Source organism: Gossypium hirsutum, chromosome D09 (assembly GCF_007990345.1).
Source record: "Gossypium hirsutum isolate 1008001.06 chromosome D09, Gossypium_hirsutum_v2.1, whole genome shotgun sequence".
NCBI lineage: Eukaryota > Viridiplantae > Streptophyta > Magnoliopsida > Malvales > Malvaceae > Gossypium > Gossypium hirsutum.
In genome coordinates this window covers 38,336,024-38,480,202 of record NC_053445.1, presented here as the reverse complement: position 1 = coordinate 38,480,202, position 144,179 = coordinate 38,336,024, and the positions used below count along the sequence as shown (strand labels likewise).

The 144,179-nt window shown below is 32.5% G+C and overlaps 8 protein-coding genes and 2 long non-coding RNA genes across 12 annotated transcripts in view; 7 read left to right on the top strand and 3 right to left on the bottom strand.

Moving 5' to 3' along the window:
* The first annotated feature begins 21,715 nt into the window (after nucleotides 1–21,715).
* On the top strand, nucleotides 21,716–28,363 carry LOC107889214 (transcription factor LHW). Its single transcript, XM_016813569.2, has 10 exons — nucleotides 21,716–22,444; nucleotides 23,432–23,650; nucleotides 23,773–23,854; nucleotides 24,205–24,246; nucleotides 24,326–24,385; nucleotides 24,667–26,364; nucleotides 26,463–26,564; nucleotides 26,866–26,979; nucleotides 27,071–27,196; nucleotides 27,554–28,363. The coding sequence occupies exons 1-10, from the start codon at nucleotides 22,350–22,352 to the stop codon at nucleotides 27,734–27,736; spliced, it is 2,721 nt and encodes a 906-aa protein (XP_016669058.1). The 5' UTR covers nucleotides 21,716–22,349; the 3' UTR covers nucleotides 27,737–28,363.
* Nucleotides 28,364–56,112: 27,749 nt separating this feature from the next.
* On the top strand, nucleotides 56,113–58,226 carry LOC107889212 (aluminum-activated malate transporter 2). Its single transcript, XM_016813568.2, has 6 exons — nucleotides 56,113–56,463; nucleotides 56,554–56,694; nucleotides 56,795–57,067; nucleotides 57,142–57,254; nucleotides 57,496–57,639; nucleotides 57,717–58,226. Exons 1-6 carry the CDS (start codon nucleotides 56,136–56,138, stop codon nucleotides 58,098–58,100), a joined length of 1,383 nt encoding a protein of 460 aa, XP_016669057.1. The 5' UTR covers nucleotides 56,113–56,135; the 3' UTR covers nucleotides 58,101–58,226.
* A 3,059-nt stretch (nucleotides 58,227–61,285) lies between these two features.
* Nucleotides 61,286–66,016, top strand: LOC107889211 (aluminum-activated malate transporter 2). Of its 3 annotated transcripts, none has more exons than XM_041100567.1 (11): nucleotides 61,286–61,545; nucleotides 61,624–61,688; nucleotides 61,813–61,884; nucleotides 61,965–62,036; nucleotides 62,943–63,133; nucleotides 63,862–64,373; nucleotides 64,459–64,599; nucleotides 64,701–64,973; nucleotides 65,068–65,186; nucleotides 65,278–65,421; nucleotides 65,507–66,016. In XM_041100567.1, the coding sequence occupies exons 6-11, from the start codon at nucleotides 64,085–64,087 to the stop codon at nucleotides 65,936–65,938; spliced, it is 1,398 nt and encodes a 465-aa protein (XP_040956501.1). In that variant the 5' UTR covers nucleotides 61,286–61,545; nucleotides 61,624–61,688; nucleotides 61,813–61,884; nucleotides 61,965–62,036; nucleotides 62,943–63,133; nucleotides 63,862–64,084; the 3' UTR covers nucleotides 65,939–66,016. The 3 variants fall into 3 exon arrangements, 2 of the variants coding, with proteins under 2 accessions (XP_040956501.1, XP_016669056.1); XM_016813567.2 differs by having other exon boundaries at nucleotides 62,943–64,008; nucleotides 64,109–64,373; XR_001681685.2 differs by lacking the exons at nucleotides 62,943–63,133; nucleotides 63,862–64,373; nucleotides 64,459–64,599; ... (2 more) ...; nucleotides 65,278–65,421; nucleotides 65,507–66,016 and adding an exon at nucleotides 62,234–62,868 and having other exon boundaries at nucleotides 61,305–61,545.
* Nucleotides 66,017–77,944: 11,928 nt separating this feature from the next.
* Nucleotides 77,945–78,907, top strand: LOC121220874 (uncharacterized). Its single transcript, XR_005918088.1, has 3 exons — nucleotides 77,945–78,192; nucleotides 78,303–78,536; nucleotides 78,663–78,907. It is a non-coding gene; the product is annotated as an uncharacterized lncRNA (long non-coding RNA).
* A 6,404-nt stretch (nucleotides 78,908–85,311) lies between these two features.
* Nucleotides 85,312–89,386, top strand: LOC121220873 (receptor-like kinase TMK3). Its single transcript, XM_041100566.1, has 2 exons — nucleotides 85,312–88,235; nucleotides 88,569–89,386. The coding sequence occupies exons 1-2, from the start codon at nucleotides 85,829–85,831 to the stop codon at nucleotides 89,075–89,077; spliced, it is 2,916 nt and encodes a 971-aa protein (XP_040956500.1). The 5' UTR covers nucleotides 85,312–85,828; the 3' UTR covers nucleotides 89,078–89,386.
* Nucleotides 89,387–93,963: 4,577 nt separating this feature from the next.
* Nucleotides 93,964–95,589, top strand: LOC107891578 (pentatricopeptide repeat-containing protein At1g05750, chloroplastic). Its single transcript, XM_016816422.2, has one exon. It carries the CDS (start codon nucleotides 94,033–94,035, stop codon nucleotides 95,545–95,547), a length of 1,515 nt encoding a protein of 504 aa, XP_016671911.1. The 5' UTR covers nucleotides 93,964–94,032; the 3' UTR covers nucleotides 95,548–95,589.
* On the bottom strand, nucleotides 95,579–97,603 carry LOC107891579 (putative pentatricopeptide repeat-containing protein At1g68930). Its single transcript, XM_016816423.2, has 2 exons — nucleotides 96,212–97,603; nucleotides 95,579–96,026 (listed from the first exon to the last, which is right to left on the bottom strand). The coding sequence occupies exon 1, from the start codon at nucleotides 97,399–97,401 to the stop codon at nucleotides 96,475–96,477; it is 927 nt and encodes a 308-aa protein (XP_016671912.1). The 5' UTR covers nucleotides 97,402–97,603; the 3' UTR covers nucleotides 95,579–96,026; nucleotides 96,212–96,474.
* A 4,462-nt stretch (nucleotides 97,604–102,065) lies between these two features.
* On the bottom strand, nucleotides 102,066–102,629 carry LOC121220872 (protein CLAVATA 3). Its single transcript, XM_041100565.1, has 2 exons — nucleotides 102,507–102,629; nucleotides 102,066–102,431 (listed from the first exon to the last, which is right to left on the bottom strand). The coding sequence occupies exons 1-2, from the start codon at nucleotides 102,609–102,611 to the stop codon at nucleotides 102,276–102,278; spliced, it is 261 nt and encodes an 86-aa protein (XP_040956499.1). The 5' UTR covers nucleotides 102,612–102,629; the 3' UTR covers nucleotides 102,066–102,275.
* Nucleotides 102,630–117,802: 15,173 nt separating this feature from the next.
* LOC107891576 (serine/threonine-protein kinase Nek5) lies at nucleotides 117,803–125,977 on the top strand. Its single transcript, XM_016816421.2, has 14 exons — nucleotides 117,803–118,391; nucleotides 118,473–118,539; nucleotides 118,631–118,696; nucleotides 118,835–118,881; nucleotides 118,990–119,035; nucleotides 119,134–119,214; nucleotides 119,292–119,334; nucleotides 119,483–119,532; nucleotides 120,634–120,715; nucleotides 120,807–120,856; nucleotides 121,292–121,365; nucleotides 121,759–121,810; nucleotides 121,894–122,517; nucleotides 122,600–125,977. Exons 1-14 carry the CDS (start codon nucleotides 118,288–118,290, stop codon nucleotides 125,726–125,728), a joined length of 4,515 nt encoding a protein of 1,504 aa, XP_016671910.1. The 5' UTR covers nucleotides 117,803–118,287; the 3' UTR covers nucleotides 125,729–125,977.
* A 17,351-nt stretch (nucleotides 125,978–143,328) lies between these two features.
* LOC107891575 (uncharacterized) overlaps nucleotides 143,329–144,179 on the bottom strand; it is a 1,951-nt gene continuing 1,100 nt past the window's right edge. The window contains exons 1-2 of the long non-coding RNA XR_001682255.2: nucleotides 143,800–144,179; nucleotides 143,329–143,697 (exon numbers count right to left, since the gene is read on the bottom strand). The exon at nucleotides 143,800–144,179 is cut by the window's right edge and continues 1,100 nt beyond it. This is a non-coding gene — a long non-coding RNA (uncharacterized lncRNA). The remainder of the gene's footprint in view (nucleotides 143,698–143,799) is intronic.

The window sequence follows — 144,179 nt, the reverse complement described above, 5'->3', positions numbered from 1 at the left end:
TGCCAATCATTAAGGTTCACACTTTGTATAGTTCGATAACTCTGTCACTTTGCAGCAACTTTGGTGAACTCTGTATAAGTTAGTCAGTTTCGGTTATTTCATGCTTTTGCTTATGGCAAACACTCTGTTAGAAATTAAATACTTAAGTATGAACTTGTAAAATAAGGAAACATCAAACCAGGCTTGGACTAAATTCATATACTTAAAATTCGGGTATGTATATATAGTTTTATAGGTTCACAAGATGTATTAGAAACATAAAGAAAAAAAACTAAGTCCTAGAATAATCGACAAAGTCAACAGATAGAAATATACCTCTAAGCCCAAGGAATACCACATTGCATTTAAGTCCAGAGTTCGTTTGTACCACCTATTCAGTGTTTATGCTTCACTTGGATCACTCATTTCGCCGCCACACACCGTGAGATCTAATTGTTTGCAGTGTTTAGAAAGGAGTGTGTGAGCTCTTGTGAACTCAATGAATGTACAGGAAAACCACATAACGCGCACAAAATAATAAGTTTTAACAACGTTATTTCTCTGCAAACTCGGTTCACTATATTTACGTGAAGCCTGGTTCATGGTTACCTGATGTTAGTTAGCTTAAAACAGTAAAACATAATATTTTGGAAAACACAATCTTATTCACATGTTCTTTTCAGTTGGATAAATGGATCTCATTATAACCCTTCAATTTGTCTCAAAGAGTCAAACATATCCTACAAGTGTACCATTAAGCTAACACTCTCTAACACACCTACATATCCCATTGAATGGAGTTTGACTCATCATTCCCTTATTTCTCCTAATTTGTCTCAGGGCTTCTCGCCCAAATCACAACACATAAAGGTGAATACTCACAATCCTATAGCATGTCATTATATCCAACGGTTTACAAAAGATTATAGTGTCAATACATTTACTTAAATATAGATCTCATAAATTATGAGGAGCTTGCAAAACACTGCTCATATCTAGCTTGCATATCACTATTCATAAAAATGCATATTTAACACAATCACAAAACAGAGTTTAGAGAATACTTACTCTCGAAACTTAGGATAAAGCCCTAACAACGTGATATCAATCACATCACGTGATTCGATTAAAAGAACCCGAGATTGGGCCAAGACCGAAGGGTCTAAATGCAAGATGAGATTGTTTAATTTCATGCAAAATTTTGATACCAAATGATGCGATTTCCTGAGACTTGGAATGTTCGAAAAATTGTTTGAAGGGAAGGATAATCTTGAATGGTTCAAATAAGGGTGGAAACTTTGACCCAAAGTACTTGAATGCTTTAAGGAATTGAAGTTATGATAGAACTCGACCCGCTTAGTATAATCGAAGTCGCCACACCCTGAGATGGCTTATGGGATGATAAGATAATTGATGAACGCCACAAACTCGTAAAATTTTGATAAGTTCAAATTAAGTTCGATTAAGAACCTTGGAGAGAAGAATCTCACAAATACTTTTTTGTATTAAAATGGTTTAACATGAAATGTCCTTTCACACGGTTTATATAGCACCTAAAATGGCCATTCAAATTCGATACCTATTGTATTCACACGCACCATAAACATGTCCACACTTAATATAAAGATGTTCACACATAGGTCATTAAAAAGGATTCTTGAACTTGGTGGATGCATGCATAAACTGAATGGTCACTTTCTTCCCCCATGGTGCGTGCATGCATGCTTAGCCATGAAGAAACCCCATGTTCTATGAATTGGCCACCTTTAATTCATCTCCAACTCTTTGACTTTTCTCTCATTTTCTTTTATCAACAACTTTTCTTTTTCTCTTCTCTCAAGTTCTTTTTGTCACACCAATCGGGCTTGATCTTTATCAAGTGATGTTAAAATGTAAGATTCCATGTGAGTGGACTTCCTTTGGACTCAAAATGGATGATCATCATTGAGAACATGTTCACCATGTTCGCCCCTCCTTGTTGATGTAGATGAAAATTTTGGCACGCTAGAAGTAGCATTTGCATATTTAATTCATGTACTATCATGCTTATACCCCATAGTTGTTTGGTCACCCTGTAGACTAAAACCTCGAAATGAATAACCTTGTTGTGAGCGTTCCTTCACATTATCAAGTTGTTTATAAATAAGCTCCAACTCGGCTCGCATCATCCGTCGCATTTCTTTCATCAAACTTTGTAGTTCAAAATCGGAAAGTTCGAGAGACATGATTTATCAAAAATATTTGAAAACAAAAGAATTTAAAGTATAAAAATGAATACGTTATCAAAACAAACCTCACTGATTCACTCAAAAAGGAAAATCGCTCTACTTGTGTTTGCACTCGAATCGGCTTTTTCCACTCGAATAATCTCACTCACTCATGCCTTTTAGCTCTCACGAGTTGTTCTCTCGGTTCTAATAAAACTAATAGAACAGAAATTAATAAATCCTGTGAGTCCCAAATTTTGCCTGGCCCAACACACTCAAATTAGACAAAATAAAATTAAAATATCTCACCAGTCGAAAACAGATTTCAGCCCAAATACAAATTAAAACCCTCCAAAAAAACTAAAAACCCTAAAGCCCAAACAGCCCACAAAACTAAAAAATATCAGCTAAGGGAAACCCTAGCTAGCCGCTACCTCCCTGCATGCCACTGCCTGACGCTTCTCTGACACCACCTGCAAGAAGCCAACAAGCAGAAGCAGACAACACAGAAAAAAAAAGTAAAAAAACAAATAAACATCTTGTAATTTCGGCTATAAAGCCATTATTTTGAACCGATTGCAGTCTCTCCGGGATTTTTGTTTTTTTGAATACAAAAAGAAAAAACAAAGATTCAAGCAAAAACAGCAAAGGCAAAGCAAATCAAAAACAAAAAAAAAATATGAAAGGTCCCTTTTTTATTTTCTTTATTTTCAGTTTTGGCACTGTTTATATTCAAAAGTTTTATTATTATTATTATTATTATTATTATTATTTATTTCCCTTTTATTTAAAAACTACACATATATAGAGAATATATAAAAAATGAAGAAAAAGGAAGCGAAAACTTACCTGAGACAATATCCGGCCACCGTTCGCAGCGGCGCCACGGCGGAGCCACGGTGGCCCACTCTACCGAATTCTGGGTCTGTTCCAGCTAGAGAACAGGGGAAAAAAAGGAAAGCTTTTGTTTTTGTTTTTAAAGCAGGGTCTGAATGCTTTTTTTTGTATTTATAAATCCCTCGAAACGACGTCGTTTGGGGCAGGCTTCTGAAGCCCCAAAATGACGCCGTTTTGCATGTTGCCCGATTACTCGACCTGATTGGCTAGGATTCATGTGTTTTAGCCTTGAGGGGTTATTTGTGCGAGGAGTCCTACCGCTTTTGCAGCGTAGCGCAATCTGGTCTTCATTGTTTTCATATTTTGACCGCATAAATTTTATATTTGTTTCATTTTGGTCCGCGTTGAAACGCTGTGCTTTAGGGCTGGGAATATTGCCCAGTCTGTCCCTATTTCCTTAAGCGCATCCCATTTCAGTCCCGAGCCACTCTTTTTTTTATTTATTTACGATTTAGACCCTAAATTTTTTATTCAAATTCAATTTCGTCCTTAGCCCACTTAGTTTATTTATTTATTTCTTTTTTTTAAAGGGGCTCTTTATCTTCATTAATTTCAGGTTTTAATGTTACTTATTTTAAACTGTTTCAAGTATTATTTATTCAATTTTTTTATGTATTATTTATTGTGAACTATATTATATACATATATATATCTTTTGATTTTTTTTCATATATTTAAAAAAAACTGTTTGATACATATATATATATATTTTATGTTGAGTTTTCCTAATGTTGTTTATTTGAAACTTTTATTATTTATTTTGAATCGTTCTTAAACCGTTTATTTTAAATTATTATTTACTTTAAATTGTTTTATACATTATTTTGTTTTATTTTTCCTTTGATTATTAATATCGGTTAAAATGATATACGTTGTGTGCTCATTGTTATTATGTGTACCATATTGTTTATTCATATTCTCGTATATTTGTGTATCAGTTATTCATAAATCGTTATTTCTTGTTATATATTATCATTCCATTTCATTTCATCATTTCGAAAGTCGCGTTCAATTTTTTCTTACAATAAAACAAATGTACTTCGTTCAAATGTTGTACACGCTATTATTCAAAAAAGGAAAAGTTTTAAAATAAGGCAATGTTTCGCGTTTTAGAAATTCGAGAAATTAGACCCTAACTTACGGGATTTCAATTTTCTCGTTAAACCAAAATATCAAAATATCCTTTTAAATTTTCAAAATTTACGAAATTTTAATAACAATTAAAGGCAAGCTTTTTCTCGAGGGTTTCAAGTGTCGTCTCCTAACTTACGGGATGTGACGTTTGTTATCTCAGGACGAGAGGTTTTTTGGCAATCGTCTCGACTTATTCAAGCAAATTCTTTTAAAATAAATGGCGTTAATAGAAGGGAGGGATCGTATTTTAAATTCTTTTCGAGTTTTCAATTTTCGACGTTAAGACATTAATTAATCAACTAGGTACCAGTTTTGGGCATTACGAGGGTGCTAATCCTTCCTCGTACGTAACCGACTCCCGAACCCGTTTTTCTGAATTTCGTAGACCAAACTCGTTATTTTAATAAAATCAAATCGTTTATTAAAAATAACCGCTTTTCGAGGTGACTCGATCACACCTTATCAAAAAGGATTGGTGGCGACTCTCGTGTTTGTTTTCATTTTCAAAAAAATCAAGTCGACCCCTTTTATCAAAAAAATGGTTCCGACAAATCCCATCCAAAAACTTGTTGCAAGTCGACTAATCTTTTGAACTTGAAAATTAGCAACTTAGATGAATTTAAGTTAATAAAATTTACCTCTTCCACGCATGTTTCACATCCAAAGTCAAGCTTCAATTTTTGTTATCTTTTGGGCTTGTCAAATAGGCCTTGTAAAGGGTTAAGCCCGACATGTTCTTGGGCTAAAATTTGGCCCCACATACTCGTATCGTAGTCGATAAGGTCTTTAGTTTAATAGTAAGGTTGAAGTTATGAGGAAAGGTAATTGGTATTGTACTGATGGATGTTACTATTTTATTTTGGTATTGGTATGTGATGTTTTCTATGTATTTCAATTTATTGTTTCAAGTTTATCACCGTTTTAAAAATATTTTTTATATATTCGTAAATATACCTCAATTATATACATATAAATATATTTATATGCAAATATAAATTCTATAATTATGAATTAAATTCAATAACTTAAATTTATTTTTAATGTAATTATAAAATTATTTAAAATAAAGAAATTGGTTTAGAATTTTAAAATATTGTACCAACCAATAAATTCTATACAAACCAATATTAATCGAAACAGACAAAAACAAATCAAAACTTAGAATCAATTTAAAACCAAGATAATACATAACAGTCGATACTAGAATGGTATCGACTACCATGCTATGAAAACTTTAAGATTTCAGGTTCGAGTCTCATTCTGTAAAAGTAAATATCTTATATAAGTTGTTGTTTAAAATTGTATTCTATTTTAAATATTATGTCTTGTTTAGATTTATTCCACTCTAAATCTGTATATTATTTTAATTATTGTGCTTTATAATAATAAATATTAAAAATAATTATTCAAATATATTATATAAACTTACAATTTTTGAATTTTGATTATATCTATAATTGTTATAGCGACTAGAAGAAGTAACAAAGCACAAAAAGAAACAGTCTCATGTGCCTTCGAGTAGTGCTCCATCTTTTGATGTCATCCCACCAATTTCTTTATCTGCTCAATTCACCAGCTTTTTTTTTTTTACCTATTATTCATTTGTTTATGGCCCGCCAATAATCAATCACAGCCATTGAATATTTAGGATCAGAAATTGGGTTTGTAATCAAGGGGTTGAGAAGTCATCATATGAGGAAATAGTACTGTTCTTCTGCCATATCTGCCTAACTGGTCTAACAAGCAACCTACCCACCAATATTTTTTATTATAAATAAAATGTGAATATTTTAATTAAACCCCCTAATAGTACTAAATTACTAAAAGCAGCAGTATAGGATAGAAAGATTACAAGTACACACAACACACCCAAAAAGTAATTTTTTGAGTTTCTTTTCTATAATTGATTTTATATTAATTTGGTTAGGATAATATTTAATTTCTGGCATGTCAGCCAACAAAATATTCTTAAGAATATATAATATGAAAGGAATTTTTAAATATTGCCTTGGGTTTGATTAAATAAGTAGAAATGTCTGTGTTAAGTTGAACAAAGACCACAAGAACCAATAAAGGAATTGTGAACAACATTTTACGGGGAAATCGATATTTATAGGAATTGGTAATTTATTTTTCAAATTTGTTTGACAATATCATAGTGAAAACTCATGCAAAATTAAATACCAATTGAAAAAGAAATTATGTGTTGTCATCCCCTTGGGGCTTGGAGAAAGATTGAGGTTTTCTTATTAATTGAAAAAGTTAATTATTAGTAGGCTAAAGTGTAGGTCTATAGGCACATGATGAACCCATTTTGATTGTAGCATGAAAAGGAACCTAAGCATCAGTCATATAGCCAAATAGAATGGGCAGGTCATGAACCCCAATGGAGCTTACTGTTTTGGTTTCCCCACTAAATTAAAAGTAACATAATTTGTCTACATTTTGGGAGTTTAGACTTTAGAGTTTGAGGGAAAGGTTATGGGCTCAACGCAATGCATGGTTAAAAAACTTTCCGGGAAATATTCACCCTACCTAATTACCTATGTTCATCATGTTTTTACTCAAAATGATGACTACAGTAAAAGTATAATAAAGTTTTATTTAGATTATATTTTTGTTCATTTATTTAAAAAATAACTAAATTAATCCTTTTATTTTAAATCAAAAAGTAAATTAGTCTTTTCGATTAAAAAAATTCATCTATTTGTACTATTGTGCTTGATGAAATAACTAGCCAGTAACACATGTACACTATACTGACGTACAAAAATAAGTTTTTAATAGTAGAAACAAATGAAATTTTTAACAAGATCAGTTTACTTTTTTATCTAAACTATAAAGATTAATTTACTCATATTTTGATAAAGTAGACAAAATACAATCTGATTCTTACTATGGAACTTCCACAGTACTTTTACCTAAAATTATTAGAATTATTTTATCTAAAATTTCTAATCTTCGCTAGTCATATTAGACTTGAGATCAGAACTCTAAATAGAGACAAAGTTCTCACAAAATTATTTTTTTCCCCGTAAAATTCAAATGTAATATTCTCCACTCAACAACAAATCTAAAATTAATTGATAAATTTAATAATATTAAATACAACAAAAAAATAAAATGCAATGAGTTTTTTCTTTAATTTTCCACAAAATATTTTGGTTTTAGAAAATCAAATGTTGGATTACCTTTTCCCCACCAGACCAAAACGATTTGTTTGGGAATTGAAGCATAGAGAAGATGGAAAAAAGGAATCACATTGTCCAGGCAACTGGAGAAAATGACTTGTCCTATGCATTTGTCTTAGATCAAGGGACATAGAATTGCAGTTTTTACTACTTATTATTGATCATTCTAAATCACTGAACCACATGACATGAAAATATGACACTTCTTTGACTGTCATTATCCACAAAATTGCAACAACACCTCCACCTTTCAATGGCTTTTCCCAAGTACTTTTTATTCTATTTTTGATGCACAATTCCAAATCTTTCATTCCCATCACTCAATTTACTTAGCAATATATTGTTGCACTAAGAGAAATACAATCACAGTTTAAATTAATAAAATCAAAATAACTCTAAAAAAAATTACAAATGATGAAATTTAAACGAGAATAAATCTTAAAAGAATCTGTAAAAATAGAATGTCGGTAATTACAATATATCGCAAAAAAAAAGAAATAAAAATAAAGAACACACAAATTTTTATGTGGAAACTCTTTCGGGAAAAAATTACGGGAAGAGAAGAAGAAAATTCACTATATCGAATTCAAATGATTATAAGAGGAGTTTTGACTACATCTATTTATAGGTTGAAAAAACCTAATGTTAATCAAAGTTTAATATACTATGTTAATAAGTGCTAAATATATTATACTCATAAATATTAAATCTTCTAGAAAGAAGATATATTTTGTTTAACTTGACTTGCAAAACTCTAATAGAATCGTAAGACTTCAATCCTATCACTAAAACAATATCTCATTAACTTCAAATTTAAAAGGATTGAATATTCATCTTTTAAAATAGTTGTATAGATAAACTTTGGATTTAAGTTAAAAAAAAGGAATTAGTTTTCCCTATTTGTTACCACAACCATATCATATCTCACTTTAGTTTTACCAATTTGGTTGAAACTGAGTAACTCCGTACTCCATATTAAATCTACTACCAAAACATGCTCATCATTTTGATCGATATGTTATAAAATTGAGAAGTTTTTCTTTTTATTATCATTCATTATTGAACGGTAAATGCGAAAAAGATGTTCCCAAGATTAAATTTTTAAACTACGTAATGAGTTCCAACTTTCACCTTAAATTTTCAAATGCATGACCAAACTCTTTTAATCGTCGCAACTTTCGAAGGATAAGACATAACCAAGCATTCTCCATACTACCTGCCACAATCCCATCTTTTAATAATGGGTATAAATTTTCACAAACAATAAAAACACTAATATATATTTATAAATGGAGTAAAAAGAATTTTTAGAGTAAAACACTGTTACTCATATGGTTTGAAGAATACTTACTTATCCCTCGGTTAAAAAAAAAAACACTCATAAATCTCTAAGTAAAGTTTAAATAAAAAACGATTGTACCTTTTATTGAGGTAGTTATGTGAGTAACGCCTACATGATGTCACAAGTAGTGTCCACTACTCTTGACATTGGGTAAGTCACATAACTTGTCTTATTTAGTGTTGACAATTTTTTGAAACAAAATTTTTTAGTTGTAATTCTTGTTGATATTTTGAGCGTGTGTGATAGCTCATATTAGAAGACCGATTCATTTGAAGAAGCATATCTTGTGTTACAGGCCATTTTGCCCGAGGCCCAATTAAACACAAAACAAGAACCCAAATAACAAGCCCAAAGTCCCTAGCCCAAATCTAACCCTAGCCTAGAAAACACAAATCAGAAAAATAAAATTTCCAAATCAGACGCCACTGTCCCTTCGTCCACCTGCCCTCTGACCGGCGCCACAACCCCCAACTGCTCACCTGCAAACAAGCAAAGAAAGCAGCAACAACAGCAAAGAAAAAGAAGAGAAATGACAGCATAATGGATTTAAAAAAAAAAGAAAAAGTTGTAAATGGCTATATAAGCCATTCAAACCGAAATGAAAAGGGGGGGTACTCTTTGTAACAAAACAGAGATTAGCAGAAAGAGAAATACAATACAAACTAAGCTTTAAGGTGATTACCACCCCTTTTCGTTTTCATATTTTACCATTATTATTTTACTTTTTCTTTTTTGTTCATCTATTCATATACATATAAATAATAATAATAAAAAAGGGAGAGGGAAACTCACCGAGGGGAGGCAATTCGGCGAAAAAAGGGGAAATTTACCTGCCTTTTGGACTTCCGGCCACCGTAAGTGGCCGGAGCAACGCCGGCACGACGGACGGCACGACGGACGGCGACCGAAGCTCGCCGGACTCTGGACTACCCCCAGAGGTCTCCCCTCCCTCTCTCTCCTCTTTTTTTCCCTCAGCAGTACAAAATGATGTTTTTTCGCAAAAGGGGGTATTTATACCCCCCTGAAACGGCGCCGTTTCGGCAAAAAGGGGGTCCGCGCGTCGACCCGCGACCCGACCCGCTCCGACCCGAAGGATCCGCGTGTTTTTAATTTTTGGGCTATTTACGCGCGCAGTCCCTCTGACCTGTGGCGTGTTTCAATTTGGTCCTATTTCGCTATTTCTTTGTTTTTAATTTGACCACAAATTTTTATTTCTATTTCATTTTAGTCCCCTGAAGCGTCGCGTTTTGAGATTTTGGTCTATTTTCCATTTTGGTCCCTCTTCTTTCCGTGCGTGTTACAATTTAGTCTATTTAGTCCTTTTATTTCGAATCTGCCCAGTACTTTTTATTTTACTTCGATTTAGTCCTCTTTTTAGTACTTTTGCTATTATTATTATTATTATTATTATTATTATTATTATTATTATCATTTTTACTATTATTAGTATTGGTATTATTGTTGTTACTCTTATATCTCTATTCATATTTACTTATGTATTTTTAAATATATATATGTCTTATTATTATCATATAAGTGCTTGTACATATACATGTACATATTTTACATATAATTTGTTTAATATATATATACGTATACTCATATTTCTTTTTTATATATATCTATATACATATACATATTTTTATTTTTATAAGTATATATATTTATATGTATGTATTTATATATCTTTGTATATCTTAATTTGCATAGACACATACATACATATTTTCAATATATTTTAAACATATATATATAAATTAACGTATTTATTTGTATACGTATGTATATTTTCATTATTTTTAAACTTTAATTTGTACATACATATTTTCATGCGCCTACTTTATATATGCATTTCATTAATTTCATATTCCATAATTTTATACACCTATATATATACGTACATATTTTTATATATATGCATATTTTTCCTTCTTTATATTTTAAAATATACTTTATATATATTTTGTAATTTATGAATACACACATATTTTATTTTTTTCGTCTATACATATATATATATATCCCCTTACATTTTAATTGTATTCACTATTTATTTATTTTATTTTCATTATTATTTTGAACGAATGTTTAATTTATTTGTTTATATACATTGTTATTTTATATGATCGTAGGCTTGACTTTTATTTATTTTATATTGTTGCTATTACTCGTATCATTTTTACACTTTTGTATTCATTATGATTTTGTCATGTATAACAATGTAATTTGCTTTCACATTTTTACTACGACTTCATGTTTTTATTTCACTCGATAATAAAATTTGTTTTAAAAAATGATATTTTGTGTTTAGATTCGAGAGGATCGTACCCTAACTTACTGGGTTTCGATTTCCACAATAAATCTAAATACACTAATCTTTTCAAACTCAAGTTTTGAAACGATCTCGGGAATTAAGAAAAGATCGTGTCCTAACTTACCGGGCACGATCCCTTTCCTAAACCCGAGATAATAAAATATCTTTTAAATAAGTAAAATTCTAGCATTCATTCACGTATTGGGAATTTGAGACATTGTATTCTAACTTACTGGATATGATCCTCTTTCTCGAATAATGTGAAATATGCCCATTTTCCTAAAAATTTTCAACGTTTTAATACAAGGATCGTATTTTTTAAATTCTTCTAAGTTTTTCAATTTTCGACATTAAGACATTAAGTAATCAACTAAGGTACCAATTTTGGGCGTATCGAGGGTGCTAATCCTTCCTCGCGCGTAACCGACTCCCGAACCCGTTTTCTGAATTTCGCGGACCAAACTTGTTGTTTTAATAAAATCAAACCGTTTATTAAAAACAACCGCTTTTCGAGGTGATCCAATCACACCTTATAAAAAAAAAGATTGGTGGCGACTCCTGTTTCATTTTTTTCAAAACCCAAGTCGACCCCGTTTTTATCCGAAAAATGGTGTCAACATCTTGAAAATTGAATCGAATTAGATCAAAAAATTAGATTCACTAAAATAATGACATTAGATCATATCTACATTGAAGACTTATTTTGATTATCTTCGCAATATCTTTGGCTTTATTAGTATATTGTATGCATTGCTTCATCTGTTACTTTGCCGAGAAAATTGATTGCAATTTATCTAATAAGTTAGCAGGTCAAAACTATTGAGACTTGAATATATTATGTACTGAGGGTTTGAGCATTAATTTGTTTATTGAAGAACTTGTGATTGTGAGTGCATTATTAGTGTAAACAAGTGTATTACTTTGTTTATAGTCTAAATTTTTAAGGGAAAACTTAGAGGAGAATGATATAGATCTTTAGGTGTAAATGTGAGGTTGCTAAACTAGTATGCAATAGGAGTTAAATCACTCGTTATACGAAGTTGAAAGATGGGGACTATCTATCAAAACAAGGCCTAACAAACATAAATAAATCAAACTATGTAAATAATTTATTGTGTTTATCTTTGTTTTATCGCAATGATACAACCAATACTGCTCATAGCAATTGTTGTGTTTATCTTTTTTTATCGCAATGATACAACCAATACTACTCATAGCAATGCTTCAAAAGTTATTGCAAATATGGGTTCATTCTTCACATTATTATATATGCATGTATTTTTATTTATTCTCATTTCTATTTTAATTACAAAATAATGAAAAAGTATTTACATTTTAAAATAAGATAAAATTAAATATATTTAATTTTAATTAAAAAATTAAGTAATTTAAAATTATACTTAACTCAATTATATATTAACCTAGACATGAATTCATTAAATTTTATTTATGCAAAAATTAATTAGTTACTTTTATTTGAATTTTTATAATAGAGAATAAATTGATTAGAATATAAAACTAAAAAAACAAAGGAAGAAATATAAAATAAATAAATTCATCTCAAAGCTAATGAGATTAGCTTAAATGGCAAGATTAAAGTCTTAGGGATTTACAGATCACATGTTTAAATCTCACTTTGTGTAATTCATGTGTTGGTTCTTAATTTATTTTATTTTGGTTTATGTCCCACCATGTATAGGTAGGAATGAAGCCAAAAAAAATTTCTTGGGTCAAACTTAAATTGTATATTCTTATGAGAACTAAAATGTAATTTCACAATTTTAATAGCTTATATCTTTATACTTTTTTTAAAAGATTAAATCAAAATTGTATCATTTGAGGGGGCCAAAGTGTAATTTTACCTTTTTACTAAATTAAACTTTTGTAAAGATTAAAGGGCCAAAGTGAAATTTTTCATTTTTTGGGGGGCTGGGATCCCTGCCAACCCCATTGGCTTGGCCCTTGTGTATGAGGTATGTAACACCCCTCACTCGGTCCAGTCGGCGGACCCGAGTGATAAGATGCCATAGAAAATTACAGAACTGTTACACACAATTCATAATTCAAAATTCAATTAAACATTAAATAATTACATTTACATTCAAATGTACATTACAATCAAAATCGAGTCTAATTCAAGCTTATGAATCTCTAAAACTATACTAACATCAATCAAGGATCAATTAGAAACAATTACAAAAAGATAGGTACATTTATAAAACAGAGGTCACATGACCGTGTGAAAGGCTAAAGCTGTGTGAGGGTGGAGTCATACGATCGTGTGGATGAATCGTGTAACAAACTGAGGTTGTGTGGGTCAAATGTGTAATCATTCAATAATAGTCACACATCTTTATCGTCGAGTCGTGTAACAGACTGAGGCTGTGTGAAACCATATAAGCATAACTTCAATAAGTTACACGGGCATGTGCCAGCATGTGTAACAATTTATGTTTAATAATACCTCTTATTTTATTTAATACAAATTGACTTAAGTCTAAGTAAACCAACACTTACAAATACCTAACACGACCTTACAATAGGTACAGTCTTACAAGAAATACATACATATATATACGTGGTTAACCCATTCAATATGTATAATGGGGTTCGTACATCAATCTCTGTAATTTAATTTTGTAACTCCTAAAGTTTGATTACATTTGTGCGGTTCCACTCTGTATGCATAAGTGTCCTACTTTGGTCTTTCATCAACATAGCCTTGGAGTCGTCCCTCACAGCATCTTTCATTCCTGAAACATAAAACATACAAGGGTAAGTTCAATAAAACTTAGTGAGACTATCCCCTTTTTTACCTGAATTCTCAATGAAGTCTTTTTCTTAGACTCACATATTTGACTTGCCAATTGTAGAAACTTTAACGTGTGGTTCAAATTAGCTTCATCATTGTCCGCCCAATTGGTGTCGTTCTCCATTACTGCCACGAAGGCTATTCTTCATACTGCGCTATGAAGGTGTACTTCCTTGACAACTCTAGAGATCTTCCCTTTAACATAGATAGCCACAATGACGTACATAAACACTAGATGGCTATAAGGGCTTCCATAACTAATAATAGCTATAAATGCGTCCTTTAACTGAAATAGCCACGGAGGCTCTATATAACAGAATCAGCCTCGAAGGCTCTTATACAACAGAATTAGCCACTAAGGCTTTACTTTATCAAATAACGGCCACAAAGGCTTTCACATATCAAATAACGGCCACAAAGGTTTCCACATTTAGGTAAATGATGTTTTTTATGATAGGGATTTGCCTAAACTCAATGTCTTGAGGTTTTCCCTTCATCGCCTGATACTCGCCAAACTGTCCTTTAACTTTTTCCCCACATGATGCCATAGTCCCAAACTAGGTCTTACGCTACATGGTCTTCACTTTCTCATATGATGTCATAGCAATCGGCTAGGACTTACATAATATGGTCTTCTTTCTATGGACAAAATTTTCGTTTACTGTCCCGATAGACTTATATGCAAGCAGGCTCGACATGCAGACTCATTTTCGACTGGCTCATTGAAACAGACTTAAACATAGTGCATTTACATTTCCAAATATAAGAGTTTTCTTTACCAATGTACACAAACTATTTTCATACAGAGATTTACTCATGTAGTACTCAATCATACTCTTAGATTCATGCATATATCTTTTTATCTGAATAGAGGCATATCATTACTCATTGTTTTCTTTACACATCAAAAGCGCATATCATCATTCATCACTTATACGTTTCCATCTCAAAAAAGGCCATTTAACTTAGGAGTAAACATATAAACATACTTGCAATGACCAAACAGAAACACATTCGAAAAGTTCGTAGGGTGCTCACCTGATCATACTTGAATTGCGACTTATAACTCAAATTCAAGATCTTTTCATTTATCACAACAGCCACTGCACTTAAAAGAGAACATTATTATTAACAACATGTTTAGCTACCTTTCTTATCCTAGAAACCCCTCCCAAAAATAAGGCCTTAGATTATTGCTTACTCATACAAATGTACTTCCTGTTGTAGAACTTGCCTTGGCATGGAGAAATTCTTGGTGAGATTTAGGGTTTTCAAACCTAGCTTAGGAGAATACTTCTGTTCTCTCCTAGTTTCAAATTTAAATTTCTAGGAGAAGAGAAGAAAAGAAGATAACTCTCTCTATTCAGATTTGAAGGCCTATAAAAATAACAAATGCCTTCATTGGGACTTGATGAAGGTCACATCACCACTGACTTGTCTTATCAAATATTTGCATCCAATAAAATTAATCAAGTACTTCCCTTTCCCTTGACTATTTTGATTTTTTTTGGTTGGTTCCCAACCAACTTACCTTGTAACTTAACATTTACGATACCAATTGACTCATTCGTATACTTCTTTTAGTAGGTTGGGTTAAACTTGCGCAAAATTCTCTTCATATTGAGCACACGACTTATCGCCATAGGGATGTTTGGGCAGATACCACACCGTCTATTGTAATACTTAAAGACTCGCTAGAGTAGAGAGGATTTCCATGCTTAATTGCTTTCCAATACCATTCTAACTCAGGGGTCACTATGTGTCCTAAGCACGTTCGAACATTAGGGGTGCGGCGGGCAAGATGTTACATTATTCAAGCCATAAATTAGTAGTACACGGCCATGTCACAGAACCATACGTGACACACGACTGTGTGATTCAAAATATAGCATTTAATACCTTATTCAATCCTAGCCATTTTCCAAACACAAGCCTTGATCTAAAGCATAATACTTGATAAAAACATGCCAATTTGACTTATATTAGCTCAACCATACAAATATACCAATATGCCTCAATTGACACCTCAAAACAACCAACTAATCATGTTTCAACTTAACCACTCAAACATCTCAACATTACTCACAATTCAATCTCACATATTATACACCAAACTTTTATGCTCGGGTCTATAAAAGAGCTTTCGTAAGCTCAATTTATGCTCGAATTGAATTGTATATCATAACGTGAATGTGTTTATGACATGATTGAATATTTGACTGATTTATTTTAGGTGTATTTGATGATAGTTGCTTCGACAACGGTTGTGACATCCTGTAGCTCAAACCCAACGATCGGGTTGGGAAATGGGTGTTGCAAAACTTGTATTCAAGATAAACTCTCAATTACCCTTAAACTAGATTCAACCATCCAAGACCAAGTCTTAAAGATCCTTGGATCCAAACTTTCTCCAAATCCATTTTCAGGATTAAGTCTCGACAACCTTTGAAGTGGACATCATTGATTCAAGATTAAGTCTCAAAGACCCTTGAATCCAATCAAATCAAATTCTCAAGCAAGCATCTTGACAAACTCAACTTCAAGATCAAGTCTTGGCGACCTTGAAAGCAAACCATATATTTCTGAGATAAAGTCTAAACAACCCTTAGATCAAAGCTTCACCAAAGAGAAGTATCAAATGAGTTTTCTTTCTAAAGAAATTAAAAGATTGTACTTTTTTCAAAGTTATAAATAAAATATGACTCTTAATTTTTCAAGTTGGTTGTCAACTCAAAATTTGTATTTACACCTACGTCTACGGAGCTTTACTTATAAAATCAATCCACTAAGAATAACTCAATACAAAAGAAAAACAATGATTTAAGCCCAACCCTTTCTCACTTAAGTTGGAACTTTACATTTATACATCTAAATTCGATTCTCACAACCACAATTACTATCATTTAGTAGATATATTCAAGTCATTCAATGATGACATTCTTTAAAGCACAAAAGTGTTCATAATACAAACTAGTTTTTTTTATATAATAATCTATTATAAAAACTCTACCTAGGTCATTATGATTTATTTGATATAATGAGCTTCCTTATCTTCAATTCGAATATTCATCATATCCTTGAAATCAAATTGTTGATTTATCTACTCATTTTTCATTTCTTGTCAACAACCAAGTCTTCAAAAATAATAAGTCTCTTCACTATATTATTTTCATAGTCTTCGAATTAGAATGGCCTCTATCGTATCTTATCATCTTGTCTCATGAGGAGCCACTATCATAAGTACCTATTGCTTAATCTATTACCTATTTTTGCTATATATTAAAAACAAATTAAAAATAAGAAACTACCAACTACAATTTAGTGGTGCTAGACAAGTCTAGTACTACATCTGTATAAACACACCCAAAATATGTATGCATAGTAATTTATACAAGTTAAATTGTATATCAGTATTAAAAAATATTGTTTAATTTAATTATAAATATAAAGTTATGTAGTTAAATTTTACGATAAAAAATTTTAATAAAAAAAATTCTGAAAAAATTATCAAACAACAAAAAAATATTTAAGTAAAATCATTCAAATACCAAATGTGTATATATATATATATATTAAAATCAATCATTTAAAAAACACAAACATGGCGTCATCCATACACTAGGAAACATGCATACGGCATGAAAAATAATAAGAACTAAAAATTTAATACTTACGTACAAAAAAGTTAATACTCAAAAGTATAAATAAAGTTTATAGAAATATGTTATCCTATTATGGAATAAATAAAAAAAAGGAAGTGAAAGACCAAGAAATATGAGAGTAAAAAAGAATATTTATTTTAGTAATCAATGGAGAGTTTATATTTACCATATGATATAAAACTTTACCTTTAATAAACATTAGTGTCTTAAGTATATTAAATTTATCTTAATCTTGATAGACATCCACCTAATAATAATATATTCATAACATTAGAAGTTTACATAGTACCAACTAAAATATACATAGTAAAATAGAAGTTATTTATTATAATTTAGTTATTTTTAATGTAAACTATATACAAAATTATATGAACGTGATTCAACAAAAGATATGAAAACTAAATGTAGATGGTTTAGTTGCTGATTGGAGGCATTTACTTAAAGTTTAATAATGAATAGCAAAAAAATTACAACAAGTTCCTCCATAAGGAATATAGAAATATTAAAGACTGACATGTTAGCATTTAAAATGATCATCATCATAGAGACAATGTCAATATCCCTTTATTATTTAGATTCATTATAATCATCAATTTGATATGCTAAATTTGATTCAACATCATTCTTATTATTCATTTCTACGTTGTCTCCCTTTTGTTTGATAGAATCTTGATAGAATTTAATTAAATGTTTAGGCGTACAACAAGCACGCAACCAATGACATTCGGTAACATAAGTTACCATCACTCCTTGAAAGGTTCTCTTGGAAATTCTTGTTCATCTTTTCCTTATCTTTATTTTTTCATTTCTGGTGGTCATAATTTTGGTGGTGAAAAGAGTTATTATGGTATTCTCTTTAACGATTATTATAGCTCCACCTACCACGTCCACGATTCCATCTTTTGGATTTATTATGTATTGTTGTAACATTTCAGGGAATGAAGTAGATATAGTAGGACGGGCTTCATAATTTTCATTAATAGCTTGTTTTTTTATTCAAACATAAGTAAACATTCAAAATATATCTTAAATTTTCTTTCACAATATTACTACTATAGGAACACATTTGAAACATGGAAAGTTAAAAAAAAAATTTCTCTAACAAGTTCTCATTAGTAATATTATTCTCACATTAATTTAATTGAGAACTTATCCTAAATATTGTAGAGTTATACTAACTCACAAATTTAAAGTCTTATAACTTCATGTGCATTCGATCATAACAAGCTTTAGATAGGAGACCTTGCAACTCAGTTCAGTTCAAAATCTATCTTTCCATGTTTCTACCGTAACTAATCTCCAATTATAATAAACATACTAGAATAAAATAAATTATATTAAAATATACTTGAATATATTTACATCATCCTCATCACCCTAACTATTATCACAAACACTATTACAAGTACTAAAACAACTTTACTTTAATAATAACAATTATAATTTAATAGTAAAAAAACCATTTATAAAACAATCAAAATTTTCGCTTCCTCATAATAACATTTATAATTTAATAGTAAAAGCATTTATGAAACAATAAAATTTTTGCTTACCACATTATCTGATACACATTGTACTAAATTTCAATACCATATATATGGTATAAAATCTTGTGACAGTCTAATCAATTTTTTTATACTCGCATTCACTTCAGAGAATGCAATAGATCTAATAGGACAGATTTCTAAATGTCCCAATATATTTTTTATTTAAAGGGAACCAATATCACAAAAGTTTATCATGATAATTCAATCGGATTAAAACAAGTAATAATAATCACAATTATACCTTAATAAAAATATGTGGAAGCTCCTTAGTAATCTAAATTTTGCTTGACAAATTAATGTTGAGATCAAAATTTTCACTATCCTCAAAAAGATAAAAATAAAACAAGTTAATTGAATTGGTCATAATTAATCATGAATTAACATCAAAGTAAATCTAGAAGCAAAATATTTAAAAGAAAAACTTCCTGCAAATCCCCACATATTGTGTCATGGCCTCGGAGAATAAATCTAATCTCAATCCTTGAATGAATAAATATGATCAAATACGAATAGGGGTGTTCAAACGGTCGGTTCGGTTAATACCCGAACCGAATTACTCAAAATGTAAAAATCTTTAACCGTTAATCTAACCAAAGTTTTTTTCAAATATATTGACCGAACTGAAATATTTCAATTAATTTATATATATTTTTCTCTTTTGATTAAAATAAGTATAAAACATATAAAAAACTCATTGCTAAGGTTCACTTTCTTTCTTTTTTTAATAGTTCAAAAAACTTTAAATGAAGATGAGAACAACAAATAACATATTAGAAACACTACAGAAATCTTGGAAGTTAACAATTGTATATAATTTATATTATTTATTTCAATTAATTGATTAATTCGATTAATTACCCGATTTCGAACTGAATTAACCGATAACCAAAATTCCAAAAAATTATTAATCAACTTCCGATCGAATTAAATTTATCCACATACCGATTAACCGAATTAGATCAATTCGATTGATTAATTTGATTTTAACTGAATTATGAATACCATTAAATATGAATAGATAACTTTTTATATACTTTTTGGCACACTTATTTTGGAAATCTCGGGGTGGCCAAGTGGCAACAATGTCCTAATTCATCAAAGTGGTGGTTTGATTCCAACTAGAGACTTATTTTGTTATGTGATTTTTGAATCTCATATATGTTTGATTTTAATAGATTCTATACGCACATAAAGACTAAAATATGAAGTTAAGGCAATGGCTAGTTATTGGTGTTGGTTCCTAAGTAGACTTGTTCATGGGACAGGCTGGAAGATCTGTCCAAAATGTGAGAGGGTTTGAGCAAATATATGTTTGAAAAATGAGCTTAGATAAAAAATAGGGCCCGTTAAAAAAACGAGTTAGGCCTCGGGTAAGATATTTTTGGCCTAGGCCCGACCCAACCCAACTCAACCCAAATTCACTGAAGGAAAAAAAAGCTATTTTTTTGTTTTTTAATGTTATTTTCTTGTTGTTTTCTCCCTATTTTGCTACCATTTTACTATTTTGTTACTACTATTTTGTTGATATTATTTTGATATTGTATAAAACTTGTTTTATTGTTAATTTTGTTATTATTTTAGAGGCATTTGTTAATTCTGTTATTATTTTAGAGGCATTTGCTTGATAAGTTATATCTATCTTAGTGTTATTTAAGTATATATATTTTTTAAAATTCATTTTTAATTTGCTGGAAAATATTTATCTTAATGTTTTTAATATTTTTGATGTATTATATATATTTAAAAATTATATAAAAATAATATAAAAATTAATACGGACGGGCCAAATCGGACTCGGGTTTTAACATTTTTATTCAGGCCGGACTTGGATAAAATTATAGAAATATATTATACCATAAAAAAAGAATACAAATAAACAAAAGAATAAATTTATGAAAGTTGTTTATTATAATTTATTTTTATTTTTAAAATTTATGAAAGTTGTTTATTATAATTTATTTTTATTTTTATTTTTATAATTGAGGATGGAGTTGCTTGGAATCCAACACGATTAAAACATAATACTATTCTCACTACGTTAAAAGATTGTTGGCGTAATTTATTTATTTATTTATATTTTAAAATTAATTTTGAAATTAACTTTTCTTTTGTGAATTTCATCAAATAATTTGGTGTAAATTATTTTTTAAAATATATAATAATGTAACATATATACTTAAATATTTTTATACAGTTTTACATATGCAAAAAATAAAAAATAAAAATCTAGCGGTCACAAAATGTTTAAATACATATGAGATGTCCACATCAAACATTTTGTTAGAATTAACTGAAAGTAAGTTAAACTTAAAGATTGAAATATACATTTCCAAAAATAAAGGGACTTGATATGAACAAATTAATTGAAAAGAATATCAAATTATAATAGAGGGATTAAATTTTCCAAAAGCATATAATACAGGGACCTTATATAGAATTTAACCATATACGAATGATAATATCAGTTTTACGCTCATGGCTCACCTGCAAATTACGAAAGCAAAGAAAGAGAGAAACTTTCTTTTGGTTTTTCCAAAAAAATAAAAATAAAAATAAAGGAAAAGAAAAGAAAATGATTTTAATAATATTATCCAAAAGGTCAGAAGCCGACAAAACTATCCTTCCATCAGGCATCAGTGGCATACCCTGTAAATTTGCCTTAACTCTCTGCTTATGTCTAAAAATCAACCCCTCTGTGGCGCACTTTAGAAGAAGAGAAGAGAAAATACAAGAAAGTGAAAAACCCACAAAACTGAGGAAAGAAAAGCTCTTTCAAGTTTCAACTAAAAATAGTGGAAGGAACCCCAAAATCTCTCTCAACTTCTATTTTTCTGTCTATCATTTGTGCGTGTTGTCTTTTTTTCCTTGTTTTTGGGAGTGAAAAAAAAATGGAGCAAATTTTGGCTATCTTCAAGCTTGAAGCTTGTGGCATCATCTAGGAGAAAAAAAAGTTTTCTTCTTTTGTTCAACTCCGTTTAGTAGTTTTTGTTAAAAGATAATAGTAGGGTTGATGGGGAGAGGTTGCAGGAGGATGATAGCAGGAAATTTGGATCCAGAAAGAAAAAGAAGTGGTGGGTTGAGAACGAAGCAGGCTGGTAGAGGCTCTTGTAGAGGAAGTTAGCTTTAGTTGCTACCCCCCCCTGTTTCTTATAAATGTGGAATATTACAAAGACTGCATTTTGAGTCGTTTTTTGTTGGTTGCTTTGCCTCAATATTATATATCTTTTGGTCTTTGAGAAGAAGGGAAAAAAAAGGAGAAGAGCTATGGGTGGTTTGTTGAAAGAAGCTTTGAAGTCACTTTGTGGGGTGAGTCAATGGTCTTATGCTGTGTTTTGGAAGATCGGCTGCCAGAATACTAGGTAAACTTCTATTCTTTTATTTTTATCCGCTTCATTTATTTGCTTTTTCTTTTTCTTTTTCTTGGGGTTGTTTGCTTGTGGAGAAAAATGAAGGGAAAATAAGAGAAACTTTAGTTTTTTTTCTATGGTGCTGTGCATGATTTTGCTTTGGTTTGGTTGCTCAAGTGAACTAAAGTTTTACTCCATTTGACTTGTATCTTCATTTGGTTTAGCTAATATAGTAGAAACAAAATACCTTCTTTTCCTCTATTTTTGGGGGTTAGATTCCATTTTTAGAATATCTAGCAATTTAAACTGATTTATAGATTCCCCCCTCCCCCCACATGATGGGGGTTAAAAAAGCGAACTTTTTAATAATTTTCTTGGAAACCAAACAGCGGAGGAGATCCACATAGCTGAAAGTGTTTTTCTTGTGTAGTACTGTTTATGGACTCTTGAGGAGCTAAACTTGTTTTAAGACATGTTAAAGTTTGATTTGGTTACTGTTATCTTGTACTTTTTTTTTTTTGATTTATAATCTGATTCTGCTTTTTCTTTTTTCTTTTCTATTTTTGGCACTTTGTGTTTTGGTTTATTCTGTTTTGTCTCAAAGAATCTTAGTGAAAAGTAGATATGTAGTTTAAGCTTGACAAGAAACCTTCTTTGTATTGGACCAATTCACTTCTGAAATCAATTGATTTAGAATTTTGTTTTCCTTTGTTTGATTGAGTAGAATCTGCTATTAGTTGCTTTTGTCATGGTCTGTTTGGCCTCTGGGGAAAATGTAGAGAGATGAAACAATATTAGAAACTTGGACAATGCACCTTTTTGTTACTTTATTTTTGAACTTATTGCTCCCAGTAGGATGATATTCTTGCAGTTAAATGCAACATATATGTTTATTTTCATTTGTTTTCTAAGCTTTTGGCATCATTATTATTGCCTTCATAAAGAAGAAAAAGGTTTTGCCTTCCTGGGCCATAAGTGTGCATATTTTGCACTTTGCAGGTTACTGATTTGGGAGGAATATTTCTATCAACCTGCACCGACTTCAGTCTCTCCATCCATTGTTGGAATTCGGAACCCTGAGTTGTCATTTGGAGAGCGGGAGGGATGCTGGGGTTCAGAAACTTCCTCTCAACTTGGGAGTCAAACATGGGATGACAAAGTCCATTTGCTGATAAACAAAATGATGATAAATAATCGTATTAATATAGTAGGTCAAGGGTAAGTTTTTCTCTACTTTCCAGTTTTCCACTTACAGCTTAATGTTATACTTTTAAGTTCTTTTCCTTATTTACCCCCCAAAAATAAATAAATATTGAGAAACTACTTACTTTGTTTTTCAGGTTAGTTGGCCGAGCTGCATTTACCGGTAATCATCAGTGGATTCTTGCAAATAATTATGTTACAGATGCTCACCCCCCAGAGGTATATTACTAATTGTAGCTTCTGATAATGACTATAACAGATAGTTCCATCCTATTAAGAAGAAATGGTGATTGTACCGTACATGATCAGTGCATGATTCTACATGTACTAGTTTTAAAGAATATCCAGGTTTCCATGCATCACATGTTAAAAGCAACAAACTTTTTTTCTTGTTTTGTGCATCAACTCTTGAGATAACGAGTTCAGATGCAAACTGAATGTGCACGGATAAAATATTTTCTCATGAACTTTGTTTTAACAGGAAGGGTTGAGATATCAGTTATTTTTTAAGCAACAAAACATAGAATGATGTAATTTATTTATTAATTTATTTTTGTGGATGCTTCTAGGTTATGAATGAGGTCCAACTCCAAGTTTCAGCTGGCATGCAGGTTTGATAATTTCTTCAATTCTAGCTCGTTATTTGGGTTTTATCCCTCTGCTTCATTATTTGATTTCTATCTATTGCAGACTGTTGCAGTCATTCCTGTTCTTCCTCATGGTGTTCTTCAGCTTGGTTCTTCCATGACTGTAAGCAGCTTTTGTTCGGTTATTCTAAGATGTTAAGGAACTATACTATATGTGTCTCTGTTCATTTTAATAGGTTTAAATGAGGTTTTTTTAGGTTCCATACTGTATGGCAGTGTCAGATCCAAGGCCCTATAAAGCGATATCATTGCTTTGCATTTTCCCTTTAAATGCAGCTGCTTTTCTCTGATTTTGCTCCTAACTGTGCATGCATGATTTTATAAAGCCAAAAGCATGTTAGTTGTCTTGAAGCTTAAGCATTTATCCTTTTCTTCCTCCTTCAGATTATGGAGAACATGGGATTTCTGAATGATGTGAAAAGTTTGATTCTTGGTTTGGGATGCATCCCTGGAGCACTTCTTTCTAACAACTATGGAACAAATGAATGCATTGAGAAAGCTGGGATTCCCATTTCCTTTGGAAAGCCCATTTCAATGGATTCAGCTGGAACTTGTAGACCTACAACTTCAATGACTTCAGTTTTTGAAGGCTGCAACCAACAAAGCAGTTCATCTCAGGCTTCAAGGATTGTTGGTCAATCATCTTCCCAAGAAAACTTGCAGGGTGCCACTTCAACATCCAGATTACCTGGCCTGATCCAAACTTTGGCTAGATTTAATGCTGATCAATGTGAATCAGATATCTGTCCAGAGATGAAGCCAAATAGAAACTTTAAAAGTCTAATGGACTGTGGAGTTGTTGGTGCTGAAGTAACTCACTCTAACTCAGCTTTGTGGCTGAACCCTCAAGTTTCTTTTTGCAACTCACAGTCTGGGTTCAATTGTCAGCCTATGATTGGTCGATCAATTGCCAGTCATTGTAGCATAAAATCAACGGGGCAACAGGTTTTATCAGATGGCATCCTACAAAATCATGCTGTCAACAGCCCAAAATCAATCCCAGGCACTGTTCCAAACTTGCAAAATCTAGAAGATTGCCCACCCTTGGCAGGGAGCAGGGTTCGGGAAGTTGGTTTGTCTACAGTGGAGGTTCCTTTATCCATGCTGACCGATCAGTTAACAAGTACTTGTATGATTTCAGGAGTTCCTAATCAAGGAGAGGATTCTGAGGATTTTAAGTATACTCCAGCTGATTTGGTTCCAAAGAAAGAAAGCATGAATAATGATTTGTTTGAAGCGCTTAATATTCCATTGCTCCATGCTGATCATGGCATGCCTTTTGCTGAGCAGCTTCCAAATGCTTTTCAAGATTGCCTGATGCATGGAGGTGAAAGTTCGAGTACTAGATCCTTGAATGTTAAGTATGAAGATTCATATGTCCAGCCTCCATCAGGGGATGACTTGTTTGATGTATTAGGGGCAGATTTGAAGAGTAAACTACTCAATGGGAAATGGAATAATATGCTTGCTGAGGGACAAGATTTGAAGATGCAAAATCTGGGTATGGATACTACGATTCTTAGGGATATGCAGAATGTGTTTTCTAGTAATCTTTCTGCTAATGAACAGATTTCTGACCAGGGTATTTACTCTGGGGTGGGAAAAGATCATCTTTTGGATGCTGTGGTTTCTAGTGCCCGTTCTGCTGCGAAACAGATATCAGATGACAATGTGTCCTGCAGGACAACAATGACAAAGTTCAGTAACTCATCTGTTCCTAGTATCTCTGTTATTTCCAATCAAGTGCAAGGGGAGTTGCTTGGTGGCCTTCCTAGTTCTCTATTGAAAGGAGGAACTCTTCCATCAAGTTCTTATCGATCTAGCTGTAGCAAGGATGATGCTGGAGCTTGTTCTCAAACTACTATGTATGGATCTCAAATCAGTTCATGGGTTGAGCTGGCGCATAATTCAAGGCGTGATAGCAGTGTCGCAACTGCAAACTCAAAAAGGAACAATGAAATGGTCAAGCCAAATCGCAAAAGGCTAAAACCTGGAGAGAACCCTAGACCCAGGCCTAAAGATCGCCAGATGATTCAAGATCGAGTGAAAGAGTTGAGGGAAATTGTACCGAATGGAGCAAAAGTAATGCATCTTTTAACTTGATATACCTACATTCTTTGCTATGTTTTTACTGCAATGAATATTGTCATTAATGTCTATCCTTTAATGTGATTTAACAGTGTAGCATAGATGCTCTGCTCGAAAAAACCATCAAGCATATGCTTTTCCTGCAAAGTGTAACAAAGCATGCAGACAAGTTAAAACAAACAGGAGAGTCTAAGGTATGGATATTATTTTATTATACTTGTAATGCAAACCCGGTCTTCTATCTATCCAACCTACTAAAAAGTTAATAATCAAATCTTGCTCCAATTGTTTGTGGTCACATTGCTATCTCCGATGTGTACATACCCTGTTCTTTGATATCTTTTGTACAATAAATATCACTTTGGCATTGTTGTATCTATTGGAACTTTTAGACATTAAGATGTTTAAATAGACCCCACTTTTGATGCTTTTCAAAGAAAGAACAAAAAAGGAAACTCTTTAATCCTAAAATGTTTCCCTTGTTTGAGTTTGCAGATGAAGGAAAACTTTGAGGGAGGTGCGACATGGGCATTTGAGGTCGGCTCACAATCTATGTTATGCCCTATTGTGGTTGAGGATCTGAATCGACCTCGTCAGATGCTTGTAGAGGTGGGACTCTTTCATGCGAATTTGGCTTAAAGATAATTTTTCTTTCTTATTCCATCTGGTGTGACTGCATTGTATTTATGTCGTGTGACAGATGCTTTGTGAAGAACGGGGTTTCTTCCTTGAAATAGCCGACTTAATCAGGGGGTTGGGATTGACCATCTTGAAGGGAGTTATGGAAACTAGGAATGACAAGATCTGGGCACGTTTCACTGTGGAGGTAAGATCATACAAGGATCTCATTCCAATAGATCTTTGTTTGTGTCAGTCTTACTAATAGATTTTTCACCTGTTGATCAGTCATTGAAGAAACAATATGATATCAATGCGCCTAATCTCTTTGCCCATGTTATGTGTTAGAGTAGTAATAGGTGAAGAGATTTTAGAAACATTATGCAGTTATCAAGCAGAGTACTGATGAGAATATTGTAACTATGTTTTCCAGGATATTATTATAGACTTGTAGAAACAATGTAGTTACTGTGGTATCTTCATTGTTATTTGTTTATTCTTTGCATGACAAATATATGTAAGCTTTTCCTTTAAATTTGTTGTTTAGCTTGAGTTTCTGGTACAGGCTAACAGGGATGTTACGAGGGTGGAGGTATTTATGTCGCTTGTTCGTCTTTTGGAGCAAACTGCAAAGAGCAGCAGCACATCATCTGCCAATGCTTTTGATAGAAACAACATGGTGGTTCAGCACACTTTTCCCCAAGCTGCATCTATACCAGCAACTGGTACAGCCGGCAGTTTGCAGTGAACAACCTTGTTGCCTGGTTTTCCAGTTTATAGACATGTTAAGAGCAGGCCCTGGCTTTGCTTGCCATGACTAACATACAGTCTGTAGATTGGGGTGGTTTGGACCTTGACTAACGTTTTAGTTTCCCACGACTGACCTCATTTTCGAGAGGGGTGTAGGTTGGTTTTGTTTAGGTAATGAAAGCTTTGTCAACAGCTTTTAAATGGCCTGTTTTGAGTATCTGAGGTTCCTACTATGTACCTTGAGAATGAACAGTAAAACAATTCAGTCTCAGGGGGGACCATTCAAGAAAAAGAAAAGGCTGTTATATTTGGATTTCACTGGACCATTTGATGGGTAAACTCCTGTAGGCTAAAGGGTGGGTGGCAAAATGGTTAAGGTTTATGGGTTTTCATATGTATAGAGGTATGGGTGTTAAATGAAGGGGATGAGTTGTTTTGCTAGATTTGACAATTCGAATATTCTTGTCTTGTTTGTTTTGTTTAGTTGTGTTCTAGTTATTGTCTCATGTCATGTGACTGAGTTGTGTTTATAATATGCAGGGGGTTTGCCACCAAAGAAGAACTGAATTTTGTTTTCCTCTTTCTTTAGTTACTGGCAGTAGTGAAGTGAAATGTTTTTATGCTAGTCTATGAATCTCCCGAGTGATATGAATGTTTAATACCATTAATATATGTTGGTACCTCTGACATGATGAATATAGACTTAGCTAATCTTAGCAACACTATAGTAAATGTCATCAAGTGTTAAAAGCATAAAAATATGGAAGTTCGCAAGGAACTATTAATGATCTCCATAAACTGGCCATCAGGGGTCCCAAAGCGAGTTAGTGAAGCTGAATGCACCATACAATTTAGATGGTCAGGGTTGGCTGCCTGCTTCGATGGGGAATCTGGAGATTGAAGTTTATTGAAAGACTAGGATATGCCTACTGTTAGCCTAACTACCCCATAATTAGCCTGAGTTTTTGGCCTCAGTTCCCTGGAGTCTGACTGGTTTCTTAAATAGGGCACTGGATCCTATTTTCCAGCAGAGCCTGCAAAATCTATGGCAACATTTTATGTACATATAAGTATTTTTGGTGCAAAATAGATCCTAATTGATAATAAAGGAAGAAGCAACTGTAGACTGCTTTTTAAATTTGTTGAATGTCACTCAAATGTTTTAGTATAAACTAAAAAGGGGAGGGGAAGAGAAGGTTGGAACTTGGGCTTTGGGGATATCAATAAGGGGCTTAATCACTCTGCTCTGTTACCCATTAAGCTTTGATTAAAAGTCACTAACATTATGGAATTATGTTTTGGTCACATGTCTATGAACTCTCATTACCTTGAACTAAATGACGTGTGACACATTAAGTGAAAAGGGTTAACTAATTTAGCTCTTAAATTATAGTTAATATATCATGTTGATACTATTAGAAATTTTTAAACTGTAATTCTAAAGAACTTAAATATAAAAATCTTAAAATTCATAATTTATTTTCTAAAATTATAATAAAATATCTTTTTTGAAATTGTAATTATATGATTTTTTTTTTAAAAACTTCATAAATTTCTAAAGAGAGAGATCGCCGGTGCTGCCTTGTACAACCTAAACAAACCCATACTTTTTCTTAACACTCGTTAATCTTCTTTAGATAGTTTTGTTTACATTTAATCAATACATTAATGCATTTAATGGGCCAAGTAAAGTAACTAGATAAATTTTTAGTTAACTATGTTATTATTTGAATTGGATTATAACGAGGTTAAAGGACGTTAATAACCATGGAAGTGAAGTGACGTACTTCAGTTGTTTTGGATGTGTCAATACCAAAAAGGCAATGATGATGATAAACATGGATAAGTAGGATTTTGGAATGGAGTATCTTGTAAACGTAAGTCATCTTGAACAATGCTATATAACGAAGAGAGGGAATTCATGGTAATAAATTTTGAGTATGATTAACTGAGATTATGTTATATGAGTGTAAAATTTAGATATCAATGCTACATTGACCGGAAATGATGACGTTGGTAAGTGCTTGCATGAATTATGACTCGTGAGTATGATTGGGAATTTTGGTGCCATCCCCATGCTCCAATGCGAAATATAAGAATTGTCACATGATGCTATTATGAAAATGTGTATACGCAAATTTTTTGATCAGCTGCAAGTTCATTGAAAGCTGTGGGCTCGCGAACTATTAAGATTCTGGCGAACCCTCAAACGAAGTGTGAGTAGGGTTCGCATGCGCTGAAACTTGTGTTTTTTCTTGTCGAGATAACTTGTTAAAGCAAGCAGAGTTGGTATTGAAATGATGTTTTTAGGTACTGATTTCTTCAAATCAGTTTGTGTACAAGTTTTATTTTTACTTTTTCAAGATGCTTTGGTAGGATTAGTTGATTACTTGTAATCATTTCAACCATATATTGCAAATTTTTGGAATGAAAGTTGATAAAAATATACAAGCAGTTTGTTCCATCTACTAAGAGTGAGTTTGGATGAGCGGTGCGTTTACCTGCGGTTAGTGTAAAAACAGCGGTGGCGGTGAGATTAGATACTGTAGCGATACAGTAGCGTGAGACAAAAAATAAGCTAAACGCACCACACCGCACCCAATTGCCCATCCAAACCCACCCTAAGTGTTTTTTTGCTCCTTAGTCATTTTTGTTCTGGTCTCGATTCAAAACTTCAACAGTATGTTAGGGGTCATCATTTCAAAATTAATAACTAGTGTTCTTACTAGTGGTTTGACTAAATCTTAGTCTAAGAAAGGAAAATTAATAACTAGCAGCCCTCTCATCATGATGGTTCTATAATAGGAAAATTAGGAATCCTACTACACAAAGTCGGTTTAGGGTGTTTCTTTCTCAGTGAGTTGGTTTTCAATGAGATTATGGGGCGAGATTTAACTAATGGACAAAGGTCATGTCTTCCTTTTCCCTATATGATATAATAGATCTTGAAAAGTTAAAAGGATAATACCGTAGCTGAAGACTTCCTCTTGAAGAATTTAATATATATTCAACTTAAAGGAGGAAAGATGTTGATGACATTGCCAAGATGACTTTAGTAGATACGACATCAGCTGAAGTAGCAGGTGCAACAAAGGATATTATCACACCATCTGCCACACATGACATTGCTACAGCCATTAAAGAACTGGTTCTACAACACTTGAAGGCAAAATTACATGTAGTCAATCTATAGATCAAGTTGCTGAATCAGGGGAAAGCTGCTATTTTTCAACTCTAATATGATTTGCAAATCCTTTAACTTTCTCTTTCGGATTTTCCAGAAAGAGGGAGTAGTGATGAGGGGGAGTTGAGTTTGATAATCTTGAACTTAAATATTTAGATACGTTTTATTTTTAAATGTTGTTTAGTTTAAGGGGAATTTATTTTAGGAGAAGTTTTTTTTTTATGCTTATTGTTGTGCTTGAAGTATTCATGCTTGGGTTTTTCAAGATGATGATTTGAAATGATTGTTGCTGGACATTTGTATGCATGTTGTGAATTATTTGCTGCCTCAGAGTTTTGTCAAAAATGCTAAAGAGGGTGATTGTTGGCGCACAAACCATGGAACATCCCATGGCACATCTTTAGATAGATTGTGTGCAACTGTTGGCAAGTTTTACCATATTTAAAACATCCTTTTTTTAATAGGTTTTTCAGCAACAAATTTAGTGGTAATTCGTTCAAACATGTGATTAATTTCTATTTTATGATAAATTTGTTTAATGTTTAAGTTGACAATATTATATGGAGAGATAAGGTGTTTTCGACTAAGAATATTATTTCATATGAGAATTTTGTTCCACATTTATTGAAGATTATTCATGAAAATATTATAAAGGATATTGGTGAATAAATATGATGTTAATATCCAAGGTAAATCTTGGCTTTTGATCAAGAAGATAATGGGGCAAATTTTGTGATAAATTCCAAAGCGTTATATGATTACTTAATCGGTGAAGATTGATGTTTGCCTAGTCGAATGTTATCCTACTTTCCGATAAGGTTTTACGTGCTCTATAAATAAAGAAGAGATGTCGTGGGAATGTAGCTTTTCTTTAGAGCTTTGAGAGCACAAATTGTTTCTTTAGAGAATATTTATTTATGTCCATTATTATTTAATTTGCGAGAGCTTTTTGCATGTTCTTTTTGTAGAAAAGGGGGAGTGTTTTGTGAGTCCACTAGGAAAAAATTAGAGAAGCTGCAACATTTTTGTAAAGGGGGCAGGGTTAAAATTTTTTTATGTACTTTGTATTATGGTAGTTAGATTCATTTTTGGGTGAAACCCACAGAAGTAGGTTAAGTTCAAACTGTATTAAAGTTTTTTATGGTTAATTTTTTATTTTTTATGTGCTTATTTATAGGTGTACCACTTGTGGTACCATTGGTTATTAGTGTGATAACATGAGAAATTTTGAAGTGATTGTCTATGTATCAGTGGAAGTGACCATTACGGCTATCACTGCTCAATTTGTTAGTATGTTTGACCAAAATATTTTGATGATTTGCTTGTATCTTTTTGAGGATTTTGTGCAGTCAATCTTGTGCTTATTATTGAAGAAGTGATTGCATCAAGTAAGATTATTTTTCAATGACTCTTATATGATTTACTTACTTTATACTTAGATATGCAATCCAAGAAGATATGGACTAGCTTTATGATCTTTTGTATCCTTATATTAAATATAATTGATTTGATGAGATTTAGGCATATGAAGCCGGATTAAATGTTACTTTGTGAAGATGAATTTGTGCTCTAAATATGAAAAGCTCATTCAAACTTGATAGATGCTTTATTATTGAGTCAATTTTTTTTTAAGTGGCTATCGAAGTGGCAACGGAAGTGGCAACTTTGGCTAGCACTTTGGCAAACAAAATAATTTGCTTTATTTGGAGTTAAAATTCTTTTTAACCAAATCAGTTGGGCAACAACTTAAATGAGTTTGTATATGTATGTTGGCTTTTATTTGAAGATTCATCTTGTCTTTTAAGATTGGATCGAATTGAATTAAACAATCAAATCCTTTAGATTGTGGAGAACAGATCGGGATAGCATTGGAGAACACATCTGCAACAATACACTTTACATTGGTCTTTATTAATATATTGTGTTTTGTTATTTATTAGCTACTGTTTAATGTGAATTGAATTGTAATTGATCTTTAGTATGTTAGCAAGTCTCAAACTTTTATAAATTTGAGAGATTTGTATAGGTTTTGTACACAAAGTTGAGAGCACTTATTTGTTCATTAAGAAACGTTTTTGTAAGACTACATTGAGAGTGTAAAACAAGTTTATCACTAGGTTTTACAACAAGAGAATTTAGATGTGAGTGATCTATATATAGGTACAAAAGTGAGGTTGCTATATTGGGGTGTGATAGGACTTAAATCACTTGCTGTATTGGGATTAAAGATGGTGAATTTACTTACTAAGCTAGGCTCTGTAGACGTAGGGAAACCGAATTGCGAAACAATTCTTGCGTGTTCTGTTTTCTATTATTTATTGCAGTGTCATCCGAAGTTCCCACTTCTGTAACCACTTTTGTCACCACTTACGCACTATGTTTTTCTTAAGCAATTATTGATTGTAGGTTTCGAAAAATTCATGTGTGTTAAAATAATTAGACATCATAAAACAAAAATAATTAGTACAAAATTAAACTTGAAATTAGAAGGATGAGTAAACCCTTGTATGAAAAAAGATCTCTTCAAAACAAGCAAAAAAAAAATTCTTCTCTTTGCCATAAACAAGTAATGTGAGTGATTAAAAAAATTATCGATTGTAATTACAAACCCATACACTAAAATACGTGGAAAAAAATAATACTCCTACCAAATATAGGATTAATGTACAATACGGTGTTACAACCTTTCTTAGCACACCTAGCTACCACTCACGTTTATTCAACTTCCATGAAGTTGTCATGAAAATGTTGAGAATAATGGTAGAATAAAAGAAATATAGTTGTAAAAATTCCAGCGTCGAATCGTATACCTTATCAGGGGTTCGAATTTGATGAGCGAGCTGGTACTGCAAAAGAAACTTGTTCATTTAAACCCTAGTGTTTCTCAAAGAAGTTGAAGAACAAAATCATACATTATATATCATTTATATAAATGAAGGCAAGTAGACGGGTGAATATTCTACATGTCTAGTCTCTCCAAGGCATTAGAAATGGGTGGTGTGACCCATCCGTAAAAGCTGCCATAGCTAAGCTTTGATGGACAATCGAACGTTAATTATAGATATATGGAATTTTCGAATATTTCTTGATTTTATTTGTTTTTCCATGCATGCTGATTTCAACAGTGACTAATAGAATGACCGATGGTAGCAATAGTAGAATATTGTTGATAGATATAGAAAAGTACCGGTTTAAAGGTTTTTGATTCTCATTCACAAAGAGATGTGTGTCATGTGACTCAAATATTTCTATAATTTATTATATTAATTAACACTAAACATAAATTTAATTAAACTATCGAAAAGTCTTGTCAATTTGATTTTCTACTTTTTGGCGTCCAGCCAATTAAGTAAGAGTTAAAATGTCATTAAAATTTGCCAAAATAGGTATACTTTCATTATATCAGGTTTTGACGATGAGCTCTAAGGTATTCATGTATTGGCTGCTTTAAATTCTATTCCATCTGTTTCAATCAATATCAGCCCATGCTAGTAGGTTTTAAATCAATATTAAATTATTTAAGTTTTATTCTACTCAATTTTTATTTATTTTGGTTATTTTAGTATTTTCTATTAGTTTTGATATACTTGCCCGTATGAGTGTGTATCGATCATTATTGGTGACTAAAACATTTTGGCATTTTAAATCAATTTTTAATATACTTTTTGCTTTAATTATTTTTTGTTTTTATATTTACGTTAAAAAAGTAAAATATAATCATGCATTAAATAATGCTATTTAACCTATTTGATGCTTTTAAATTATATATAAGCAAATTTCTACTTATGTAATTGAGATATATTTACATGCATACTAATATATGTTTATATTAAGAAACTAGAAATTAGACTACAAATATATATATAAAAATATTTAAAAAGAACGATAAATTCAATATGGTATACAAAAAGCACACTGATACCTATTAGGATATTCTTGAGCATTGATGGAATTTGCAAGAAAAGTGTAGCTAAAGGACACCAAAGTTAGATATCATGAGCATTCTTTGATACTTAAGTCAGTAAAGGTTCTTGAGAGGGTGATGGTAAGGAAAAATATTTTTTTTATTGAGATAGGTAAGTTTAAAAAGATCTTGGTGATTGTTATACCCTTGCCTAGTGTGTCATGCCCCGTATTTTTATTTATTAATTTGTAAATTTATTGAATAAGTAAGTATGTGGCCAAGGGGTAAGAAGTTTAATTAAATTCCTAAAGATCTTAGGTATAATTCCCCTTCGTCCACCTCAATTGCCTTAAATGATTCTTTTCTCTTTTTACTAGTTAACTTACCATAAATAGTCCCCTTTTCACTCCATTGATCCACTTTTTGTGTCTTTGTCCCCCTATTGTTATTTTCTTTCCCTTACCATATCATGACCAACCAATGCACCTAGACACTCCTAAACCCTCATTTTTATTTTTATTCATTTTTTCTCTAATTTTTTTTCTCTAATTTACTCCTACAACCATTGTTTTACTTTTCGTCACCATACCACCACCGTTGGCCACCATTTCTTCACCAAATCACCACCTCGACACCTCTAAAACCTCCTCTCTCTTCCACGTCTCTTCCTCTCTCACCACCATTGCACCTCTAAAGTAGAGTGCTTGATGGCTAGGACTTGTCCCCAATTAGCCTCCCTCTATAAATTCCCCATCTTCCAAGATTAAAGGGTAGGCTACGTGGAGGAGGGAGAACAAAAGGAACCATAATTCATCACTCAACTAAAACGTCATTTCAAACCTCCATCCTTAGGGTCTTTCTGCACAATCTATAATGTGAAACACCACTTAATCAGTTCTAATCATTTTGTATAACTTTATTGTTATAACAATGATAAATTTGATGTATGTTGTTACTTTAAATCATACCTGAGATCATATCCCTTTTCGTGAGCAACTTAAAGCCTAACGTGTTTTGGGATCGAGTCATTCTCATATACAACATACCATCCAATTCAATAGCAACAAGGTACAAATTGTAACTCTTATCATATTTTTGCTAATTGTCTGGTCCACGCCATGGAAGTCATGGCTTGACCTTTTAGTTGTTGCCATCTGTCATGTACTAAGAAATTGGGCTTGTTGGGCCAAGTGGATGTGTGGATCTGAATCCATTATTATATGTTATCAGTATTGAGTATTAAAACAAAAAGGATACACCTACTGTTATGGTACTAATAACCTTGGTCCTTGATTGAGTAGGGGTATATAGTGTATGTTTAATATTTTATTTATAAAAGTAAATCGTATAATTAATATTTGATATTCTTCTATTTAATTTGATAAAAAAAGCTAAATATGATAATATTTCAATTAAAATTTTCCATTGAGTATGTTTAAATTTGATAAAATTTAATTAATAAAAAAGTGTCATCTATCATATCATTCCAACAGGATTCTGAGTACTCATCCAACCATTTACTGATTTTAGTTATTTTATATAATTTTCACAATTTTTAAATAGAAAGAAAAAGGCTACTGGATAAAAATATTGTTCACATATGCTAACAGTTAGTTTTTTGAATTCTATCGAGCTTTAGACTTAAAACGTGGTGTTTGGTATGATGAGCCAATAATTTTCACATTTGGTAGATTACTGTTGATGTATGGATGTGGTACTTTATTATTGAGTAAAATTAAAAATAATGGAGACTAGGATTGTTAGTATTTATTTACAATCTTACAATTAATTATTATTTAACTATGTTTAAATAAAATTCAACTATTCTTTTTATCTAATAATGAAGTACTATTGGATGAAATTACTTTATATTTTAATTTAAATACATCTTAAATATTTAAAACTTAAATTAAATTTAATCAAATATTAATTTATTTTATTCCAAAATAAATAAAAAGATTAATTACATGTTTATCAATAATAAATTAATTTTTGTTATATTTCATTTATTTGTTTGTGAGTGTAATTGTTTTTAAAAATATAATCAGTTATTTTGTATGAATGGTTTAGATTGAAGCAACATTATTTAATAATTCAAATGCTATATGACTTAGGTGGGGTGAAATGAGAAAAATCTTGTTAATATAGGTAAAGATGTCTGGTCTTATTTGTGAAAAAGAAAAAAGGTTAAAGAATCTATTCTCAATTCACATAAAAGGAGTGGATATAAAGCAAGTTTTCTTTTGTTAGAAGAAGCATTCATAGCAAATCTTTTGAAGCTTCTACTTTGTGTAGTAGATAGAGTTAAATCCAAAAATGATAGTATTTTCCTCATTTTCTTATGTTTATGCCATCATGTCGCTTTCAGAAAATGATGTCTGTGGAAGTCATTCAAACCAAACACAGACTTTAACTAAGGATCTTTTAATTTTTTAAATAATCACAAATATATATATTTAAAAGCAGACACTGTCTTTTTTTACAATAAATTCTCCCTCCTTCTCAAATTCAATATCTATATTTCTTACATCTACTAATTATTTTTATTTTTGGCCAATTTTAATCAAAGAAGTAATATTTAAATTATAAAAAAAAAAGAAGTTTAATTTTTGTAAAATTGAAAAGATAGATGGTGAGGATTGCCATAAAGGAAAAGAGAGACACATCAATGGAATAACAGATGAAGCATCTTGGTCCAAGAAAACATTAGGCTCCAGGTTCGATATAAGTTTTATGGCAGACAGGATGGGTATAATTGAAAGAGAGAACGATATGGTAATACCTTGATGCAACACTGAGCATCGAGCTGGCTTATACTTATTGGATTTTAGAATTGGATCCCTCACTTCATTCGTTTTTAATTTTCTTTGATTTAATCTAATTTAATATAAATAAATTATTAAAAATAACAAAAGTTATAAAATTATAAAATTCATTTTTTTTAATTCAATTCAATCCGTTTGTATTGGTTCATGAGTTAATTAAGATACATTTGATCCTAATCCAACCAATTTGATCAGTCAATTCAATTTTAAAAATATTATTCATATCACACTCGAGTTCTTATAGAAGTGAAAAAAAATGTTGTAAAAGAAATTTGGATAAAAAGAGTTGTCTAAAATATAAAATAAACATTGGGCTGACATTAGGCAGACCAAAAATTAAATTTTTATTTTTACTTTATCTGAATAGAGTAGTTTTATTTTACAAGAAAATAGTAATTGTCTAAGTTATACCATTCACTATAATTTGAATGAACTTGACCAGACTTTCATTCATAAACATTTCTACTTTTAATCTATTAACACCAATAAAAAGTGATTTTTTTTCTTTTTAATTTTTGATATGTTAGAAATTATACATTGGGATAGATGAAAAGCTAAGCAACTTGCTTCAGCTCCCGAAATTGGAATTCTATTTTAGTTGGTAAGAGATGTTGAATTCGCATACACAAGTGTTACGGGTTAGAATTTTAGTCTTGCAATTTGTGTAGCTTTAGGCGATTTCTTTGCTTCAAAAACATTAAAGTCAACTTAACTCCCAACAATTGAGGATTCAAACGAAATTTCTTCAAGGTACCAATGCAAAGTGGAAGCAATTCAAAGATCAAAAAACTTGAAAGATGAACAAAGCCACGAAAAAAAAAAAAACTAGAGAGAATGTTTGAGTGAATGCTCTCAAGAATTCTATTACTCAAAACTGAAGTGATTTGCAATGAGGGAGAGAGACCTTTATTTATAGTTGAGTCTCTCCAAATTCAACGATACAAATTAAAATACATCAACGGCTAAGATTAAAAGCTATTTACAAAATCAAATCTCTAAGATTACAGAATCATATCTTCTAAAATTACATATCATATCTTAGATTGCATATATTTGAAGATCACATTCCATATTTGTCATGCTTTGTAGATGGGTCTTCAATCTCTCCAAGCAACAAGCCAGTCTGGTTAGGCCAAATGACCTACCTTGAACATGATGGATCATACAAGTGTGCCATGGTTGCGGGCTTCCATGAACAACCCATAACATTCTCCCCCACCTGTTTTAGCGAAACCCTAGTTGTGTCCTCCGAATTGAATTGGTCTATCTTGTTTTGGAACTACCATAGGGCTTCGGCAGTTTCCCAACTTACTTCACTGTCGGGAAGTCCATTCCATCGCACTAAGTACTTAGGACTCAGTTGATAGTACTTTCGTCTGGTTACACGGACTACTATGATGCTTTCAACTTCGCGATCATAGGATACCTTTACCTCTATTGGCGCTCATTCGGACTTGCCTCGATCTAGATCCTTTTGATCCTCATGAAATGGCTTAAACATACTGACATGGACCTTGAGTTTTGGTGGTAACTCAAGTTTGTAGCCCATCTTGCCTACTCTCTTCACCATTTGAAAATGTCTCTTATACTATCGCACAAGCCCCTTGTACAAGCCATTGTGACGCAAAATCAAATGTAATTTTGCAATGACAGAATCACCAACATGAAATTCCACATCCTTACGACTCTGATCGGCCCACTTCTTGTTGCGTTTACTCGCTTTGTGTAGGCAAGCTTTGGCTAAGTCATTATGTTATTGCCACTCTTTTGCAAATCTATAAGCTACTGGATTTGGTCTTCCATAACGGGTCACAACAATGTTGGGTGTGAGTAGCTATTAGTCGGTTACTATCTCGAACGGACTTTGATTTGTTGCCCCACTTCGCTGCAAGTTATAAGAAATTTGGTTCACATCCAACAACTTTAGCCAGTCCTTCAGAGTAGCACTCACATAGTGCTAAAGATATGTCTCCAACAACGCATTCACTCGTTCAATTTGCCCATCAATTTGTGGATGCATACTAGTGGAAAAATTTTCAAGTCTGAGCCTATTAGTTTGAACAACTTCGTCCAGAATCGGCCTGTAAATCGCCTATCTCGATCATTAATAATAGATTGAGGCACTCCCTAATACTTCACTACATGTCCAAGGAACAAGTGAGCCACTTCCTCAGTAGGGCACTCCTTGGTTACTAGAATAAAGGTTCCATACTTGGAAAACCTGTCCACCACAACAAAAATACTCGCAAACCCATTAGAATTAGGCAAACCAATAATAAAATCCATGGATAAACTTTCCCATGGGCGTTTCGAATGGGCAATGGTTGTAGCAATCCAGCAGGAGTCTTTAACTTTACATTGTCTTGTTAGCACACTAGACAAGTTCTCACATAAGTATCCATATCATCACTCATGTGAGACCAATAGTAACAATCCTCCAAAAGGGCGAAAGGGCGGTGCATACCTGGATGGCTAACCCATCTCGAGTTATGATACTCCTTCATGACTTCCTCACGCAACTTCCCATATTGAGGCACATAAAGGAAAAATCTCCTCGTTTTCCCCTCATTGGCAAGCTCAATCAAAATTTTTTACTGTGGGATCATAGGACAATCCCTCTCCAATGTGCTTCAAAAAAGGGCTATATGGCTGATTGATTGTTGCAAACTCTATTTTTCGGCTAATTGTCTATTTTTCGGCTAATTGTATTAGTCACAGTGTTGTTACTCCACGAATTATATTCCATGCTAAAATCAAACTCTGCTAGGAAAACATGCCAACGAGCTTGTTTGGGATACAACTTTTTTTGGGTTAGAAAATAATTGTTTGCTACATTATTTGTACAGACCATGAACCTGGAACCCAACAAATAGTGTCTTCATATGCCCAAGTAATGCACCACAATGATCATTTCTTTTTCTTGGACTGTACACCGTCGCTTCGCATCATTAAGATTTCAACTTTCAAAAGCAATCGAATGCCCATCTTGCATCAGTACTCCCCCAATTGCATAGTTTGATGCCTTTATGCGTAACTCGTACGGCTTTGAATAATTAGGCAAAGTAAGTACGGGCTCCCTCATCATCACTTGCTTCACTTGGTTAAAGGCATTCTCACATCTAAGATCCCAATCCCACACCTTACCTTTCTTTAACAAATCTATCAAGGGTGTGATAATTTTGGAGTAGCCTTCGATGAAGCGTCAGTAGTAGTTCGCCAACCCAAGGAAAGATCGCAACTCTGTCACCTTAGTTAGTGCTTACCATTCAATAATGGCCCGAATCTTACTTTCATTCACCTGGATCTTGCCACCTCCCACAATATGGCCTAAAAGTGATTGAACAACTGTTATGGCTTTGGAGAGTTCTTCGACCCCTCGACATTCCAATTCTTATTTAACCCACGACTTCAATCTATCCATAAAAAAGAAGAAGGCCTCATTTTCACTTAGATTAGTGATTTGAAGCATCAACTCACTAAGCTATTTCACATACTTTCTTATTGTGCCTTGGTGCGAGAACTGACGCAACTTAGTCTGAGCCTTCTTCTTGACATATTCTATGTAAAATTGTGCTTTGAAATCCTTTTTGAACTCCTCCCAAGTCCCAATTCCGGTTCCACCACGTCTCACATCTGTGGACCTACGATGCCACCACAATAAAGCAACGTCATTGTAATACAAAGAAGCAGTGTTTACCTTAGTATTCTCCTCTTTAATGCCAATGGCATAGAAGTATTGCTCAATCTCTCATAAGTTGTCCACCTCTCTTATGGAACTTGCCCCATTGAACTTTTTCGGTTTGGGAGCGTCAACCTTATGACTCGGCGTTCTACCAAACACCTTTTTTCCCACAGTAACATGACAAAAAGCAAGCTCTCCCTCGAGCTCCCCAATCTTTGTGTGCAACTTTGCCACTGTGGCTTCGTTATCTGCTTTCATTTCCATCATAATATCTTCAAGAGTCTCATTTTTTTCCGTCAACTTAGCCACAATGGTGTTGATGAGAGCTTGCTAGTCATTTACATTGGAACTAAGGGTCTCTGCCAGATGCTCCTTGAGTTGCTCCTTCTCCAAGCTAAGCTTCTCGATGTGTCCTTCCATCATCTTGAGAGTTTCTTTTGTGTCCCTCATGGACTCTTTGAGATTGACCACTCGGCCTTCTAGCGTCGACAACATATCCCTTGTACGATTAGCTTTCCTACCCTTCTAACGAGTCTCAACTTGTTTAGCAACTTCTTTCGACATCTTTCAACAGTGCCTTCGCAACCCTAGCTCGAATACCAACTATCATAAGGCTAGTTCTTTAGTCTTACAATTTGTGGGGCTTTAGGCAATTTCTTCGCTTAAAAAAAACCTAATTCAACCTAACTCTCAATAATTGAATATTCAAACAGAATTCCTCCAAGACACCAACGCAAAGTGGAAGCAATTCAATGATGAAAAAACTTGACAGATGAATAAAGCCACAGAAAAGCAAAAAACATTAGAGAGAATGTTTGAGTGAATGCTTTCAAGAATTCTATTACTCAAAACTGAAGTAATTTACAGTGAGGGGGAGAGGCCTTTATCTATAGTTGAGTCTCTCCAAATTCAACTGTACAGATTAAAGTACATCAACAAATCTCTCCAAGCAAAGGACCAATCCGGTTGGGCCAAATGACTTCCCTTGAACACGATGAATCACACAAGTGTGTCATGGTTACAGGCTCCTATACGCAACCTATGGCAAAAGGGGATTGTAACAACCCGGTTTGACTCTAATCGGAATAGTGGTTTCGGGTCCACAAATCTGAGTCCTAAAAATATTTCAATATTATTTTGTGTGTTTACTTTGTGTGCATTTGATTGTGTGAAATTTTCGTGTTTTAATTTTGTTGTTTGAATGTCCGATTAAATAAAAGGATTAAATCGCGAAAAATAAAAATTTAGGGGTTAATTATAAAAGCACCTAATTGTTGTTGTCTTTTTAAATGGAAGGATTTATGATGCAATAAGACCATAAAGTAGTGAGTGGGTGATAATGGTCAAAAATGACCTTATATTATAAGGTTTATATATATTGTATTAAAGGTTAATATAGTAAACTAATAATTAAATAAACATATGATATAATAAATCAATTGAAGCCATTATTTTCATTCTTCCTTTGCCGAAACTTAGAAAAACAAATAGGGTTTAAAAGCTTTAAGGAATTCGGTCATTAACAAGCTTAATTCAAGGTATGTTTTACTTTGGTTTTTGATAATTTTTACGTTTTTGAGATCGTTGCTTCGTGTTCTTCAAAACCCATATCTTAATTTTGTGAATTGTGGATGATTTTGAAATGTGCCATTGATGAATGCTTGAGTTTTATGATGTTAGTAGGTGAAATATGAAATATATTTGTTAGATTAATATATTTTGTATTGGAATTTTTAGTGAAATTGAGTAAATAGGGCTAAATTGTGAAATTAAAATTTTGGGGGACTAAAGTGTGAAATAAATGCAATGTGTGGACTTGTATGAGAACCATGAATATTCGGCCCTTGTGTGGTATGGGCAAATTTTGTATAAATTGTGTTTTATGCAATAGGGACTAAATTGCAAAAGTGTAAATATTAGGGGCAAAATAGTAATTTTCCAAATTATGTGTTTTTGGATTAAATTGAATGTGTTAATAAATAAATTATCTTATTTTGAATATATTTAGATCGAGAACCAAAGAAATCGGAGTTAGATCGGAGAAAAGCCAAATTAGTAGAATAATCGTCCGACTTCGATTTTCCATCGTCCGAGGTAAGTCTATTAGCTATTTAATGTTATTAAATCAATATATATATGTATGAATATCTATTATGTTGTTGTTGAGCTATAATTAAAAGTAATTTAATTGAATAAATTGAAATTATAAATGGTATAAATATGTATATACAATGTTCAAATATATAGGTATATGCTTATATAAATTTTTGAACTAAGTTAAAGTATGAATGGTATAAAGTTATATATATATAAATTCAAATAATTATATATATGTATCTATATGTATACATATACTTGAATTTGGTTGGTTGTATGAGAGTTATATATATGTGCACTTAAGATTCAAATATATGTAAGTAAATACATGTATAAATTCTTGCTTAAATTAAAGATATGTATAATGCATATTTATACATAAGTTTCGAACATATAGATGTATGTAAAAACATTTGGGTTTGATTAAAAGTATGTATGTTGTAATTGTACAGATAATTTCGAATAAGTAAGTATATGGAGTTGGAACATCTATATATATATATGAATAAGTCTTGATTATATTTTAAGGTATAAATGTTAAAAACGTACTTGGGAGTTCGAATATATCTAAATGTATATTTGTGTACAGATTCTTGAATTGAATCGAATGTATGATTCGCAAACTCTTTTGTGATTGAATATGGACTACAATGAATGTGTGTTTGCTGTTAATAAGTATTTGAGGAAATTATTCTGTATATGGGAAAATTGAGATTTTCAAGCATAGCGCTTAGCAGGCTTATTGCGAGTGAAACACTTCAGACTATATGTCTAGCAAGCTTAATGCCGGTGAAATATTTCAGACTATATGTCTAGCAGGCTAAGTGCCGGTGTACTGAATCAAGCTTAAAGCCTAGCAGGCTAAATGCCAGTGAATCTGTTTTAAGTATGTGATTAGGTGTACAATTATATGATTTTGGATATATTTAATTGATAAGTAAATTTATATATATACATTTGGCTAGGTGCGTTTGATGATTATATATATATATCCGGCTTATACAATTGAGAAATATATATATGCTCTGGGATTATGCATTTGATAAATATATACTTTTAAATATTCGGCACACATATTTGATTAGTAACTATATATGCATTCGAGATATATATATTCCTTGGTTTATAAGTATTTGATGAAAATGAATGTATTCGTTCATATGTATTAGATTTGTATTGGTTTAAAGTTTAAAATGAGTATTCATACACATTCGGTTATGATATGTGTATAATATATATATGCTCGGTTGTATACATTTGTTGTAATGTTGTTTGGTATAAAAATATATATTCAATTGATCGCTTTCGACAGGTATGCATATCTGTCTATAAATGAAATGGTCTGAGTACAATAATATATAAATATTAGTTATTCGTGTTAATTGAAATCTCAGTGAAATAGATTAAAAAGTAACTTTATTTATATATTTATATACATTTAGTTATGCTGTAGACTTACTAAGCTATAAAAGCTTACTTTGTTTGTTTTCGTCCATTTGCTTTTATAGATTTTGGAGACGTGTTACGAGCTCGGGGATCATCAGCATAGTCCATCACACTATCGACTTCTTTTGGTATTTTGTTAAATATTTGAACTCAATCTTATGGCATGTATAGGTTCGAGTACGATGTTAATTACATTTTGATTGTAAATTATAATAGCTATGCGAAAGTAATTAAATTTTTACGTTGTGATCAGTTTGGTTTTAAAAATGTTGAATTTGTTCCTCGTAACCCTAATTCGACGACGGATACGGGTTAGGGGTGTTACATTTTATTGGTATCAGAGCTACGGTTTACTCGATTCTCGGACTAACGTAGCGTGTATGAGTCTAGCTATACATGCCATATTTTTATATCGAGATAGTGTGATGACTGCTAACGTCTAAAAATGTGTTTTCGTATAGTAATGGATCCCGATCGAGCCGTAGCTGATGATGTTGAGAGTATAGCGCCTGCTCCCGCGCAAGGGACAGAGCCGGTAGATTCTCGACAGACCTCGAGTAACCAGGAAGGAGAGGCTAAACAAGCCTTTTACCAAATGATGAATGACTGGTTTACTCAATATGTCCGAACTAATCTGGTTGCACAACAACCTCCACCCCCGACTAATCCATCTTCGGTTCCTGTTATACCTCAAGTAAGTGATCCGATGAGATTACTTAAGCCTCCTGTTGATAAAATTCGAAAACACGGGGCCGAAGAGTTCAGAGCTACTGATGATGATGATGCGGAGCGAGCTGAATTCTGGCTTGATAATACTATTCGAGTGTTTGATGAGTTGTCTTGCACCCCTGATGAGTGCTTGAAATGTGCCATATCCTTGCTACGGGACACTGCATATCACTGGTGGAATACACTAGTATCGGTGGTTCCGAAAGAGCGAGTGACCTGGGAATTCTTTCAGACTGAGTTCCGTAAGAAATACATCAGCCAGAGATTCATTGATCAGAAACGTAAGGAATTTCTTGAATTGAAATAGGGTCGGATGACAGTGACAGAATATGAACGGAAATTTGTGAGACTCAGTAGATATGCTCGAGAGTGTGTTTCGACTGAAGCTATTATGTGTAAAAGATTTGAAGATGGGCTGAATGAAGATATTAAACTGTTAGTGGGCATACTTGAGATAAAGTAGTTCGTAGTACTTGTTGAACGAGCTTGTAAAGCTGAAGAGCTCGGGAAAGAGAAGAGGAAAACTGACTATGAAGCTCGAGATTCCCGTAAACGATCATTTAGTAAATCGTTCCAGTCGACCTCAAGAAAATCCAGAGAGGATCATAGCCGATCTAAAGCTACTGTAGGGTTTCCTAAGTATGATCGAGATCGGCCCCCTGTGAGTTCACGAGCTACTTCAGTTGCTAGCTTTGGTAGTGTTTAACAAAATAGATCAGAGTGCAAGCATTGCGGGAAATGGCATCCTAGAGATTGCAGATTACATGATCGATCTTGCTTTAAGTGTGGTTCAAAGGATCATTTCATTCGAGACTGTCCGATGGTAGCTGAGCAAAACACTATGCAGAATACCAGACCGAGTAATGTGTCAGTATGAGGTAGACCACCAAAACATTTGGGTAATGTAAGTGGTAGTCAAAGAGGGACAAAGGACACGGCAGTTCGATCTGAGGCTCGTGCACCTGCCAGAGCATATGCTATCCGTGCTCGGGAAGAGGTTTCTTCTCCAGATGTTATTACTGGTACTTTCACTCTTTATGATACTAATGTTATTGCATTGATTGATCCTGGTTCGACTCATTCTTATGTGTGTGTGACTTTAGTATTCAGTAAGACTTTGCCTGTTGAGTCTACTGAGTTTGTAATTAAAGTCTCGAACCCCCTGGGCCGGTGTGTTTTGGTTGACAAAGTGTGCAAGAATTGTCCGTTGATGATTCGAGATTTATGTTTTCCGGCTGATTTGATGTTGTTACCATTCGACGAGTTTGATATAATTCTGGGTATGGATTGGTTAACTCTGCATGATGCTATAGTAAACTGCAAACGGAAAACTATTGATCTACGGTGTCAGAATGATGAGATTATTCGGATTGAATCTAATGATCTGAATGGTTTACCAGCAATAATATCCTCGATGTCGGCTCAGAAGTATGTGAGAAAAGGTTGTGAAGCTTACCTTGCATTTGTTCTTGATAGTAAAGTGACCGAAAAGAATATTGAATCTGTGCTAGTAGTGTGCGAGTATTCAGACGTGTTTCCCGAAGAATTACCGGGTTTGCCACCTATTCGAGAGGTAGAGTTTGGTATTGAGTTAGTACTAGGGACGACTCCAATCTCGATAGCTCCGTACCGTATGGCACCGACCGAATTAAAAGAATTGAAAGTACAGTTGCAAGAGTTGACTGATAAAGGTTTTGCACGACCGAGTTTCTCTCCTTGGGGTGCACCAGTTCTGTTTGTGAAAAAGAAAGACGGAACGATGAGAATGTACATTGATTACTGGCAACTCAATAAGGTGACTATAAAGAATAAGTACCCGTTACCACGGATTGATGATTTGTTCGATCAGTTGAAAGGGGCTACTGTGTTTTCGAAGATAGATCTGAGATCAGGCTACATCAGTTGTGAGTTAAAGACTCTGATGTGCTAAAGACTGCTTTCCGAACGAGGTACGGACATTATGAGTTTCTTGTTATGCCTTTCGGACTTACTAATGCACCTGCTATTTTCATGGATTTGATGAATCGGATCTTTAGGAAGTATCTAGATCGGTTTGTGGTAGTATTTATTGATGACATTTTGATCTACTTTCGAGACGAAAATGAGCATGCCGAACATCTGAGACTTGTATTACAAACTTTGTGAGATAAGCAGTTGTATGCAAAGTTTAGTAAATGTGAGTTCTGGTTACGTGAAGTCAGTTTTCTGGGCCATGTTGTATCAGCATCGGGTATTCGGGTTGATCCGAGTAAAATTTCAGCTATACTTGACTGGAAACCTCCGAGGAATGTTTCGGAAGTTCAAAGCTTTCTGGGGCTCGCTGGCTATTATAGACGTTTTGTGAAAGGGTTCTCTATGATTGCGACCCCGATGACAAAGCTACTACAAAAAGACGTTAAGTTCGAGTGGTCAGGAAAGTGTCAGAAAAGCTTTGATCAGTTGAAAGTTCTTTTGACCGAAGCTCCAGTCCTAGTTCAACCCGAATCGGGTAAAGAGTTTGTTATCTATAGTGATGCATCTTTAAATGGTTTGGGCTGTGTATTGATGCAGGAAGGCAAAGTTGTAGCCTATGCCTCGAGACAGTTAAAGCCGCATGAAAAGAACTATCTGACGCATGATCTGGAATTGGCCGCTATTGTATTTGCATTAAAAATATGGCGTCACTATCTGTTTGGCGAAAGATGTCATGTTTATTCCGATCACAAAAGCCTGAAATATTTGATGACTCAGAAAGATCTGAATTTGAGACAGCGTCGATGGTTAGAATTGCTGAAAGATTACGAGCTTGTGATTGACTATCATCCGGGAAAGGCTAATGTTGTTGCTGATGCCCTAAGTAGAAAATCATTGTTTGCTTTGCGTGCAATGAACGCACATATGGCTATGTCTGATGATGATGCGATAGTAGCTGAGTTGAAAGCAAAACCGTTATTTGTTCAACAGATTTGTGAAGCTCAGAAAACCGATGATGATTTAATTGCAAAACGAACTCAGTGCGACTTAAATGTTGATTCAGAGTTTCTAGTTGATACTGAGGATTGTTTGAGATTCAGAAACCGATTATGTGTTCCGAAAAATCCAGAGTTAATTCAGATGATTTTGAATGAAGCCCATAATAGTTGATTTTCTGTTCATCCGGGTAGCACGAAAATGTATAATGATCTAAAACAACACTATTGGTGGCATGGAATGAAATGAGACATCTCTGACTTTGTTTCGAAATGTTTAATATGTCAGCAAGTAAAGGTCGAGCATCAGGTACCTTCTGGATTGCTTCAGCCGATCATGATACCTGAATGGAAATGGGATAGAGTTACGATGGATTTTGTATCCGGTTTACCGTTAACACCCAGCAAGAAAGATGCAATTTGGGTTGTTGTTGATAGATTGACAAAATCGGCTCACTTTATTCCGATTCGTATAAATTTTTTGCTCGATAAACTTGCGGAATTGTATATTTCACAAATTGTGATGTTGCATGGTGTACCTATTTCTATTGTTTCAGACAGAGATCCGAGATTCACATCGCGATTTTGGAAGAAACTACAAGATGCTTTAGGTACGAAACTACATTTTAGCACAGCTTTCCATCCGCAGACAGATGGTCAATCTGAACGAATCATTCAGATACTTGAGGATATGTTGAGATGTTGCATTCTTGAGTTTGAAGGTACGTGGGAACGATACTTACCTTTGATTGAATTTGCTTATAATAATAGCTTTCAATTTAGTATCAAAATGGCACCTTATGAGGCTTTGTACGGTCGTAAATGTCGTACACCACTGTATTGGACCGAGCTCAGTGAAAATAAGATACACGGGGTTGATTTGATTAAAGAAACCGAACAGAAAGTGAAAGTGATTCTTGACAATCTGAAATCAGCATCGGATCGTTAGAAATCTTATGCGGATTTGAAAAGAAAGGATATAGAATTTCAGATCGGGGATAAAGTATTTTTAAAAGTCTCACCGTGGAAGAAAATACTCAGATTCGGTCGTAAAGGCAAATTGAGTCCGAGATTTATTGGACCGTATGAGATTACAGAGCGAGTTGGATCGGTTGCTTATAGATTGATGTTACCGCCTGAGTTAGAAAAGATTCATAACGTATTCCATGTTTCGATGCTCCGTAGATACCGATCTGATCCTTCACATGTGATTAGTCCGACAGAGATTGAAATTAACTCTGATATGTCATATGAGGAAGAACCGATTAGCATTCTAGCTCGTGAGATCAAAGAATTACGAAATAAGAAAATTCCGTTAGTAAAAGTATTGTGGCATAAACACGGAGTTGAAGAAGCAACTTGGGAGTCAGAAGATACAATGAAAGAGCGTTATCCAAACCTATCCACCGGTAAGATTTTCGAGGACGAAAATCCCTATGGGGGGAGAGTTGTAACAACCCGGTTTGACTCTAATCGGAATAGTGGTTTCGGGACCACAAATCCGAGTCCTAAAAATATTTCAATATTATTTTGTGTGTTTACTTTGTGTGCATTTGATTGTGTGAAATTTTCGTGTTTTAATTTTGTTGTTTGAGTGTCCGATTAAATAAAAGGATTAAATCGCGAAAAATAAAAATTTAGGGGTTAATTATAAAAGCACCAAATTTTTGTTGTCTTTTTAAATGGAAGGATTTATGATGCAATAAGACCATAAAGTAGTGAGTGGGTGATAATGGTCAAAAATGACCTTATATTATAAGGTTTAAATATTTTGTATTAAAGGTTAATATAGTAAACTAATAATTAAATAAACATATGATATAATAAATCAATTGAAGCCATTATTTTCATTCTTCCTTTGCCGAAACTTAGAAAAACAAATAGGGTTTAAAAGCTTTGAGGTATTCGGTCATTAACAAGCTTAATTCAAGGTATGTTTTACTTCGGTTTTTGATAATTTTTACTTTTTTGAGATCGTTGCTTCGTGTTCTTCAAAACCCATATCTTAATTTTGTGAATTGTGGATGATTTTGAAATGTGCCATTGATGAATGCTTGAGTTTTATGATGTTAGTAGGTGAAATATGAAATATATTTGTTAGATTAATATATTTTGTATTGGAATTTTTAGTGAAATTGAGTAAATAGGGCTAAATTGTGAAATTAAAATTTTGGGGGACTAAAGTGTGAAATAAATGCAATGTGTGGACTTGTATGAGAACCATGAATATTCGTCCCTTGTGTGGTATGGGCAAATTTTGTATAAATTGTGTTTTATGCAATAGGGACTAAATTGCAAAAAGTGTAAATATTAGGGGCAAAATAGTAATTTTCCAAATTATGTGTTTTTGGATTAAATTGAATGTGTTAATAAATAAATTATCTTATTTTGAATATATTTAGATCGAGAACCAAAGAAATCGGAGTTAGATCGGAGAAAAGCCAAATTAGTAGAATAATCGTCCGACTTCGATTTTCCATCGTCCGAGGTAAGTCTATTAGCTATTTAATGTTATTAAATCAATATATATATGTATGAATATCTATTATGTTGTTGTTGAGCTATAATTAAAAGTAATTTAATTGAATAAATTGAAATTATAAATGGTATAAATATGTATATACAATGTTCAAATATATAGGTATATGCTTATATAAATTTTTGAACTAAGTTAAAGTATGAATGGTATAAAGTTATATATATATAAATTCAAATAATTATATATATGTATCTATATGTATACATATACTTGAATTTGGTTGGTTGTATGAGAGTTATATATATGTGCACTTAAGATTCAAATATATGTAAGTAAATACATGTATAAATTCTTGCTTAAATTAAAGATATGTATAATACATATGTATACATAAGTTTCGAACATATAGATGTATGTAAAAACATTTGGGTTTGATTAAAAGTATGTATGTTGTAATTGTACAGATAATTTCGAATAAGTAAGTATATGGAGTTGGAACATCTATATATATATATATGAATAAGTCTTGATTATATTTTAAGGTATAAATGTTAAAAACGTACTTGGGAGTTCGAATATATCTAAATGTATATTTGTGTACAGATTCTTGAATTGAATCGAATGTATGATTCGCAAACTCTTTTGTGATTGAATATGGACTACAATGAATGTGTGTTTGCTGTTAATAAGTATTTGAGGAAATTATTCTGTATATGGGAAAATTGAGATTTTCAAGCATAGCGCTTAGCAGGCTTATTGCCGGTGAAACACTTCAGACTATATGTCTAGCAGGCTTAATGCCGGTGAAATATTTCAGACTATATGTCTAGCAGGCTAAGTGCCGGTGTACTGAATCAAGCTTAAAGCCTAGCAGGCTAAATGCCGGTGAATCTGTTTTAAGTATGTGATTAGGTGTACAATTATATGATTTTGGATATATTTAATTGATAAGTATATTTATATATATACATTTGGCTAAGTGCGTTTGATGATTATATATATATCCGGCTTATACAATTGAGAAATATATATATGCTCTGGGATTATGCATTTGATAAATATATACTTTTAAATATTCGGCACACATATTTGATTAGTAACTATATATGCATTCGAGATATATATATACATTGGTTTATAAGTATTTGATGAAAATGAATGTATTCGTTCATATGTATTAGATTTGTATTGGTTTAAAGTTTAAAATGAGTATTCATACACATTCGGTTATGATATGTGTATAATATATATATGCTCGGTTGTATACATTCGTTGTAATGTTGTTTGGTATAAAAATATATATTCAATTGATCGCTTTCGACAGGTATGCATATCTGTCTATAAATGAAATGGTCTGAGTACAATAATATATAAATATTAGTTATTCGTGTTAATTGAAATCTCAGTGAAATAGATTAAAAAGTAACTTTATTTATATATTTATATACATTTAGTTATGCTGTAGACTTACTAAGCTATAAAAGCTTACTTTGTTTGTTTTCGTCCATTTGCTTTTATAGATTTTGGAGACGCGTTACGAGCTCGGGGATCATCAGCATAGTCCATCACACTATCGACTTCTTTTGGTATTTTGTTAAATATTTGAACTCAATCTTATGGCATGTATAGGTTCAAGTACGATGTTAATTACATTTTGATTGTAAATTATAATAGCTATGCGAAAGTAATTAAATTTTTACGTTGTGATCAGTTTGGTTTTAAAAATGTTGAATTTGTTCGGTAATGCCTCGTAACCTTAATTCGGCGACGGATACGGGTTAGGGGTATTACAGGGATAGTTGTACTTTTTTTTGGTGTAGATATAATTAAAATTTTTGAACAATATTGCATGAAATGTTTAATATATGTGAAAATTTTAAAATTAAGTTTTGGGAATTGAAAATTCTAAAAAATAAAATATGTGAAAATTTAAAAAAAATTGTTTTCGTGGTTTTTACTAAAAAATGTTTTGTAAAAATGAAAATGATGAAAACAATAATTTTAAACTTTAAAATTGGTTCTAGTTCAAACCTATATAAATGCAAAAACATCCTTTCTTTTCTTAAATAGTTTTTCAAATATTAAATTTGATACCTAGTTTGAATCCATATAAATAGGGATGAGCAAAACTCGATTCGATTTGAAAAAATCGAAAAAATTTGAATTTTGAGTTAATCGAATTGGGTTATTTGAGTTATCCGAATTATTCGAGTTTGAGTTCGAATCGAGTTGAGTTTTACAATTCAAATAATTCGAATAACAGATTGGTGTAAATACCCTTTTGGACTCTCAATAAAAATTACAAAATAATTCAAAATAATTTTCAAAAATTTAAAATAATTTTTAAAATTCCAAAGATTTATAAAAATTCCAAATTTTATGTATTTTTTAAAAAAATTATAAAAATTTTCAAAAAAATTCTAAAAAATATATGAAGAAAGTTAAAAATTAAAAAAAAATTAGAATAATATTTTTGAGGACCTAAATATGTTAATTAATGATTCAAGTTTATCATACTAAAAAATTCTTTTTATTATTATTTTACTTTGAAAAAGTTTTCAAATATATATGGTTTCAAATTTATGTGCTCTAATATGAAATTAGTTATACTGTAACAATATTTTAATTTGACATGTTTAATTTTTTTAATTTAACTCGAACAATTTCACTATATTCGACTCAACTAGAATTTTCATTTTATTTGACTCGATTCGAAAAAAATTCAAATCGAGTTAGGATGATAAAATAGGACTCGTCAACTCGAAATTTTTTCACTCGACTATATTTGATGGAACACTCACCCCTACATATAAATATAATTTTTTTAATTTTTATTTCTCATATTTCTATTATAGAAAAATAATTATCAAATATGAAAAATTGAAAACAATTTTTTATTTCTACTTATTAAACATGCTTAAATAGAAAGTAAAAGTAGAAAATAGAAAATATTTATACACTAACCTTAAAATCTAATTTCTCGTGATTCTTCTTTAAAATAAAATTGATGTGGTGTACAAATAGGCGTCAACGTAAATAAGATAAGTGCATTTATACACTAACCATAACATAGATACAAATTCATAATATATTACTACATTACGACATCTATAATATTATTTAAACACATGATTGAGTTGAGTATCAACCCGGATAGAAAAATTATGATTTTTCCATGATTAAAATAAATTATACAATTTGAGGATATTTTAATCTTTTTCATTTTAAAAAACCAATAAAAAATTGCATGTCTATACTATTAGTTAAGCTCTTGACTCAGTTGGTGTCATGAGTCAACGGGGCACCAACTCAATTAGGGAAATTATGAAAAACGTCCTTTTGTAATTAAAACAACTTATACAATTTGAGAGTATTTTAGTCTTTTTCATTTTTAGAGAAACTCAAGTGATTGGATTTCAACCTTAACATTTTCATCAATAAAAATATTAACTTTACCATTGAACCAAAACCTTATTTTCATATAATATTTACATTTTAATTATATTATGCATACTATATTACCATCATCAACCGTATATATTGATAATGTTATTTTTAAACTAAAATTTGTTCTAAGTACGTAGTTTCCACACATATACGCGTGTAACAAAATTTTTAATAGGGGGAAACAAATTTATGAAAAAGTATATTTATTAAAAATTTATGTAGAAATCGAAAAAAGCTTAGGTTGAAATAGAAAAGTTGAAATTTTAAAAACAATAATTTTTTTAGGTTCAAGTCGTATAAATTTTTACTGATTTTATAAAAATATAAAAAATATGAAACTCCTCATAATAATATAATTTTCTAATTAAATTGGTTCACGCCCTCATAATAATATAATTTATTTAATAAAAAACTTCTTAATTAAGTTAGTGTCTAATACTAACTAATTTTAAGTATAATATGGATAAATGATACTAAACCTTTGGGAAGTTGTGATTTTAAAATGCATTGTACTTTGCCTTGCCGAATAATATTTTACAACTTAATTTTCTCGGTTGAAGTTGCCTAAATAGAATTAAAGGCAGGTTTAATGAATTAAAAAAATATAATGGTTGAAAAATTAAGTATTGAAGTTTTTAAATTATAATATATATATTTAATATATTAATTAAAATTAAGTATGGAATAAAATTAGACGATTTGATAAATATAAATATAAATATTACATTATATATATTATCTTTAATTTTAAAGATTGCATGTTAATTTTAAGCAACTTTATTATAAATAATATTATTTTAGTGATCGGTGGCAAAATAAGGGAGATTGGCAGAGCCCCGGCCCCCTTAAAATAAATTTTTTTCATATGAACTTTTTAAAGTTTTTTAAAATTTTAAATTAATAAAAATAAAATTAACACTTTAGTCCCCTTAAAATATAAAAATTTGATTTAATCCTTTAAAAATTATGAAAATATAGTCTATTAAAACGGTAAAATTACATTTTTTTCTATCGTAAAAATCTGATTTCGCCACTACTAGTGATGCGGTAGAAATTAAACAAACTTGATTTAATCCAGTAACGGAAAACAAATTATTTGTAGCAAATTAATAATAAGTAATAATCAAAGACTGGATTGAAACCAATAATAGTTTTGTACTATAGTATTTGGTAAGTACATTTCAGCAGACTCGTAAGGACTGCATGGGATACATTTCACATGCTTCTCCCCACTTGAGTAGCTAGCTAGCTGAGAATCATCACCACAAATACCTAGTACTAGGGAAGACGCAAAGCTAATATATATTTTGGTATGAAAATGAGGAAGCAAAATATGGAAATGTGTGGTTTCGATTGGAGAAGCATGCATGCGTGCATGCATCGCATGGAGTTAATGGGTAACCGAATTGCATTCAAACGGGTCACCAACAACTTTCTCGATGCTTATTCCCCTTAATTTTCTTCTTATTTTACCCAGCACAAATTAAAGGTCAGCAATGAATTTGTTCATTTATACTTAATTAAAACTATATATATATATTATGGACAAGTGCTAGATGCTTTGTTTTCCAAATGAATATAGGCCCACAAACTGTGCCTCTAAAGGCATATTCTTACCACCAATCTCTTTATAATGTCTACTCTTTCTCTTGGTTCATGCAAGCTTTTCTTATTACTTTTTGCATATCAGCTATGGATTTAGAGTGTGCCAGTCAAGAAACAGTAAAACAAGGCCTGCTTGCTCGTGGATGGCCACCGATTAAGGGCTTTAGCAAGCACGTTAAGACTAAAGTGCTTGAATTTTTCAGCCTCTTGATAAAGCTTGGCCAAGATGATCCAAGAAGAGTAGTTCACTCCTTGAAAGCCGGACTTGCACTCACCTTGGTCTCATTGTTTTATTACTACCAGCCATTGTACAAAAGCTTCGGCGTTTCCGCAATGTGGGCTGTGATTACTGTTGTCGTCGTCTTCGAATTTTCTGTCGGTATGTTGTGTCACACACACCCCCGCCAAAAATCAAACAAATTAAGCTGACATAAATAGTTTTTGACCTGATAGCAATTAACTTCAATAGGGGCTACACTTGGGAAGGGAGTGAATAGAGGATTGGCAACATTGCTTGCTGGTGGTCTAGCTGTTGCGGCTCATCAGCTGGCTAATCTATCGGGACGGATAGGTGAGCCCATAGTACTCGGGATCTTTGTCTTCCTCCAAGGTATACAAAACTGGCACTTTAACAATATATGCACCCAAAATTCTCCTTTTCTTCAGTTTCTTCAAATACATATATATGCATATGTTATCCGTGATTGCAGCTGCGGTATCAACGTTTGTAAGATTCTGCCCCCAAATCAAGGCGAGATATGATTATGGGCTATTGATATTTATTTTGACATTCTCTTTGATCTCGATTTCGGGTTTTCGAGATGATGAAGTGTTAGAATTGGTTCACAAGAGATTGTTAACCGTCCTCATAGGTGGCTCAACCTGTGTCATAATATCCGTTTTGGTTTTCCCTGTGTGGGCTGGTCAAGACCTTCACAACTTGATTGCTTCCAACATGGAAAAGCTTGGGATCTTCCTAGAAGGTACCCATCTCCATTATCTACTCCTCAAAAACCAATGTATGTATCTAGTTACAGGGTCTGGAATATGTTTACAGGGTTTGGAGATGAATACTTTAAAATGCCAGAGGATGGAGAGTCCAAAGAAGATAGACCCTTCTTGCAGGGTTATAAAAGTGTTCTTGACTCCAAAACCAACGAAGATGCCTTGGTGGGTCAAAACCTCTACTTGTTTTCCATCTCTAGTTATAAAAATAAAAAGATTGTTCAATTTTTGTTATACTCAATTATCTCGCCCAATACACTCAGCATCCTTGATTCCGACATGAGACTTGCCCGGTCAAGGGCTTGCTTCTTAGGGAACCACCATCAGATTCCATCGAGATTCGATGAAACTTTATATCAACAATTTTCTTGTTTGGTTTCTAATTTATTTTTTCTTGAACTTTTAGGCTAATTTTGCAAGATGGGAACCAAGGCATGGTCGATTTCAATTCCGACATCCATGGAAACAGTACCTGAAGATTGGAGCTCTAACACGAAAGTGTGCTTATCGAATTGAATCTCTTAACGGACACCTATATGCTGACATTCAAGTATTAATGTTTAAATCTCCAGGTTTTAAGTTCATGTATATTTTAAATTGGCAAATCATTTTATGCTAATGTTGCAGGCAAAACGGGAAATCCGAAGTAAAATCCAAGAGACATGCACAACAATGAGCATGGAATCTGGTAAAGCATTGAAGGAACTATCAATGGCGATCAAAACAATGGTGAAACCATTTGCTGCTGATATCCACATTGAGAACTCAAAATCTTCCGTAAAGAATCTCGACACTTTGCTCAAATCAGGGTTATGGGATGATGAAACGGACCTATTGGAAGTGGTACCAGTGGCCACAGTAGCTTCGTTATTAATCGATGTAGTCACCTGCACGGCCGAAATTGCTGAATCTGTTAACGAACTTGCAACGATGCTAAAATTCGAAGTCGTTGAGCCAACTGTCTCACCTGAAAAGCCCGAGACAGGACAACCTAAAATTGGGATATCTTAGAAACCCATTTCCAGATAATAGGAATTCTGATTCCACAAGAAGGAATTATTATATTAGTGAACCGACGAATCTTGGGGTGTAAATAATATCTTATATATAAATATATTTGCTCACTGATTGCATTAAGTTTTGCTAAATCTTGGAATATGAAATTTGACCACGATGAGAAACTCTAAGATCGAGATCGTGTGGACAATTTTCTTTGCTTTTGTAGCGTACTTCAGTTGCTACTTGCTACTGTAATAACTAGGAATATGACCATTCACCACGCCTTGGTGGTTTAACTTTTTTTATTATTTTTTTAAGAGATAATGTTATAAATAGTTGGTATTTTAGTATCTTAATATAATATATTGGTTATGTTTGAAAAATCACTTAATAATTTAATTTGGGTGTAATTGTCTGTTATTAGATTAATGTGATATTTTTGGGTATCTTAGAGATGAGTGTGAGAATTGAAGTGATTATGCCAGTAATTGTATCAAAATCTAATTACCTTGTCACTTTCTAAATACCCATACATGATTTAAATTTAAAAATTATTTTTATATTATGAAAAATTATATTATAAACATAAACATATACGATAGTTTAGGATGATTATGATAAATTTTTTTCTAAAGTTATATTATAAATTCTCAAAAGTTATGTCATAAAAAATAATTTATGTATATTTTATAAATCTATGACAAAAAAATTTACATTATTTTAGTCTTAAAAAATTTCTAAAGTTATGTTCAAAAAGTATATTATAAAAATAATTTACATGTTATAATGTATTTATTTATAAAAAAATATGACTAAAAAGTATGAACATAATTTATTTATGTTTTTGAGCTAGAATTATAAAAGAAAATATATTTTTTATAAAAAAAATATTTTGTGATAATTTATTTACACATGGCCACCCCACATGACTGTGTCTTTTAATTTTTTTAGTGCATGATGAATCACACGGTCTCAGAGAGTTATATGGCCTAGCGACACGGCTGTGTGATCAAACTTCGAATACACATACGGTCTGACACACGGCCTGCGACACAGCCATATGTCCCTATTTCAAATACCAATACGGGTGGACACTCGGGCTAGGACACGGCCGTGTGTCCCATACTTCGAATACTCATACGACCTGGGCTATGAATTCATTCATTACAATTTAATCCTTTGAATTCCTATTGGGCGAAATGCTCATATCTCACAATTTACCCGATTGAATTTAAAATCAACTTCATAAATATAGTATAGAGACTTCATGATAGTATTATTTACTATAAAACCTCAAAGTTTTTATCTCTTATAATTTAGTCCCTACATGATACATAATGATATGAGTCTCAAGGCCAAACTTCAGGCCCATGGATGTGATGGATGAATCTTTTCAACCCAACTTCAGGCCTAACCTCAAAGGTTAAAGGTTAAGCAAATCAAACCAAGATTCAACCAAAGCAAGTATGTGAGGATGAATCTTTTCAAGGAAACAATGAATGATACATCCATGGAATGGGTGAAATGTGTTAAAGTCAATTCAACCAAGCTGTCAATTTTTACCCTAAAAAGATTAGTCAACTTGCGACAAATTTTTGGGTAGGATTCAAGCATTTATGGATTAAGATGTATTTATAGCGTTCGAATATCTATCTCTTAGCTTCGAAACACATTTTGAATCATTCAATTTTGAGTTTGGGAACTCAAGTTATGACTGTTTTAGTGAAGATTGTACAAACAGAATTTCCGGACGAGATTATTACGAAAATTACGAGTTCCTGGATTTTAATTTGAGTTTAAATCATATTGGGTTTAGATTTTAGGCTTAATATATATATATATATGAGTCCAATATTGTATTTATCAGTTTTTACTATTTGATTATTTTTATTCTGAATTTTTTTATAATTATTAAGTATTTTAAGTTATTGGCTTAAGGGTGCAAAAAGCCCTCAAACCTTTTTCAAAAAAAAAAAACAATTAAGCAATTAAGCCCTTGCTTTTAAGCACCTGACACATGGTCGTGTGGCATCAACAGTCATAGTTTCTGGCATTTGAATTTCGCAGAGAGTCTAGTTTTCGGTACGCACCTGAAGTAGTTTTGAAGCAGGAACAACAAAAAAGACTCTTGAATCCTAAAACGACCATTCAATAACTCAATTAAACAACTTAATTGAAAACAATACACAATCACACGTAGAAACTATGTCGAAAGTTTCAACGCAAAACCTTCAACGAGTCCAAACTTACCGACAAAATCAACAACAATTACTCGATTTAGAGCGCCGAGGATCGTTGCTTTCGATATCCTTGTCTAAAAAGAAACCAAACGATCGCTTAAAAGAAAGTTTAAACAATTTAAGTTGAAAACAACTCCGATAGAAACCAACGAAACAACAGCTTAACAAAAGTTCTACAAATAAAAATTCACGCAATTAACCTTTCAATAGGCAACAGTGGAATGTGTACTTATTCGATCACACACACCAAAACTATAACAGCAACCTAAAGGAAATGAAAGGAAAGGAAAAAGAGAAGAAAAGAGAAAAAAAAAAGAATGAAAGAGGGAGGACGATAAAAAAAAGGGAAAGGAAGGAAAAATAAAATAAAATAATTAATTTAAAAAAATAGATAACCAAATTAGGGCCAGTTCTTCATTGCTTTTAAAAAATGCTTTTGAGAAGTGCTGTGGAAAAATGCTTTTTAGAAGTGCTTTTAAGAGGTGCTTTTGAAAATTTTGAGTATTTGGCATTGCTGTTAAAAAGTGCTTTTGAAGAATAAAATGTCCATTTTAGACATTATATTATAAAGTAACAAATATGTATTTAAATAATGTTCAAATTAGTTAATATTATGATATTTTAGCAAAAATATAAAAATTTTATTATAACATATTATTAATATTTTAATATATAATATTAATTTTAAATATTTCTGAGTAATTAAAATTATTTTTAATTTTTAATTAATGCTTTTAACACATTTGTATTATTTTATTTTAAAATGTATTTGAATATATAACTCATATTATATGTAAACATAACATAGAAAACATAAAACTAACAAATTAAAATATTACATATATTTGGATTGAAGTTTTAAAAAAGGATAATATATAAATACTAAAAATTTTACAATAGCATTTACAATTTAAAGTGAATTTTTTAAACTAGAAGCTATAGCATCTCTTGTTAATTCCATTTATGTAATTAATATTTATGTAATTATAAGTTTGTAATTAATATTTATGTAATTAATATTTATGATTTTAGTCCCTTTGTTTCATTCAAGAAAATCTAACTCAGTTTTGTTTCAAAAAAGAAAAATCAACTCAGTCAAAAGACCTTTTACATTCTTTTCTTCTCTCACGCCTCCTCTGCCAAGAATATGTTGCTCATCTTAGAAGGAAAAGTAGTGGATTTTCTAGAGGGGCTTCAATTTACAGAGGAGTAACAAGGTTAGTATATTGAAACTCATCAACCCTTTTTTTATTATTTTTGTAAGATTTCATATATTCATTCTTTTATATCTTAAGCTTGGAATCATGGAATCAAAGAATTGGAATTGGATTTGAAGATAGGCTTTGATTGACTGAAAACGGTGAGTGAGAGATGGGGTTGCTGATAGGGTTGCTGCTCCACTTTTCAATCGTTTTTCATTTTGTTGATTCTGGAAAATTTTGCTGCTTGTCCTTAATGCTGTCTGCTATATATAATTATTGCAGTCAGCTACTAAATATGAATCTCTCTGGAACTTTAGCGCCTGAACTTGGCCAACTTTCTCACCTCAAAATACTGTGAGTTTGTTATATCTTAAATGTTCTTGACACATAATTTCCAGTAGAGCTAACTCCTTTTCTCTTTTTGTTTGTGGAAGACATTTCATGTGGAATGAATTGACTGGTAATATACCGAAGGAGATAGGACATATCTCTACCTTAAGACTCCTGTAAGTTGGATTTTTCTTATTCCTTCTTCTTCTTCACTAAAGAAATATGAGGTAATAATAAGTTTCTCAGCCTAAGATCAATTTTATATGGTGCAAAGATCTATTTAAAGTTGTTAAAATATATAAATGAAAGGCTCTTTGAGTTTGAAGATGAAGTGGTTGTCCAAAAATAAAGAGAAAAACGTGATATTTGTTAGTTAAGAAGCAGAGGAACAAAGAACCAGCGAGAGAAGAGATGAGCGCAAAGAAGTAAAAGACCAGCTAAGAAGCAGCAGTAGTTTGTGTGTGGGGCTAAAAAAGTAAAAGATCAGTTAAGAAGCACTTTTTGGCCGGAAAAGCAGAAATTTTCTGCGTTTTCATCTGCCCAAAAGTGCTTTAGAAAAGCTAGTGTACTGGCCTCAAATGAAATATGTTCTCTGTTACTTTTCACCCAAAAGCACTTTTGGGTGTAAAAGTGCTTTTCAACCAGATTAAAGAACGGGGCCTTAATTCTGTAAAGCATCATCATAACTGCTCAAGAGCATGTATTAATTAAAATTGAATTAACAAAACTTCTAAAGACACAATTTGAACTCCTAACCTCGAACACATAACTAAATTATCATAAAAACTTAATTATCATAAAAATCCCACAACTAAATTTGGGGGGAATCATCCATCAGCAAACATAAATAATTAACATAAGTTCAATTATCTAATATCATAAAAAAAACTTAATTAACATCACCAAGCAAAAGTTCAACCATCACAACAGCTTAACGTTACCAAGACCAACCACAAAAGGTTTCTTGCACGGTTGATTCAACGATTTCATGAATTCCCTTCCACTTTTGACTCTGGCCCTTTCTTTTTCGTAAATTTCATTGCAGCTTGTCTAAATATGCTTGAAATATCTCGTATCTCCAGGTTGTCCTGTCAAGGCAATTTCCATTTTCGCAATGATCTTTGAGCTTGTAGCTTCCCATGCCCGTTTCTTGCCGTTGCCTTGGTCTAGGATGGTTGAATTTCCACATCCCCCTCAGCACAACATTGGAGTCGGTTGTCCCTTGCATGCTTTAAACATTGCCACATTTTCAGATTTTTTCACGTTGACATAGGTACAATAATTACATTTTGTAATGAAAGAGAAATGGTTTCAAATTTGAATTTCAAATCACTAGAAATGCATATTAGAGAATTTATTAGCCCAACACACTATGCTAGACGCATTTCTGCCCTTGAATTAAAAATAAAGAAGTGGAATTTAAAGAGTAACAAAAACAAAATCCACTTGAAGGAAACCGTCTTCTCCAAAGAAAAGAATCATCTTTGGAAATTTCTGCAATTAGGGTTTTAATTGAAGTGGGAGGAAGCATTGAACTTTATATACATGAAAGGATATTTCAAGTTTTGGTTAAATTATTTTCCGAATGAATTTAGTAGAACATTATTTTAATACTGTACTCACTGATAATTAAGATAAACAATGGAATCCATCGATCATGGTGATGAAGATTATATAGGTTCAAGTTCCAACCAGCTTAGGATTTCTAAACGATGCATTTTTCATCACGTTGTTGAAAGGGAAAATTAAAAATAGATATTGGTTTACTGAAAAGTGGCACGTGGAGAGACATATATACTGTTAGATTCCACTATTCAAATAAAAATAAGAAAAAAAGCCTTCGTTTATTTTTATTTTCTATAAGAACTTACATGAATGAACAACTCGAGCTCTTTTTTTTTTTTTTATGTGAAAATGTGTGTATACGAAATGAAATGCTTTTAGGTAAGGCAAGGTTACAGATCTTGAACTTAACTTTGGATCTAACTTATTTGTCTCTAGAATTTCATATAACCACGCACAGCGCTCCATGCCGATTTGTCAGTCTGTTTCAGTGCCCGAGGCTCCGAGTTGTAATAACGCGCAATTAGAGCTCCAAATCAACCCATCTTTTGCTTATAAATACTTGGAATCCGAAACAAAAACCATGTAATCTCCTGACTTCTCTCAATTCACTCTTTTTCACCTCTTTCTCAAGTCTTGTCTTTCATTTCTGGAATATCAAATGGAAACATTGACATCTCCACAGCAGCAGAGTTCTGGACCCATAACTCGTGGGTGCCAATGGTTCAAGGCATTGCCAAACAAATTTTGTGATAAAACAATGGAGATTGTAAGGAAGACAAAGAAACTCGGACAAGATGATCCTAGAAGAATAGTTCATTCCCTAAAAGTAGGGCTAGCTCTAACGCTTGTTTCATTGTTCTACTACTTTAAGCCACTCTATGATGGTTTTGGAGACAGTGCAATGTGGGCTGTTCTAACTGTTGTAGTTGTCTTAGAATTCTCCGTAGGTGAGTCCATAACACAAACAATATATGGCAGTGTTTAGTCTGTCATTGCCATCTTTGTCACTACTTTTTTTCTATACTTGTGCAGGTGCAACACTAGGTAAAGGTTTCAATAGAATGTTGGCGACATTCGTTGCAGGTGGCTTGGGCGTTGGAGCTCACTGCTTAGCAACTCTTGCTGGAAGAAAAGGGGAACCCATCTTGATAGCAACTTTTGTCTTCATTATAGGTAAAATCACATATACTAGTTACAAACTTCTCAGATTATATATCCATGGAGTTCATTTCAGTATCTAACTCATCGTCTAAATCATCTTGGACTTTTTGCAGCTGTAATTATGACATTTATGAGATTCTTCCCAAAAATGAAAGCAAGATATGACTATGGACTGTTGATATTCATTTTGACCTTCTGCTTAGTATCTGTATCGGGTTACCGAGATGACCAAGTGCTAAAAATGGCCCATGAAAGGTTCTCAACCATCTTAGTTGGTAGCTGTGCTTCTCTCATTGTTTGTATCTGCGTTTGCCCGGTTTGGATCGGTGAGGATCTCCACAACTCCGTAGCTACTAACATGGAAAAGCTTGGGAATTTTTTTCAAGGTACAAATTCATGTCCACTTATTATATTTGAATAATGGATTATTGTTTTAATCCTTCACATGCAATTACTAATAATTTAATGTACACAAAACAGCCTTTGGAGACGAATATTTCGAAGTATCTGAAGAACATGATCAGTCCAGTGAGAATAATAAGTCATACCTTCAAGGATATAGAAGTGTTCTAACCTCTAAAAGCAGTGAAGAAACAATGGTAAGTGATCAGCAAATTAACCTTAAGGCGTTAATTAGTTTAACTATATCAACTAGCTTATTCAATATTTCAATGTTCATACATCCTGCAGGCTAATTTTGCAAGATGGGAACCCGGCCATGGTCCATTCGGGTACCGTCATCCATGGAAAATGTACCTGAAAATTGGAAACCTTACTCGGGGCTGTGCATACAAAGTTGAAGCTCTTAACAACTACCTTAACTGTAAAATCCAGGTATAAAAATGAAGATTTATATTTAATGCGCTGCCAGAGCATAATTCTATCGTTCATTCACCAATTAATTCAATTGTCCTCATAGACTCCTGTAGAACTCCGTGGGAAAATTCAAGGGCAGTGCAAAAGGGTCAGCCTGGAATGTAGCCGAGCTTTGAAGGAAATGGCGTCGACATTTCGTAAAATGGTTCGAACAAGATCTGCTATTGTGCACATTGATAGCTCAAAGGAAGCTGCTGAAGAGCTCAAAACCCTCCTGAGAACAAATCTTTGGGAAGAAGCAGATTTGCTGGAGATTATACCAGCTGCTTCAGTTGCTTCACTTCTGCTGGAAATCATTGAGTGCATTGAGAAAATTTCTGAAGCTGTAAATGAATTGGCGAAGGCGGCAGCCTTTAGAAACGGGAATGCTACAGTCTTGCCCGAACAACCAGATTCCATCCATCAGGGAGAAGTCCAAAATGATTCTAACACTGCCATGCCTGTGCCACATGTTGCCATAATAGTGGCGGAATAATTATAATTTTTACGCGTAATGAAAACTTTATTGTGTAATTTTTTTATTCTCTAACAAATTTTTTCTTCTGATTTTTCATATTTCTTTATCACAGAATTGTAGTTATTTTTTAAAAACATAATGATAAATTTAGTATGTAATGTTCATTTTAAAAAATATTTAAGGAAACCTACCGTTTTATTTATTTATTTATTTAGAAAAACAGAAAACATTTCTCAAAGGCGTTTTTTTTACTACTTTTTTAATATATTAACTTTTTTTTGTCAGATAATTAAATATTAGTGATTTTATCTTTAGTCCTAAGTTAGATTCTTCCCCTCTTCACATTTGTATTTTTTATTTCATATTGTTTTAAGCTTTGTTTTTATTTTTAACACATTAGGTCATTCGGTTAAATGGTTAAATAATAAAGATTTTATTTTTGAGTCTTAGGTTTAATTCCTCTTCTAAGCAAAACAATTTACTTAGCTTTACATCTATCCCAAGTTATCATTTCTAACATACCGGTGGGGTAGGCTTTATATTTTTTATTTCATGTTGTTTCAAGTTTTTTTAATTTTAATTCATCTTTTTAATTAATAACTCGTTTATTTATAAAATCAAATAATTATTACAAATTATATAATAAAAATAAAATTTTGATAAAATTGATATTTATCATTATGTTAAATTTATTTATTTTTTAAAAACAACAACTAATATTGTGGTTATGGTGATTTCTAATATTATAAAATTAAGTAATTATTTCAAATATCATTATTATTTTTATATGTAAAATGTTTCAATTAATTATTTCAAATATCATTATGATTATATGTGAAATATTTCAAATAATTATTTCAAATACACATACAAAATATATAATATTAGAATTTACTGCACTCATGATATGGATTGGAAAAAAAATTACACGTATAAAAATTATATTTACTAAAAATAATAATATTTGACAATAACTATTTGAAGGTGAATTAACCAAATATGCTAATTTTTTAACATATTTAACGATTTAGGTTGTTTTTTTTATATATATTTACTGGGATATGTTATTTTTGGAGAGAGAAATGAAAATGCACTTTGTAAGACACGATTTCAGGCCAGCAGTAACCCCCCAATGGTCACAATTCCAACGGCTACAATACCCCAACAAACATATTTTTTTCCTTATATCAACCCCTCCAAACTTCATTTTTTTTCAATTCAAACTCTATTCTCAATTCTCTCGATAATTTTGTTTTAAATCTTTTTCTGATTCCAAATAGACCTGTCCATGGGCCGGGCGGCCCGGCCCGGCCCGACGGCCCGCCCGAAATATGGGAGGGTTTGGGTAAAAATATAGGCCCGAAATATGGGCTTGGGCAAAATTTTAGGCCTGTTTAAAAAATGGGCCGGGCCTCGGGCAAGATTTTTTTGGCCCGGGCCCGGCCCGGCCCGAAAAATATTAAATATATATTTTTTATTTTTAAAATATAATAGTTTTTTTATTTTAAGTTTATCTACTTTCATTTCCTTGACTAGTGTTACAAAATAATAATAATAAAACATCAAGTTTGTTTTACTAATCAAATGTTAGATTTTGTTACAACAATTAATACAATTAATAATTTGATAAATTTACTAATCAAATGTTAGATTTTATTACAACAATTAATACAATTAATAATTTGATAAATTTACTAATCAAATGTTAGATTTTATTACAACAATTAATACAATTAACAATTAATAATTTGATAATTTTACTAACAATTAATTTTAATAACAATTAGTTTTAATTTTATTTAAAAAATAATTTTAATTTTAATTTTAATTAAAACGGGCCGGGCCGGGCTCGGGCCCCATATTTTTCTTCGGGCCGGGCCTGGGCAAAATATCAGGCCCATATTTTGGGCCGGGCCGGGCCCGGGCCTAGTAAACGGGCTAAAATTTTTTTTGTGGGCCCGGCCCATGGACAGGTCTAATTCCAAACCTCTTCGATTTTATTTTATTCCTTATAATTTGTAAAATAGCAAATCAACTTATCTGTTTGGATGACAAGCACATTGTTGGCGTTCAATTACAAATGGTAAGAAAATGTTATTAAATTATTTAATTTTAATTAGTTAATTATTATGCTGTTAACATTATTAATTTTTTTTATGTTTATATAAGCAAACTAAAGATCGAATTTTGGAGACGTACATACACAATTTAAGTAATAGTGCATCGATTGCCAAGATTCTTATATGTGGCTCATATGCTCAAGGGGACTAAATTGGATTCTCCACTTATCAGTGCTTTGGTGGAAAGATGGAGATCGGAGACACACACATTCTATCTTCCCTGCGGTGAGTGTACAATTACACTCAAGGACGTTGGTTTACAACTCAGTCTACCGATCAATGGAGAAGTTGTTACAAGGCCAGTGGAGTGCAATATGCGAGCAACTACTAGTGTAACAGCCTGTGTTCAGTGAAATCGAAACAGTGGTTTCAGGACCACAAATCTGAGTTCGAAAGAAAAATTATCTTAATATTATTTTATGGTCTGCATTATGATAGAAATATTGTATGAAAATTTTGTAAAGAAATTCTTACCGATTACATGTTTAATTTAATAAAATGACCAAATTGCATAAAATGCAAAAGTTGAATTCTAGTAGCTAAAAGGATCAAATAACTTGGAATTCAAAATTTGAGGTCCTTATATGGGAAATAGACCATTAAGAGGAGTTAGTAGATAGGGATGATTAGTCAGCAATGGAAAATTAAGAAAAGAAAATGATGAAATTGGAAAGTAAAAGATAAAAAGATGATAAATGAATTAAATAATTAAATTAAGTCATTTTTCATCATCTTTCCCAAATAAAAACATGGAAACCCTAGTTTAGAAGAGCTTGAAGGTAGCAAACTTATTTTGCTTAATTAGGTATGTATTCTTGTCCCGTTTTTAATGATTTTTATGTTTTCGAGATCATAATAGCTTAATCTGGCTATTTCGAGGATTAATTTGTAAATTTATCAAAGTACTAGTGTAACAGCCCGATTTTGACTCTAATCGGACATAGTGGTTTCGGGACCACAAGTCCGAGTCAAAAAAATATTTTAATATTATTTTATGTGTTTATTATGTGTGAATTTACTAGTGTGAAAATTTCGTACTTTAATTTTGTCGTTTGAGTGTCCGATTAAATAAAAGAATTAAATCGCGTAAAATAAAAATTTAAAGGTTATTTCTAAAAGGGCTGAATAGTGGTTATTCTTTTAATATGGAGGTTTTATTTTGCAATTTGACCATTAAAAAGATAGTGGACGGCATTATGTGTATAATATATAGTTTTTATATTATTTATAAAGGTTGTAATATATATATTATATTATAATATTATAATTAAACAAATAAAAGCCACTATCATCTTTTATTTCATTATCATCTAACCGAAACTAAGAAAAGAAAAGAAAAGAAGAACAACCAAGCTATTCGGCCATCTTTGAAGCTTGATTTAAGGTATGTTTGGTTTCGGTTTTTGATGATTTTTACATTTTTGTGATCGTTGCTTCGTGTTATATCTAGCTCATGCTTTAATTTTAGAATTTGATGGTGATTTTGAGACATGCCATTTATGAATACTTGAGCTTGGTAATAGTTGATGATGAAATATGAAAGATATGTGATAGATTATAATGTTTGTTCTTGAATTTTTGATGAATTTGATTATTTTGGGTTAACTTGTAAGAAAATATTCAATTGAGGGACTAAAAGGTGAAATAAATGACATGCAAGGACCTATATGAGTCTAGTGAATATTCAGCCAAAATATAGTGTGGTCAATTTGGAATATTTTGTATTTTGTACAATTTGGACTAAATTGTAAAAATGTTAAATATCAGGGGCAAAATGGTAAATTTCCCATTTATGTGTTGTTAGACAAAATTGAATGAAATTATGTTTGAATGAGTTCAATTTGAATGTGTTTAGATCAAGAATTAAAGAAATCGGACTTGGATCGGGGGAAGACTAAAGTCGTTGACTAATCGTTCCGTTTCGATTATCGTTGTCCGAGGTAAGTTTATAAGCAAATAGGCGTTGTAAATTTTAGATAAATATTAATTATATATGCTGAAATGAAATATGCAAAATATATATATGTGGTAGCCGAATGTGTATATGTTTGAGAAGCAGGGATAGATGTGAAGGTGATTTGTTGATATTTAGCACTGAGTGTGTGAGTATGAAATAGCTACGGCTATATGATTAGCACTAAGTGTGCGAATTAAATGATGAGGTTGAATAACGAGCACTAAGTGTGCGAAATTAAATAATGATGTTAAATAATGGGCACTAAGTGTGCGAAACCGAGATCAATTTGGTTAAGTGAGAGAAAAACACTAATGGTGCAACTTTATTAATGCTTCGATAAATTATTTAGTACAAATTGTACTGATCCGATGAATGATAAATGTGACACATATGTATATGTTGGTATAAGTATGTAATATTTAATTAATATATGCTATCAAATTTAGTTGGTTATATCAATTGGGATACAAAAGTATGTGTATGTGTAAAAAGCCTATATATATATTCGGCCAAAGGGTAAGTATATGTGTGAAGTCATAACTATGTTTTATATGCATTTATATATGAATGAGTACATTCGGTAAAGAGTGGTATATGATTTGAATACGAAAAAAATAACAATGTTATTACTTAATGTATATTCGGCCAAGCTGAAATTGGTTCATAGTTATACATTTGATATATATAAGATTTGCAAGCTCGAATGTGTATATATGAATATGATTGCATTATTCGGCTTGTTATTTAATTTTTAACGTCATTGAATTGTTTAATGGCTTATGACTTACTAAGCTGTGATAGCTTATTATGTATATATGTTTCCTTCAGTTTTATAGATTTTGGAAGTTAGTTACGGGCTCGGGGATCGTCAGCGTAGTCAATCACACTATCGTCCGTCCATCGGTACCTATAAAAGTTAAATTTAAAATCTATGACATGTATAGGCTATACTACCCCTTTTGAATATATTTTGAATGAAGTGTATATATATAATAAGCCATGCGAAAATGGCTTGTTTATTTTGACATGAATGGTTTCATGCTTTGATTAAATATTATGGTTGATGATTTAGCTATGTTTCTTAAATGGTTGAGACTAATATAAGTGATGTTATGCTTTTGAGGATTTTGAATTTTGATAATTATGAATATTGATTGTGATAGACAAGTAAAGTTGATTGATATGATACGGTATAAGTATAAGCTATGTTTGAAATCATGGATGGAAATATTTTAATTTTCGGTAATTGAGATTGAATTTGAATTATCATTTACTATATGAAAGTTGTATATTGATTTACTATGAATATGGAGTAGTTGAAATTGGTAAATTGCATAATGAGCATTGTTTATGGAATTGGTCTTGTAAATGACCTTTGAAACATTGAGGGATAAATAATACATAGTAAATATATATATATATGATCGGTCTTGGTATGTTATGCATGGAATTCTTTGAGTATAGATGAATTTGACATTGGTTAAAGCATAAGTATTTAAGCTTAATTGTATTCGAATAAAGCTTGGGAAATTGGCCATATGAATAGTTAATTTATTTATTTGATGAATAAATATTTGTATGCAATTTGATAAGTAGTTTTGAGTGTATGAATAATAATAAGTGAATATACTATGAAATTATACAAATGCTTATGGCATATTCAACCCAATGTTTTTACTTGTTTGTATTTATAAGGGTTGATATAGGTACATATGTTAAAATATAATGATCACATGTAAAATAGGTAAAATTTTAAATATGAGTTTTATATACACATTTGTGTCATTGTTGTTTGTAATTGATTTGTTAGTCGAGTAGGCGAAATGAGGTATGACCAAAAGTGGTGTTTGAAATATTCTGCATAATTTTTAATTATGAGTTATGTGTTTACGAATTTGTTCGATGCATGATATGAAATGACTTGTAATAGGTTGATATTACCTTTTTGATTTAAGACTTGGTTGGTTTAGTAGGTTGAACATGTGTATATATATGATTATTCAAATTTGAATTTGGTTCGGTAATACCTCGTAACCCTATTTCTGGCGACGGTTACGGGTTAGGGGTGTTACAACTAGGGTTTTTCAATGGATGAGTATACATGAATTATGAAGTTTTATGGTAGAAAATGAAAGATTGTTGATAGATAAACAACTTTTGTAAAGGGAATTTTGATGAAATTATGATTTAGGGACTAAATTGAAAAGATGTAAAATTCATGAAAAAATTATAAATTTTATGAAATACATGGGCTGTTATTGTTACATGTAAAAATTGACTAGGCTTGGAATAAGGATTAAATTGCATGAATTTCAATTTTCGAGCCTAGGGATGAAATTATAATTAATTAAAAATATAGGGGCAAAATGGTAATTTTTCATAAGATGTGAATTGGATTGAATTGAATATGAATTTTATTAAATTGAGTTAAATTCGTTTATATAGATCCAGATAGACCAAATACGGAGTTAGATCGAGGAAAAGAGAAATTGTTGGATTAGTAGCTTTTATGTACATGAACACTCGTCAAGGTAAGTTCGTGTAACTAAATTGTATATTTAAAAGTTTTAAATTGAATATTACTATGTGTGATTTGTATAATTTCCATGTATAAATATGGTCACAAATTCAACAATGTCCGACAAGTATTAAGTCTCGTTTGAACAAATGAAATTCAATGGATAAAGGGTTCCCGAATTGGTTGTGGTCTTGCATATGTTGCAGACACACCACAGCTCGAAAGAGCATCCGGTTATTAGCTCTCATGAGCATCTCAATATTTGACTCTCACGAGCTTCCCATTATTTGGTTCTTGTGAGCTTCCCGTTAGTAGCTCTTCGGAGCATCCCGATTGATTGTGATCATGCATGTGTTGAGAACATACCATAGCTCTTATGAGCATTTCGATATATGGCTTTCCGGAGCTTTCTGATTAAAGGATTTTCCATGAGCTTCTCGATTAATGGCTCTCCGAAGCTTCCCGATATTGGCTTGCTTGAACTTCCCGATTATGGCTCTTCTGAGCTTCCCGTTATATGGCTCACGTGAGCTTCCTAATATATGGCCCGAGAGAGAGCTTCCCGTTTAAATGCTCATATGAGCATTCCTGAATATGAATTGACGGATTACAGTTTTGTACACTTAGTGTGTACTACCTGTATCCATGATAATTTTAAATGATTCAACGAGCAAGATCCTCATATGAAATAATATGAGTATGAAATGAATTATTATTCGTATATACTTGAAATACATGGATATGATTTGTACATGTTATATGAACACATGATGTGGAAAGTATATGTATATGGAAAATTGATTATTGATGAACTCATACATGTTTCTTAATATTCATATGAAATACATGACTAATATGATTGATGAGGATATGTGTATAGGCATTTGGCCAAATTAGTTTGAGCATGTTTCGTTAGCTTACCTTAAATGTGAATTAAATGGTAAGTTAATTTCCTCTTATATGAACTTACTAAGCTTTAAAGCTTACTCTATTTTATTTTTCCCTGTTTTATAGTAATTCGGAAGCTTGTTGGGTTGGAAGCTTGGCGGAGATCATTCACACTATCCATCGACTCATTTCGGTATAAATAGTAAATTAATTTTGGATATAATGGCATGTATAGGTTAAATAACCAATGTTGGCATATAAATATTTTGGTTATAACTAGCCATTGGAATGGCTTGTGATGGACATATTTTGATATGTATATAAGAGGTTATAACATGTTTGATGCATATATGTGAATTTGGTAAGTTAGGTAAGTTTGTATACTTGGTTATAAGAGATATTATATCATGTATAAGACTTGCTTTTGGCTTGATTTGAATGCTTTGGTGTGGCATGTTGATACGTTAAAGTGTTAATATAGGTGGAAGACCAATTGGATGAGAAATGTGGCTTGAAAATGGCCTATTTCGTCCACACGGGCGTGTGTCTCAGTCGTGTGTGACACATGACCTAGCACATGGGCGTGTGGTTTGGCCGTGTGCCCCCTGCATCTTGTAAATTGCAAAACAGAAAACCCAAAATTTTTCACACAATCTAGCACATGGGAGTATGACTTGGCCGTGTGACCCCTGGACTTGATTAATGCAAGTCAGTATATTCACACAGCCTAGCACACAGGTGTGTGGCTTGGCCGTGTGACCCAAGTCAAAATGCTTCCAAATTTGGACATAGGCTGGGACACTGCGATATGCCCTATTTCGAATGCCCACACAGCTTAAGACACGAACATGTCTCTTGGCCATGTGAGCCACACGAGCGTGTATCCCTTGCACCTTTGAAAACTTTTTGATGTTTTCTGAAAAATTTTCTGAGTGGCCGGTTTAGTCCCGACTTGTTTCTAGTGTACGATTTGGGCCTTGAGGGTTCATATAAGGGACAATATGATTGAATATAATTTATTTCTGATATAAATGTTTAAATGGTATTAAATATATGTATTTGATCTGTTAATTTCGGTAATGCTCTGTAACCCTGTTTCGGTGACGAATTTGAGTTAGGGGTGTTACAACTAGGGAATGTGCCAAACAAATTTAGGGATAGTCGGATTGAGATGGGATGGTTGGGGGACAACTTCAAACGTATCGAGGCCTCCACAAGTGATGTTGAAAATGAACAATTTGCACACGCATTCATCTTAAGTTTGATGAGGAGTTTACTTATGCTAGATAAATCTCGAAATCTGGTACATTTAAGGTGGCTACTACTACTAGGCGACTTGAAAGAAGTAGGATGACTTAGTTGGGGATTAGAGATGCTAACAACATTGTACTAAGAAATGTGTCAAGCAACGAACTAGAAAAAGTTAAAATCGATGGTTGCATGCTCCTTCTTTAATCGTGGGCATGGTATCAGTACCATTTTTATGCCCCCGAATAGACCACCCCCTTTATGAATTCCCACACATAATATGGTAAAATTATTTTAATAATATCATTATCCTGATTTTTTCATTATTTTAATTTTAAAATAACATATTATTTAAATAGATGGAACAATCGCAGGAGACACATAGGTATACCAACCGAGCTCGAGGATATCTGGCTAGGTTTGGATCAACAAACTGAAGAAGAGGTTAGTTTATTAAATTCAAAGTTATATAATATTTAATTCAAATAATTGAAATTAAATATTAGGCTTGTGCTAAAATTTATAAATTTGTACTGCAATTTGTATGGATGCCATATGTGGATCCAATAATTCAAGCCAAATTTTTTGCCAATCGCAACATTTGACACGTCAAAGTGTCATTGATCGCTTTTGCAATGGTCGAGATGCATGAATTTGACCGAGTGATGCGATAGTTAGGGTGTATGCAATGTATTTCGCTGCCACCCTAGGAGCTTGATGACCTGCAAGGGGAGACTCGAGCAAGATTGACCAACATTCCATAATAAGTATATCAAGATGTGGCAACATAGGTACGATTACTTGCCAACACATGAACCATTTCTCACACTGAAGTTAGCGACATCTCCGGACTACATAGATTGGTTCAGGCATAACAACAAGTCGTATCTACTACCAAATGCAAAAAGGAGTATGCAACATCGTCATAGGAGGCCAAGACGAGGGCCTATCAATCCTAGGTCAAGAGAACATGCTGTAGGGGGATCAACATTTGGTCCAGCTCGACACGAGGACCTGATTGTCGTGCAACCTCTCGATCAGTATAGTTCATATATTTTTTATGCTAACCCAATTTATTTTACACAAGCACCATAGCACGCACCATCATTCACTGCATCAACACCTTCTTTAGGTGTATATTTCACACCATCACCACCCACCGCACCATATTACACGCTAATGTCGCTTGCAACACCAACGTATCCTGTATTGTGGGTAATTCCTACCTTTTATCCACAATATTGGTTATATGACACCATACAGTTATCCATCGATAGTGTCGCAACCACCCCAGCATTATTGCTTTATCGAGGTGAGTCATCCTTGTAACCGCATATTCGTATAGGGGGATGTATGATGGACGGCTATGGCCTAGACATAGTCAACCACGAAGGAATGAGATAATATGGATATCAACATCGAGGTGCACATAAAGATGAAGATGATAAGTCGCTACCCCAACTTGTTCAACGGAACCTTAGGCGGACCCAACGCCCACCCTATTATGGCATACATTCGGGATGTCGATGATTATGTTCTTTGTATTTTTTCTAAAATACTTCATTCTTTAGTTTCTTAATTTTAATCTACATTATAATAAATGTTTCCACCCTTAATGCACTTGTTCCACTTTCATTGACACTAAATTGTATACTTTATTTTTCATCCCAAATGTACACTTATTTACAATCTATGCAACAAATTTATTAAATTGGTTTGTTTTGTACCATATCGTATGGTTAGTTCATTTAATTGTTTTCATTTCTGTTACTTTTTCATTTAAGTTTTTCTCCCTCCATTTGTTAATTACAATATTTTAAAAAAGGAATGATTTGTTTAGAAGGTACAAGAAAAGATTTAAAAATATTTTATTTCGTATTGTAATATATCTTACTTTAATAATTAATATTAACTTACAATTTCCACAAAAAATAAATGAATAAACAAACATGTTAAATTTTTACGATTTTTTTGTATGTTTACTTTTTTCCATGTTTATAGATGAATGAGTTCGTGTTTTAATTGGCTCTTCTTCTCCATGTTCCTTTCAGGTGTGGACATGTTCGCTTAGTATACCTTGGGTTCCTAAAGTAACTGCATCACCTCAGTTGGTCTATCCGCTCTTGAGCATTCATATCGCCTTGTATTCAAGTTGAGTTCGACCAACCTTTTAGCTTTTGCCGCAAGTTAATATCCAGTACCAACTCGAAAGGAGTGTGCGAGGTAGGCGATCACATACTTTCATCCGATACATGTGGGAATTTAGATTTCCAAACGTTACATGTGTGTTGTAGTTTGTAAGCTTCGCCAACATAAGTCATGCAATCTATGTGTCAAGGCACATATCGCAATAGCATGTGTGCATGGATAACGAAGTGCTTGAAATCTCCTATAGTCGCAGGTCTTTCGTCTCAGGTCTACATGGTATGCTCCCACGATAACTCCGTCGTCGGGTCTATAGAACTCCGTAACCCAAAATTTTTGATTTGGACGCGAGTGACATAATAAATACATTGAGGATGCTCTTTCTGCATTTTCTCCAATATCTTTCAACATCGATTCGCACCAAACGTGACCATCCTGTATTTGTCCTTCTTATTTCCCATCCCGTTTTGGAAACAAAACTGCTAATCGGAAATACATTTCTTTGGCCATCGAAGTTACCGACAAATAACACATCCTATTAAGTATGAAATTAATGCATTTCGCTAGGTTCGCTATCATGTATCGATATCGTAATCCTCCATCATAGGATTGCGTCCACTACTCCTTAGGTATCCCATTGATATACGTCACACCGTGTTCGTTTATAGCTCGTAATTTCTCTAACATTTCATGGAATCAATGTTGGATGAACTCGTACCCTATCGATAACAATAAATATTATATTCACAAAACGCAACCCATTGTATATGTTAAACAGTTATATAGAAAATACTTTGTGCAACATACCCATGTTAATGACATGTCGTCGCTCCGCATCTTTATGGTATCGACCATGTAGTTAGACCTTATATGTCGTAAACAATATGTAACATCCCAAATTTTAGTTTAAAAGAATGTAAAATTATTTCAATGATAATGAATTAGTCTAGTGGTTAAAGGGAAAAATAAGGAAGCTATGCGATTAGATCAAGGTCCTAAATTCAAATCCTTTCATTTACAAAATAGTTTAATTTTACCAATTTTCTTCTTTTTCCTATTTTTTGTGCCGCCAATGCCTAGTAAACCTAAGTATAAATATCACTTTTATTTTTTTAGACTTTATTCATTATTCATTATCCCTAGCCACCCCACCCTCTTTTTCTCTTCATTTCTCTTCAAATTTTTTCTTCTTTTTCCTTGTGTGCCGCCGCCTAAACCACCTGGCTCCATCGCCCATTTTTCTTCCATTAACGATAGGTTTTTGCACCATTCTCCTCCTCTTCTTCCATTTTATCATAATCTTTCCAGCCTTAAATTTGAAAATTTTAACACTCAAAATCGGTCTTCATTGCTACCCTAAAAAGATCTCCATTGCCGCCCCTTTCTTCTTGCTAGAGTAAGTATCGTTTTTCTTTCGCTTTCATATCAGATCTTTCAATAAAATACCTAAATTTCTAGATCTGGAATTGAGGTGATTTTTTTATGATTTTATGGGTAATTTTCCAGCCTTCAAAAGCGTTTTTAATAGGCTCATAAAACAACTACGAATTGCCATCATTGGTGGTGGTGCGTCGCGCCTAGAAGTACCAAAAGGGGACTGCTATTTTTATTAATTTTTACCATCCATTTCCATCAATATTTTGGTCTCCTAAACCCTTCCTAATCAGTCTTTAATCATGTGTGACTTCGGAAAATTTGATCTTGATCGTTCAGTAACTCAAATCTGATGAATCAGGAAATGTAAGTGCGATAGTTGTGGGTTAATGCGAAGTTTTCAATTTGATTATTGTGTATTGAGTTAATTGATTAGATTAGGGTTCTCAATGTTTGTTTAGCTACTGATTTTCAGTATTTTAATCGTGTTAGGTGCCAACTTAAATGCCCCGAACCAACAGTGAAGACATTAGACGTTCACGCGTTCGTTTCGCGTCAAACCAGTGTAAGTAGCCTAGTCGCTTTTAGATTTAAATTTTTTTATAGAAATGCCGATTTGATTAAACCCTTAAGGGGGTGTTCTAAGTTTTTTTTTTGACAGTGTCTTAACTCAATAAAATTTTTTATTTTTATTTTGGTTCGATTTAAGGTCTTAAGGAGAAATTGTGTGTTTCACAAGTAGTGCTGCAGTAGTGTGAAAATAAGGTGTGAGTCCTAACTTGTTAACTTGAATGCTTTAATAATATTTTTAATGTTATAAATTATTATTAAGCTTGTTGATCGGGCTTAATTAAATGGCTAAGTAAATGATTTTAAAGTGGCCGAATCAGGTACGTTATGAGCCCTAACTAAATAACATGTTTACAAAGTTGCATGATTGACTGAATGGTTGTTTGATTGGTACTAATATGAATGGTTTGTTAAATAATGCATGTAGATTGTATGTATAGCATGTATCAGAATGAAAATAAAGTTTTAATGCATGAAACATATGTTTGGGTGAAATTCTATGAAATGTACAGAATGAAAGTTTGTTATACATGCACTGAGAACAATGTTTATGAGATGATATGAAAATTATAGCATGTTTGAACAACACCGTATTGATGGTGAAATTGACTGTTTGATTAGTGTTCTTACTGAATGAGAGTGATGCTACTGAGATGATAATGTAATGGAAATACGTTTTGATTGGAATTTATATGGCATACCCCATGTGCATGGGGTGGGATTTTGTGGATGACGGAGGAGTTTCATGGAGTAATGGCAGCATATTAAGTCCAGTATATATGTTGTCAGTGCACAGCACCGGGAGTACTGAGGAAATTGGCGATTATATCGGACTTTATGTTAAATGGCAGTATAAATGCATTATGTATTATGGTGGTTTAACCACATCGAGCTTTGCACACAATGATTGGAGTTTGATAAATGGGTTTTGGGAACTCGTGGTGTGTAGCGGTTAGTTTGGGTAGGAATCCATTATGCATTATGTTATATCCATGAAACTTATGAATGATAATATTTATGTTTTGTTTGCATTGCAATTGTAACAATGGTGAATGATATTTTCCTGTATTGTTGAATGTTCTTATTGATTTGACTCACACTGAGCTAGTTAGCTCACCCCATAGTTTCAACCTTCATAGGTAATGCTGGTGACTAAGTTCAGACATGGCATGCGTGTTTGAGTATGTCCAAAGACTAATCATGATATGATTGTAATCACATACTTGTTTGTTAATATAAGGCTTTGCCATTGTTTTTTTTTCTGTGTGTACAAATAAACTGGTTAATAATAAAGTCCTGAGAATAATATGATTATTCTTAAAAGGTCCTTAGTCAAGTATTATTGTAGGCTTAGACAATGATAATGCATTGAGACTAATGTGTAGTTGATTGATGACAAAGTGTTGTCATTGACATAGGGATGTCGAATTGATACACGAGTATGTGTTAGAGAACAACATACTGGACTTACTTGCTATGTGTATGGTTATTAGATTATCATGTAATAGTTACAGCACTAATCATAGTGATAAATATGTATATGATTCTCAAACTTGAGATCATCATTGTCCCAACATAGTGAGTTGTATATTTTGACACAATCAAACATCTACCATAACAGGTTATACTATAAAGACTGATGTTGGGTATGTCGCAATCTATGTAGAGGGATATGGTTGCTCAAGATAGGATTTGTCCCTTCTACATAATGGGAGCAATTGTTAGGACCGTCGATACACCCCGTAACGCAGCGAAAAAATTATTCTAACAATCCACAGCCAAGGATCAAGTACGAGGAATGAATCGGGTTAAACTAGGGTTGAAAATATACCTTCTTTACTGAAAACATTGAAAGAATGCTTCTGATTCAATGTTGATTCCAAGCCACAAAAAAAATGTCTCGACCTTTACATAGTCCACACTGTAAAAAACGAACAACCACTTTCTCTTGAACTTTTCAGAGATAATTAAAAATGGTTGCTAGACCTTTTAAATTATTAAGTTGGTAACCTTAACACATTAAGGGATTATCATCATTTTATTTTCTTTGATATCACATATTAAAAAGGAAAATCATGATTATTCCCTTATTAATAGAGAAGGCAAATGGAAAATTAGAAAAATAAATTATATATTTTTTCCAAACGAATATAGGATTATTCCATTTGTTAATAGAGAAGGCAAATAGAAAGTTAGAAAAATGAATTATATTCTTTCCAAAAGAATATTAATTTCCATGTCTTTTATATTTTGAACGAATTTAATCAATATAATTGTTTATATTAATAAATTATGTAAAATATATAAAATTAATATTTTGTATGAATCAAATTCATATATTAATTGTATTTTTTCCAAAAGAATATTAATTTTCATGTCTTTTATATTTTGGCCGAAATTAATTAATATAACTGTTTATATTAATAAATTCGGTAAAATATATACAATTAATATTTTGTATGAATCAAATTAATATATTAATTATATTTATGTTATCTATTTATGTACAACAAGTTTGCACATATAATGTGTTTAATATTTAACTATCAAATTAATTTAATTTAATTCATGTGACAACTAAATACAATACCAAATGTATTTGGATTCTATTCGTTTCAACTATAGGGTGTGACCCTATAGGCTCTTGTAACGTTGGTAGATGTTAGAACGTTTCTAGCATTACAAGCAATGAGTGACATCTAGCAATGCATTATTGCCACCTAAGTTAAAAGAAGCCGTGATTCAACATAACCTTTCTGTGATAATTTTTTCATGTATTATATCATTTTATCCTTAATATCTAGATTGGGTACAAGTCATGGAATAGTCACACTTGTATAGTTCAATCTCATATTTCTTGATTTTTTGAGCAGACTACAATAAGCAAATAAGTGTGTTATCTCATATGAACTTATTCGAGTATGGTCATGCATTTCTAGTCTCACTCCATCAAGAGGTCTAAGATATTGCTCCCATTATGTAAGAGTGATAAATCTTATATTAATCAATCATATCCCACTACATAGATTGTGGTATATCCTACATCATTTTTATAGTACAATCTGTTACGGTATGCGTTTTGACTGTATCAAAATATACGAATCACGATGTTGGGACAATGATAATCTCAAGTCAGAGGATCATATACATAGTTATCACTATGAGTAATATTGTGACTATTACATAATAATTCAAGAAACATACTCATGACGAGTCAGTCCAATATGTTGTTCTCTAACACATACTCATGTATTGATTTTGACATCTCTATGTCAATGAAAATTCTTTGTCATCAATCAACTACACATTAGTCTCAATGCATTATTGTTGCCAAAGCCCACAATAATACTTAACTAATGACATTTTTAAGAATAATCATATTCTCTTAGGACTTTATTACAATTCAATTTATTTATATACACAAAAAAAGAAACTAAAATAATAATGGTAATGCCTTAAATTAATAAATAAGGTAAAACGAGTATGTGATTACGATCATCTCATGATTGGTCTTTGAGCATACTCTAACAGCAACAACCGGAAGGCTTCAAATTTGAAGGTAAAAAAGATCATGTTTGTCTCTTACAAAAGTCTTTGTATGGTTTGAAGTAGTCTCCTCGGCAGTGGTATAAAAAGTTTTACTCATTCATGTTGAGTATTGGTTTTTCTCGAAGTATGTATGACAGTTGTGTTTATCTACAAAATCTTGATGATGGTTCTTTTATATATTTGTTGTTTTATGTTGATGATATGTTAATTGCGGCTAAGAATCCATCTGAAATTGATCGTATTAAAACCATGTTTAACTTTAAGTTTGAGATGAAGGATTTAGGTGCAACAAAGAAAATTTTGAGGATGGAAATTTTAAGAGATAGACATTCCAAGAGATTTATTTTATCGCAACAAAGGTACATCAAGAAGATTATTGAGGGATTTGAAATGCAAGATGCAAAATTGGTAAGTACTCATTTAGTTGCACACTTTAAACTCCCAATTTCAGATTCTCTACAAAATGAAGAAGATGAAAGGTATATGCCAAAAGTACCTTATTCGATCGCAATTGGAAGTTTGATGTATACAATGGTATGCACTCATCCCGATATTTCACATATTGTTAGTGTTGTTAACCGATACATGGCCAATCCTGGTAAGTTATACTGGTATGCAGTTAAGTGGATTTTCAACTATTTACAAGGTACTTCTAACATGTGCTTAGAGTTTGGAAGAACTCAAAAGGGTTTAGTCAAATATGTTGATTCTGATTATGCAGGAGACTTAGATAGAATAAGGTCTTTCACAGTTTACCTATTTTCTTTTTGGAATTGTGTCATTAGTTGGAAAGCGACACTTCAAGCTATAGTAGCTTTGTCGACTACTGAAGCAAAATACATGGCAATTACAAAAGCGGTAAAAGAAGCAATTTGGTTAGAGGGCTTGTTCAGTGAATTGGTAAGTGAAAAAGGGGCAACTGTCATATATTGTGATAGTCAAAGTGTTATAATTCTCACTAAAGATCAAATGCACCACGAGAGAACGAAGCACATGGACATTTGTTATCATTTTGTTTGAGAGGTGATCATTCAAGGGGACATTCATATTCTTAAATTTGGCACAGAACACAATCCGGTCAACATGTTGACAAAGAACCTTCCAGTTTCAAAGTTTGAGCATTGCTTGGACTTGATAAGTATTCGACGATGAACCAATTAAGCCCATAGCAGGGCTCGGAAATAGAGTTGGTCCAAATACGAGTCAATGTGGAGATTTTTGGGAGAATGCCTCTTGTTTTGACCAAAGTTTATTTTGGCTTTTCTTCTCCTAGTTAAACTCTGTTATTAGTTTCTCACTTAAACTCTAATTAATCTGGAGTTGTTATAGTCATATATGCTACAGCCTATAAATAGGCCTTAGTTACTATGAGTTTTACACAACAAAAATATTTAGATTGAGATAATTTTATTCTTTATTTCGAAGAGTTTTTCTTGTGGGGCTTCGGTTTTCTTTTAATTCTCTTCATTTTCATACTCTCCTTTATTACAGTGAAATATCCTTTTACCCATGATTTTTTATCCTCTTTTGAGGAGTTTTTCTACATAAAATTTGCGTGTTCGATATTTTCAATTCTTATTTTCTTCACTTTGTTCGTTGTTTAATTGGGTTTATCCCTACATTATGATCCCATAAATTATTTTTCAAGTAATAAAATGTAGAAGTTATCTTAACAAAGTCATTGGAGTTGTTATTTAGTCATCACCTTAATGCAATACTTGTGGTTTTTCCTTCTTGAATAAAAGAACATATATAAATGAATTGATTTGATTCAACAAAGTTGATTTAGGGAGATGGTGCAATCCATATTAGTAACCTCAACCTGGAGACGCTAGAGGGCCTTGCTTGCCACAGGTTCCTTGAACCTTTGCTCTATGCATTTTTAGTATTGCTCTTTCATCAAGCTTTTCATTTTTTTTCCTCATCCAAATAGAAGTTTATTAATAAAAGGAAGGCCACTGTGAATAGTATATCAGAACAATAAAGGTTCAAGACACCACAGGAAAAACAAGACAAAAGAGACGCAAAAAAAACAACAAATAAAAAAACCAAACAGGAACAGAACAGAACAAGAGCATATCAATCACCACCATACCTCGAAATGATTGGAGCTATCAATACCAACTTTCGCCCTCCCATCCGCCATATCAATCGTCGGGAAAAACCTGAAATGATACACTAAAAACTCCCTCAACACAAACATAGCCAAGGCACCTTCTCTCTAATCCCATTGAACCTTGTAGTCAAGCAAGGCCATTTCATTTTTCAACACAATGACCACCACAATTTCCATACAAATTTAACAAATTAAAACGTAAAGCAACACAGAATAATACAGCCCAAGCTCCAAATACAAAAGATATCAAGTATATAATTTCACTGATCTGCTCTGTCATCCCTCTCAAGGATCTGAATTAACTTAGAAATCACTTCCTCATCTGAACAACAAACTATGAAACCAAATTGTTTATTTCATCTAATTAAACGGTTCTTCTACTGTATCTTAATTGGTATCATCTTGCATTTCCAAGAATTGCTTCACATAGGGATCACATCTCCTCACATTTATGTAAAATTCTCACCCATTCAACTTAAGATTTAAATTAATTGGCATCATCTTAATTGAAACTAATTGAATTAAGAAACAAAACATATACTAAAAATTATTCAGCAAAGGACAACAATTAGTCAAGGAAACAGATATCATGCAAAGAAGAATAAATCACCAGGCGATGGAAAATAATTTACAAAGATTTGAAAGCCATTGCAAGATATGAATATAAAAACCCAAAAAATAAGGAAAATAAAAAAAATTGAATGTGATGAACCCCATGAGATCTTTGATAATAAGACTAGTGATACGGTAAAAAAAATGAATAAAATTATGTGCAATCCAAAAAAGGAATATTTGAATTTCAATTTAAACTGTATATACATTTTTATAAAATTTAATCTATCAATATAATGAGATGACGGTAAATGAATCCATTCTCCTTAAATGTTATATGGCGTCTTTTTATACATAATCGTTGTCGGTCACTTGTTGCTGCCTGCTGGTCTTTTCTTCTCCAATTCTCGTGCCAGATTTCAAGGCCAAAATCAATCAACTTCACCAAAGATGAAGGAAGGGGACACTCTAATAAATTTTGGTTCAAATGATATCAATTAACAGAAAAGAAAAAGTTGAATAAATAATTAAAAATTTTCAGAAAAAACAATGATACAACCTTTTCCTTTTTAATCTTTCACTTTAATCACTTGTCTCTTTCTTCAACTAGAAAAAAAAAACCCCATTTTTGTTCAAATCTGAGATTTTTTTGTCAACATTCTGTACCAAACTTCCTCTTCCTTTCTTTCCTTGGTTTTGGCCAAAACATATCACTTCCAGGTTCTCTGTTTTCTTCCTTTTATACACAATTATGAATCTTGGTCTTGTTTTTTATTCTTGGTTTTGGCTTCTTGAAATGTCATAGCTGCATTGGAGACTGTTAAATTCTTTCCTATTGTATTTTTTGCTTGGGGAAGGACCAACCTTTTTCATGGGATTTGTTCACCCAAGGTTCTACATTGGTTTTTTCTTGTGTATGTTTACAGTAGTTTACTGTGCTACAGATCCCAATGACTTGAAAATCTTGAACGATTTCAAGAAAGGGTTGGATAATTCAGAGCTACTTATGTGGCCTGAAAATGGAGATGACCCTTGCGGTCCTCCTTCTTGGCCTCATGTTTTCTGTTCTGGTGATAGAGTGACTCAAATTCAGGTCCAAAATCTTGGTCTCAAAGGACCTCTGCCTCAAAACCTCAACCAGCTCACAAAGCTCTTTAATTTGGGGCTTCAAAAGAATCACTTCAATGGTAAATTACCAACCTTTAGTGGTTTATCAGAGTTGGAGTTTGCTTACTTGGATAACAATGAATTGGATACGATTCCTGCTGATTTTTTTGATGGACTTAGCAGTGTGCGTGTCTTGGCTTTGGATTATAATCCCTTTAATAAGACTACTGGATGGCCTATTCCTAAGGAATTGGCTAATTCAGTTCAATTGGCAAACCTTTCTTTGGTTAACTGCAATGTGGTTGGACCATTGCCTGATTTTCTAGGGAAGTTGCCATCTCTTGTAGCACTCAAACTCTCTTATAACAGATTGTCCGGTGAGATTCCGGCTAGTTTTGGTGAGTCTTTGATGCAGGTTTTGTGGTTGAACGATCAAGATGGTGAAGGGATGACAGGTAAGATTGATGTGGTTGCCAATATGGTGTCCTTGACACAGCTTTGGCTTCATGGGAATCAGTTCACTGGGACAATCCCAGAGAACATTGGGAACTTGACATCTTTGAAAGATCTCAATCTCAATAGGAACCAGCTTGTTGGTTTGATCCCTGAGAGCTTGGCCAATATGGAGCTGGATAACTTGGTCCTGAACAATAATCAGCTCATGGGTCCGATACCCAAGTTTAAGGCTGGTAATGTTTCTTATGCTTCCAATTCATTTTGTCAATCTGAACCAGGGGTTTCATGTGCCCCAGATGTCACTGCACTTTTGGACTTCCTTAGTGGTATGAATTATCCTGTAAACCTTGCTTCTCAATGGTCTGGTAATGAACCTTGTGCCGGACCATGGATAGGATTGAGTTGCAATCCGAATTCTCTGGTTTCTATTATCAATTTGCCGAGACATAATCTTAGTGGTACACTTAGTCCTTCAATTGCAAAGTTAGAATCACTGATTGAAATTAGGCTAGGGGGAAATAGTATATATGGCACTGTTCCTGAAAACTTCACTGAACTAAAAACTCTGAGAACTTTAGATCTAAGTGGAAACAATCTTGAGCCTCCATTACCCGAATTCCGTGACAATGTGAAGGTTGTCATCGAAGGAAATCCTTTGTTGTTTGCCAATCATACAAGAGGGTCTTCTTCCTCTACTAGCAGTCCACCTTCTGCAAGTTCAGAATCTCCACCAAGTGGTCAATCAGGTGGTACAGAGTCACCTCCATCTAGCAGATCACCATTCCCAAATAGAGAGAAGAATTCTAATTCATCTACTGCTACTACCAATCAAGGTGAGTCCCAATCGAACATTTTCCAAAGGTTCCAGGTGGTAATTGTTGCTGGAAGTGCAGCTATTGCCATCTCAATTCTTCTAGTGGTTCTGTTTTCTATTTTCTGGCGTAAGAAGAGAAAAAGAGCTTCTGAGGCTCCTAGCTCCATAGTGGTTCATCCTAAAGACCCGTCAGATCCTGAAAACTTGGTTAAGATAGCTGTTTCTAATAACACCACCAGGAGCTTATTTAGTAAAACTGCAACAAGCTCTGGCAGCAGTAATAGCAGTGCAACACAAAGCTCTCATGTCATTGAGTCAGGAAACTTGGTCATATCCGTTCAAGTACTTCGCAAAGGGACCAAGGATTTTGCCCAGGAAAATGAGCTTGGCCGTGGTGGGTTTGGAACTGTTTACATGGGTGAACTGGATGATGGAACAAAACTAGCAGTTAAGAGGATGGAGACTGGGGTCATAAGCAGTAAAGCATTGGATGAATTTCAGTCCGAAATTGCTGTTCTTTCTAAGGTCCGGCATCGACATCTGGTCTCTCTCTTGGGGTATTCCATTGAAGGTAATGAAAGGCTTCTTGTCTACGAGTATATGTCTCAAGGTGCTCTAAGCAAGCATCTGTTCCATTGGAAGACCCTGAAATTGGAACCATTATCTTGGAAGAGGAGGCTTAGTATTGCACTGGATGTTGCTAGAGGAATGGAGTACCTACATAACTTGGCGCGGGAAACTTTTATACACAGAGATCTCAAGTCTTCCAACATTCTTCTAGATGATGACTTTCGGGCAAAAGTTTCGGATTTCGGGTTGGTGAAACTTGCACCTGATGGAGAGAAGTCTGTGGCAACTAGGCTTGCTGGCACATTTGGTTACCTAGCACCTGAATATGCTGGTAAGTAATCTAATTTTATCTCCTGTGGATCGTTTATTGTGATTTGCGTTTTAGCTCATATTTCTGCTTGGTTTGAATCTAGATGGTCGTTAAACTTATTGTATGTAGTCTTTTATTGTGCAAAATGTTTGGTCTACTTTGATTCTGTTTAACCAGCACATACAACTAGAAGCATTGCGTTCATTTATGTTTCCTGAATATGCTTCACAAAGTGATTAACAATTGAAAACCCAGTCATTGTGAACTTTAGCTTCCTGTTATTACACAGATGAGAACAATTTTTTACAATATGTGTTAGTACATCTTAGTAAATCTGAGTTCTCTTGGTTGCAGTAATGGGGAAAATCACTACTAAAGTTGATGTCTTCAGCTATGGAGTGGTGTTGATGGAACTTTTGACTGGATTAACAGCACTAGATGAGGAGCGGTCGGAGGAAAGCCGTTATTTGGCTGAGTGGTTTTGGCGAATCAAATCTAGCAAGGAGAAGCTTATGGTTGCAATTGATCCGGCACTTGAAGTGGATGAAGAAACTTATGAGAGCATTTCCACAATAGCTGAACTAGCTGGTCACTGCACTGCAAGGGAGCCTTATCATCGGCCAGACATGGGCCATATAGTGAATGTTCTAGCACCCCTAGTTGAGAAGTGGAAACCAATTGATGATGAAGCTGAGTGTTATTCCGGCATTGATTGCAGCCAGCCACTTTCCCAGATGTTGAAGGTTTGGCAGGCAGCAGAAACCCAAGGATTGAGCTATACAAGTCTGGATGATAGCAAAGGAAGCATTCCAGCAAAACCTTCCGGATTTGCCGACTCCTTCACATCTGCAGACGGTCGATGAGCCCCATTTTGTTGCCAATGATGTGTTCCAGTTGGAATGTTGTATGTAGCTTAAGTAATACGACTTTGATGTTGTTGAGCTATGAACATGTCTTTACATGGTGGTGTAGATAGAGAGGTACTGCTTTGGTATTTCTTCATTATTTCTTAAGTTGAGGTGTCAATTTTCAAACATTGATCAAACATTTGATGAGACTTTTGTTCTAGAAATTGCCTTGATTGATGCAACAAAGATGCATTGTAACTGTCTTTCTTTTGGGTCATTTTCTTTAAAGGCGATTTACACAATACAATAAGTTATTATGTTTCACATGGAGGTGGTAATGTCTCCTTTTGTATCATATTACAAACTGTAAAAGTCATACGCATGGTGTCAAATGTGAATGACAGTTAAATAAAATTTCAACTTGATTTTGTCAGCCACCCCCAGTCAATATATCTTCTCTCACTGCAATAATTCCTTGAAACCATTGATTGATGGCTCTGGGATTCATGTGGCAAGCATGAATGGGCAGTGCTTTCATTAGATTAGGGAAAAGGCATGTGCCAAGTTTGTTCCATTTTAAACATTGTGTCCCCACTCTGCTTTTTCTGTTCTTTTTAATATTCCACTCTTTCTTCCCAACTACGTTTGAGCAAAATATCCCTCTTCCTAACCCATGCTCCATGGGAAGGGTATTTTCTTAAATATTAATTTTTTTTTTAGAAAAACGGATCCTAAGCTGCTTGCTTATTTGTCACACTCAAACTAAAAGCTTTGGGCCCAATAAGAAGTTTGCATGTTACGTCAGTTTTCAAACATAAAAACAAATAAAAAATTAAACCAAGAAAAGTCTCCAATGATGGCTTAGACATTCACAGACTATATATATATAGCTTGCAAAAATCCCATGACTCTAATCATGTCCCTGTTTGTGTTTTATTATATATCCCTTTGCTACCATTTGGTATTAATCAAACAGTAAATATAATATTTCCCTTATTGTACCATCAATATTTACTACAGCCAAAAAGGTAGTTCCTTATTCTCATTTATTGCATTTCTGCAAAACAAATAGATTTAGGAATTTAAGGAAACTTAACTTATATAATCATATTTATAATATTTCATGTTCTCGTGCATGTTAATTTTGGAGTAAATCAAAATTTTTAGTTATTTTTTTTATATAAAAAATTTTAATCATTCAAATATATTTTAATATAGACATTATTTTTAATAGATATGATAGAAATATCTAATCAATTTGAAAATTTACATGTAAAACTGATGGGTGCTGAATCCACCAATATAAACCTACACCTAATTTTGCAAACTTAAGCAGTATAGGGAGTAGGGTCGATCCCTCAGAGACTGGGTTTACTGCAAATTGTTGCTCTCTTGACCAGATTTATGTCGGGGCAGTTGTCGTACCCAAGAAATTTGGGGGAGGATAAAATCGAAAACCTGGAACCTGAAATAAATAAATAAAATGCGTAAAAAGTAAAAGCCGAAAATAAATAATAAAAAGTAGTTAAATAAATCTGAAGAAAAATTAATTAAAATAAGCTCAGCTTTAGGCACGGATTTTTCCTCGTCTTTGAACCGGTCCTCGAAATTAGATGAACTCCTCTTTTCCAATAAGCTAGTTATAGCTACCAAGGACGCCTCGGACACCAACTCTTCCTTGTGTAAATTAGTTATGAAACGTCCAATAACTAACCCTTACCGACCGAACAACCACGAAACGTTCGTGATTTAGAACTCCGGTAGCTTTGCGTTCTAGAAGAGCCTAGCTCGAACCAATGCCCTCAACCGCGTGGGACATTTAAATCCGGTTACTACTTCCCTTGACAGAACCAAACAGCAATCTCCACTTGGCACGCCAATGTGTTCACAGAAAACCGATTAGAAACGTTCCTTTCGGAATTTCAACTGTACGTCTAACCACACTAAATCAAACGACGTCTTTTTTGACTTAATGTTGATCTGACTTTGTGAGTTCACAAAATCACACTCTTAATCCGGAGAAATAATAAGTACTGGAATTTAGGAGTTAATTTGCTCGGGTGCGTAACTCACGGGTTTTGACGAGGCTAATTCCGGCCTAAAGCTGAAATGGATACTTAATAAAAAAAACTTGGTAATTAAAAACTTGATTAATGACTTGATTCAAGACTTGATGATAAAATGAACAAAGTAATCCACTATTTATACTAGTGGCTTTACTAAATTAAGAGCCAACTAGTATAGAAAATCAAGAAATAAAATATTAAAAATCCCTACATAATCTCCCACTAAGTCAACAAAAATTTCAACTAATTAATCTTGGAAAAATTCTGCTTTGGTCCTCCTTCTTTGCTTCTTTCTTCAATCTAGCCCAATTGTCTCCTTTTTCTTCTATTTAGCCCCAAATTGCACCCCTGCACAAAATTCAACAAAAACATGGAAAAATTAGTAGTGCACTCTCATAAATTAACCAATTTAATTACATAAAATATGTAACTTTAACATTTAATCAACAGCAAGTAGAATTATATTGATAAATTTAATAACGATACTATTCATATATTAATCGTATAATTTTTTTTAAAAATATGTTAAATTACTCTAGTTTTACATTAATGTAAATTTTAAATAAGCTTTGAATTTTACTTGATATTTATTATATTTACTGATTATATAACTATGGGTTGTTTGTCAATAAAACTGTAGTCAACTATTCATCCTTTTCAATTTTTATATAATAATACTTTTATAATAAAAGGAATAATGTTTGATGTATCATAGTGCATAAGTTTCATGTATCATCAATGAATAATAACATGACACATTTAAGAAATATGGAGGACTTGTAAATAAATACTAATAACTTTATTTAAATATTATTAAACATTAAATGTGATTATTATAAATAAATATTAATAAAATTTGGATTTAGGATCTTGAGTAAGGTTTAGGGTCTACGGTCTCAATATGAGGTTTAAAGTTTTAGCATTTATTTATAGTTAACCATTATATAATTATGCTCTAATAAAGTTATTAGTATTTATTTATAAGTCCTCCGCTATTTTTTTTGTTTTATTTTATGATGAGATGTCATGTTATTATTAAACAATGGTATATGGGATTTATGTACCTGCAGTGCATCAAATATTCTCCCATAATAAAACATGTTGTTTTTTAAGTAATAAAATTTTTTATTTTTAAAATTTTAGTTTTATTAAAAAAATTTCCAACTAAATTAATTTTCGATCAACTTTTGACACCAATTTAATTAGATTTTTTTAAAAAAAAATAATATAGATATAAAAAATACACTTATCACTAGGGATATCAATTGGGCGGGGTGGGTGTAGGGTGCTCCCCTTGCACCCATCCCCACCTCGCGACTCGTAGCGGGTACAAAATCCAAAACCATGCCCGCCCCATGATCCACAAGACTAAATCCATCCCCGCCCCACCACCCACGTAGGTCCCTAGACCCACCTAATCCCCGCTATACCCGTCCTGCGACCGACTTCATATGATATATTTTTAAGTATCAGTTAAATAGATATAAACCAATTTTTTTATGAAAAAAGTATGAAATACTTGTCCTCTAGACTCCCAGTGACATTATTCCAACAGTCACCATTAAAAAAAAATCGTTGCGATCCTTTAATCGGTAAATAAATATAATTTCAATATGAGTTTAAAAAATTCAAAAAATAAAGTCTTTATATAATATCCAAATACAAACAATGTCTCAAATACATCATAAATGTCTTCAAATGCAACACAAGTACAAAAATTAAATACTATTAAGATGATATTAAATTAAATTTTTATAAAAGTTTATTTTTTAAATATGCTTATTATATTATGTGGGGCGGGTAGGGATGGGGCGGGTACAAGGTCATACCCACGCTTGCCCCACCACTCACGACGAGTCTAATTTTTGTCTCCATACCCGCCCTACCATCCATGAAATCTGTACCCATCCTTGCCCAATTGGGTGTGAAGTGGGGCGAGGCCCCGCGAAACTCTCCCCACTAACAATCTCTAGTAACTGAAGTTTAAAAGTTTGACCAAATATTTATGAGTCAAAGAAACCTTAAATTTTATGCAACACCAATTTAATAAGAGATTTTAATAGGTCAATTATCTACAACCTCTTTTCTTATTCTCAACTTCACCCTCTCTCTCTTTATATATAACTTAAAATTATTGATATAGATTGATGTTGAGTATTCATTAACACTTTAATAAATATCAAAGTTTAAGTTTAAACTTTAACCCTTCAATCTATTAAAATAAGATATAATAATTTATTTGGCCCTTTAACTTTACAAAAAAGAATCTATTAAAATAAGATATAATAATTTATTTGGCCCTTTAACTTTACAAAAAAGAAATGTTTTAGTTTTCTATTTAATTTTTTTTTATTTTTTTTATTTTTTGAATTTGCATTGTTTGTCAAATCACTCAAAAATAGATGAAAAAGCTAACATATGTTAACTTGGATGATGTGGCATCCATGTGACATTCTATGTGTAGGTCGCATCAACAATTAATCAATTTTTCAAAATAAAAAGATATTAAAAAATATTGTTTGTAATATTATAATTTTGTTATTTTTTTAAAATTTTAAAAAAAATATTTAATTACTAACGTGACATGCACGTATATACTATGCAAGCAAAGGTAATAGGTATTAACTTTTTCCATCTATTTTTTTGGATTATTTAATAAATAAAGTAAGTTCAAGAGGAAAAAGATAAAAATAATTAAATGAAGAGTCAAAATATTTTTTTTTGAGGGAATTAAGTTAAAAATTGTCTTTCAATTATCATTATAAGATATACTTGATTTGATGAATTATGGGCCTGAAAATTAGTGTGGTTGGGAGACAATGGGTCTAAAGTGGAAGTCTATAAATCCAGTCTTTCTATAGAAGAAGAAAGTTGCAACATCTCTGATAACAGAAATTTGAAACTATGAGCCTTCTTCCCGCCATAACACCATCTTCTGTAACTTGCCCAAACCCTCTTATCTCTCCCCCAAACCCCAAACCCCAACCCTTATCTTCTAACCCAAATCCCCGAATCTCCCTTAAACCCTTAGAATCTGTCGTCTTATGGACCTCTTCAATTTCTCGTCACTGCCGTGCAGGCCAGCTATCCCAAGCTGCCCAAGAGTTTACACGCATGAGACTCTCTGGTGTTGAGCCAAATCATATCACTTTCATTACCCTTCTTTCGGGTTGTGCTGAATTTCCATCAAAAGGTCGGGATTTGGGTTCTCTGATTCATGGATATGTTTGCAAATTGGGTTTAAATAAAGAAGACGTGATGGTGGGCACCTCGCTCGTGGAAATGTACTCTAAAGGAGAACAAGTGGAAGTGGCTAAGTTGGTCTTTGATGCGATGATGGTGAAGAATTCGGTTTCCTGGAATACGATGATTGACGGGTATATGAGGAATCGGGAATATGAGAAGGCAGTTGAGTTGTTTGATGAAATGCCTCAAAGAGATGTCATTTCTTGGACTGCCTTGATTAATGGGTTTGCTAAGAGGGGGTTTTACGAGGAAGCATTGGATTGGTTTCGAGAAATGATGATTTTTGGCGTTGAGCCTGATTACGTGACCATCATAGCTGTTTTAACAGCTTGTGCTAATTTGGGTACTCTTAGTGTTGGCTTATGGGTTCATCGGCTTGTTTTGAAACAAAGTTTTAGAAACAATGTTAGAGTAAATAATTCGTTGATTGATATGTATTCACGATGTGGATGCATAGAATTTGCTCGTGAAGTTTTTGACAAGATGCAGAAGCGATCATTAGTATCGTGGAATTCAATCATTGTGGGGTTTGCTGTAAATGGATTTGCAGAGGAAGCTTTGAAATACTTTGATGCAATGCAGAAAGAAGGGTTTAAACCAGATGGGGTCAGCTTTACTGGAGCACTTACTGCTTGTAGCCATGCTGGTTTAGTGGATGAAGGGCTCCGTTACTTTGATATTATGAAAAGAGTTCATAAGATATCCCCTAGAATTGAGCATTTTGGTTGCATAGTTGATCTTTATAGTCGTGCTGGGAAGTTGAAAGAAGCATGGGATCTTGTACGAAATATGCCTATGAAGCCAAATGAAGTTGTATTAGGGTCATTGTTAGCAGCATGTAGAAATTATGGCGATATTAGCTTAGCCGAAAGGATAGTGAAAAACCTTGTGGCATTGGACCCTGGTAGCGATTCCAATTATGTACTGCTCTCAAACATATATGCAGCAGTTGGGAGATGGGTGGGAGCAAGCAAGGTTAGGAGGAGAATGAAAGCACTTGGGATACAAAAGAAGCCGGGTTTTAGTTCAATTGAGATTAGTGGTTGTGTTCATGAATTTGTTGCCGGTGACAAGTCACATATAGACAAAGATAGTATTTATGCAATGCTTGAGTTGCTCTCCTTTGATTTAATGTCTTCTGGGTATGCCCCTGAAATTGTTGTAAGAGAATGATATGAAAGTGATTAAACCTACCAATTAGTAATAAAGAAACAAGCACATTGATTCTTTCATACTTTGGCAAAGAACTTCCAATATGAGTCTATAAGGCACCAAGGTCCAAGAGACTTATTGGAAATGATTGTCAAGCTTAGATCACCTAGTTGGCACTACGTAGGCTAGGCAGAAGTTCATTCAGTATATGCTCCAGGTCTTTAGAAGATGAATAAAGATCAAGTAACATGTTGCAGAATCTGAACTTCAATAGCTCGATTGCATATAGAAACCTAATTTATGATGTCACTTTATAAAACTTCCTCTTTAATCTGCTGCACTAACGATTATGTTGTGCCTTATACCACAAAGGGGATCGTTCTTACATCTTGTTTCCAGCAGCCACCAAATTGACTTGGAGATGAATGCTAAAACCATGTACCTTTAACGCAAACACAGATTGGACCTTTCATGCAATTATGGTGAGAGCGTCCTTTCTCCTATGAGGAGCAAGCAAACATTAGAGTACTTATAACACAACACAAAGGTACAAACATGGAAGAATTTGCCATTGAAGTGATAAAATCAGCCCAAAGGAATTATTAAGCAATGAACCATTTTAAGGAGACTATCTTCACAGTTCTAGGTTCTTATAGAAAGACGCCAAAATCAGGCAAAATAAAACCTTGGGTGTAGCCTCATCACTGATACATGAGCTTCCAGGACACATGTTTGAAGCCGGATTGCAACTTGATTACGTATGGAAGGTGGACCATCATCAACGAAGTATTCCATATGATGTCTTCATCGCCTTGGATTTCGCCTTGATTACATTTTAAATGAATTGATTATCTGTATCCAACACCCAGCTTCTGTAGCATCGAGGCATAGTTTTTGTAGCAACAGAAATCCCATTCCACACCAAGAAAATAATTCCATAAGCCACATTCAAGCTTGTCCCACAAATCTTCTTTCCACCCTTTCAGCCACCTCCACCTTCCCATGAACCCTACAAGCGGCCAACAAAGCATTCCACAAAGCCCGATCAGTCTCTAACTCCATGCCCATCACCAACTCCTCAGCTTCCTCCACCAATCCCGCCTTCCCTAACATATCCACCATACATGTATAATGCTCTAATCCAGGCTTCACTCCAAACCTTTCCTCCATATTCTCAAAAACCTCCTTCCCCTTTTCCACCATCCCCTCGCGACTGCATGTTGTCAAAACTGTAGTCAACGTCACCTCATCAACCGCCATCCCCATCCCCGCCATTTGTTCAAACAAACCAAGAACTTCCGATGCCATCCCAAACTTCTCATATCCCATCATCAATGCGGACCACGATACGTAACTTCTTACAGACATTTCATCAAACAGTTTCTTCGCACACTCCAATTCACCACATTTTCCATACATACCAATCAAAGAATTGTTATTTGCCAAATCGGATGAATACCCATTAACCACAACAGCTCCATGGAGCTGTCTTCCAAGTGTTTCATGAGATAAGTGTCCGCAAGATTTGAGAACGGGAGGCAATGTGAAAATGTCAAAGGGCCTTTGGGCAATGATCATGTGGTGAAAAATGGCGAGGGATTGAGAGAATTGGTGAAGAGAAGAGTAGGCTCTGATGAGGGAGTTGTAGAGGAAAGTGGGTTGGCGAGAAGTGAAGAAGAAGAGGATATGGGCTTCGCGCATTTGGGAACATGAGGCGTAGGCAGAGAGAAGCTTGTTTCGGACGAAAGAGTGGCTTGAAATATTAAGCAAAATCGTTTTAGCATGAATCTGTTTGAGTTTGTGGAGGGATTTGGTGGATGAGCATTCATCGAGGAGGGATGCGATGAAGGGTATGGTTCCGAGACGAGCACGCATTAGCAGAAGAGACCGGAGTGAGCGACGAGTAGAAGGGTAAAAAGAATCTCAGAAAGGCCAGTGGTCACGGTCATAACGGGATTTGAAATTGGGAGCTTAGATTCTATCAGATATTGCTATTTAGGCCCTGGATACAACAAATGGTTTTCAGGCTAAATTTGAAGAAAATGCGGATTTTTTTAATAGAAAAAATAGGGTTTTGGGCCTGTTTTTGAAATATTTAAAGAAATAGGTGGATTTTAGAGAGAAACAAAAATTTGTCCTAAAAAATGAGAGGTGGGTTTGCTATTTTTAGAAGCACAATTTTAATAAAACACGAGTTAACTTTGTTGTTATTCTTAGAACTACAATTTTGATAAAACATTATTTTACTTATATTTTAAGAAGAGAGAAAATATTAATAGCCAAAACTATCTTTAAATAAGAGACAAATAAAATTATGTTTCATCGAAATTGTGCTTCTAAGGATAACAACAAAGCTTAAGACACTCATTTAAGGAGCTTAGGTTTATGGAAGAATCAAGAAAAGAAGTACTCTTGTTCGGATAGCAAAAGAACAATACGGAAACATAGTTGGAAGACCTATGGGAAATATTGCAGTCGGGTATACGAATGCCATTGTTTTCATTGAGCTAGGCAGATATGTTTACTTCTAACCTTAAAAGTGACAACCGTATTCAAAATAAGGTCAATGGAGGTTCAAACTTGCTTGTATGTGGCTTATCATATTTCATAGGAAGAAAATTTTTGCACAGCCACAATATCGTTCCTTCTTCTCATCATCAATGTATCAAAGGCTATTGAAAAAGGAAAGAGATCTTCATTCCAACAACAAAAGCACCATTTATGAACTATATGAAGGCATCTTCCTTTAAAGATCCAACAAAAGATGGAGAAACAATTATTGCTAGACCAAATGTATTCCACTTCCAAAATGGGAAGAGATCTTTGAAAAGAGAGATGAGAGTAACGAGGAGAGGACGTGGCAATGCTTCTAGAGATGATGTAGAGCATGATGCCAGACAAAATACCAGAGTGAGTTCTTATACTTATGAAGATAGAAAAATCATTCACTGATTATGTGAAATTAGAACATCGATAATGGTATAAAAAAAGAAAGTAAATAGAACACACAAAATTTTAGGTGAAAACCCTTCAAGAAAAAATTACGGGTAAAGACGAAGAAAATTCACTATTCCGAATTCGAATAATACAAGAGGAGCATAGGCTATGTCTATTTATAGGTTTGTAAAACTATATTTTAATCAAAATCTAATAAAAGTAATGCAATAAGATTAAAACACATTATTCTAATCAAGTATCAAATAGAGGAAGTAAATTTTTATTCGGCCTTCGCCCTCGTTGATCTCCTATCTTGCCACTTGTATTTTATTTTAACAGGAATTTAAATCACACAACTCTAACAATTTATAATAACACGTGGGGTCCAAGGAAGCAATTCTTCTAGCCCCATTCCTTAGGAAGCCTCAACTGTGTAATAAGCCAACAATCTTTTTTCCATTTAGATCAAAGTACTGAAGAAATTAAAGAGGTTTAACCTGCTCCAAAACAACCCAAGATCAACCAAAGCCACAAGGAGACGAGTTTGAAGAGATAAACATAGCTGAAGAATAGATACAATTAAACCACTCTTCATTAGTAAGAATCTCCACATACCTCCATAGCGCCTTACTGTCACTAATATCCCTTTACCTTGATCAAACATCAAACATACGCGAGACAGTTTAACTACATGCATTTCCTCTTTCTCTATAATGGCAAAGATTATTGGCAAGATGTTCCAATTCCCATCTTGCGCAACTGCTATCAACAATATCTGGGTATATTTACCATACATCTAAGTCTCTTCTATTTACACTAAGGGGCTTGTAGTATGGAAATGCTCTGACACAACTCTCAAATGTCTAAAACAATCGGTGAATGTTTTTTTTACCTCGCACTACTTAACTAGACGAATCGTATGCATCGAGAGTCTGCAATTCCACCACTGACCTGAAACGAACTCTTGCAGAGCATTTATCCATCTCTATAGCTTGTTATAGGAAGTGTTATCACGGCACAATTTTATCATAGCCTTCAATTTGACTTTCCAAGCTTTCTGATATGTGACGGAGTATCCAAATTGAGAGTGCATATCAACTATCAGTACTAGCATCGGAATCATCGGCTTCACTCTAACCAATGAGATTATGCATTTGCAAATAAACTTTAAATCTAATTTGTGATGGTCCCGCATTAGCAGTGCAGTTTGTGCAGGTATGGCTATTGTCAAATTTTCAAATTACCCAAATTTGCTTCTTTGTCATCAATGCTGCCCTGATCCTCCATTTGTATCTTTCATTAGCCTTCCAACACTCGCCAACATATTTGGGCGTGGTAGATATGACAACTTTGTAATCTATGCCAACTTTAAGGTTGTGCTCATTGATGACTCCTACAACAACTTCTTTCGTCAGGAATTCAACCCCATGCACAAATCTCAAGAATGCACAGTGGAACTCATCATGTGGGATGGTAATATATATGAGGATATTCTAAAAATTCTAAGGCACGTATCGCATCTAAGTCAATGTTAAGCATATGAGCCCGATTTTCAGCAGTATTTGGTTGGACGCCTTGGTTGAAATCAGGATCATCATCGACTTCTTGAACATTTGTTTTATTCGATATATTGTCCACATAAGACTCACTAAATTTAGAATTATTTTTATTATCGTATGCAATATCAACCGATACATCTTCCGCATTCGGTTAAACAACATATTCATTAAGATCAAATGTAGGATTTTGAATACCACCAAATATCGGTGGTGGTGCAGAGTCGTATAGGTCATCCAATGCAACACAAAAATCGAAATTCAACTATCAAATTGAATATCGCCTCCCCTAAGACATTGATGACACCTTCATGTACGGCTCTTGCGATTCATACTGTTGACCCAGATATATTCAAAGCTAGATGAACCAGGAATTTTAGCTACCGCATTCTCCTGCTCAGCATCATTCAAACTCTGCATATAATTTTACTGCATGATTTTCATTACTATAATGAACTATCATTATTGTCTCAACATCTTCATCATCAATAAGGTCAAGCTGGCTAAATATGATGAGATCTATTGACGTCAATAATCTATAGAAGATTCTAGATACTATTCTCTCACTACGTGTTGCAATTTTACTACTAATCTTCAATTTCAACACATGAAGATTAATACTTTATTTAAATTTATGACTAATATGATGTCTCCGACAAATTTCTCCTTGTAATTAATCATTACAAATTGGTTACTTATCTTGTACAATTAACCTGCAAAATATTACATTATACAAAATTATGAGTTAAAAAATTATATCAGCTTTTAAAATAACATTAAAAAAAATTATACCGACTTTTAAAATAACAATACATATAAACAAAGAGAAAATTAAAATTAAAAATTTATAAACTTAAATATTTACATATACAAATAATTGAAAACTAAAAAAAAAACATTATTCAAATTTTACTTAATATAATTTTGTTAAAAATATAACTTCAAATAAATTTTCAAATAAAGAAATCATAATACAGTTTTAATACAATAAATTTTAGAAAGTAAACTTTTCATTACCTTAACTTGGATCACCAACAATTCTTCAAACTCAAACTTATATTTGCTGATTTGTCTCTCTTTTTTTTTTTTTAACTTATGAAGGTGATTTGAATGGTTTTATAATTGTTAGAATTTACAAAAAAAAAAAAATTCAAATTTAATGAGAATTATATTATCGTGAATTGAAATAATTTAAATTTTCAACCACACCAAAAATTGATTTAATTGGATCGATTCGATTCCTATTAAACTCATCAATCTTTTCAAATATAAAAATTAATCTAAATAAACTGATTTTAGTTGATTAATCAATAAAATAAAATAATATTTCTCTCAAAATCGATATGCCAAAGTCACCACATTTTTTTATTTAATAATTACAAAATCATAAATTAAAAAATTCAATTTAAAATATTCCCTTCAAAAATTGAGAAGTGACTTGAGGGAGCTAGAAAATTGTTAAAACCGGTTTAATGGGACTGAATTTCTCTCTCCAATGGTACAAACTTATTCTATTTTGGTAAATATTACAAATGTTGTATTACTTTAGTTAGTTTTATTTTTTATATTATTCTAATTATAAAGCTCAGATTATTATTTTTTTTATAATGAAGGAGGGAACTAGCTTAGTGGCCTAATAATCCATTCGAGTACAAACTGGTGCTTGATAAACTAAAACAATCATTATTAAGAATGAAACTAATGCCTGTGGGTGCTTCACGTAGAATGCTCATCAAGTCATATCCACCTCCTAAATGCGCCAAGTGGTCTGCTGCAGTATTACTGTCTCTGTCTGTGTGTATAGGGTGAACCCTCCATTGACGAGCCAACAGCTTCCGAATGCTATGAACTAAGAATCTACAACTGTCATCTTCCTCCCTACCATGGAGCAACTATAAAGCCCAGATTATACTCCTTAGCTAGTTTTTACTTCAAGGGTTCATTAATTTTCAATGTTTTTAACTTCTCTTTATAGTTGAGATCAGTCAATATAAACTTAGTTCCATAAGATAAATTAATACATGAAAGTCAACCGTCAAACAACTTCCAAACATTTGCATTTACACACACACACACATATATATGAAAACCAAAAGTTCAAAATAGAGAACAAAAAGATAAGAGACCAAGGCAAAGTGTCTTGATGATTAAACAACAATTACCCTCCAAAATAGAAGCTGAAACGAACTAGATATTATGTTATAATTCATTAAGCACCCCCAACAAAACACTAAAACATGCGCAAGGAAAGGAAACTTAAGGGTCAGTCCGAGGCTTCTTAGGGCTACCACCATTATGGTGCAAAGGATCTGGACCTGATGGCACTGCCCTTAATTCCCATCCCACAAAGTTTTCCATATTCCCAGCACCGGTTATGGATCCATTGTTTTCCTTCAAATCAGCATGCAATATCTGCAAGCATGAATAGTTATATATACAAGTTTCTTTTCCAAGTCATGCATGAAATAACAAACACAGATAACGAACCTTTCTATTTTGAGCTGGCTTTTCATGGAAGCATCCATGACCAGAAACGCAGCCTGTTAAAAAGTTCCACAAACCAAAACACCAAAAAGATAAGCTGATTGACATTCTAAAGTCTAAACGAAAACCCAAATAAGCCAATGTAACAAAACTAGAAAATAAAGAAAGAGATGGACCACAAACTCCTTGCAAAACCAGCAAATATAGGAGGGCCAGCACCAAAGCTCTGGTTGTAACAAGCTTTAAAGTACACGCGGATGCCATATTAGACCATATAGCAACAAAATGTTAACGAGAGAGAAGATAGAGAAGTGTGAAGAAAAAGTAGGGATGGTAGCTCCCAATTTATAGCATTTAAAATTAGTAAATGATTGCATGGTGCAGCCATTTTCAGACATTTCTTTGAGAAATGATTGTAGCTTTCAGTTCTGATGTGGCGCCGTTTCAAAATGTGGCAGTCATGGCAACGTCACTCTCCACAAACATGCCAAAGCAATCGTATCTAATTTCTAAAAGATGATAATGCATTGGCAAAACCTGGTTAGCTATACCGTTATGGTTTCTGATACCTTTATTATATGCTTTTTAAGTACTGCAGTTGTAGATTTTGTTCTGAGTACTTAACAGAGGAATAGAGATTCCATTTCCACTGTAAGAACTGAGTGTTATTTTCATGGAGAGTAGAGCTGATGATGGATAATTATGGTTAAATGGCGATTTTATTTTTTGTTTTAGATGAGGGATTGATTGATGGTGATGGGGTGGCGCTTGCTGCTCTTATTCCACAGGGAGAATCATCAGAGGCTTTATCCTTTACCGTGGGCCAAATATACCCCATCAGATGTAATGCGCCAACAATACTCCCAAGTCAATTCTCATGAGTATTAGATTTTAATAAATTTATATATCCAAAATAGAATTTAAATTCAATACCTACAATTACTTAAATTCAACTCATAAAACACAACTCTTCCTCATTATTAACATTTTTATACTTCATCATCATACCAACTTTTGCTTTCTTATATCTCCCACCATCACCACCTTCAACTTCTTGGAAGCATCATCCAAGTACATTTCTTAATTTTGACTTTAACTCAAAATATCACCAAATATCATTCCCATCTTTTCCAATTAGATTCTAGTCCAAAATCGTATAATTTTTCAAAATAATAAAAGTAGAGCACTTTTCTTAACCCTCATCGACCTTTAACTAATGTTGGTGGTTGATAGAAGTAACGAGACGTGGCATACAAATTCATATTTTGTTTATTATACAAATTATTAAAAATGGAAATAAAAGTATTGAAAATGATTATCAAAATAATTGATTACAAACCGGCGTATACACATATACTAGATTATAGCACATCCACGATATGAATAAAAAAAATTATGTATAAAATATATTTATTAAAAATTTAGAGATGAATCAACTTACTCTACAACAAAAATAAACTTAAGCAGCACCCGTAAATTATAGCCTAAATAACAAATTTCGTTGCATTAGAGTTTATGCAATGGTTGTGTGACCATTGTGTAATAAATTCAAAAGCAACACTTATTTCATTTTTTTTAATTGTTAAATGTAATATTTATTTGAAGAAATTTTTTTTTTTAAAGTAATGGTTTGTTTTATTGTTGTTATGTTATGGTTACATACAATACTTACTCGAAAGAAAATGCAACAATTGTTCACCATTATTGCAACATTACGAGAGCACTGCCTAAAAGCAAAAGAAACATTTTTCACTTTTAAATAACAATTATTTTAATTTTTACAATAAATGCAATGTTGGTTTGAAATAATAGTCAACACTTTTATATTTATTGCAATGCTATATTTTGCATAAATTAAAAGGCAACATTTTTTTCTTTCAAATAACAATTTATTTGTCATTGGCTTTTTAGCCACAAATCTTTATAAATAAATGCTACAACTTTTTTTAAGAAAAACCCATGCTTTCTGCAACAATATTCTTACATAAAAGAAATGGTAAATTATTAAAATAATCACTCTTATTTATCTCAGGTTACATTTTAGTCATTTATATTTGAAATGTTACGTTTTAGTCACTTACGTTATTATGTTGTAACATTTTAGTCACACGGCCATTAATTGTCATTAACGGTGTAACGGCAAGCTGACGTGGCACGTTAAACCATCATTTCAAACTAAAATTTTAGGTTAAATTATATAATTGGTCCCTATATTTTTTTCGTTTTGAGCAATTTAATTTTTTTCTTTTATATTCTTTTAACTTTCTTTTTTTCTTTCTTTATTTTCCATTCTCTTCTGCTTACCCATTTCTTTTAACATAGTTTTTCTATGTTTTCAATTTGCTAAAACTAGTCCTTTTACTTTTATTTTTTTTGAACAATTTTTTTCTTCTTTTTTCTTTATTTTCATTCTCTTCTTTCCTTTTATTTTTCTCTCTTCTCATATTCTTCACTACAAAAATATAATTTTTGCCCACCAAATAAACCAAGTCATTGTTTATTTTACATGATTCTTAAATTGAATTTCACTCGAAATGGAATACTAATCTTTCTTAATCAAATCTCAATTTGAATATAACCTAATTTTGAAACTAAGATTGGATCTAACTAATCAATATAAAAAAGTCATATCATTAATCAAATTTAGACATAAATTAAATTCTTTATATTCAAAACAATTTTTTTTTCGTTTCTGAATTTTTACAGAATCGTGTAGATTATTCATTTCCTTTTATTTTATTTTATTCTCTGACGAATAAAATTAAGCAAACGATAAAATTGATCTAAACCTTCTTGGATATTCCCAAGCAAGCTTGATTGGAAGTCAAGCATGGATGAACCGAAGAGAGAAAGGGAGCATGGAACCAAATTGGTTTGGGTAAAGTTGAGGGTAAGTTTCGTATGGTGATTGTTTTAGTCATTGAGAGTGTAGAGCTCGTTTGAAGAATCCATGAAACAACCTAGTCTCGAGAGGGCGAGAATGTTGTAGGTAAAATAGATAAGGTGGTCGTGGGGGTTGGTTATGAGGTTGAGGGAATGGGCTTAGAAAACTTTGTTGAGGGTGGATTCCCATAAGTCACGGTTGGTGAGTTCTTCAAGTGAGTCGAGCTTGTGGACTAGGACATTGGGAGATCCAAACTGGTTCATTAAAGCGGTGATAAACGATGAGGGTTTGTAATTGTAGGGTGAGAATATGTGAACCAAGTTTTATTTTAGTTTCATCTTTTGCCTTTTCTTTTTTCGTAAACATAAAAAAAACTACGTTAAAAGAAATAGAGAATGGAGGAAAATAGAGGGAGAAGCAGAAAAGAATGGAAATTAAAAAAAAAGTTAAAAGAACATAAAATAAAAAAAATTAAATTGCTCAAAATGAAAAAATACGGGGAGCAATTATATAATTTAACCTAAAATTTTTGTTTAAAATGATGATTTAACGTGCTACATCAGCTTATCGTTACACTGTAAACATCAATTAATGACGCAGTGACTAAATATTACAACACGATAACGTAAATGATCAAAATGTAAGATGAGGTAAACTAAAGTGACTATTTTAATAAGTTACCCTAAAAGAAATTTAAAAAAATAGTCAGAACACATAAAGGAAACGAAACAAAACAAACATTCAATCTAAACCTAAGTCCAAACATTCAAAAAATACTCCCATCACATATAATAATTAAAAATATTTTTTAATTTCTATTTAAACCCACATAAAAGAAACAAAGTCTAAAATAGTTTTATGTTTCTTCAAAACAGAGATGACAAGCAACATTCTACCAAATTTCAAGTCTTCTCATTCCCTCGGGTAAATTTTCATTTTTTTTCATTGCCATCATCCTATACATATATTTAAATAAAAAACAATTTCAATATGTTGAATAAAATTTATCAATAACTAATGAAAATAGAAAATTATTTACCTCCATAAAATCAGATAAATGATGCTCTTAAGTAAAAAAAAAAAAAAAGTGAAATATTACGATGTTAATTCATTTTCAAGTTGTAAACTAGATAAAAGTGAAGCATAGTTGAAAATGATGGTGTTCCACCGATATCACTAAAAGATCAAGCATTCAAGGAAAAGGATCAAACATAGATGATGAGATAACCAAGCTAAGATTACATTGTCACAAGCCCATGTAAATCTTCTTCCTCCTTTTGTGCACTTGCTCTTGCTGAAGTTTTTGAGCACCATCGGAAGCAATATTTTCAATATGAGTCATTTCTCATTAGTTAAGCTGCCCTTTCATTGTGTTTGTCTTTGTATTTCGTCAAGCTTGGCCTTAATATTTCAATTAATATGAATTATTTAAAAGTAATTTGAATAAATAAATAATGTAACTTTTGTATCTTCATCCAATGCTCTCCCTTCCTATAGTTTATGAATTGCAATAAACATCTGGATCTGTAAAGGCTGTTCAGTACTCTGTTTTGACACCCTCTATTTTAAAGCAAATATCTATTGGCAAGTGATCCTAACCACTAAATTACATATACTTTTTTATATGTTAAGCTATTTCATTTCTTTAATCATTATTTTATCTACCTAACCTCATTTTACTTGTTTCTCTAATTATTCACTAATTATCTACCATCTCATCTCTGCTAATGCTTCTGAGGTCCATTTTCTTTGAGCTTCACATTGACTTGGCCAGCTTGTTGTCTTTGTTAGTGCGATGCCCTTTCAATTGTTAATTCGACTAAAAAAAATTATTTCGATTTTTTTGAGTTTGAGTCAAGTTAATTTTTACAACTTGAAAAATCCAAAACAATAAATTTGAGGAGCTTAACAAGTAAATTCTTAAATCAAATTTATCATATTAAAGTATATTTTTTCTCTTATTTTGCTTTGAAAGAGATTTTAAATATATGTGTTCTAACTTGAAATTAGTTATATTATAACTAAATTTTAAATTGATATGTTTAATTTAACTTGAACAATTTCAATCAACTCGACTCGATTAAAAAAAATTCAAATCTAGTTAGGAAGGTAAAATAATATTCATCTACACAACTAACTTGAAAACTTTTTACTTAATTCGATCGAATGTTCACTTCTACCAATAATCTTCGTCAATGCATGACGGAGGGTGCTCATTTAGGGCTTAGCCTTTGGGGTTTGTGCCATTGCTTGTTTGTACTGCCTTTTACTTATCTGAACCAAAGCAAAAGAAAGAATCTGTGTCCTACCTTGACAAATTGATATGCTTATACTCCACCAGGGCTTACTTCTCAAAAAGACATACTCAACACAGAATTCATCTCAATTATCTGCTACCAAATAATGACAATTTTGTAACAATTCCAACCCCATTTTCCCTCTATTGGCCACCTATGCTCACTTTTTTCCTTTACTACTACACTTGTACATATACATACTCTCAACTACAATTCCTTTTATTACATCACCAAATCTGAATAGCTAAACCTAAACCTACACAATTCATACTTACCTCTTTTAATTTTGGTATTATTTGATAACTTTAAAATTCTGTGTGAATAAAATTAAATGTTAAATTTGAATTATGAAATTTGTTTAGTATGTTACTTAAAATCGAATATAATTAAATTATTTCATAATTTTAAATTATTTTAAACATTTAATGTCATTTTATTCTTAAATAATATTTTACACATATTAAAAATTTGGAAAAAAAATTATAGTCTTAATAAATATAAATTATATTCCTCCCCTGCAACCTTTTGGCCGAATGTTACCCAAATCTTCTCTCTCTCCCCCATTCAGCTGCTCGAAGTTTGCATGGGATGGAACTTGTTTGGCAACCCTCCCTTAGCCTTAAGCATATATTAGGATTAATAAATTACGCATTTCAACCTTAAAATATCACAACCTCTCCGAATTGTTTAGCCATTATACTCCATACCTTAATTTAAGCCCCTTCTTACATTATGAGAAATTTGCACCTTATATCCCTCTTAACTCTTTCTTACTCTAAATTAATCCTCACCCATTGATACACATTAGAGATGGCAAATGGGCGGGCTCAAGCAAGCTCAGATCGGGCTTACTTCGGGCTTGAATTTTTTCGGGTTCTGACTTTCTCGGGCTCGAATATGCTACGGGCTCAAATTTTCTTGGGCTTGAGCCTTTTCGGACTTGGATTTTTCGGATTCGGGCTTGGATCGAGTCGGACGAGCTCTGAAGGATTCAAATAATTTTGAATTTTATAAGTTATAAATAATTTAATTTTGAATGTAATAATTAATTTTAGCTTTATACGATGACAATGCAATTTAAAGTTTTCTTATAACAAACATAAATTATATATATTTAATAAATGTATTTTATATAAAATAATTAAAGTGCTTATTTTATGTAAAACTTATTATTTTATAATATTATATGAATTAAAGAAAATATCTTTTATCGTCCATTATTATATTATATTGACAATTGAATAACTTTTTATCTTTCTTATTAAATTTATAAACCTAATACTCATATTCTAAAATATTTATTCAAAAAAATATATTAGACTAAGCCTAAACCCAAATAATATATTCATTATTACCAAACTCAAAATAAACTAATTATAGCCCAAATCTCAAGTCCAAAATAAAAAGAAATTAAACCCAATTTGTAAATGATATTTCATGTATTGTTAATTATAATTATAAATATGTATTTTAATATACTAAATTACATATAACTATTGATGTTATATCTTTTATTATAATCAATAATATAATAATAGTTATTACATTAATACTTATAAAATATATCATTTCATTATATAATACTATATCACATATTATAATGTACAGTAATACATAATATATTAATTATTATCATATATTATTGTTTATTATCCTGGTAGAAATATGCTCTAAGTCCCTATATTTTTCCTACATTTGAAAGTTATATTGGAAAAATTCGGTTTAGAAAACGGTTTTTAGTCATAGTGGAAAATTAAAGATTTTGAAAACTAAGTCGGTTTCTGATATTTATAGTAGTAATTTTTTCGCGAAAAGTACATGTCCTTTGAGCGAGATGGATCTGTATTGTTCCCGACTTTCAACTAAACAATCTTATAACCTCCCAAATTTGACCTAGACGTTATGGTCGAATTGGGAAGGCTACATTAACCACTGGAATGACCTAATTAAACCTTCGTATTCTAATGTACTTTTAAACCATTAGACATGTACAAAAGCTAACGATAACAATTATATATAATTTGTAATATAATAGCAGTTATATATAATAGTAGTACATTAAATATTAATCATTATTATATATTATTGTTTGTTATTATCCTGATTTAAATATGCTCTAAGTCCTTATATTTTTTGTACATTTGAAAGTTAACACTCCTACTATAATACATAATGTTATATCATATCATATGGTATATAATATATTAGTAGTTTATATATATGCATTTATGATTAAACATTATAATATTATGTAATATTATATCTTTTATTATAATCTATAATATAATGATAGTTATATATAATAGCAATACATTATACATTATATATTACATATTACATATTACATATTATTACATATTATATATTATTGTTTATTATTATACTAGTTGAAATATGTTGTAAGCCATTACACTTTTCATACATTTGAAAGTTAACCCTTCTACTATATTATATAATGTTATATCATGTCATATATTAATAGTTTATATATATGCATCGATAATTAAACATTATAATATCATGTAATATTATATCTTTTATTATAATCTATATTATAATAGTTATATGTGTATTAATATTTTTAGTAATAGTTATAATTTATATTTTTAATAGTATATATTTCATTATTATTTTATGTATTAGTTATACTAATTTAGTATATCAGTTTAAGGTTAAGTTAGGTAATCAGTTTCAGTTTCGGTAATAGTTATATAATATATTATTATATTATCATTAAAATTTAATTTTATATATTTTAATTATTAATTCTATATATTTATTATACATATACAATTATAGTATTAAAAATATTTTATATTAAATTAATATTTTTTTAAAATTTATTTCACTTTATAATTTAACATAATATTTATTATTAATTATTTTTCCTATCAATAAAATTTTAATATAAATATGCTACGTCTTAAAGAAAATAAAGAAATATTATTTATTTATATTTTAAGTAATATATAAAGTTATATTAATTATTAATATCTATCATGATCGTTTAGTTATAAAGTTGAGCTTTTTTGAGCTTTGAGTCGAATCTATTTTGAACTCGAACCAGATTTGGTCTTAAACTCGAACTTTTTTAGATTCAAATTTTTTTGAGTTGAGATATATAATAGACTAATCACTCCATATTTCAGATGAACACGAACCAACTTTCAGACTTGGATTCTTCTAGCAGCTGTAATATATATATAACTTATCGTTTGAAAAGGTGATATCACCCACACCAATGTCTTGAGGTTCAACAAATTAGTTCCATTTCAAGTTTTCAACAAATGTAGTTGAGGAGGAGACCCTTATTTAAATAAGTACATTGAATAAAGCATTAATACCATGTGACCTGCTTTTAATGCTTCTGTCCGTCTGTGAACTATACCCTTGCTTTTTTTATTTTTTGCTTTGCTTTAATTTGGTGCCTTTTGCAAGTGACTTCTAAATAATTTCTTTCTTTCTTTTTTTGTTTTTGTTAAGAAGAAATTGAAATGTTATATGCTTTTCCTAGACTTGTTTTAATAAATATGGTGGTATCAGATGATAACGTGCTCTACCTGTATTAGAGAAGAGGTGATGATGGAACTTCAACTCCTACCTCTAAACTTACATCGATCAATTGAAATGAAATGTAACACCCTATACCCTGCCTAAAAGTTAAGATCAAGTCTGAAGGTTACATCAAATTATTTTAGAACAACCCAACCTTTAATTACTTGAAATTCAACCGTCAAAAAGTATGTAATTAGTTTATAAAAGGAACGATAAAATAACTAAAGGAATGACCGAGCTCCTACCACACCGTCCCACCTAAGTCTGTAGTTTACTTGTAATGCAAACAAACGGACTAAATGAGTTTGCAACTCAATGTGCAACTTACATTTTCAATTAAATAGTAATATAATAGATGTGATTTCAGTTCATCTTTAGTCAGTAAATACTCAGAATCAGCTACAAAAACAGATGATATCAGATACAGTTGTAGAATAGTTCAGATACAGATGCAGATTCATACCTCCAATTAGGGGTGTGCAAAATTCGGGTAAAACCGAAAAAATTCGGTTAACCGACCGAATTAGGTTAATCGGTCTGTTAACTGAATTTTTTCGGTCGGGGGTCGGTTAATTATTTTTTAATTTTTCGGTTAACGGTTAATTCGGTTCGAAACCCAATTACCCAACCCAATTACCCAATTCAAACCCAATTACCGAAAAAATTAATAAATAAAATTATAATATATAAATAGGCTCACTATTCACCTAAACCCAATTCAAACCCAAGTATTCAATCCAACCCAATTACCCAACCCAACCCAATCATAAAAATTACAAAAAATTTAATAAATAAAAATAAAATTCTAAAACTAAAACTAAAACTAAAGTATAAAAGTCTAAAAAATAATTTAATTATGTATGATTTAATTAGGTTAATTCGGGTAATTCGGGTAATTCGGTTAATTCGGTTAATTTGGTTAATCGGTTAATTTTTAACCAAAAATAAAAAAACATATAATTTTCGGTTAATTCGGTTAACCGACCGAATTAACCGAAAAAATTTCGGTTCGGTTAATTTTTTTAAAAAAATTTCAGTTCGGTTAACAGTTAAAAATTTTGAAAGGTCGGTTAATTCGGTTAATGCTATTTCGGGTCGGTTAACCGAATGAACACCCCTACCTCCAATCGTTACACACCATATCTGTCCATCCCTACACACCATATAGGGTATCATGTACCTATCCATCCCTACACACCGCATAATGATTATGTGTCATGTTTCAGAATTATTGCAGTCAAGTTGCCGTATCAGAATGCGATAACTCACTAAAATTAGATATAAGTTTGTGGCTTAGCTACTAAGTTCGGCAGATTATTAAACTGCCCACACTTCTTCCTTTTCATAATCCCAATCCAATGCAAATGTAGATTTAACAAATATCAGATATGCGTATACAAAACTACCAATTCATATCATGTTCACATAAAGCTATCACAGTTACTTTTCAGATCTAATGTCAACTATGCATATATAAATAACACATTATTCAGTAACAGATCATCAGATAACAGTCTCATTGTCTAATTCAGACTATACGAACCTTATGATAAGCATACGTTCGATATGAACGACGATTACGGCCCGAACGAAAAATTCTAATTTTTCGAACCTGACTTGCCAACTCTGCCCCCTGCGAGCTTTGTCCCTCCACTATCGGTACTTGCGCTTGCTTAACAGATAACATATGGCACAACCTTGCGGTTTGTTGATCAAATCGCAAGAATCGAACCCCTATCCTCGTTGGGAACTTGATCTTCATGCAAAACGTTGCGACCACCATTCTTGCCATCCTCATTATTGGTCGTCTAAAGATAACATTGTATACCATTGGGTGGTCTACCATGAAAAACTATACATACTTTGTGGTTGTGTGCTTGCCATCCCCCAAGGTAACTAGCAGAGTGATCGAGCCCTTCACCTCAGTGGGATGGCTCGCGAAACCATACAAAGGACTAGCCTTTGACAACATTTGTTCCTTGAGGCCCATCTTTTGGTATGCATCCCAAGATAACACTTCAACTGCGCTTCTACTATCTACCAGTATCCTCTTAACCTTAAAATTTACAATTGTCGATAAGATAACCATCAGATCATTACCTTCATTGTCGCTAACCAATTCCTCATCATTATTATCGAACTCAACACTCCACATTTCCTGTTGACGCGACCTATTGGGAGCGCTGACTAACATCATGCTTCTTATGTATGTCTTGCTCTTTACACTCGAACTTACCCACTATTCATCCGTACCCACAATCACATGAATGGTACCTTTAACTTTCTGCTTACCTTTAGGATCACTGTGGAGGCCTTGATCTTGCTGAGAACCACTCTGATTCACAAACTCTGCGAGCTTTCCATTTCGTACTGTATTCTCTATTGCATCCTTCAGAGTGAAGCAATCTCAGCCTTGTGTCCCATGTCATATTGGAAGGCATATCTATCTCTTGAATTCAACCTTTTGGCAGTGCTACTCACCAGGGATGGCTTGGGTAAGATACCAAGGCTTTTGACTTGGCTGAGAATGTAGGTACGGATGGCATTCAAGGGGTATACGCTTCAAACCTACTATAGGGAATATACCTCCTAGTATGCTCTAACTAAGATCCTTAGGGGGCCTTAGGAGAATTACCTTGAGCTTGAGTTCTTTGCGGCCTATCATTTCTTACTCGCAACAATTGGCCAGGAAGACCTTGTCTACTACAAAGTCCTTCCCTATTCCTAGACTGCTTATTCTCCATTTAAAAGGTGCCACGGGTTGCCCTCTTGATTTTCTCCGCCTTTGTGAACTTGTGGGCTCGCTCATATAAGTCAGCCAAACTTTGAGGTTTGTTATCTGTAAAGGAGTACTATACATGATCATTCTGTACTCCTATTATAAAGGTATCAATGACCCACTGGTCCTTCTAATTCTTCATATTGAGGGTCGCTGCATGAAATCTTTTCACATAATCCTAAATAGACTTACCCTCTCTCAACTTTACCGACATCAACCTCATAGGTGTACTTATGATTACTTTATGGGCTCTAAATCTTCCTAAAAACATCTGTCCTAACTATGAGAAACTTTGAATTAAACTATGAGGAAGGGATAGATGCCAATCATTGACACTACCTTTAAGCGTCGTGGAAAATGCCTTGCACTTGGCTGCATCTAACGTCCCTAGTACATTCATGTAGTCGTTGTATTGCATCAAATGGGCTTGCAGGTCCCTCTTTCCCTTGAACATATCCTTTGGGACCTTGAAGTCACATGAAAAGTTTACTGCTGCAATCTCGGGAGCCAATAGATTGGTAGAATAAAATAGCCAATCCATGTCCTGAGATTCAGGGTGCAATGCCCTTACATCCCTCTGCAATTCGTCCATCTCATTCTAGTACTTTTTAACTTGTATGCCTGGGACCTCGTTCTGCGTATTCACGTTGTCATGAAAGCCAAAGTTGTCAGAATGCATCTTTCTTCTCAGCTCCTCGTTCTACTTTAGCAGTTTCTATTGAAAAGATTGTTGTTGCTCGAACCGCGCCTCCTGAGTGGCCATTTGCTCCCTCATAAACCTCATTTACTCTTGAATAGCAAAGAACTAATGCGAGGGTGCCTCTTGGCTAGGAGGAAGCGACAACCCTTGACCAGTGAAAATATTTAGGCCTAAAGGACTAGAAACTCCTTGATAAAATGCATTGCCATGGTTCTCTAATTTATCAGTAAGCCATCCGGCAAACAAGTCCGCTTCATTGTGCTGACCACCGGAACTTGATGCTTCAGCCTGTCCTGATGAAACATTGAAGGGGAAATTCTCATTTAGGTGAGCCACTCTATTCTAAAACTGAAGAAAAGAAAATCAAATTGAAGAAATCTGATGATCGGAGGTTCGTCTATGCTCACCGTACCAATTGTTGAGTAATTTTGTCTCGTATCTCATTAATGGGAACATTCAGGTATTTATACATACTATTACTATTTATGACATGACCCCACTATTCCTAGGACTGACGTTTTGAGCAGAACTTAGGCATGCTGGGCACGTGTTTCACTCTAGGTTGCTTGTTAGACCATGCAGTCTCCCTTTTGCAAGCTCCTTGTGTATATGCGAACTGAAACCACGACTTTTCCTTGGTTTGTGCGAGTTCTCCTTGCGAGCTAGGTCAACGAGCTCCTCTCGTTGTCTTTTCACGATTCACCTCATACTCAATAATCTGGTGGGACCTATTCGGGTCGCGGGTAAGCGACCTGGATCCTATTTGGGATTCGGGCTGGTGATCACTAATGTATAATAGGGAGAAATCCAAAAATAGATTAAAAATTGGATATGCTAAACCAGAAAGTTGGTTATGTAGATACAAAAGATTTTCTTGCACCATATTGCAAGGTACAGTACCATTTGGGAGAGTGAAGCTAGACTCGAGTACTAAAGGCGGCTCTTGAACTCATTAATTTAACACATACAGAACTTTGAAATGTGGTTGAGAATACATTTGTTGCTGTAAAAAAACATTTTCAATATTAACAACACTATCTAAATATAGTCTAAAAAATAAGATTGGATTATGTTAGCATATTGCATATTTCATAACTTCATTCATATGTGGAATTATGATAACCAATATTTTGAAGAGTGCATAGAAGATGAAAATCCTAATAATCTTAATGATATAGAGTCAAATCTTGATTCAGATGATAAATGAATTGGTCAAAGACCAACTGATTAATAATTATATGTTAAATGTTAGAGAGGGAATAACCCAACAAATAAGGAATGTTAAAACAATTAGGCAAAATTGCATATGATATTTATTTTTCTTATTATTTTTATCTGTAATTGTATTGTCTACTATTTTCTTGGCTAACATATTACATATGATGATTTTTATGTTAATTTTGTTGCTTGTTTAGAATTTTTTATTATTGATAATTTTTTAATAGTAATTAATATATATTTTTTAAAAATAAATTATGTAACTGTGTAATTACGATTTGTATTACTAAACACGGCATAGGAAATTACGATTCCTTATAATTACAAGAGAATGAAACTATTACCCTAGTAATTACATTTTCATCCAATTATTTTATGTTGTCTAGTCACATCCTAAATTATAATTCACTCCTTACCTGTTTCTTTCTCAATGGTTTTTCATTGAAAAATTTCTATCAAATAGTTGTTTTTTCTGCATCATACTTCCTTAACAGTTTGAAGTCAGTTAACGAAAAAAAATTTGAGGAGAAATGCTATGGGTTGCTGTTTCCTCAAAACAAAGAAGAAATGAGTGTGAGTGTGGGTGAACAAAAAGGAAGGGTTTGATAAAGTAAGTGGGTGAGTACGATGAAAGGAGAAGAGAAGAGAAAAAGGGTGAAGATAGGGAGAGAGAAAAAATGAATCTTATCAATTTTTTAAAATCACAATTAAATTAAAATAATATGTAAATTAAAAATTAAATTTATTATCATGTTATTTTTAGAATGGTCATATTTGCTTATCACAAAATTAATAATAATTAAAAGAATGTAACGATGAGAAGATTTTGGCTAGTGAATCTACAGTTTAATGAAATTGTGCTTAATACATCGCTTGATTAACCGAAACTGAAGGGTATGTATTTGTCATATTCCAATAACCTAAAATAAAATTGTGAATCATTTAGCCAATATTTTATTACAAAGTTTACAAGATTACATTTATTTGTAAAATCAACTCCTTCAATGCAAAATTTAGTACCGACTAATTATGATATTTTAATTTATTTGTCATAATATAATGACTTTAAGAAAAATTTGACAAAACTTAAACATATTTAATTCACCTGCAATGTAATATACCCTTGTCTACATAACAAGGGGTTGATGATAGAAAGCTGAACCTGAAAACAGTTGTTTATTTATTTATTTCAATGATTTAATTTTGTTGACTGATCCTTATGTGCTAAAGTATATTATACACTAATCATTGCTTTGGATTTTTCAAGTCACTGGAATTTTGCATCCTGTCGCATTCGACACTTTCCTCTTCTGTAGGCATCAATTTAATTATAATTTTACATTTTTAAAATAGATTTTATTTGTGGCATTCTTTTGTATTTTACGTTAAACTATTTTTTATACATTAATTAACAAATTTTATAATGACATAAAACTTTTGGATTTTAATTATAAATAGTTTAAGGCTGACCATATATTATGTTTTTTTTATTATATCAACAACAAAATGTGTAACGATATTGTTTTGTTTAATTAAAATTATTACAAAACTGAAGAATCCTTTTTCTTAAATATATATATATTAAGATGAATTTAATTATTAAGTTTGGATCAATAATACATTAATTCATTAAAAATAAAATTAGAGCATAATATCAAAATATAAATGAAATATTTTTTAATTTAATAATATTACTTAAAAAACATATTTAATTGCGGGAATTTATTTTCCTCCACTATACAAATTTCTAGCATGTTTTGAAAATCTGTAACATGAAACGGAGATTATTTTGGAGTCCAACTGGTTCTGTTGTGTCGGCGTAGAGTATCGCTTAAATAAACAAAGAAAAAAAAATTACTTCGGTTGACTACTAAGTTGGGGGATTCTGCTGTATTTACTTATTAATCATCTCTCTCTATTGACTTCCAAATAAGAAAAAAAAAAAGAGAAAAGAAACTCTCTCTATTGCTTAAAGAATTCATAACTGAAGAAAAATAGATAAATAAATTCAGTTTTATTTCTTACTACAGAGTGAAGTGAATGAGAAAAGCTGTAGTGAAAATTCAGCAGCAATGAAAAGGAGGTTAGGATCTTAGGCGAAGATTTCGAAAGGAAAAATGGTGATATTTTTCAAAACGATTCGTTTGATTATTGATGAAATGCACTGGCAGGATTAGTGGTGAAGCGAAGAATCCGGCAATTATTTCGAGATCCGGAGAAAGAAATGTCTTAAAACCAAATTTTTGAATTTTTTCCAAAACGATTCTTAGCTGCTCTTCTTTTTTTTTTCCTTTGAAATTATGTAATTTTGATTTGAAAAGAAGAAGAAGGAGAAATAGGGTAAAGGGTTTATGGCAATGGAGTCGAGAATGGAGCGATACGAGATAATGGAACAGATCGGCCGTGGTGCTTTCGGCGCTGCCATTCTCGTCCATCATAAATCCGAGAAGAAAAAGTATTTTTTTTCTGATTTCTCAAGTTTTGAACTTTTAGCAATGTGTAATTTGTTTGATCGATTTTATTTTTCGAATTTCAGTTATGTGTTGAAGAAGATCAGATTGGCGCGGCAAACGGAGCGTTGTAGGAGTTCTGCACATCAAGAAGTTAGTTGTTATTTCCTGTTAAATAATTTAATCTGTTATAGAGAATTTAAATTTCCAATTTGTAATTTACTTTCAATTTTGTGGAACGTAGATGGCCCTTATTTCGCGAATTCGACACCCTTACATTGTTAAATTTAAGGAAGCCTGGGTTGAGAAAGTAAGTTACCGTGCTACATTTTTGTATTTTTGCTAGGATTCTCGAATCAAAATCTACTTTTACTTGTAGCTTGTTGAGTACGTGACTGCCTTTTGTTTTCTTCCCCTGTTGATTTTGAGTTTTTTGATTGTAATGTAGGGTTGCTATGTTTGCATTGTTACTGGGTACTGTGAAGGTGGCGATATGTGAGTTTCCGTATTTGCATGAGAACTTTGATTTGAAATTTTTTTGTGTTTAGATTTCTGCAAAATTTGCAATATGTTAATATTGTTCTGTTTTACTGTTTCTAACAGGGCCGAGTTGATGAAAAGATCAAATGGGATCTATTTCCCTGAGGAGGTAATCTAATTTCTCTATACCTACTGAATTTTTACAAGTTAGTTTCTTCTTAGGTTATGGCTTACAAGTTAACACTGATGATTGTGAACTTTGTGCAGAAACTCTGCAAGTGGTTTGCACAGCTACTTCTGGCAGTTGAATATCTGCATTCAAATTTTGTTCTTCATCGGGACATAAAGGTATGAATGTGTTAATTTATATTGGTCTTTCTATTAACTTAATGTTTCATGGACTGACTTTAGCACTATTTTGGTAGTGTTCCAATATCTTTCTTACCAAAGATCAAGATGTCCGCCTTGGTGAGTTTGCCTTTTCCCTTTTCTTCTCGGTTTCTTACAGGTTCTCTCTTTCTCATTGTTTCTATTTTGAGTTATATTAGATATCCTACCTGATTGTCTGTTCTGTGATTGTTATCCTAAATTTCCTTTCTGGTCTGTGCTGCTTTAGGGGATTTTGGGCTTGCTAAAACTCTGAAGGCAGATGATTTGGCTTCCTCGGTATGTACTTTGTAATGAAATTATTCTTTTATATACATTTTCTTTTTAATCTTTTTTCAACCATGTCCGAGGATGGAAAACCATTTTTTTGGGGTCATTTTTCTCTACAATTTCAGTTGGGTAATAAATAAGCTTATGCTACAAAGCTTGAAATAGAGTTGTGTTCCATATTTGTGTTCTGTTGGCTGATTCCACAATTTCCTTTAATACTCTTATGGCAAAAATCTTGGATGGCGGTAGCATATTGTTCATAGAGTAGATAATTCATAACATAATACATATTCCACTCTACCCGGGTTAGCTGTCACAGTAACATGTTCTGGAAAAATAATATGATTTATTAAATGAACATGCTAAGTGTGTTCCAAGCTTGCAGTTAAACTTGGTGCTACTTTTAGTTTTTATCTACTGAGAACAAATTGTTACTAATTGCCAAGTAAAAATTATAATAATACCAATTTGATTAAGATAAATAATCACAATCATTTTTCTTCAAGGAAAGAATTAAACAGAAAAAGAATCATTTATTGATACCTTAGTATTTTTGGGGATAGATGGCTTCATTACTGAGGAATTGAAAAAATATGCATGTATGCGTCTTCTGGTTACTTAGTTAAAGGGGGTTAAATTTGATTATAGTGATGCATTTAACATTTTTAATGGTCTTGTATTAATAATTTAATGTAAAAGAGGCTAAACATTGTGCGAGGATTACATAGTGGAGTACTGTAAATCAACTGTCACTCATATGTTGTATCAATTATAAATGTCCAAAGACATAAAATTCTTTTATAACTGTACCTATTGGGTTAGATTTGTACTCCTCAATCCCCACCCTCATACTTGATACATTTGGACAAAGGCAGTAGGGAGGAGGGAGTTGAAACCTGCTTCTTGAGCCTCAAATGCTGGGGTACGAGTATGAGAACAACCACTAGTCTAAAACTTAGTATTCTCAGGCCCTTATATTGACTTTCAGTTCTTACAAAACTTATTTACCTTTGATATAATTTTTCGTTTTGTGTATTTATTCTTATGTTAGAATGTGATGATTTTTTTTAGTTCTAGTGCTAGTTAATAATTGTTTACTACATGTCTCAGGTGGTTGGGACACCCAATTACATGTGTCCTGAGCTGCTTGCAGATATCCCTTATGGTTTTAAGTCTGATATCTGGTCTCTGGGTATGTCTTTTCTTGAGTGTTTGACATGTACAAGTATTTTGTTTTTCTTTTTTCTTCTCTTATTTTGGCGGAATTGCTTCTTGTTCAACAGGGTGCTGTATGTATGAGATGGCTGCTCGTCGTCCTGCTTTTAAAGCTTTGGTAAGAATTCTGTCAGTTCTTTGGTTGAATCTTTTACTTGTATTCCGGAATGAGTTTACAGTTATATCCCATTTTGACAAATAGCACAAAATTCATTTGATGTTATATTAACAAGGAAATTATAAAATGTATTTTTTTCTTTAAATCTTCTCGTGGAAGTTTTTTCCATTGCCAAATGTAATGAAACTTTCTCAGTAGTTATCTGAATTGGATTTGAGTAGTAGCAACTTTGCTACATTTATAACAGTTTTCCATGAATTCTTTGATGCACTTGTAAGCAGTGCTTTCAAAATACTTAATATTATCTTCTTGTCTGGTGTGATGTGATGTCCTTTGATAGGTTTTCCACAAGCTACTAATTTTGTGCCTCCGCTAACCATGTAAATTATACAAATTTAATTCTGATCCAACTAATTTTTATCAAACTTGTTCTAGGACATGGCAGGGTTGATAAGCAAGATAAACCGTTCCTCTATTGGCCCTTTGCCTTCTTGCTACTCTCCATTGTTGTAAGTCTAATATGAACTTTAGAGTTCAGTCTTGTAGGTTTTCATGATGACTCTGAGTATTCTCTCTGATTTTTCATGCTCTATCTGTGCTTTCTACCCTTGCTCATTTCCTCTTTTTGCTAAGTATTCTTTCATTCATTATGTTTCAATTAAGTGCGGATCTCTTAATCATATTCTTTATTACATGTCGAGGAATTTTGAAACTGGTTTCTTGGGAACTTTTCTTTCCTCTCTTTTATACAGCACAGAAAAGTGAATTTTCGTTTAAAATCCCAAGGGACTAAGTAATCTGTATTTGGGTGGTAACGCTTAACATGATTATTGCTGTAAACTTTTTCAAGTAATCAACTCCTCACTATGTGATGGTTAATCTGTTTAATGTTACACACACAGGAAAACAATTATCAAGGGCATGCTAAGAAAGAATCCAGAGCATCGACCAAGTGTAAGAGTTTCTTTTTGCTTGATTCTAAGGCTTCTCCACATGCAGGACTTCGATGTAACATTTTGGGTTTTCACCTTGATTAGGCATCAGAGCTTCTGAAGCACCCTTATGTGCAGCCTTATATTGATAAGTATTGTCCATCATTCAGCAACCTTTCAAAGAACTGCTGCTTGGATAAGCATGTTACTACCAGTCGTGGTATTAGGAAAAATATGGCCGAGAGTCAGAATAGTAATAGCTCATGTAGCGATAAAGATAGTTTGCTTTCCAGTTACAGAAACACTGCCACAAGGGTTCCAGATAGCAATATTAAGGCCACTGCCTCAGATTCAAATCCTAAGGGAGAAGAGATTTGCCCCGTTATTTCAGCTGGTGAAGTTGATGAAAAAGGAATGATGAAACCTTCTTATGTGGAGCAGGAATCTAATGTGCAATCAAAGCAACCAAAAAACATCAAAAGTATGGTGACGGCTTTGAGAGAAGGGAAAGTAAGAGAAAGTGGTTCCCCTATGAGAGGTAGCCGTACAAAAGCTGTAGGTGGATTGACTCAGAGAAATAATATAGAGGCATCACCCAAAGTTCTCAAACCTCCTTGTCCAGCTCCAGGTTCAAAATTCAATGCAAATACACCCACTGTTGCTTCAGCAAAATTACCATTAGATTCTGCTAAAAGGATGCCAGCAGGATCACACCATTTGAAGCACCAGGTATGATTGCCACTTAGTGGTTCAATTTTAATCTATTTTTTTATTGGTATCCTCACTTATTTTGCAAGATTCTTCTCTCCAGTTACCTGTAATTGAATCCTCCCCTAAGACTAAACCTAGAAATGAAGGGACTCCTCCACTTGCACCTTGGAAGCATGTTGCTGAAGATAGTCTACCTTCTAAGCACAGAACTACTCCTTCCAACTTTGCAAGAAGATCATCTATTACAGGAAAAATGAAACATGCTGGAACTGATGTTTCAAATGGGGCAAGTAGCAGAAGCAAGTTAGGATCTACAGAAATAAACCAGGAGTGTGAGGCTATTTCTCGCCAACCGCCGAACACTTACTTTTCAAATGCTTCTAGGGAGGTAAAACAAGAGGCTGAGACTGAGATAGCTCTAAGTCAATCTACCAAGGGGGTGCAAACAGATAATAGCAATTCTGTCTCTTCTTCAATCTCAATTCAAGCATTTGAGATTTGTGATGATGCAATAACCCAGTTTATTGACATGACAGAACAGACACAAGATCATGGGATAATCACTGACATCAAGAACTTGGAATTGCATCCACCATGCAGCTCACCTGCTCTGAAATCAGAGATGCCTGAGGTTCTGTTGAGAGAAAGCTACAGGTATGATCATGAATCTGTCATATGTTCAACTGAAGAATCTGATCCAGCGAAGGCTCATTTCACTTCAGTTGATGAAAAATTCAGTCCAAGTGCCCCTTTAGGCCTTCCGGTCCTGATTTCTGAAGAAAATTTTTTTCATAAAGATGATACAGCTGCAAGCAGGATAGTTAGTAGGGATGGTGCTCCTTTAAGCCGGACATCTAGTAGGGATGATATTCCTTCAAGCCAGATAAGTAGAACGGATGATGCTCCTATAAGTAGCCCTAGTAGTAGGGATGATGCCCCTGTGAGCACCTCAAGTACCTGGGATGATGCTCCTATAAGCAGGCCTAGTAGCGGTGATGATGCCCCTATAAGCAGGTTAAGTATGGGGGAAAATGCTCCTGTAAGTGGACCAACTGCTGGTGAAGATTACCCCTTTAGCAGGCCAAGTAGAAGTGTTGATGCCCCTATAAGCAGGTTAAGTATTGGGGAAAATGCCCCTGTAAGTGGACCAACTGCTGTTGAAGATTGTCCCGTTAGCAGGCCAAGTAGCAATAATGATGCCCCTATGAGCTGTTTAAGTATTAGGGATGATGCCCATACAAGCAGGTTAAGCATTGTGGAAAGTTTCCCTGTAAGCGGACTGACTGCCGGGAAAGATTGCCCCACTATCAGGACTGATGAAACCATGGCAAGCAGATGTAGTAGTGGTTATGACAAGTTCACTGTAATGGAACTTCTCTCATCAGTTGCGGAAACTTTGCCTTGCACCTCATCAATTTCATGTAGCCCGAAGAATTCACAACCAGATAAAGAAACAAATGTGCATGATTCAACAATTGGAACACCAGCTATGACTTCTTGTCCTCCAACATCTGATGAAGTTATACATGTTAAAAGGCACAGTAGCTTCTGTGTTGGCAGTGAGAAGCCAGCAGTCAAAAAAGTAGAAACCGGTGATCGAAGTGTGGATGTTGGGAAACTCATAAATGTTGCGAGGAATGAATTGTATATGAGAAACATGACTAGTTCACTGACTCTTACATCAAGTTGCACTGAAGCTTCAAGTTCAACATCAAATGATTATTCTGGTCTCACGGAAATGGATGTGAGGAACTCCATTCCCTCTGGTGTTAAAGAAACGGATACTAGGTGCTGTGTTTCCTCATCTCGAGGACTTATAGATGATGTGAGGGATGAATTGGATATGAGAACCATGACTAGCCCAGTGACCCTTGTGTCAAGTTGCTCTGAAGCTTTAAGCTCAGCACCAAATGTTTCGGATTATTCTGGTGTCGAAGAAACGGATGTTAGGAACTCTATTTGCTCTGCTGTTGAAGAAATGGGTATTAGTAACTCAGCTTCTTCATCCCCAAAACTTGTAAATGAAGCAAGGGATGAACTATATATGAGAAACACGACTAGTCCAGTGACCATTACATCAAATTTCTCTGAAGCTTTAAGTTCAACACCAAATGTTTCAGATTATTCTGGTGTAGAAGAAATGGATTTTAGGAACTCTGTTCCCTCCGGTGTTAAAGATATGGATATTGGGAACTCCATCTCCTCATCTCCTGAACTGATAGATGGTATGAGGGATGAATTGGATATGAGAAACACGACTAGTCCAGTGACCAATACATTAAGTTTCGGTGGAGCTTTAAGTTCAACACCAAATATTTTGGATTATTCTCATGTCGAAGAAATGTCCATTACCTCTGGTGTTCAAGAAATGGATATTGTGAACTCTATTTCCTCGTCTCCAGAACCCATGAATGTTGTGAGGGATGAATTAGATATGAGAAACAGGATTAGTCCAGTGACCCTTGCAGCAAGCTGCTATGAAGCTTTAAGTTCATCATCAAATGTTTCATATTATTCTTGTGTTAAAGAGGTGGATGTTAGGAACTCCATGCCCTCCACTTTTAAAGAAATGGATATTGGGAACTCCATTTCCTCATCTCCAGAACCCACAAATGTTGCGAGGGATGAATTGGATGTAAGAAACATGACTAGTTCAGTGACCCTTGCATCAAGCTGCTCTGAAGCTTTAAGTTCAACACCAAATGTTTTGGATTATTCTGGTGTTAAAGAAATGGATTGTAGGAACTCCATGCCCTCCGTTGTTAAAGAAATGGATATCGGCAACTCCTTTTCCTCATCTCCAGAACCCATCAATGTTGTGAGAGATGAATTGGATATGAGAAACATGACACGTCCGGTGACCCTTGCATCAAGTTGCTCTGAAGCTTTAATTTCAACACCAAATGTTTCAGATTATTGTGGTGGTAAAGAAAGGGATATTAGGAACTCAACTTCCTCCCCGGAGGCTGTGAAGCCCGGATCTTGTGTGACAGAAGATGAGAAACCAGGAAAGGAAACTCTGGATGTCAATTCTTATAGGCAAAGGGCAGAGGCACTTGAAGGGCTTCTTGAATTGTCTGCAGAGCTACTGCAGCAAAACAGATTACAAGAGCTGTCCATAGTTTTGAAGCCTTTCGGGAAAGATAAGGTGTCTCCACGGGAGACAGCTATCTGGCTATCCAAGAGTATGAAAGGAATGATGATAGGCGATTACGGACGGAATTCATGAAGTATTATTATTATTATTCCTGGTATTCTTTTTCTCATATATTTACACTGCTGCTGTAATTGTTAGCTTTTTTAGATAACGTGCTTACCTCCTCCTATCACCTCATGCTGTAATTCTTTCAATGCATTTTGTCATTGTACATAGTTGAAAATACAAATGTACGAATATGCTATGTAGAAGACGTTGAATGCAAATCAAAGTGAAACGATTGCAATTGGATCCGCTTGCAGTGGATGTTTCGGGTCTGTACGATTTGTTTTCTAAAAACTGCTTGTAAGACATTCACTGTTGGTTCTCATCTCATCTTTGAGTTACGATTTCACTAATCCAGATGGAAATTGGGTTGAGTTTGGATCCAAGTTTTTAGGTTTGACATGATAGCTAATGATACTGATATAGATAGATGATTCACATAGTCTATTTCCATAAAATGTTTTTTGGAAAACATGAAGATCTTTCTAAAATACTTGTAAATTTTCTAATGTTTAGATGATGGAATGTAGAATGGTTTTTTTCTGGAGAAACTACATTCTTTTCCAATTAGATACTGAAATATTAATTGTAAAAATATTTATTAATACAATGTTATTGTCTTAATATTATTATTTTATATGGTAATATTTTCATGGTAAAATTTGATACCAAAATATTACCTATAATATATATAAGTTTGGTGAAATTTTTGAACATATCGTGTATTACATTACTAATTATTATCATGTGATAATTAAAAAAGTAAGACTAATTAACTATTAATTAATGTGATATCATATTAATATTAAATTAATTAATTTAGTCATATATTTTACATATTTATTGAAAAATAACACTATAAAATCATGGTGACAACTATAGTGAAAACTTTTAAAATGATTTGATTTTAGCCCTTAGATCAAAATGAATCAATCTAAACCTTAGATCTAAAATTTAATCTACCTCACTAAAATAAAGAGCACAACATCTAATTTTCTTCTTTTTTTTCTCTCCATGTAATACAAGTTTTAGGAACAATTTTTTTGAATACTATCTTATTTCAGAATTTTCTGAAGAAAAAAATTGGAAGCAAATTTACAACATAATGGAAAGTAAGAGATTAGGTTTAACCTTAATTTATTTAGGAAAGAAAAAAATATCAAATACCCAAATTGCTTAATTTTGATAACCCTAATCTTTTACTTTTAATCTCGTTGTAAATTTGCTTCCAATTTTTTTTTATTTTGCTTAAAAAAAATCTAAAACTATGAGATTACCCAAAAAAAATAATCAGCCTAAAATTTGTATTACATAATTAAAAGGAAAAAAAAGATTAGGTATTGTGCTCTTTATTTTAGGGAAGTAAATTAAATATTAAATTTAAGGTTTAAAACAATTTAATTCTCATGGTTCTCATGTTAAGAGTTTTTACAATAGTTGATCTATCTATATCTATATCTATATTATTAATTAATAAAAGTTTTAAACCAATAAAATTATTGACTATTAATTATTACTTGATAATAATAAAGTAATTTAGTTGTACATGTATTTTCTACTTTCACCTTTTTTTTCAAATACATATAATAAAAATATAAAATTATTTTATTATGATCTAATGTTTTTTTATTATTATGAAACTAAAGTTATAGCAATATTAAATAGATAACTAATAGGTTTCATGTTTCTTTTTAATAATAAATTATTAATTAAAAATAATAATAATAATTATTTTATTAATAAAGTTTCAATTTTCTTTAGATAAAAAATTATTATTATAAAATATAAAATCATTATAACAATTATATTTGTTTTTTATTAGTGTTACAGTTATTATCATTAAATTTTGGATCCACATTAAATTACACTTATTATTTTAGATTAATTATCACTTAAATAATATTATAATTATACGTATATTCTTTAGCAACACATTTTCATTTAAGTAGAAAAAAAATCAATTTTTAATATAATTTGATAGTTTTTTTCTATCACCAAAAAAGGGTTTGATTTTAATTATTATTTTATACATTCAACTTTTATTATTATTTGATGTTTGATGTTTAATTATATTTACATAATTATAAATATTTTTTACTTTGATATTTTGAGATATGATGTTTTATGCAAATAAACATACACGAAAATATGGCATATAAATAAAACACATTTATTTACATAGAAGATTGAAAAGTGTAAGATGTGTATCTTTTAAAAATTATACAATTTTTTGATACCATATAATTAATTCAATTATGATTATTAGAATCTTTTACTTACCCTCATTTTATTTTATAACAATTACTTAAAATAATCATATATTTTATTAAATAATAAAAATAATTAAATGTGTATAGGTATGTGCAAGGCATGTTATCTAAAAAACTACTATTTATTTTAGATATATAAAATATTATTGCTTACTATTAAAAATTATATTAGCTCTAATTATTATTTATATTGATATAACTATTACTAAATATGACTTTTAATATTAATAGTTGCAATAGTTTAGTAATAATATTCAAAAGATATTGATATGTGTAGGGGATAAACCTATGTAAACAACGAACAAGTAATAAAGTAGAAAATCAAATACACAAATTTACGTGGAAAAACTCCTCAAAAGAGGATAAAAAATCACAGGTAAAAGGAGATTTCACTAATATAAAGAAGTACAAAGATGGAGAGAATCAAAATAAAGAAAACCCAAAACCCCTGTTAGAGTTGTGTGACTCGAATCCTTATTAAAGAAATAATACAGTGGTAAAACTAGGGGATCTATGTAGGGCTTAAGCCTGAGGGCCTATTCTTCTATTTGACATTGATTAGAATAAGGTTTTTCAACCTTTAAATTGATGTAGTTGAAACTCCTCTTGTATCGTTCAGTTTTCAATACTAGTGAATTTCTTCTCCTCTGTTCGTGGTGTTTTCCCGAAAGGGTTTCCACTTAAAATTGGTGTGCTTTTATTTTTCTTTTCGTATTGCTTTGCGGTCGTTCTATATTTTCATTATTGACGTTTAGTTTAACAACCTCGAAAGAAAAACCCTTCAAACTCAAAAATACAAAATTCTCTCAATCTGTATATTTTGTCTTCTAAACCTAGGGCAACTAAAGCCTATTTATAGATTGAAATTCGTAGATTTTATGTCTAGAATATCACTAGATTAATCAAAGTTTAAGTGGGAAACTAAAATAAAGTTTAACTAAGAGAAGAAAACCAAGAAACTTGAGGAGCACGTCACCACATCGTGACGTGGCTTTGGGTCGTTGGGAAGAAGAATGATCGTGACATCGGCTGTTTGTCGGGACGTCATGCCTTCCCTCGTTGTGACGTCACTCTCTCTTTTGATCTGAAATGTAAGGCGTACTCCACAAATCTCCACCTTGACTCGTATTTGACTTATCTCCTTTGTCAAGCCTTGTTATAGGCCTAATTTGATCTTCGTCGGATGCTTCCCAAATCCAAGCAGTGCTCAAACTTTGAAACTAGAAGAATTTTTGTCAACATGTCGATTGGGTTGTGTTTTGTGCTAATTTTATGAATTTGAACATCTCCTTAAATGATCACCTCTAGAACAAAGTGATAATGGATATCTATGTGCTTTGTCCTTTCGTGGAGCATTTGATTTTTGGTGACACGATAGTTGCCCTTTTCTCATTTACTAGTTCGCTAAACAAGCCTCTTAACCAAATTGCTTCCTTTACAACTTCAGTGCTTGCCATGTATTCAGCTTTAATAGTTGATAAAGCCATTTTGGCTTAAAGTGTAGCTTTCCAACTAATGACACAATTTTTGAAAGCAAATAGATAACTTGTGAGAGGCCTCATTCGATCTAGGGTTTCCACATAATATGAATCAACATATCCGACTAAACCCTTTTGGCTTCTTCCGAACTTTCGGCACATATTTAAAGTACCCTACAAATATATGAAAATCCACTTAACTACATACCAGTGTAACTTACCTGGTTTGGCCATGTATCTACTGACAACACTAACAGCATGTGATATCGGGGCGAGTGCATACCATTACATACATTAAACTTCCGACTGCACTTGAGTAAGGTACTTTTGACATGTACTTTTCTTCTTCATTCAGAGGGGAATATAAAATTGAGAGTTTAAAATGTGCAGCTAAAGGAGTACTTATCGATTTTGAATCTTACATCTCAAATCACTCAAGGATTTTCTTGATGTACCTTTGTTGCGACAAGAATAATTTCTCAAAATGTCTATCCCTTGAAATTTCCATCCTCAAAATTTTATTTGTTGCACCTAGATCTTCCATCTCAAATTTAGAGTTAAGCATGATTTTAAGTCGTTCAATTTCTAACAGATCCTTAGCTGTTATCAACATATCATCAACACAAAGCAACAATTATATGAACGAATCTTCATCTAAATGTTGTAAATGCACACAACTGTCATACTTACTTCGTGCGAAACCAATACTTAACATGAAGGAGTCGAATTTTTTATACCACTGTCGAGGCGACTGCTTCAGACCATACAATGACTTTTTTAGAAGACAAATATGATCTTCTTTACCTTCAATTCTGAAGCCTTTCAGTTAATACATGTAGATGTCCTCTTTAAGGTCATTGTGAAGGAAAGCAATCTTCACATCTAACTGCTTTAACTCAAGATTGTTTGATGCAATAAGAGCCAAAAGCACCTGAATAGATGTATGTTTCACAATGGGAGAGAAAACATCATGAAAATCAACTCTTCTACTTGATTGTAGCCTTTTGCGACCAATCTTGCTTTGTACCTAGTGTTGTTTGAACCCGAACCTTCATTCTTCTTAAACACCCATTTGCAACCAACTATTTTTTTTTACTAATGGCTGGTTTAACTAGCTACCAAGTCTCATTCTTTTGAAGTGATTTCATCTTTTCTTTCATAGCAATGAGCCATTTGCTAGAATCAGAGGCCTGAACTGCCTCGAAATAACATGAAAGGTTGGTTGAATCAATGCTCTCCGCAACACTTAGAGCATATGCCACTAGGTTTCCTTCATAGTATTTCCATGGTGGTCGGATTTCTTGTCTTTTCCTGTCACGAGCCAACTTATAATTCATTAATTGAAATGGTAAGGGTACCTGTGAGATAGATGAAGCCCTAAACTAATTTGAAACAGCTTCAATCTCGCGAGAATAAAAAAATTGTCAGGTCGTCATGACGTCATGTGTTTCCTCGTCGGGATGACGTCCTTGTTCGTCATGACATTGTATCATCATGCTTCTTCTCGTCACGACGTCACCTATTATTTCTTCCTTTGACTCTACCTTGCTTGAAACACTTTGACTTGTCGTGTCTTTAAGGTGACCCTTTTTTTGAATGAATCATGACAGATTCATCGATCGTAACATCTTTGCTAACAATTGTTTTATTGGTTTTAAGACACCACAATTTGAAACCTTTCGTACCGACAGAGTATCCTAGAAAGATGCACTTTACAGCCTTTTGTTCAAGCTTTCCTTAGCTAACTTTAGCATAAGCAGGACAATCAAAAACTCTAATGTTAGAATAATTGGGAGGATTACTTGACCATATCTCCTCTGCAAGTTTTCTATTCAATGCTCGATGGGGAGATCGGTTCACCAAATGACTTGCCAAATTGACGGCTTCAGCCAGAATTCATTCCTTAAATCTGCATTAGAAAGCACGCATCAGACCTTTTTCAGCAAAGTTCTATTCATTCTTTCAAGAACTCCATTTTGCTGTGAAGTTCCAACAACGGTGCAATGTTTTTCAAGACCATTTTCGTTCTCAACCACTTAACAAAATTTTTGGTCTATTTCTTTAACAACATTTCCACTGCTTGATGATTTCGAAGACTTCATTCTTATGTTTCAAAAACTAAACCCAAACTTTTCTAGAGTGGTCATCAATAAAATTTAGAAAATATTTATTACCTCCTTTTGAGATGTCAGGAGTCAGACCCCATAAATCAAAATGGATATAGTTAAGAGTCCCTTTTGTTCTGTGCACTGCTAAATCAAAACTTACTCATGTTTGCTTCCCGTAAGTGCAGTGCTCACAGAAACCTAACTTTCCAACTTTAGTGTTATAACAACCCAAAAGTTAGTGGTATCAAAAAATACAGTTTTGAGACCCGTTTCTGTAAATTGGACTTATAAATATTTAATATTTTTGGAGGTTTATTATAGATAAATTAAATTTTGAATAGTTAATTTTGCCGAATTAATGATTAATTAAGGTACAAGGACTAAATTACAAATTCGGTAAAATTTCAATTGTTAGAAAACTTTTAATTAGAAACAAGGAGCAGAGATTAGAAGGCAATTATACTTTCTTAAACCATAGTGGGTGGTAGGAACAAAGAAAACAAAATGATTACATTGTGAAATTTTTTATAATTAAAATAAATAAAATAAACTAATACATAAGTATTAAAATATGATAGTGAAAAGAGAGAGAAAACATATTTGTCTTTTCATCTTTAACAACCGAAAATTGAAGGAGAAGAATAAAAACTTTCAGCCTTAGGAATTTCACATTAAAAGCCTCAATTGGTTACTACAATTTAGACATTTTCTTGTAATTTTTATGTTTTTTGAATCCTGAGAACTTAATCTAACTGACCCATGTGTTATTTTTCAAAATTGTTAAAGTTTATAAATTTTTCCATTGATGAATGCTTGAAGTTTTGATATTAAAATGTTAGCTTTTAAGCTTAGAAATGAAAAAAATGATTGATTTATAAAGTGAAAGTTGTAAATCTTGAAAAAAGGGACTAATGTGTAAATATTTTTAAATTGACATGAAATTTATATAATTATGATTAATAGAGGGCTGCTGAAGGATGAACTTGAAATTGGATTGTAAATCGAAACTCAAATTTGAAAGATAGAACCATTTCGGTTTTTAGGACTAAATTGAATAAAATGTAAAACTTTAGGGAACATTTGATATATTAAATTGAACTAATACATAAATATAATAGGATGATATAAGATGTGTGAAATTGGTAAATTGAATGAAATAATTGTATAGATTGGAAATTGGACCAAATAAAAAATAATCAAAGAAAAGACAAAATTGTTGAATAGTTCTTAAAGTTTCAATTTGTCTGTTGATTTAACCGAGTAAGCTTATGGGGTATGGTTATATGTATTTGCAATATATTCTCAAATTTTGAATTTTTTTGTGTGATTGTAATTTGAATTGTTTACAATTGGGTCTAAAAAGGTCTGATAGGGACTAAAACGTAAAAAGATGATAAATTGATTGATAAATTGAATATGATGAATTAAAATTTGAGATATTTAATGAATTGATATTTAATTATGGCTGATTGAATAGTATTGGTATGAATTTGATTGATTATTGAGATATATGGTTAAATTGAATAATTTGCAAAATATGTAGGACCTAGTAATTGAATGTGATTTGTATAGAATTTGATGCTATACCATTACTGAATTATTATTTGAGGCTAAAAATGACACAAGATCGTCGTGAAGTGGCTTTGGGTCGTTGGGACGAAGAATTATGGCATCGTCGGGACAAAGACTTTCTTCTTGTCGTGACGTCAACTGCTCGTCGGGACATCGTGCGTTTCCTCGTTGCGACATTACTCACTATTTTGGTTTGAAATGCAAGACATACTCCACAATATGAAGTACCCAAGTCCCAAAATATATAATACTATTTAACGTATTAATTCAATGTTTTAAAATTTTTAATTATTAAATATTTATAGATTATAATCCATTAACAAATTATTAAGAATACTATTTAAATTTTAAAATAATTAGTAAGGTTAAAATTTTGATTAAAACAATAGTACTATACTATTAAATATTAGTTTGATTAAAATAATAAATAATATTAATTATGAAAATAATATAATATTTAATGGGTTAGTATTTGATACACTAGCAGTGTATTTTTTATTCCACAAACATCTTTAAAATATGAGTCTCAATTTTTTTAAATATTTTACTATATATTTATGGGATATTTGTCAACCCTTGATTCTTTTTGTGGAGTCTAAAAATTTCATTAGCAGTGTATCAATTATTTTTTTTTCATATTTAAATATGTATGTTTAATAATATTAAAAAAATAATATTTAAGGTTGATATTTAATATTTTTTTTAAAAGAGAGAATTTCACTATTTAGTATAATGATATGATATTTCATATTTCGCTTAGTTGAAGTTAATTTTTTTTTATCTAAAATTTTGAATTCTTTTCTAAATATTGTTGTTTTAAAAAAAGTTTGGAAAGGAAAAGACAATTTTAAAAAATCATGCTTTATTTTTTCATTGACTTAAATGATTTTTCATTAACTAAGTTATTTCCCAAAAAAATAAATATTAAAATTTATAAAAAAAATATTATTCAAAAATCATTTTGAAAGGAGTAAACAAACTCATAAAAAGAAAAATTCTTACTTGCTTCTCGTTATTTGCTGTGTAATGTCACAGTGCGATTGTAGAGTCACTTGGCTTTTTCCTTTTTCCTTTAGCAGAAGGTTTATACCACTTCTTTTTGTGTTACTTTTCTTCAAAACAACAACTATTTAATTATTTTTTATATTTAATATGAAAAGACTAAACCATATTTACACTTTTTATATCTATAATCTCTAAATAATATATAAGAATTTTATCACGAGATTGAGATGAAGTGTGACAAAAAAAAATTGATTTCTCCCTGTCTTTAGATTTCACTTTATTTTCTTAAGTAGAGTCTTTCAAAACTATTTAATAAAATATGCTCTCTTTTTTTTTATAATGTGACTCCAACACTTATGGATGTCGAGGTTAGTTTGTGACTATGAGTAAAAGTCAAACTAATTCAATTTAGGGTTTTTAACTAAGTAATATTAGAAAATATGGACATCACATATATAATAAGAGTAATTACATGTTATTATTTACTATCATAAAATGTTAGCCCAAATTTAAAAAAAAATGATCTAATTTGGTTAAGGTTTATTGGGCATTAGTTATTAAATAAAGTATGAGTCAAATATGTGTAGATACTCTAGTAACTAATTTCTAATTAATGATGGGTTGATTAGAAATTAGGGTTAATGTGCAAAAACTATATATATTAAGGTTATGATCTCCAAATTATACATACGTAACTTTTCTAGTATCCTATCTTTAGAAAAGAGAGAGCCACCTTCGCAAAATTACTTGTGTGCTAATTTGGAAGATTAAAACCATAAGATCGAAAGATTTCAAGAAATCAATGGATCCAGGTACGCTTCTGCATCTAGTATTGTTCTTAATGATTTGACATGACAAATCTTAGTTTACAGTTTTAAGTTTATATCAAATCTTGTTTTTATGGTTCTAACAAATAAATCAATATATTTGATATTACCTTGACACCCATGAATTATTGAAGAGTTGAGGTGTCGTTGGTTCCTTGGGGATGATAAATATTAATTTTTGGCCGGATGGATGATGTAAGAAGGTGGCATTCAAAGAGTGTTTCCTAATACTCTTTGCTCTTGCTCATGATAAGATGGTAAAAGTAAAGGATTATACTTGCAATAATAACTTTTTTAAGAGAATTGTGATTTTTTTTAACAAAATCTATTTAGGTGGGAGCTTGAATTTTTAGGAACTTTGTGTGCAAAAGTTGAACCACTTGTAATTATTCTTACAAAATATATAGAATTACTTAGGAGCATGACTTAAAAGGTCAATTCTCTATTCAAGAAAATGTAATCTACATTAAATTCTATTGATGTGCATCCCCAATTTTAGTTTCAAAAATTGTGGTGCATTAGAATACGCTCAGAGGTTTAATGCTTCATTTGGTTTGTTATTTTGTGTAGGATTCCAATAAAGGTATTCTTGAAAAATAGAGGTTTGCAACTTCAAATATCATCAATGATCAATGTGCTAGTCTATGGTGCTAAGAAGAACTCCAAGACATGTGTCACATTCTATTAGTTGTAATTGGGTTATGGATTTCTATTATAAATTTTGCTTTTAGTGGAATTTAAAATGGTGTTCACCCAAGTCTTTTCTCACTTTCTGGGTTGTTCAGTTTGATCATTACTTTTTGAAGAGGTTGAATGAGTGGCAGTTAACGGCCTTATGGCAACACTTGTTGGAAAATTACTACTTCATAACAAAGACGTTAGCATTGACAAGTACAAATAATAAAGGAAAAATAAATAAATAAATGTTGTGCCATGGAGAACCACTGTCTTAGAAGCGATTTTGCTCAGATCAGTGTAATCGAAAATGGACGCCGCCCCCAAGATTAACACAGTGCTTCCAAATTCGTACACCCGAACGAGAAAGATGGAACTCAATTGGTATTGCTCTTTTTTAAATTTACGGGAAATAAGATTTACATAAGTTTAAATGTGGTTGAAAAATCTGGCCAAAAAGACCACACTAGGATCAATTCCCAGGAAAGTTTGAAGGGGTTACAGACGGTCCCGTTTAAAACCCAAACTCCTAGACAGAACTTCCTCTAATGTAATTTTTAGTAAAATAACAAAACGTATAGAAAAAGAAGAATGAGGGAGATGAGAATAATGATAGAAGTTATGTTTTTTGTTGTGTAAAATATGAGGCTATCAGCCTCATATTTATACTATTAGTTGAAGGGAAAAATAATAAAACGTAGGGGCAAAAAGGTAAAAATGTAAAATACAATTTTCTAAAATAGTTCAAAAAAATATTTTCTTTTAACCAAATTTTTCTTTATTTTTTGAAAAATAATACAAAAGTTTTATCAAAAAATAAACATATTAACATGGACTGGGTTGGACAACAACTATAGCACACGTGTGTTAGGCCTTTAGCCCAATTACTCAATAAGGGTAATGAGTAAGGCTATATTTAAACCCTTTCATTAGCCTATACAAAACCAATGTGGGGTTTCCTTGAATTACCCACATCTCCCCACTAATGTAAAGAAATAAATATTTTTGAAAAAATAGGAAAAAAAAAGCAATAATAAAATTAGCTACTTAAGTACTAGTATCTGTTAAATTAGCCACACTCAAAGAAAAAGTTGTGGTAAGTATTTCAATGGTGGCTGACCTCAATGTCAGTTATATGGAAAAGTTGGTCATTTGGTCAATTGTTGTTGCTATTAGTTTGATTATCATTTTCAAGGACCTCATTCTGTTTTCTCTAGTCTTTATGGCGGTTCTAAATTAGCACATACTGGTCAATATCCTACTATTGCATCTATGAGTGCTCATCATGTTCTTGTCCCTAGGTCTTACAATGATATGTCTGCTCCTTCACATGGTCCACCAATTTCTTTTATGCTCATAGAGTCATATGCTCCATAATTTCCTACTTTCAAGTCCGCAGTGCAATCTCATACACCTCATATAACACCCATATTTGACTCAATTGTCGGGTTTGAGCTACGGGATGCCACATCCATTGTCGAAGCAACTATGATTAATTAATATATAATATAACCATTTAAACATGGAAATAGTGTGATACACGATCATAATATGATACATACTGATTTTTGGGTCTTATACGAGCTTATGAAAGCTCTTTTACTAATCTGAAGTCGAATTAGGACCAAAACATAAAAATTGTTAAATATCAGGTTGATGTCGCGACTTCAGGAGTTCCTCATAGCAACGCAACTCACTGACTAGGTTTCGTCACGAAATTGAGAATACTTCATCACGACGTAACTCTCTGTTTGATCTCGTCGCAACGTTGAGAGAATGTCTTCGCGACGTGACTAACTGCTTCCAAAAGAACCAATTTGGTACCTAATCAATTCAAACAAATATACAAGGTAACTCTTCCATTCATTCAATCAAGAAAAATGCCACAATCAAATATTCATTCCTAAGTGTTTAATACATCTTCCACATATTGTAACAACCCAATTTGTAGTGCTGCTAGAAAATGCGGTTTTGTAACACCATTTATGTAAACCGAGTCCATAAATATTAAATATGAATATTTACAGAGTTTTTATAAAATTATGTTGATGTTTGATCCATCAATTTCGTCTATTAAATAGTTAATTTAGATGCAAAGACTAAATTGTAAAATTTCAATCGCTATAGAGTTTTAATTGGTTAAAGGTCTAATGGCTTAAATAGTAATTAGCCAAAGATCCAAAGTGGTAATTAAACCATTTTTAATTAAGTAATAGTGGATAATGATGGGTTATACACTACAATGTGATTAGTATTTAATTAAGCTAATAAAATAAAATTAACTTTTAATTATTCTATATATACTTAGATAAGTGGGAAGAAAGAGAGAGTTGTCATCTTCCTCATCTCTTCTACCTGATTCTACCTAGGAAGAAAAGCCATTTTTGAAGCTAAGTCATTTGGCCCTTGATTGGTAAGCAAATTCAAGCCTTTTTCTTGTGATTTTTATGAATTTGAGGTCATAAGAGCTTGATTTAGCTAGCCTACATACCAATTTGTAAAAATGTTAAAGTTTTAGAAAGGTTCCATTATTGATTTTTTGAATAATTAGGCTTGAAATTGATAGATTTTAAACTTAGATTATGAAAAAGACTAGATTGTAACGTTTAATTGTTAGTTTTACACATAGGGACTAAAGTGAATAAAATGTGAAATTTTGGTATAAATAAAAAGTATAGGGTCCCTAATTAATGTATTTGAAGTTGGATTTTAAACTGAGGTTAAGAATTGAAAGTTATAATTATTTTGAATTTAGGGGATAAATTGAATAAAATATAAAATTTTAGGGGTATCAAAAAAATGAAATTATATAGGTTCATTCATGTCATGGCATAATATGAAAATGTTTTGTATTGATGGATTTTATAAAATAATTGTTTAGATCAAGAACCAGATCAAAGTGAAGTTAATCGAAGAAAAGCTAAAGTTGTTGATTAGTCCTTAAAGAATCAACTTATTTGGTGTTTTGATAAGGTAAGTTCATATGTATTTATTTACTTAGGTCGTTATGTATTTGGTTTATGTGTGTGTATTTGATTGTGGATTAATTAGTTGTGAATTGGTAAGAAAGGCTAGAATTGAAATGAATTGAAATATGATGTTTATATGTGTAAAAGATGCTAATGTGAACTTAGTAAAGGCTAGGTTACGATTGGCATAATAGGGTCTTGTGCACGCTTGTACGATATTTATTACAAATGCTATCGATGTCCAACATTTTTTTCGAATTCTTAAGTATTATGTGACACAGGTTTAGCTTGGACGAGCAACTGGTGTAGTGTAGATACCTGTGTATCCGAGTCTGTCTACTAGGGTTCATCAGACGAAACGGTTTATATGAAAATTAGAAATTGAAATGGGATGAAATGAACTAGATATTGAAATGGAAATATTGAATGAATTGAGCACGAAAAATTTATCGGAGTAATCTCTTTGACATGTATGTGATTGTGTTATCCCTTGATTGAATGTATTTTTGAGATTAGTTACCTAAAGTGACAGGAATTGGCATATTAAGTACTTGTGGTATCATATGCGTACAATGTTGGTGTTTTTTATTAATATGTCTTATATCATCTTATTATAAGTATATATCATCTTATTATAATAACTCATTACAATTTATCAATTCCAATATCCTTATATCATCTTATTATAAGCATATATCAGTTCAATTTCACTTTTTGAAATTTCTATAATTTTTTGTATTTTATTCAATTTAGTCCATAAAATCAAAACTATCATATCTTTCACATTTGAGCACTATTTTTCAATCTGATTACAATTTCATCCTTCTATAACCCTTTAGAAACAATAATTATAGAAATTTCATAGCAAATTTGACATATATATTTTAGTCCCTAAACTCAAAACTAACAAACTTCTTTTTACTAATTTGTCTTATTTCATTTCTAAGCTTCAAATCCTACCATTTAACATAAAAAACCATCAATGGAAACATTTCAAAAACTTTCACAATTTTACGATTTAATACCCGAAATAGCTAGATTAAACTACAATGATCTTAAAAATATAAAATTTTTGAAAAATAGGCTTAGAAACCACTTATGTCATGGGTTGCGCATGGGATCTCGCAACCATGATGAACTCGTACGATCCATTGCATTCAAGGGAGGTCATTTGGCCCAATTGGACTGGTCCATTGCTTGGAGAAATTAAAAGCCCATCTCCAGAGCTTGGCAAATAAGGAAAGTGATCTTTCAAAGATATGCTTAGCAAATATGGAAGGTGATCTTTGGAGATATGTGATCCTAGATATTAAATGTAATCTTTAGAAGATACGATTATGTAATCTTAGAGATTTGATATTTTGATAACTTTTAATTGTAGTCATTGATGTATTTTGATTTAGACTGTTGATTTTGGAGAGCCTCAGCTATAAATAGAGGACTCTCTGCTCATTGTACATTGTTTAGTTGTTAATAGAATTTTGAGAGTATTCACTCAAACTTTTCTCTCAAGTGTTTTCTCTCAAGTGTTCTTACTTTTCTGTTGCTTTTGTTCATCTTTCAAGTTCGTTCTTACTTCATTCTTCTATTGTTCTTCGTGGTTGCCTTAAAGAAAATTCTGCTGAATCCATAATTGTTGTGAGTTAGGCTGACTTAGGCGTTTTTAAGCAAAGAAACTGCCTAAGGCCGCATGGATCGCGTGGGAAAACTCGAAGTCTGTGACACTTATATGCACTTGACAGAACCTTGGAAGCTTTAACAATGGCTTCTCATGCTTTAGTTTTGTATTTCTGGTGGTGAAAACAAAGTGGAAGAATATTACCATGATGTTTTTTTAACCTTAATTTAACATATAATTATATCTAAAATACATATAAATTGTACACCATAATTTATATTGGCTTAATTGTCATTTAAATCCTTAAAAATTTACCTTTTAAACCCTTTTTATCTAATAAAATTCAATAGCGATTAACTTTTACCACTTTTATGATTTAGTCATTGTACCTTAATTAATCACTAATTCATTAAAATTTCCTATCCGAAATTCAATTCATCCATATAATCTCTCGATAAATATTTAATAAAAAAATTTTCACGCTTGGTTTATGAAAACAAGGTGTTGATACCTCGTTTTTCAACATCACTAACTTTAAGGTTAGCACACTTGTTCAACATCACTAACTTTAAGGTTAGCACACTTGTACTTTAACTAACTATCTGTAACAACCCGTTTTCAGTGAATTCGGAATAGTGGTTTCGGGATCATAAATCCGAGTTCGAAAGAAAATTTATTTTAATATTATTTTATGGTCTATAGTATGATGGAAATATCATATGAAAATTTCGTTAAGAAAATTTTACCGATTACATGTCTAACTTGATGTAAAGGACCAAATTGCATAAACTGCAAAAGTTGAATTCTAGTAGCTAAAGGGGTCAAATAGCTATGGAATTCAAAACTTGAGGTTTTTATATGACAAATAGACCATTTAGAGGAGCTAGTAGATAAGTATGATGGTTCATCATTAGAAATTTAAGAAAAGAAAAAGGGTTAAATTGGAAAGTAAAAAATAAAAATATGATAAATAAAAAATAAAATAAAATATAATCATTTTATTATATTTCCTAAAATGGAAACCCTAGCTATTGGGTTGAGTTCTAGCAAACTTATTTGGTTTAATTAGGTATATATTCTTGTCCCGTTTTTAATTATTTTTATATTTCCGAGATCGTAATAACTTAATCTAGCTATCTTGAGGATTAGTTTTCAAAGTTATGAAAGTGTTTGGGTTTTTCCATGGATGAGTATGTATGAGTTATGAAGTTTTATGGTAGAAAATGAAAGGTTATTGATAAATAAACAACTTTTGTAAAGTGAATTTTGATGAAATTATGACTTAGGGACTAAATTGAAAAGATGTAAAATTTATGGAAATTTTTTAAATTTTTTGAAATACATGGGCTACTACAGTTACATGTAAAAATTGGTTAGGCTTGGAATAAGGATTAAATTGCATAAATTTCATTTTCTGAGCATAAGGATGAAATTGTAATTAATCAAAAGTATAGGACAAAATGGTAATTTTGCCTAAGATGTGAATTGGATTGAATTGAGTACAAATTGATGTTAAATTCATTTGTATAGATCTGAATACGTCAAATACAGAGTTAGATCATGGAAAAGAGAAAGTAACGGATTAGTAGCTTTTGAGTACACGAACATTGTTGAGGTAAGTTCGTGTAACTAAAGTAAGAATTTATATGTGTTAATTGAATTGCATGTATGTGATTGTATTATTGTCATGTATATGAAATTAATCACATATCCGACGATGACCGACAAGTATTAAGTTTTATTTGAATAAATGAAATTCGATGGATATAAGGTTCCAGAATTGATTGTAGTCCTGTATGTGTTGCGGGCACACCATAGCTTGCAAGAGCGTCCCGTTATTAGCTCTTATAAGCATCCCGATATTGGCTCTCATGAGCTTCTTGATATATGGCTCTCACGAACTTCCCGTTAATAGCTCTTCTAAGCATCCCGATTGGTTGTGATCCTGCATGTGTTGTGGACACACCGCAACTCTTATGAGCGTTCCGATATATGGCTCTTTGGAGCTTCCTGATTAAAGGCTCTTTCATGAGCTTCTTGATTAATGGCTCTCCGGAGCTACCCGATATTGGCTCGTATGAGCTTCCCGATTATAGCTCTTATGAGCTTCCCGTTATATGGCTCAAAAGAGCTTCCCGTTTATATGCTCACATGAGCGTTCCCGAATATGAATTGACGGATATTATGTGAATTAACGGATTACAATTTTGTATACTTAGTGTGTATTACCCGTGTATCCATCGATATTTTAAATGATTCAACGAGTAAAATTCTAAAATGAAACAATATGAGTACGAAATGAATTATTACCCGTATATGCCTGAAATACACAAAAGTGATGATATTTAACATGTTGAAAAATGAGATATGTGTTTAGGCATTTGGCCAAATTGATTTGAGCATGTTTTGTGTGCTTACCTTAAATGTGAATTAAGTGGTAAGTTAAATTCCATGTTATACGAACTTACTGAGCTTTAAAGCTTACTCTGTTTTATTTTTCCTGTTTTATAGTAATTCGAAAGCTCATTGGGTTGGAAGCTTGGCGGAGATATCTCACACTATCCATCAGCTCATTTCGGTATAAATAACAAACTAAATTTTAGTTATAATGACATGTATAGGCTAAATTGGGCAAATGATGGCATGTAAATGTTTGGTTGAAATTAGCCATTGGTATGACTTGTGATTGGTATAGTTTGATATGTATATTTATATAAGGCCTTAATATGTTTGATGTATGTTTGAAGTGGATGAATGATGGAAGTCACATAGGCATATTGATAAGTTGTTTAAGATAGTATAATTAGTAAAATATGCATATATGCGTGTATGATTATTTTGATAAGTTTGGATACTTGAACATATATATTAATATGTCATGCATAAGACTTAGTTTTGGCTTGGTTTGAATGACTTGTATTGGTTTGTGAATGTGTTAAAGTGTTAATGTAGGTGGAATACAAATTGGGTGAGAAATGTGACTTGGAAATGATCTATTTTCGTCCACACGGACAGAGACACGGGCTCCATTTGACGGGCTCCGTTTGATTATTAGTGTTGCAGCTTTTCCAATTCCTTTCTACTATTTGCTAATTTACTTGAAAATTGCTCAACAGAAAAATCATGCTACAATTAGATTAAAAATGAGAAAATAGTTAAATTGTAACAAAATCACCCATCTTTCCCACAAAAGGATCATCTCGAACAATTTAACATCAAAAAGCAACCTGAAAAAATATATGATCACATTAAATAAACTTACTTCGTAGTTGCCAAATTGACTTTGGGCCTCAAAAAATCCACCAAAATTGTCAATATCCTCTTCTTTTTCTTCTTCGTGGTTATTATGCTCTTCTTCAACCGAACCAAATGCGTTCCTAACGTTCCCCCCTGAGGCTTCATCTTCTATTTCCTTCTGCTGAAGAAGCGCCTCTTTCAAGATTTTCGAGCTTATCCCCGTCGAAAGCATCTGCACTGAAAACAAACAAATAAAACGAGAAAACACATTTAGATAAAAATTAAAAAACGAAAGAAGAAATAAGAAAAACAAAAAGAAGGGAAACGGCTCAGTATTACTTTGTCTTGCTTTTGGTGGTGTTTAGGAGCTTTGGAGCGTTTCTTTGAGGAGGCAACGGAATCGCCATCTGCCAGAGAAGGTTGCGATTTTTGGTTTCGTTCTCTTTTGTTCTTCGCCATTGAAGAAGGGCTGCAATTTTTGAATCAAGGATTGAGAGGAAGAATAATGGCGGCGGCGGTTATGATCAAGAGTAACGAGATTTTAGTACCCGGAAACTGTCAGGGTTTTAAGACGTGGCAAATTCGTAATTCAAGACACATAAGAGCTTTCATATTTCAGTGCACAAATTCTTCTGGGCCTGTTTGGCCCATAAGAAAATGATGAAATTTTTCATTAATTAAAGCATAAATAAACACCTAGAAAATTAGTAAGAGAAGAT

Excerpts from the sequence above, each read along its gene's own strand:
- LOC107891576 (XM_016816421.2), top strand. The coding sequence starts at position 118,288 with ATGGCAATGGAGTCGAGAATGGAGCGATACGAGATAATGGAACAGATC. Across the intron at positions 118,392-118,472 it reads CATAAATCCGAGAAGAAAAA|TTATGTGTTGAAGAAGATCA; the intron begins GTATTTTTTTTC and ends TTCGAATTTCAG. Across the intron at positions 121,366-121,758 it reads TCTTGCTACTCTCCATTGTT|GAAAACAATTATCAAGGGCA; the intron begins GTAAGTCTAATA and ends TTACACACACAG.
- LOC107891579 (XM_016816423.2), bottom strand. The coding sequence starts at position 97,401 with ATGCGTGCTCGTCTCGGAACCATACCCTTCATCGCATCCCTCCTCGAT.
- LOC121220872 (XM_041100565.1), bottom strand. The coding sequence starts at position 102,611 with ATGTCAATCAGCTTATCTTTTTGGTGTTTTGGTTTGTGGAACTTTTTA. Across the intron at positions 102,432-102,506 it reads AGCCAGCTCAAAATAGAAAG|ATATTGCATGCTGATTTGAA; the intron begins GTTCGTTATCTG and ends TCATGCTTGCAG.
- LOC107889211 (XM_041100567.1), top strand. The coding sequence starts at position 64,085 with ATGGAAACATTGACATCTCCACAGCAGCAGAGTTCTGGACCCATAACT. Across the intron at positions 64,974-65,067 it reads GCTTGGGAATTTTTTTCAAG|CCTTTGGAGACGAATATTTC; the intron begins GTACAAATTCAT and ends TACACAAAACAG. Across the intron at positions 65,422-65,506 it reads ACCTTAACTGTAAAATCCAG|ACTCCTGTAGAACTCCGTGG; the intron begins GTATAAAAATGA and ends TTGTCCTCATAG.
- LOC107889214 (XM_016813569.2), top strand. The coding sequence starts at position 22,350 with ATGGGTGGTTTGTTGAAAGAAGCTTTGAAGTCACTTTGTGGGGTGAGT. Across the intron at positions 23,855-24,204 it reads CAGATGCTCACCCCCCAGAG|GTTATGAATGAGGTCCAACT; the intron begins GTATATTACTAA and ends GGATGCTTCTAG. Across the intron at positions 24,247-24,325 it reads AAGTTTCAGCTGGCATGCAG|ACTGTTGCAGTCATTCCTGT; the intron begins GTTTGATAATTT and ends TATCTATTGCAG.
- LOC107891578 (XM_016816422.2), top strand. The coding sequence starts at position 94,033 with ATGAGCCTTCTTCCCGCCATAACACCATCTTCTGTAACTTGCCCAAAC.
- LOC107889212 (XM_016813568.2), top strand. The coding sequence starts at position 56,136 with ATGCAAGCTTTTCTTATTACTTTTTGCATATCAGCTATGGATTTAGAG. Across the intron at positions 57,068-57,141 it reads GCTTGGGATCTTCCTAGAAG|GGTTTGGAGATGAATACTTT; the intron begins GTACCCATCTCC and ends ATATGTTTACAG. Across the intron at positions 57,640-57,716 it reads ACCTATATGCTGACATTCAA|GCAAAACGGGAAATCCGAAG; the intron begins GTATTAATGTTT and ends CTAATGTTGCAG.
- LOC121220873 (XM_041100566.1), top strand. The coding sequence starts at position 85,829 with ATGGGATTTGTTCACCCAAGGTTCTACATTGGTTTTTTCTTGTGTATG. Across the intron at positions 88,236-88,568 it reads CCTAGCACCTGAATATGCTG|TAATGGGGAAAATCACTACT; the intron begins GTAAGTAATCTA and ends TCTTGGTTGCAG.